At 54.2% G+C, this 131,385-nt stretch overlaps 7 protein-coding genes across 12 annotated transcripts; 5 read left to right on the top strand and 2 right to left on the bottom strand.

Moving 5' to 3' along the window:
• The first annotated feature begins 28,203 nt into the window (after positions 1-28,203).
• On the top strand, positions 28,204-35,700 carry LOC111143837 (homer scaffolding protein 3). 2 transcript variants are annotated; one of them, XM_022497773.1, is made up of 10 exons: positions 28,204-28,315; positions 30,058-30,139; positions 30,220-30,376; positions 30,617-30,748; positions 31,885-31,992; positions 32,809-32,930; positions 33,406-33,562; positions 33,892-33,999; positions 34,095-34,181; positions 35,217-35,700. In XM_022497773.1, the coding sequence occupies exons 2-10, from the start codon at positions 30,126-30,128 to the stop codon at positions 35,406-35,408; spliced, it is 1,077 nt and encodes a 358-aa protein (XP_022353481.1). In that variant the 5' UTR covers positions 28,204-28,315; positions 30,058-30,125; the 3' UTR covers positions 35,409-35,700. The 2 variants fall into 2 exon arrangements, with proteins under 2 accessions (XP_022353481.1, XP_022353482.1); XM_022497774.1 differs by lacking the exon at positions 28,204-28,315 and adding an exon at positions 28,762-28,998.
• A 625-nt stretch (positions 35,701-36,325) lies between these two features.
• LOC111143836 (DEAD-box helicase 49) lies at positions 36,326-43,864 on the bottom strand. The gene is made up of 13 exons (XM_022497771.1): positions 43,703-43,864; positions 42,296-42,419; positions 41,243-41,328; positions 41,033-41,154; positions 40,525-40,712; positions 40,264-40,404; positions 39,265-39,340; positions 38,918-38,994; positions 38,641-38,738; positions 37,885-37,959; positions 37,078-37,166; positions 36,925-36,996; positions 36,326-36,836 (listed from the first exon to the last, which is right to left on the bottom strand). The coding sequence occupies exons 1-13, from the start codon at positions 43,815-43,817 to the stop codon at positions 36,648-36,650; spliced, it is 1,452 nt and encodes a 483-aa protein (XP_022353479.1). The 5' UTR covers positions 43,818-43,864; the 3' UTR covers positions 36,326-36,647.
• Positions 43,865-44,155: 291 nt separating this feature from the next.
• On the top strand, positions 44,156-58,487 carry LOC111144168 (coatomer protein complex subunit epsilon). Of its 3 annotated transcripts, XM_022498342.1 has the most exons (10): positions 44,156-44,314; positions 48,053-48,115; positions 49,340-49,440; positions 52,021-52,173; positions 53,415-53,468; positions 53,931-54,012; positions 54,961-55,116; positions 56,943-57,011; positions 58,078-58,152; positions 58,277-58,487. In XM_022498342.1, the coding sequence occupies exons 1-10, from the start codon at positions 44,189-44,191 to the stop codon at positions 58,322-58,324; spliced, it is 927 nt and encodes a 308-aa protein (XP_022354050.1). In that variant the 5' UTR covers positions 44,156-44,188; the 3' UTR covers positions 58,325-58,487. The 3 variants fall into 3 exon arrangements, with proteins under 3 accessions (XP_022354050.1, XP_022354052.1, XP_022354051.1); XM_022498344.1 differs by lacking the exon at positions 54,961-55,116 and having other exon boundaries at positions 44,166-44,314; XM_022498343.1 differs by lacking the exon at positions 52,021-52,173 and having other exon boundaries at positions 44,171-44,314.
• A 3,201-nt stretch (positions 58,488-61,688) lies between these two features.
• LOC111144244 (ceramide synthase 1) lies at positions 61,689-78,793 on the top strand. The gene is made up of 7 exons (XM_022498463.1): positions 61,689-61,970; positions 64,371-64,530; positions 68,151-68,331; positions 70,400-70,561; positions 70,978-71,125; positions 71,345-71,454; positions 78,582-78,793. The coding sequence occupies exons 1-7, from the start codon at positions 61,722-61,724 to the stop codon at positions 78,622-78,624; spliced, it is 1,053 nt and encodes a 350-aa protein (XP_022354171.1). The 5' UTR covers positions 61,689-61,721; the 3' UTR covers positions 78,625-78,793.
• Positions 78,794-78,978: 185 nt separating this feature from the next.
• LOC111143758 (growth differentiation factor 1) lies at positions 78,979-80,729 on the top strand. Its single transcript, XM_022497598.1, has 2 exons — positions 78,979-79,303; positions 79,945-80,729. The coding sequence occupies exons 1-2, from the start codon at positions 78,979-78,981 to the stop codon at positions 80,727-80,729; spliced, it is 1,110 nt and encodes a 369-aa protein (XP_022353306.1).
• Positions 80,730-81,126: 397 nt separating this feature from the next.
• On the bottom strand, positions 81,127-118,079 carry LOC111143778 (UPF1, RNA helicase and ATPase). Of its 3 annotated transcripts, none has more exons than XM_022497636.1 (24): positions 117,651-118,079; positions 104,086-104,228; positions 102,386-102,475; positions 100,000-100,167; positions 99,498-99,678; positions 97,625-97,786; positions 96,856-96,973; positions 96,606-96,704; positions 96,047-96,155; positions 95,741-95,900; positions 95,503-95,621; positions 94,868-95,032; positions 94,640-94,754; positions 94,018-94,161; positions 93,160-93,373; positions 89,022-89,139; positions 88,465-88,621; positions 87,686-87,828; positions 86,349-86,523; positions 85,832-85,913; positions 84,305-84,466; positions 83,955-84,172; positions 83,556-83,678; positions 81,127-83,000 (listed from the first exon to the last, which is right to left on the bottom strand). In XM_022497636.1, exons 1-23 carry the CDS (start codon positions 117,879-117,881, stop codon positions 83,559-83,561), a joined length of 3,393 nt encoding a protein of 1,130 aa, XP_022353344.1. In that variant the 5' UTR covers positions 117,882-118,079; the 3' UTR covers positions 81,127-83,000; positions 83,556-83,558. The 3 variants fall into 3 exon arrangements, with proteins under 3 accessions (XP_022353344.1, XP_022353346.1, XP_022353347.1); XM_022497638.1 differs by having other exon boundaries at positions 96,889-96,973; positions 117,651-118,078; XM_022497639.1 differs by lacking the exon at positions 100,000-100,167.
• A 2,130-nt stretch (positions 118,080-120,209) lies between these two features.
• Positions 120,210-120,488, top strand: LOC111144254 (putative 60S ribosomal protein L37a). The gene has a single exon (XM_022498476.1). It carries the CDS (start codon positions 120,210-120,212, stop codon positions 120,486-120,488), a length of 279 nt encoding a protein of 92 aa, XP_022354184.1.
• Positions 120,489-131,385: the final 10,897 nt, after the last annotated feature.

Genomic DNA, 131,385 nt, shown 5'->3' with positions numbered 1-131,385 from the left:
TTCCCCGAACTGTACGGTCTTGGTATCTCAATCAAAAATCACTGAGGGGGCGCCTGGGTGGCTCAGTGGGTTAAAGCCTCTGCCTTCTGCTCGGGTCATGATCCCGGGGTCCTGGAATCGAGTCCCACATCGGGCTCTCTGCTCAGCAGGGAGCCCGCTTCCCCACCCCCTCTCTGCCTGCCTCTCTGCCTATTTGTGACCTCTGTCAAATAAATAAATAAAATCTTCTTTAAAAAATCATTTGAGTATATATTTGAGGGTTTATTTCTGGGCTCTCGATTCTATTCTACTGGTATACATATCTGTTCTTATATCAGTACCTTACTGTTTTGATTTTACTAAAGCTTTGTAGTGAGTTTGTTTTTTTTTTTTTAAGATTTTATTTATTTGACAGAGAGAGAGAGAAAGAGCATGAGTAGGGCGGAGGATAGCAGCAGACAGAGGGAGAGGGAGAAGCAGGCTCCCAGTGGAGCAGAGAGCCCAGTGCAGGGACTTAATCCCAGGACCCAGGAATCATGACCCTGAAGGCAGACGTTTAACCCGCTAAGCCATCCAGGCGCCCCTGTAGTAAGTTTTGAAATGGGGAAGTTTGAGTCCTCCAACTTTGTTCTCTTTTTCAGTGTTTTGGTTATGCAAGGCCCCTTGAAATATATTCTATATAAGTTTTAGAATGGGTTTTTCTATTTCTGCAAAAAAAAAAAAAAAGTCACTGTGATTTTGATAGGGGTAGCCTTGAATCTGTAGATCCCTTTGGGTAATATTATCATCTTAATGATATTAAATTTTCTAATGTATGAACTTGGAAGGACTTTCCATCTATTTACGTCTTCTTTCTTTCCGCAACATTTTGTAGTTTCCAGTGTAGTCGTTCCCCTCCATGGTTCATTCCTAAGTATTTGATTCTTTGGAGGCCATTGTAAATAGAGTTAGTTTCTTAATTCCCTTTCTGGATTCTCATTGTTAGTATATAGAAATGCAACTGATGGGGCGCCTGGGTGGCCCAGTGGGTTAAGCCGCTGCCTTCGGCTCAGGTCCTGATCTCAGAGTCCGCATCGGGCTCTCTGCTCAGCAGGGAGCCTGCTTCCTCCTCTCTCTCTCTGCCTGCCTCTCTGCCTGCTTGTGATCTCTCTGTCAAATAAATAAATAAAAATCTTTAAAAAAAAAAAAAAGAAATGCAACTGATTGTTACATGTTGACCTATATCCTTTTATTTTGCTCTGGCAGGTTTTTTTAATGGTGAAATCTTCGGGGGTTTTCTACATGAAGAGCACCTCCTCTGCAGAGATAATTTTACTTCTTTTCCAACTTGGGTGCCTTTTCTCTCTTTTTCTAGCCTAATTGCTCTGGAGAGGACTTCTAGAACTAAGTAAAATAGAATTGTGGAAAGTGGGCAATCTTGTTCTAGATTGAGTATGTACCCCCGAAATTCATATGTTGAAATCCTAACCACCAATGGGATGGTATGAGAAGGTGAAGGCTTCAGGAGGTGATGAGGTCATGAGGAGGGGCCCCAAAGTGGGCTTATAAAAGAGTCCCCAGAGGACTCTCTTGCCCTCTTTCTGCCATATGAGTATATAATGACAGCCCAGAAGAAGGTTGTCCCCAGCACCTAACCGTGCTGGCACCCTGATCTCAGAATTCCAACCTCCAGAACCCAGAGAAATAAATTCCTGGTTTTTATAAGCCGCCTAGTCTCAGCTACTTTGCCACAGCAGCCTGAACAGACTAAGACACTTATCCTGTTCCCGATCTCAGATGACAAGCTTTCTGTGTTTCATCGCTGAGTATGATGTGACCTGTGAGTTTTGCTTTGTAGCGTTACCATACTGAGGAAGTCCCCTTCTCTTACTGGTTGAGCGGATTTTTTTAACCTGAATGGGCGTTGGATTTTGTTGGGCACTTTTTCTGCATCGGTTGGGTTGACCATGCCATGTTTATCTTTCCTTCTGTTCAGGTGCTGTATGACACTGACTTTTGTACGTGGATCTGTTTAGTGAGATTTGGTAGAATCTCACATAAGTGGGAGCAGCTTTGCAGCGTAATGACTGTGAGGTCCTTCCCCGTGACTGTGGGCTGGCTGCCAGCTCTTTTCGTGCTCTATAGGATCTCACAGACGCCTCAAGCGCAGGGTCTCCATCTTCCCATGGAGGGCTATTTTGGGGGGGGGTCTCCATTTGGGGTGACTAGCAGTGGTACTGTGGGGCACACTGGTGTTGCATTTCTGGGGGGCACGTCTCAGCAGTGGGGTTGCCGGTGTGGGCGTGGTCAACTATGCCTGGGACTGTTTTGATTTCCACTCTCTCCTGGCTGCGTCACTGTCATGGGACACACACTTAACCGGGCCCTTTAGGCTGGGGCTGGGGGCTGCTCCCAATTGCCCTCAGTCCTAGAAATTTTCTGAGCTGGGCCACGCTGAGCCTGAGCCCCTCAGCTGCCTCTCACAGAAGGACAGCGTCTGGGGTTTTTTTTTTTTTTTTAAGATTTTTTTTTAATTTATTTATTTGACAGAGAGAGATCACAAGCAGGCAGAGAGGCAGACAGAGAGAGAGGAGGAAGCAGGCTCCCTGCTGAGCAGAGAGCCCGATGCGGGGCTCGATCCCAGGACCCTGAGATCATGACCTGAGCCGAAGGCAGCGGCTTAACCCACTGAGCCACCCAGGCGCCCCGCGTCTGGGGTATTTGATGCCCCCGCCATCTGGCCTTTCCTGGGGACAGTCCCCAACAGCCAGTCCCACGCAGACGGTGTCTGCAGGCGGATTCCCCTTCAAATCTTTCTCCTTGGGCTCCAAAATGAAGAGCCTGGGACAAATGAATGTTCTGAACTTCTCCCGGGGAGGGGGGGGCAAAAAAAAAAAAAAGGTAGTTCTAGGGGGGCCTGGCTGGCTCAGTCTGCTAAGCGTCTGCCTTCAGCCTGGGTCATGGTCTCTGAGTCCTGGGATGGAGCCCTTTGTAGGGCTCCCTGCTGAGCCAGGAATCTGCTTCTCCCTATCCCTCTGCCCCTTCCCTTCTCCCTCCCCTCTACCTCCCTTGCCCCACACTTGTGTATGCACTCTCTCTCTGTCTCTCTCTCTCAAATAAATGAAATCTTTTAAAAATAAAATAGGGGCGCCTGGGTGGCTCAGTGGGTTTAAGCCTCTGCCTTCGACTCGGGTCATGATCTCAGGGTCCTGGGATAGAGTCCCGCTCTCTTCTCAGTGGGGAGCCTGCTCCCGCCCCTCCCCCGACACAACCGCCGCCTGTCTCTGCCTACTTGTGATCTCTGTCTGTCAAATAAATAAATAAAATCTTTTAAAAAAATTAAAATTAAAATTAAAATAAATAAAAATAAAATAAAAGGTAGTTCCAGAAACTGGTGCCACTATGCTCATGTTCACATCATTTGTTTACAGATTTTATGGATGGCTCTGCTCTGTGCAGGGCCCCGGGGCCCAGTGATTCTGGACCCATGAAGTACCTCAGTCCTGACCAGCCCCCCTGCCTGAAGAGCAGAACCAAACCCAGATACTCCCAGGCCCACAGGGTCAGGGCTAGGCTAGAGGGAAGAACTGAGGCTGGGTGACCCCCAGAGTAGGGGGCTGGGCCCTGCCTGGAGGGTTGGACAAGACTTCCTGGGAAAAAGATACTGGGTATTGAGAGATGAATAAGAGTTTGGCAGGTGGCAAGGTAGTGGTGGTGAACCTGACAGAGGAAATCTGCAAGAACATGAGGGCAGGAACATCGAGCAAACATGGGGAACCGTGAACAGGTGCGCACACCAAGGTCAGGGACGCTGCTCAGGGATCCTTGTTTGCAGAGCAACCTCAGGGGGGAAGTGTCTCCTGCAGAAACAGCAGCCATGTCTTCCTCAAGGTCTGCCTCCTCTGCTCTATCCTGAGACCAGCTCCCACTTCAATGTCCTGCAAGAGAGAAACTTGCTCTTACCAGGATCATTATGCTGCCGTGGTAAATGGACATCGTTCTGTGCCTCTTTCTTTTTTTTTTTTAAACAAATGTGATCTTTTTAAAGATTTTTTTAAAAGATTTTATTTATTTATTTGACAGAGATCACAAGTAGGCAGAGAGGCAGGCAGAGAGAGAGGGGGAAGCAGGCTCCCCGCCAAGCAGAGAGCCCAATGTGGGACTCAATCCCAGGACCCCGAGATCATGACCTGAGCCGAAGGCAGAGGCTTAACCCACTGAACCACCCAGACGCCCAGTTCTGTGCCTCTTGAGAGCAATAATATGACACCCACTGCATGCTGGCCTCATGTCAGCTTCTTGTTGTCAGAGGCTAAAACAACCACTCAGGGAGGTTCTTGGCTTTGGATTTGAACCCCAGTCTGCAGGGAGGCGTGACCAGGTGGAGATAGCCCCCTCCTGGATCCTGCATTGCTTCATTCTATCGTCACCCCAACACAGGGAGGGTGTGGAAACAGAGAGAGTCTGAGCCCCTCGTACTGAGCCTCCAAGAGAGCTTTCCTTCTCCAGGATCCACAGTGCAAATTCCAAGGAATTGCAGAGCCTGTGACCCCCGCCTGCTCCCATAAGCTCTTAGAAGCTCAAACTGGGCAAGGGGCCGAGACCCACCCTCAAGACCCGTCCCTGCAAGGGGGTGCACCCAGAGTAACTAACCCACCCCAGTGACCATTTTCCCTTGATTATAAAAAACGTTGGGCAATTTCCTGATGGAGAATCAAAGAAGCAGAAAAGAAAACAAACGAAAAAAGTCACAACCTCTCCCATAATCGCCCAGCATGGAGATAATCTCTGTTGGTATTTTCAGGCACTGCCTTCCAGCATCTAAAAAATGGTCTCATTATTTTGTTGTCGTTGTTATCCGAGTAATGTGACTCTACTGGAGAAAAAGCAACCAACGAGATAAGCAGAAAGAAATAATAAACAGAAGTTACCTTTCATTTCCCAGACAAGAACTGTTAATACTTTAAAGTATTTATTTTTCTTTGTACGCAACCCTTCACGTCTACTGCAAACAATTTGGAAAATGCAGAATAGCAAAAGCAGAGTGGTTGCTTTTTCGTTCCTCCACCCAGAGACATGACTGGTTAAACTCTGTGCTTTTCCACACTACGAATGCTCGTCAGATGACGGATAGCAAGTGGGTATGAGCAAAGGCTCTGGACCTGGACCCAGACAGCTCAGGTTCAGATCCCAGCTTCTCCCACTGGCTGTGTGTCTTTGGACAAGAAGCTTCACCTCTCTGAGCCCCAGTTTCCTTGTCTATACACCGGGAAGGATGATCATCATTCTGACTTCCTCCAAGGGCGCGGTGAAAATGGAGATCATGCAGTTGCTGTACCTAATACATTTTTAAAAGCTTAATTTTTATACTTCTTTCCTCTACTTACAAAAATAAGACATACGTACTTCACCCACAATATCCGATGTAGGAAGGGCAAGGCTGGCAGTCCCCCTCGCTGAGCAGGGAGCCCGATGCAGGACTCGATCCCAGGACCCCAGGATCATGACCTGAGCTGAAGGTAGGTGCTTAACCGACAGATCCACCCAGGCGCCCCTATAGGTAGTTCTTTAAGCGAGACTTCCTTTTGTTATTTTATTTTAAATACAAAAGGCGGGTCAACATGGGTGAAGATAGTCAAAAAGTATAAACTTCCTGAGATTATAAATAAATCCTAGATGGAATGTCCAGAGTGGTGGCTAGGGTTAATAATACCGTATTGTATACTTTAAAGTTGCTGAGAGAGTAGATCTTAAACTTCTCATCACAAGAAAAAATACTTTGTAACTCTGTGTGGTCATGGATGTTAACTGTTAAAGAGTGATCCTTTAGTAATATACACAAATACTAAATCGTGTACATCTGAAACTACTGTAATGTTACATGTCAATTGTATCTCAATAAAAAGGACGCCTGGGTGGTTCAGTCATCAGGGTCTGCTCAGTGGGGAGCCTGCTTCCCCCTCCCCCCTGCCTGCCTCTCTGCCTACTTGTGATCTCTCCCTCTGTCAAATAAATTTTAAAAACTTAAAAAAAAAGAGTCTCATGTTCCACTGACTAAGCCAGCCAGGCACCGCTGCAAATCCCCCCCCGCCACTTCATTAAACTTTTTATTTGGAAATAAATCTAGATTCATGTGCAGTTGTCAAAAGTAAGACAGAGAACTGAAAGCATGTATTCATACAAAGCTTAGAGCCGAATACTCACAGCAGTGTTATTTAGAGTAGTCAAAAGTAGAAACCAGGGGCGCCTGGGTGGCTCAGTGGGTTAAAGCCTTCGGCTTGGGTCATGATCCCAGGGTCCTGGGATCGAGCCCCACATCGGGCTCTCTGCTCAGCGGGGAGCCTGCTTCCTCCTCTCTCTCTGCCTGCTTCTCTGCCTACTTGTGATCTCTGTCTGTCAAATAAATAAATAAAATCTTTAAAAACAAAAACAAAAACATGATGCTGAGTGGAAGGAGCCAGACATAAAAGACCACATATTATATGAGTCTATTTCTATGAAAGGTCCAAAATAAACAAGTCTACAGAGACAAAAGAAAGTAGATTAGTGGCTAGCACGAGGTGGGGGAAGAGGAAAATGAGAAGTGACAGCTAATGGGCATGGAGTTTCTGTGGGTGATGAGAATATTCTGGAATTAGAAAGTGATGATGGTTGTATAACTTCGTGAATATACTAAAAACCACTGAATTGAACCCTTTAAATGAGTGAATTTTATGGTATGTGAGTCATATCTCAATGAAGCTGTTTTTTTGTTTTTTGTTTTTTTTTAAAAAGGAAGAAAGAATACAGAGAGGTCTGGGTTACCTTTCGCATCACTTCCCCTGATGCTGACCTCCTGCGTGATTCATACATTATCACAACCAGGAAGTTGATTTTCAGACAATCAAGAGATCCTATTCAGATTTCTCTAGTTTTACATGCACTCATGGGTGTCTCATAGAATTTAAAATAAAATAAAACAATAATAATAATAACAGCAGTGGTTGTTTCCGTTCCAATCACACAACAGGCCTGCCGGATCCAATAGCACAACAACTCTGCAAGGTGGGGACCATCTCCCAGAGGATACTCAAAATGAGAAAGGGCTTTGCCTAAAGTTGAAATTTTGTATATGGCATGAGGTAAGGATCTGGGTCCGATTTACCCCACATGGATATCTGGTTGCCTCAGAACAATTATTTGAAAAAGCCATCGTGTCTAAGCTTCACACAGGTAACCAGGGAAGGAACAGGGATTCCAAGCCGGATCCATCTGACTCTACGCTCAACTCAGGAACAGTCTGCACGTTCCCTAGGGGCCTGTCCTAACGGCTAGCCAGCTGAGCAAGCTTTGCCCTGTCAGCAAAATGCAATGACTTTCTCCAGCATTGCCAAAAGACGCAGGGTGGGGAGGCACAGGCCAGCTCTAACTCGCTTCCTTCCTGCAGGGACGATGAAACATCTCACGCTGCCTCCTGCCTAGTCTGACCCCACCTTTTTTTATTTTTTCCCTTTTCCTGCCTTCTTTCAAGAGGAAAGGTCCATTCCAGGAGATGCAGCACGTCTTCAGCAAGGGGACATTCAAGATCATGCCCAGCCCAGCACCTCCCTTCGTCCCTTGGGATTTGTGGATGTGAGGCTCCCAGGCCACCCTCAAACCTGCCCAGTGCCCCCCCAAGTCTCCCCAGATCAAGGAGAGTCTTCATCAAACATTCCCTACCCTGGACAACTTCTCAGGATCGCTCCCGGATACCCCCTTGGGCAGGCTGTCTCTCCCCAAGAGACTGCTCCCACTCATCTTTCGTCTGGGGATGATCAGGGAGCCAGGAGATCTGGCGGCCACGGTTGGTGCCTAATTAATGCTGAACTTAGTAATAGTTACACTCTATGATTCCTTCTCCCTACATCAGCCACAGGGGGCTTTTCAGAACTTGAAAAATACACCAAGTTACCCTTTAAAAATGGCCTGTGGCTCCCATCATCCTAGAAGGGAACCTCCCTCCTCCGTGCAGCCCTGCCAGAAGGCCCAGTCCCTGCCCATCTCCCTGGCCTTCTCTCCCTCATTCTCCCCCTTGTTTACCCTGCTCCAGCCTCAGCGCCTTCCTTGATGCTCCTCAAACACACCCAGCTCCTTTCCTCAAATATGCCCAACTCCTTTCCCACCTCAGGACCTTTGCATGTGCTGCACCCTCCAGCTGGGATGCCCTTCCTCCCCCATGTCAAAGTGCCTGACTCTTCCCCTCTTTCAGATCTCAGCTCAAAGGTCACTTCCTCAGAAAAGCCGCCCCCACCATGCTCTCCAGGCCATCTCCCATTTCCTGTTTGGTTCCCTTCTCAGTACATATTGCCATGTGACCTCTCCATGTTTATATATTTGCCTTTTCTGTTTATCATATCCTCCACATCCAGCCCAGAATCTGTGATGTAAAGATGCCTTGATATATATTTGCAGAATGGATAAGAGAACGGTGGGATAGATCCAGTTAAGGGGCTGGAAATGACAAGAACCCCTTTCTGAGGCCCAGCTACAGGGTGGACTGCTTGCACCTTTCCCAATTTGGAGATGGGCACCCCTGGAAGCAGCCAGTAGGGGTGGAGGGTGAGGGTGCAGCCCAGACCTCCCCCTCCCCCCAGCCACTGGACTTAGCCCTGGGGCAAAGCCAGCACTCTGAGCCTGTTTCCTTCTTGGAAAAACAGGCGTAGTAATCATTGTGACCACCACCTCCACCTGGTTTGGGCGGGGGTGGGGTCCAGACACATCATCCTGGGATGGTGGGGGGGGACAGGAGGCCTGGGAGCCACGGCTGGTGCTTAATCAATGCCGAAGGGAGTCATAGTTACGCTCCATGCCTCCTTTTGGGTCTTAATATGGGCAGCTCCTAGTACTTCCCTCTGCCTCTCCTCCCCCTGCCTCTCCTCCTCCGGGGCGGGAATGCTTCATCTCTCTGGATCTCCCTGAACCCCTGGATTTGGAAGAAGATGGGACCTTGGGGCCTTGGGGGTCCCCACCCCCACGTCACCCCAGTGAGGGAACATCTCCAGTATCCTGAGCTTCGTGGCAGCCCAGATGGGGAAACTGAGGCTCAGAGATGCTTCCCTACCTGTCCAGCCCTTCTCAAGCTCTTCCCAGCAATGCCTGTCTGGGCCTCTCCAGTACAGGCCGCGGAGGGGCCTGGGGGGCCGAGGCTCAGGAAGGTTGCTTTGACCACCCAGAGGCACAGAGTAGGGAGGGACAAAGCCAGGGTCCTCCTGATACAAGGGCAACCAGGCTGGCTGTCCATGCTGCAGGATAACAGCAAAAGCAACCAAACACGCCTGCTTCAGAACGCCGATGAGTGCCAGGCATGCGCAGAGCTGGGCTCTAGAAGTGTGAGATGATTCCGAGCACCTCCCATCCGACACCCAGGAAATCCCTCCTTCCCTCCCTGTCTAGTTCCCTCCCTCCCTCCCTCCCTCTTTCCTTTGAGCATCCACCCCAACTCATGGATTTTTAACACTCATGCTTCAACCCCTCGGGTCCTTACTCTAATTCTTGCTTACTCATCCCATAGTTAGCTTGCAGGCGCCTCTCGGTGTTTGCTCCTTTCACAGGACCTCAAGATCTGTAGAAGCTTCCTTGCTTTCTGGTCTCACGATAGACTCCTGGCTCTTCTGGCCTGTCTCCCGCCCAGATAAGGAAACAGTGCTTCCTCCAGGAAGGAGCCCTGGCTTCTTTTGTGGGAAGTGAGACCAGAGGGGTCATGAAGGGGCTCCTAGCTACAGGTTTGGTTACTGTTTCTAGGCCTTTTCAGTGGACTGAGCCAAAGCACGCTTTTTCTTTTTAGAAGATAATACATTCTGTGTTCTGACTGATTTTCCCATTCAGTTATTTAGGATTGCAAAATTTTAACTGTCATGCTTTTATACCGGTCCATCTTTCCTTTAACATTGAAAACCTTGGTTGCTAACATTCACAAAATCACTAATTGACTTTATCAAAAAATATAATAGTTTCAGAATAGCAATACCAATATTATTACTATCACTATGATTGTCAAAAACAGCTTAAGATGTCTTAGTGATTCTGTTTGTCCTTGGGGTAAAGCCCACCAGGGAATGTACTGTGTTCAGATGACTGGGTTTTAAAGTCATCTGAAGTAATTCCTGTCTGTAGCATTAAACCACCAGCTCAAAAACAGTTAGTTTCTTTCGTCTCATTTTGATTTCAGGGTTTTATTTTGTTGGGCTTTTTTTTTTTAGTCTTTCTCTCATATAATTTTTTTCAAAGATTTTATTTATTTGACACAGACACAGAGAGAGGGAATGAGTGCCCGAGCAGGCAGAGGGAGAAGCAGACTCCCCACTGAGCAGGGAGCCCGATGCAAGGCTTGATCCCAGGACCCCGGGATCATGAACCGAACCGAAGGCAAACGTTGAACTGACTAAGCCACCCAGGCACCCTTAATTTTATTTTATAACCATACAAAACATTGACATGATCCCAAAATTGCATTTAGAAAACAAGAAACCAGCTTTTATTTATTTTTCTTTAAGATTTTATTTATTTATTTGACAGAGCTCACAAGTAGGCAGAGAAGCAGGCAGAGTGAGGGGAGGAAGCAGGCTCCCTGCTGAGCAGACAGCTGGATGTGGGGCTCTATCTCAGGACTCTGGGATCATGACCTGAACTGAAGGCAGAGGCTTTAACCCACCGAGCCACCCAGGCACCCTAAGAAACCAGCTTTTAGATGGTCCCTTTCATCCTGTTTCTTAATCTTAAATTTTGAGGATTATTTTTCCGTTTCAAATATAAGCAATATATGATAGCATACTCTGTGTACTTTTCCCTGCTTTGCTCTTTGTACTTTGTAACATACGGAAAGATTACTCTGGTTGCTTCTTATGGTCGTGTGCGCCACTGGGTGGATGTATGGGTCGTTCACCTCCACCATCCCCTCTAGGCTGCTTACAGTCTCTGTTATTATCAAGCAGTTCACTCACATCTCTTTGGGAAAGATCGCTAGAAGTAAAGTGGCTAGTTCAAAGGGTAAATGAATATGTAGATGTAGATTTGTTACATATGTTCTCCTTTCCCCTCTTTCATGCCATTATACTATTTTACATTCCTATGAGCAATGAATACCAGTTTCTCTGCAGCCTCACCAAGGAAGTAGGATCACACTTCTATCTCCATGTATTTTCTTTCCCCAAACAAAATGGAAATTTAATTTCTTTCTTGTAAGAGTTCAGAGGTAGATGGTCCAGGGCAGGCCTGGTGACTCCTCCACAAAGTCCTCTGAGATTCAGGATCCTTCCATCTTGAACTCCATGCCCATTGCCTCTTGGCTCAAAGTGGCTGCTTCAGCTCCAGCCATCATTTGCATCCCAGATAGTAGGAAGGAGGAATGGGATAGAGACGGTCCAAAGAGATGCCCTCCGTGGAATTTTAATTTGTATTTCTCATTAGAACATGTTTTCAAGGCAATCGCATTTATTTACTGTCATTTCTTGCCCCCCCCCCATTTTTGGACATAGGATAGTTGATTTTTTTTTAAGGTTTTATTTATTTATTTGACAGAGAGCACAAGTAGGCAGAGAGAGAGGGAGAGGGAAGCAGGCTCCCTGCTGAGCTGAGAGCCCGATGTGGGACTCAATCCCAGGACCCTGAGATCATGACCTGAGCCGAAGGCAGCAGCTTAACCCACTGAGCCACCCAGGCGCCCCAGGATAGTTGATTTTCTTATTTGTTTTTGGAAACTATATATTAGGTATATTAACTCTTCTCAATATAACTTGCAATATAACTTTTTCCTACTTCATCATCTACCATATTACATTGATAATGATGTGTGGTGACATACAAAACTTTTGTTCTGTTTTACATATTCACAGACTTACAACCTTTCCCTTCTTCTGGGCTCTGAATTACCATTAGGTAAGCTCTCTTCCTTCCCAAACAGTAAAGGAGTGTGCACACATTGTCTTTTAGGGTTTGTAGGTGTCTGTTTACAAATACATCTCTGATCCATTAGGGATTATCCTACTATACCTGGTGAGGTATAGACCCAATTTTATATGTTTTTGTATTACTCTCCAGTTGTCCCAACAACATTTTTCCTCCCATAAATTTGAAACCGAGGGGAGGGAGCTACTTTGGCCAGGTGGCAGCACTTGAGCTGAGTGACCTGAAGGAACAGCCAATCGGGAGGAAGAGCTGAGGGAAGGAGCTGCAGGCAGAGGGATCAGCATGTGCAAAGGTCCTGAGGTGGGAATGTTGTTGCCCTGAGTGAGGACCAAGAGGAATGCTTGTGGCTGGAGTGAGCAAATGAGGGAGAGTGGAGGGAAGAGAAGGTGGAGAGGAGAGCAGTCTGACTTTATTCTGAAGCCTCCGGCGTGCAGAGAAGTTTCCAGCTCTGGTGTACAAAAGGTCCTGTCTGGCTCACGTAAGGCCTGGCCTGCCATTTGTCAGATGTGGAAACAGACACAGGGTGGCCCGGTGGAACCGAGCGCAGACAGGGGGTGAGGATCGCGACTTCATTTCCCTGAAGAGGACCTTAGGCCAGCGGCCTCCTCCCCTCGCCTAGTGCGTGGACCAGATGGACCCGCAGCCTCGTTTACACCCGCTCCCTGGAGTTGCCAGAGGGGACACAGCAATCTCCAAAAACCCTGCTTGCCTCATCTGGCCCACAGTTTCTTCTCAACCCCGTAAACTTTCTCAGCCCCGCCCAGGCCCCGCCCACCAGGTACTACTCCACCTAGTCCGCCCCAAGGGCGTAATCCCGCCCCCAGCCCTGTGGCTCCGCCCACTCTAGTCGAGTAGCCCTGCGCCGCCAGGTGCAACCTTGCCACTCGTCCCCTGGAAATCCAGACTCCAAACTGCACACGGCCTCAGCATAGAGGTGCCGCGTCCGTCCCCACCAGAACCCGTCAGGCGCGTCTGGGTTCAAGTCCACTCCTCGCTGCCCACAGTTGTGCGGCCTCCGGCACCCTGCTGATCTCTGTGCCTCCCCTCCCCTCTATGCAGTGAACACGGGACTAACCTTGCCCCCAATATCTGCCTCTGCGCGTTCTTGCTTGTGACCTCAGGGGTGTCACTTTACCTCTCCGAACCTCAGCTTACCATTCTGTACAATGGGTGTGGGTCGCACTCTCTCTTGAAAACCCTGCCCCTTGTTCCCCAGCCGTGTTCGCTATGGCAAGCACTTAACTGCGTTTTGCCTCAGTTTACTCACATTCAGTGGGGCTGCCGGGGAGGGTGAACTTTGGACCTGCAGGTTGGTCGCTCCGTGTAAAACACGTACTCAATAAATATTTAAGGTTGTTCGCTCAGTTGGTCCAGGAGAGGAGATGCGGAAACAGACTTGGTTGGAGGGGGCTGGCTGAGGGAGAAGCCTGCAGACCAAGTTCCCAGGGCAGCACTGAACCTCAGTTTCTTTATCTGCAAAATGGGCCTGTGAGGTTGTGGTGAGGTCAAAGGGAATTCCCCTGCAGGAGCTTGGTGACAGCACAGAACAGGTGCTTTAGACACAAGGGGTTGCCCTCTGGTCGTGTCAGGAACAGCCATCCCCAGGTGGCCCACCCTTATTCTAGAAATATTTCTCGTCGGCCCCTGCCTCAAGCAGACCTCAGGTGCTCCAAGGGCCTGGAGGCTGGCATGTGCTTTGGCACTTTTAAGGACAAGATTTCTGAGTCTGCCTGGAGTGGGGAGGAGCGGAGAGGGGCAGGCACTGGGCATCTGAGACCAAGGAGGGTCCCTCCCCCGGGGCTCGAGCTGAGTGGGAGGGGAGAGTGTGACTGGCCTGTGGTTCTGTGGGGCCTGTGGCAGAAGGAGGGGCTGAGAAGCCAACTCCAGTACTGAGTCCTGGCCTGGAGTCGGCCTGGGTCTGGTCACGTCTGCCCCTGCAAAGACACCTCACCCCCCAACTCACATTCCAAGCCCCACACAACCTGGGGCTTTGGGAGGAGTTGGGAGGACACAGAGAGTCCAGAGTCAGGCCTGTGTCCACCCCCGGTGCTGCCCCCGCTCCTCCTCCCCCATAGGCCCCAGGGCCTGTGGCCATGGCTGTGGCCATCACAGTCCTTGGGCTCAGTTTCTGCATCTGTGACGTGGGGATGAACATGTGAGCCTGGGAGGTTGAAATGCCCTGGAGATGTGGGCGGGGAAGGGTCTGGCCAGGAGTGTGTGTATATGTGTGTGTGTGTGTGTGTGTGTGTGTGTGTGTGTGTGTTCAGGGACTGGGGAGGGGTCCTCTTTAAAGGGTTGTAGAGAAAACGAGCAAACCTAGAGCATATGACATTCAATTTGGTCACCGTTGCCTTAGTTGGGACCTGCAGAAGCTGACCCCTGGAAGCTGTGGTCCAGGGTGGGGACATAAGATGGGGAGGGAGGGAGCCTTGCAGGTGACACTGGGCAACAGGGGCACAGTCCCACTGAGGACCTGGGGGACGTGGCAGAAGGGTCCCACTCCAGGGATGACTTGGCACTTCTGGCCAGCCCCACAGGTGGGCAAAGTGGGCTGACACCAGAGCAACGGAATTAAGAACCGGGCAGGTCCTAGGGGGACAGAAGAAACAGCTCCAGCTCTCGCTCTTTGCTCCTCATCCCAGTGAATCCTCCCCCGCCCCTCGAGCCTGGCATCAGTGCCCTCTTGAATAGCTAAAGTAACTGAGGCCCAGAGAGGGTGTGCACACACCCAGTCACACAGCCAGGACAGGGCAGACCCAAGATGCCCCCAGGGTCCGTGTGGGACAGGTAAAGCCTGGAGCTCTAGTCCTACCCCCAGACAACGGGTACCTGCCTAAGACCCATGGTGACTGCCGTGATGGTCAGCAGGGAAGAGGCCCCAGGATTCCCAGGCCGTGGTTTTCATGGAGCCGACTTTCCAGAAGGGATGACCACCACCTCCTTGGTCATCAGCCTGACCCATGAAAAGTCTGTCCCCCCATACACCTTATCCCTTCAGCCCCGGAGACATCCTGAGTCTACCTACTTTTACCTGGTGCTGGCCCAGTCTCCTCCCAGAAGCCCTCAGCCCTGCTTCCAACTCTCTCATGCCTCCCTAATTCTGCCAAAGAGGGCTTCTCCAAATCCTTCTATGATCTTCCAGCCTGGTGGGAATAGAACTCAAACTCCCCACCAAGGCCTTGCCCCATCTGGACCCTCCCACTACCTCCACCTGCAAGTGAGCTCAAGCTACTTTCTGTCTCCCTCTGTTCACCCTGTCACGTACATCATTCCCACTGCTGGGCGTTTGCACATGCAATTCTCTCTACAGGAACTCCTTCTCCTGTATCTGCCCCTGTCACTGAGTTCCTCTGTCCCTTAGGTCTAGCTACCCCCCTCCCTGGGGAGCCTTATCCCACTCCCCCAGTCCAGGTCTGGCTCCTTGATATAATCTCTCATTGAACAAATTCTTTTCTTTCCAAATAGCTCTGTTTATACTTAGACATTCATTTTCTTTCTTTTTTTTTTAAAGACTTTATTTATTTATTTGACAGACAGTGATCACAAGTAGGCAGAGGCAGGCAGAGAGAGAGAGGGAAGAACGCTCCCCAATGAGCAGAGAGCCTGACGCAGGGCTTGATCCCAGGTCCCTGAGATCGTGACCTGAGCCGAAGGCAGAGGCTCAACCTACTGAGCCACCCAGGTGCCCCCTAGACATTCATTTCTCTGACTATATCTTCTGCATTGGATCATTGCTCAATGGGGACAGGCCCAGGTCTCTACTTGTTCCCAGAAGCATCCCAGGCTCAGCCCAGGACCTGCACACAGTAGGACTCAATGAGTGCCCAATAAACCTCTTCCATCACCTCATCCTCCCCACCCAGGCTAGGACCTCCCTTTGCCATTCTTTCCTCCAGCAAACAGTTATTGACTGTGTGCCCCCATGTGATCCCTCAGGATTGCAGGTGGGGAAAGGACCCAGCATCTCAGCCCTGAAGTTCCCTCTATGTCCCTCTTTCAGTATCACATGTCCCCAAATTATCCCTGGTCTCCTCCATCCTCCTCACTTACTCCGGGCCCCTGAGCCTAAAACCAGGGGAGCCCCTGATGCCTCTCATGCCCAAACCCACATGCACTAGGGTCCCTGGTCCTCAGCTGTTCGGCTGACCGTTTGCTATCCCCATGGCTCTCAGGTTCCCTCCCAGACCCCACCTGGACTCCTCCCTAGACCCCATGTATGGCTCACCCCAGAGAGTCATGCCTGGCCCACCTCCCTTGTTCATACACCTTCATGGCTCCCCAGCATTCTCAGGTGCTAGAGGGAGGGCCCCGTTGCTGCCCTGGTGGCCTGGAGGCCCTGCCCTTGTGTGCAGGGCCCACTGGAGGCCAGGAAGCCTGGGAGGAAGCCAGAGAAGAGGCTTCAGATCCCGGTACTTAGCCCTTGCCCACTCCATCCAAAGGCTGCTGGGCCATAGGGAGAGCCTGTTTTTGAAAGTCAGAGGCAGCCTGCCACTCACTAGCGCCTCACCCCAGCAGGGCCCACAACACCTCTTACTTGTAGCCTCCCAGAAAAGTGCAGCTTCTGCTAATGGCCTGAGGCCACCACCAGCTCTGCTTTGACCGAATCCCGCCCTACGGTTCCTGAGTCCCACCCCTCACCTGCTGCCTCCCCCAGGCCCAGCCCCCTGGCCTGGCCCCTGGGGGACACACAGCCCCACTGAAGCAGTTGCCAGCCCACAGAGGCCCAGACTGAGGCCATCTCTCACTGCCATTTCGCCGGAGGGAACCACTCTCAGAAACCCACGATGGTAACGATAATTGATGTGTCGAGTAGCCTCAAAGCAGGGAACCTCCTGTCTGTTACAGGAGCAGGTACCGAGTCGCCTCAAAGACTGAGTAGTTTTGGGGCACCTGGGTGGCTCAGTGGGTTAAAGCCTCTGCCTTCGGCTCAGGTCGTAATCCCAGGGTCCTGGGATCAAGCCCTGCATGGGGCTCTCTGCTCCACAGGGAGCCTGCTTCCTCCTCTCTCTCTCTCTCTGGCTGCCTCTCTGCCTGCTTGTGATCTCTATCTGTGAAATAAACAAATAAAATCTTAAAAAAAAAAAAAAAGACTGAGTAGTTTTGCAAAAGGGGAAGGAGAAAGGGCATTCCAAGTGGAGGGCACTGCTTGGACAAAGATGTGGTGGCCGAAGGGGTGGGAGGGGAATTGGAGGTCTGCGCTTGATCTGGTGTCACTGCACTGTGGGGAACAGTGGGAGAGAAGGCTGAGCTGGATCACAGGGGGCTTGGACACCTATAAGAACCATAACCGGTTCCAGCATTTATTGAGCACCTACTGTATGCAAGCTGTCCGGCACTAAGTCCTGTTTATTTACGATAATTCCTCACACTGCTATTGGAAGACCAAGCTCATGAGGGTAGGATGGAGACAGAACTAGGCCCTCAGGGGGTTTCCTCCCTGTTTGGGGGCAATTAATTCAGAGCGTCCAACAGGGAAGCATGTCGACTGTTCCCCAGCTGTTTAGTAGACACAGAACTGGGAGGCCCCTCTGTTACCGCCATACAGGTTCCCCCAGGCGCTTACGTTGGGCTGTTTTTTTTTTTTTTTCAAAGATTTTATTTATTCATTTGACAGAGATCACTAGTAGGCAGAGAGACAGGCAGAGAGAGAGGAGGAAGCAGGCTCCCCGCTGAGCAGAGAGCCCGCTACGGGGCTCCATCCCAGCACCCTGGGATCATGACAGGAGCCGAAGGCAGAGGCTTTAACCCACCGAGCCACCCAGGCGCCCCAGGTTGGGCTGTTTTGTTTTCTTTTTTTTCACTCTGTCCAGAGAGTGCTCATGCTGACCAGGAGCTAGGAACTGCAACCAGTGGGGCCCCAGGGCTCGTGTTTTATGTTTGGAGACAATTATAAGTGTCAGCTCAAGCCGGGAGAGGGCAAACCTTCTCTCCGCCACCCCCCACCCACTAGGTCCAACTCCGCAGCCACTCAAGGCCCGGAGCCTCCTCCCTAGGGCCAGAGCCCCCAGCCTGTCACCTCCTGGGACACCTTCTTACCCTTACCTTGGGGAGTCACTCTTTGGAAAAGTTTCTGTTCACCTCCCACGCTCTGTGTGGTTAAAGGCACACTATTCATTTGCCCTCCGGCTGTTCATAAAACTAGACATCGAGGGAAATGCTCTTAAGCCAAGAGAGGCCAGGAACTGTGTGACCTGCCTCTGCCCCCCACCTCACCTTGCCAGAATGCCTTTTTCCGGGGGGTGGATTTTGCTTTTTCTTGCTGGGCCCTGATCCCACTCTCTGTGGTATATCGTACCCAGCCTTTTTGCGAGACATGACAGCGATCCCTGGATTCTGATGGTTGTTTCAGGAACATTCATGTATTCAACAAATTTTTACTGAGGACCTACTGTGCGCCCGGCAAGGTTAGTGGATGAGTGAACCAATACATGAATGAAACAATGTCAGGGAGAGATGGGAGTTATGAAGACAGTTAGAGGACCCATGGAAAGTGCTAGAAGATGTATGGGGGAGGTGGTTGGGTGTGGCAAGGGGAAGCTTCTGGAAGAGGTGGCATTTGAGCAGAGTTTTCGGGACTTTCTGGAAACCAGAGATGTCAGGTTGGGGGTCTCTGATTTTAATCCACATCACATCTTGCAAATCAACCGTCTCTAATATTTATTTGCAAATGTCAGATGTCCAAGGAAATGGACACACTCAGCCACTGCTGCTGGCAACAAATTGAGACATGGGGTACCAATATGGAAGGCAGGGTGGCCCTAGGTACCCATCAAAAGCCTTGAAAATATAATTCCACTTTAAAAAAATTTTTTAAAAGATTTTATTCATTTATTCAACAGAGAGAGAAATCACAAGTAGGCAGAGAGGCAGGCAGAGAGAAAGGGAGAAGCAGGTTCCCTGCTGAGCAGAGAGCCCGATGCAGGACTTGATCCCAGGACCCTGAGACCATGACCTGAGCTGAATGCAGAGGTTCAACCAACTGAGCCACCCAAGTGCCCCTCCACTTTTTTTTTTTAAGATTTTATTTATTTATTTGACAGAGAGAGATCACAAGTAGGCAGAGAAGCAGGCAGACAGAGGGAGGAAGCAGGCTCCCCACTGAGCAGAGCCCAATGCAGGGCTCGATCCCAGGACCCCAGGACCATGACCGGAGCGGAAGGCAGAGGCTTAATCCACTGAGTCACCCAGGCGCACCCCCCCCCTTTTTTAAAGGATTTTATTTATTTATTTGAGGGGGAGTGTGTGTGTGCACACACCAGTGAGCAGGAAGAGAGGAAGAGGGGGAGGAAGAGGGAGAAATTCCAAAGCAGATGCCCCTCTGAGAGCGGAGCCCTACGCGGGGGCTCAATCTCACGACCCCAAGATCCATCATAACCTGAGCGGAAACCCAGAGTTGGGTGCTTCACCAACGGTGCCACCTAGGTGCCCCTGATTCCACTTTTAAGGCTGTCCTCAAAAGGCATCCCTGCAGGAAATGACCTAGATGCCCAACAATAGGGGATCCATTTAAGAAATCACAAAGAGCCCCAGATGGACTACAGTAAAGTCCGTCAACACAAGAGGGTAGGTGGGTGTCCCTCCATGCAGAACGTGGTCCTCGACTGGTAAATCATGTGTACACGGGACGCCTGGGTGGCTCAGTCCATTAAGCGTCTACCTTAGGCTCAGATCATGATCCCAGGGTTCTGGGATCGAGTCCCGCATGGAGCTGCCTGCTCGATGGGGAGTCTGCTTCTTCCTCCCCCTCCACCCTGCCCTCTGCTTGTGCTCTTTCTCTCTCTCTGACAAATCAATCAAATCTTTAAAAATAAATAAATAAATAAATAAATCATGTATAGCAGGAGACAGTTGTGGCTGGAAAATGTAAAAAAGAAAAAAATCTAGAATGAAATTAGCCATCATGTTCATAACAAGGATTTCTGGGTGTTGATTTTATTGTAAAAATTTCATGTACTCAACGGATATTTTGGGAGCATGTGGTGCATGCCAGCCTGTGCCCAGGGCAGAGACCACATCTGGGTTGAGTTTCTTTTGCCAGTGGTTTGCAAACTTACCAGTGAGCTCCAAGCACGTCATCAAGTGCATAATAAAGATTCATTCAGGAAATTAAATGCTATGACAAGGGAGCTATTTTGATTATTTACATTACATTTGTGTTTTCTGAAGCTGTTTTTACACTGAGTCCATATTACTTTGGCAATCAGAAAAGAAAACATGTAAAGATGCTTCTGTTAGAAGATGTACGTGTGTTAGAAGAGGGACGTGTTAGAAGATGTACGAGTCCCGTGCCCTCCCTGCCCCCGCCCCCACAGCCATCTGCCTTCGCAGCCACCCCTCCTTTCCTCTCGCCTGGCTCCTCCTGGCTTCTCATCAAGAGTGGGGGCCTGGGGCAGGTCTGGGCTCCTGGAACATGGGCAATTAAGATGAGACGGAGAGATTTCCAGATGGAGAAACTGAGGCTCAGAGAGGTAAAGTAAGCTCTCCAATGTCACACAGTGCAGAATTGTCAGGGGAAGCTCTCTCCTCCCAGAGCTCCTTACTGTTCCTTAAATTGGACACAGGTCAGGCCCAGATTCCTTTCTTCCCTGTGGCCTTTTTATTGGGCTTCTATGACAGTGGCTTTATTGCTGAGGGGTGAGATGGCACCCCTGCTCCATGGAGGCCTGGCTGATTCTTCCATGAACTTTGGGCAGAGATCACTGGTCTTCTCCTCAGTACCCACCTCCCACTGGGGTTGTTGGGCCCCGAGGAGCCTCAGCCTCAGGACCTCAAAGAGCCCCCAGTCTGGGGAGGCCAAGTCAGACACATTCATTCTCAGCTCCCTTGGGTCAGGCTTGAGCCAGGTGCTCTATCTGAAGAGCCTGGAGGGCTGCATGGAGGAGGGGACACAGAACTGGGACTTGAAGAAGGAGAGTGTTAGACTGAGAAGAGCTGCACAGATGCACGGATAGGGAATCATGGATGATGCCTGCATCTGTGGGAAGGTGGGCAGATGGGGGGGGTGGCAGGGTGAATGGGTGGGTGGTGAATGGGTGGGTGGGTGGGTGGGCAGGTGGACAAAGAGGTATGGGAGTGGAGAAGAGGCACTTGGCCTTGGGCCTCTACACCCTGTAAGCACCGCCCCCACCCACCTCCCAGCAACCCCAATGTAGAATGTCACAGTGGTGGCGCCCCACAGCGCCGCCTGCCTTGTGGCCCCTTCTCCCACCTGCCCCAACAGGGGGTTCTTGAAGGGCCAGCTCCTTCACTCATCTGACTCCTGAACACCTGACCTTGAACCTGCCTGATGTTGTCCAACACCACGGAGACCCAGGCTGGGCACTATGACTGCCAGCTGGAGGAGAGCGCTGGCTGGTGTGCCCTGCAGGTTCCTTGGCCAGATGCACCCTGTCTTGGACGCAGGCCCCACTATGCAGTTTCTAGCTGGGCTCAGAAGTGCCCCCAGGAGACGGGTCAGCCTGCTGGGGAAATCCCTGGGAGTGGCCATTCTCCCAGGTCTGTAGTGCACGTTTGCCTTCATGTCCCTCACCCTCCTCACCTGGACCCTCATGGCAGTGGTGGTGGTAGTGGTGGGGTGTCATGCGCGCCCAGGCACCCCAGGCCCTTGTGGGAGGGATGCCTGGGAAGGTCCCCGATTGCAGCCTAGATATAGGGTCTCCCCCGTGTATGTAGTTGGTGCCTGGTGTGTGATCTTTTCTCTTCCCCACAGTGGCCTCCCTCCCCCAGCCCAGGGGACAGCAGGCTCCTCTGTGACCTCCTTTGGGGCCGCTCAGGGAAGCAGGTGCTTCCGTCCAGTCGGAGGCCTGGAATCTCCGCGATAAGTCCAGGGCCAAGATCAGGGCTAATGTGTGGGAGAGAAAGGAAGGCTGGACAAGGCAGAAAGAGGGTTGCTGAGATGGACTTCCTCCCTGAGGTCCTGGGAGGGATATAAACTCAGAGCCTGTGGACATCCCCAAAGAAATAATGATAGTGCTCACAACAATGTCATTTGTTTGTCAAGCACAGCCGCAGGATACCTTCTGCATCGTGACAATGGAGGAGGAAAGTATTAAAATCAGCCCATCTGTCAAAAGCCTCCCATGGCTCTCCAGTGCTCAGAGTATAAAGCCCATACTCTTTGCTGAGGGACAATGGGGCCCCTTGTGACCCAACCTATGGGTCTGCCCACCCCTAGTCCTTCCCCACAACTGACCCTGTTCTGGCCACACCCACCTCCTTGATGCTGCTGCTCCAAGGAGCTGAGCACATTCCCACCCCAGGACCTTTGCACATACTGTTCCACTGAATCACAATCTCATCAGAGCAGACTTCACTGACCGCCCATCTTTGCTTATTGCTTTGCCTGGTTTTCTTTCCTTGGTAAATTGCTGTCAGAATCATCCTACCTCGTGGTCCATTTGTCTTGCTCCACCAGGTAGCTGAAGCGCCCTGAGGTCAGAGCCTTCTGCAGTGCTGACACATAGTAGGTGCTCAATAAACATGCATTAATGGATTAACCCCCACCTTACAGAGAAGAAAGCCCCCTGAAAGGCCCCCACTGCATCCATGGAGACAGGCTGTCAGACCCCTGGAAGCTGAGCCTGGATTGTACCTAATCCACCCACGGGAAAGTGAATGCTCCCTTCTCCCTCCTAAATAAGTCTCCAAAAGCTGCAGACAACAGGGTCTGGTCTCTCAGACCTGGGTTTAAGGCCGAGCTTTTCCACTTAGCCAGCTTTTAATTTGGGAAATTGGCTTGAGCCTCCTGAGCCTCAGTTTCCTTTTCTATAAAAATGGAGTTGGGAGTGCCTGGGTGGCTCAGTTGGTTAAGTGTCTGTCTCTTATTTTGGCTCAGGTCGATCTCAGGAGGTCCTAAGATTGAGTCCCGCCTCAGGCGCTGCGCTGGGCGTGGAGCCCTATTAAGATTCTCCCTCTTGCTCGCCCTCTGCCCCTCCCCCATTCTCTCTCTCTCTTAAAAAGAAAGGAATTAAAGATAGGGCCAAGGAGATTCCTCCTCCTCTAGGGTTCCTTTGCTCCTACCCATGCTGGGCAACAATAGGACCCCTGAGCTGGGACTCCAAGGAGCGCCCTCCTACCCCCTTACACCCCATCTGCAGGGGTTGCGGCGGTGGAGGGAGTCTGAGAAGGCTTCCTGGAGGAGACCGGTGGTGTCAGAGCCGGCATTTCAGGCCATTGGTGGGGCTGAGTACAAAGGCTCAGTGGTGGGGCTAAGGGCAAGCATTCAGAGTTGGGCTTCAGCTGCTAGGACAATAGCAACAAGGAGCCAGATTCTCCCTCTGAAGTCTCCAGCAGAGCCATGGAAGCTACCAGAGCAGGAAAGTGAGCAATGCATCCAGTTACGGGGATCCACGGAGCCGGTTTGGGGGCCACGCAGAGGGGCACATGCTGATTCTCGCCTGTGCCTCGGGACCACCGGGATTGGCCTCCCCTGGCAGACCGAGGGAGGAGGCTGCAGCATCTGAGTCACACGGTTCCTGTAAGAACATTCGGCACCCAGCGGCCCCATGTGGGCTGTCACCAAGCGGGAACACGGCCCCCGGAGCCCCTCCGTGTTGCTTTCCCGACGGCTTCCCGCTCTCTGTTCCCACAGCTGTTCCTCAAGGCCACAGAAGGAGAGTAGGAGGAGAGGGCAGGCAGAGAGGAGGCCATGTAGGAATTTGGGAGTGTGGGGGGAAGGGAGCTTCCCTGGCTCAGGGTCCAGTGTGTCCTGGGGCTGCCTGGGCCTCAGGATCTGTCTCAGATGGGAAAATGGAGGCTCGAAGAGAGGGAGGGTCTGCCCAAATTCTGCACATGTACAGATAACCTGATTCTCTCTCAAGAGCTGCCCTGGAACTTGCGATGTAAATCTGATGATGTCCCTCCCTCTCTGTCTCCAAACTCTCCCATGGCTCCCCAGTACCCTTGGGACAAAACTCATACATTACACCACCACTTATCTCACAGAGATCTCACCTGTGACCTTCTTAGCCCTCAGTGATCCCTACTCTCTTCCCATTCACTCCTCTCTGGCTATCCTAGGCCCCCACTATTCCTCCAACACACTCAGTCCATCCCACCTCAGGGCCTTTGCATATGCAGTGCCCTCTGCCCAGAGTACTCTTTGTGAATTGTTATCCCCATCTGATCCCTCAGGAAAGGTGCAAAGAAAGGAGCTCACATGTTCAGTAACATTCATCAAACCGGTGGGAGTCGGGATTTGCACCCAGGCCCATCCAACTAGCCACCCCAGCCTTCTCCCCACAGTGGTGTCACATTTAAAACAGGCCTCCAGAGCCACGCACCTTAGAGCTGGATGATTCTCATTCCCTCCAGATCTTGCAACCTCCAGCTGGGTACCAAAGACCCTGAGGCCTGGAGCCCAAACCACCCCCCCTGCTCAGGGAACTTCTGGGCCAACCTGACCCCTAAATTTCCCACTGTCCCTCCTGATGTGGCTGCAATTATCCCGCCCCACTTTCTGCCCTTCATGCAGAAGGATGGCGGAGCCTTCAAGGACGATACAGCCAAAAATAATCGGGCCCCGACCTACCTCCCAAAAGTGGGGCAGCCCCGCCCAGCCACCTGGCACCGCAGAGGTAATTAGTGCATGTGGCAAATGAGGGTAATTAGGTCTGTGGGAATCAAGCCACAGATCCAGGTTCGGAGTTCGGAGGGGGCTCAAGTGCTACTTACCCCCACCCCTCACCCAACCCTGCTCCTGGGAGCTTAAGTCCATAACCCAGTGTCAGATGTCGTCCCCCACCCCAACCCCTTCATGCCTTCCTGGGGGCTAGTTGTTTAATGAATTAACCTTGGCCTTGTGCAGAAGTTGAGTTGGATTTGAATTTAAGGTGGGGTCTCTTTCTAGTGATGAAGAATCATCAATATCAAGTCATCAAATTCACCTGTGCTAGGACCCCCATTCATCCACTCCATGCTGGGAGATATCAAGCCCAAGAGTGGCCTCAGCTCAGTCTTGAGAGGCCTTCGGGCTCTGGCAGTGACAGCAAGACACAGATGCCCCTAGTACCTAGGATCAGGGTTGGGTTGGAAGGAGGGAGGATGTTGGGGAAGGTCTAGAGGGAGACATAGGAGGGCTTCTCAGAGAAGAGGTCATTGGAGGTGGGGCTTTGAGGGATGAATAGGAGCTTCTCAGGATGCTAAGGTCTGGTGACTGGCCTTATTGCCCATGTTCAGGGGAACGTGGAGAAAGAGGAGGAGTGTGGCTAGAGGAGCACATAAGGGCCCCCTAGCTAAAGATTTAGAGGTTATCATGCCAAGTTGGACCCATTTCTGCCCTTGAAAACTCATGCCTAGTTGGGATCCTTCAACCCGTAAAAGAAAATCTGAAGAATTTGGCTCAGGATCAATACCATATGTCCAGACAGCCAAGAATAAGTGTAATGTTACGACAACCAGCATTTATTAAGCTCTCAGGGTCATGCCCTTTTCACTCAAGGACTTGTTGGATCCTTAAAGGAAACTTCAGAAATGGGCACCATTTTTATGTCCATTTTATAGATGGGGTAACTAAGGCACAAAAAGGGAAAATGACTTCTTTAAGGTCACACTGCTAGTAAGAGGCAGGGCTGGAAGTCAGTCCCTGGGCATGTGATTCTGGAGACCACCAAGGACCAACACCAGGGATTAGAGATCCTCTTCTTCTTGAAGCATTTAAAGAGTTCCTGCTGCGAGTCAGGCTTGTTCTAGGTGCAGACCCATGGAAGAGGTGGACAGTAACCAAATTGTGTCATAAACAGATCTAAGTGGCCACTGTCATCCACACCTGGGCATGTGGCTTTGAGAAGAGGTGACAAACTCCCTTTGATCTGGTGTGATAGGAACCCTCTAGGGAAGAGAGACAATTTAGCTCAGTCCACAGGTGGGTCAGCTTTAACTAGGCGGAGGCCAGAGTCTAACCCACAAGAGCCACTCTGCAAATGCAGCCTCCCTAGAGCCAGATAAACTGTTCAAGTCTCTGCTTGGTCCCTTCTGTGACAGGAAGTTCATTTTCTTATATCTTCTCTCAGGCCCAAAGGAAAGCTATCACTTCTTATCAGCCACCCTGGGGTGGTGGCCTCTGCCCAGTCTGTAAGGACAACCCCAGGCAGAAGAGGGCTCAGGCTGGGGTGGAGGTGGTAGCTTAGGGCAGCCCCCTCCCTACCTGTCTACCCAGAGGAAGATGAGGAGCTGCTTGTGTTACCAGGATTCTCCTGCCTCCTCCCTGTACCCCCAGCCCTGTAAGCATCAGCCCATTCTCCAGGTGAAAAAAGTGAGGTCCACACTGACAAACCACTCCCTCAATTTGTACTTGAGTAACACAACTTCAGGTCAGGGCTGCTCAAGGTGAGCCCCATCCTAACTCTTCCTGGAGGCCACTGAGTGGGGCCCAGGGAAAGATTTCAACTCCCCACTCTCCCTCATGTTGTTGCCTTCTGCCCACACAAGGAGTAAAGTCTGCCTGGGCCCCTCTCTTGGCTGCCCCCACGGAATGGCCACCTGGCCCTGGGTCTGCCGCCGGCCAGCACTCAGCACACCCTGAGTGGCTTCCAGAAGCCTAAGCCCTGTCGGCACCTTTCCCAGTTACTTTTTTTTTTTTAATCATTTTTTTGGTAATAAGGAAAAGTCACTCTTTGCACAGAACAGACGGTATTTTCTTTGTTCCCCACAATGTTCAAAGCGTTTTGTGGCTTCAGGCCTAAAAGCCAAGCCAAAACCTTTCCTTGTGCAGATGCCTGGTGCAGTTGAAAGCAGTTGGGGAAACTGAGCCTGAGCCTCAGTTTCCCTAGCAGGGGTGAGCAGTTCCTCTCATACTGGGTAAGGCTGGGGCTCCAGGATGGGCTAGCCCTCCAAAGAGTGCCCAGACCTGTATGCAACGGAAGTGATCACAGATAATATAGATCAGGGATCCCAGAGAAAGTGATGGGGGCCCAGTGCAAAACACGGCGGGATCCCTTCCAAGTCCCAGAGAGTCAGAAAAGCTTCCAGGAGGAGAGGGGCCAGTGGAGCTGAGCCTGGAAGGACAAGGCAGAATATACACCTGCAGAAAAGGCTTTCCAGGTGGAGGGAAGAGCTTGGGCAAAGGTAACTCCATCTTGGCCCAGGCATAAGTCTCCAGAAACCACGTGACCTAGAATTCACCTAAAGGTATCTTGAAGATAGCTACCAGCCCAGATGTATGATTCTTGTCAGCGGGGGAAGTGGAAAGAAAAGAACAGGGAAAGGAGACAGGACAGAGAAGACGAAAAGCAAAATCTCTGAGATCATCAGAAAGTTCAAACATGAGGTTTGGGGGATCTGTGGGCCTTGGTTCGGGGGAACTGCAGCCCCTCTATCCATGACTCCGATGGCCCTGCATGACTTTGGAAGAGCCCAGAGAAAGGGCAGCTGCAGGATAGACAAGTGGGTCCCACAGGTAGACTCAGGTCTGGGGAAGATGATCCTGGCGGCTCATCTTGAGAAGGACCCCCTCTTGGCAACTGTACAAAAGGCTCCCTCTGATCAGAGATGACAAACCCAGACCTGAGGACCTTCAGGGGATTCACTCATTTGGTGGGAACGGGGTCCCAACATTCCATCTGTCCTAGGTTCTTGGGGCCCTGCAACAGAGCAATGCTGATAATTCCACCATGGTTGGTATCCATTCCTTCCTGTCCTGGGAGACAAGGTGGGCAGAAGCCCCTCCCCAACCGGGGATCAGAGCTAGGTAGAAGTCAGGCAGGAAGGACTCTGATGGGACATCCCTGATCAAGCCTCAGGAAGCGCCTACTGTTTGCCTCTCTCAGCCTCTCTACGTCTCTCCCAGCCTGTCTCTTTCATTTCCTAGTAACACCCACAGAGCACCTACTGTGTGCAGACACCGCCCTCTGTGCTGTAGAGGTGCCCTGTCCCAAATCCCTGTCCGGTGGAGAGGGATTCCCATGAAAAGCAGAAGGTGACGACCTCAGACAGCTAGAGAATGGGCAGCAGTGACCTGGAGGGTCAGGGCCACCCCTGACAGGACGATGAAGTCACGTTCTCCACCCGTCTGTCTCCAGTGTCTCTTTCTGATATCTCTGCTTCTGGGTCTGGGTCTCTGTCCCCATCCTCACCCCCGGTCCCTCTTCCCTGGGACTCCCTCCCAAGGCTGGTCCTATCCCGCCTTCCTCCCGGCTTCCGCCCCTCCCTCTCCCCAACCCCCCACCGCGGAGGGCCGGCAGGGGGCGCTGCGGGGCGGCCTCGGCAGCCCGGGGAGGCGGGGCGGGCGGCGGCCGCGTCGGGACCGGCCGCGATGGGACCGGAGGCGGCGCGGGCGGCGGCGGAGGCGCAGACAAAGGCGCGGGTGGTGCGGCGGGCGGCGCGGAGGGCGCGGGCCCCGGAGCCAGCAAGCGAGCGGGGCGCCCGGCTGCGGGGAGTCGGCGGCGCGGGGCAGCACCCGACTCGCGCCCGGACACTCGCGGGGCGCCGAGCCCGCAGGGTGAGCCCGGCTGTCCGAGCCTGCGCCGGGGACGCGGGGGGCCGGAGGTTCCAGGACCATGGGGAGGGCGCGGCGGGTCCCCGAAGTTCCAGACAGGGAGGCTGGGGGCGGCTCGGGAGCCCCGAAATTCCGGGGCTTGAGAGGGCGCGGGGGCCTCGAAGTTCCGGAGTCGGGGTCGGAGAGGGCACAGGGCGAGGGGTTCCCAAAGTTCCGGACCGGGCGCTGGAAGAGGCTGCGGTGTCCCCGACGTTCCCGGCCTGGGGTAGGGAGGCGGCGCGAGGAGATCCCGAAATTCCGGACCCGGGGTTGGAGAGGTGGCAGGGAGTCCCCGAAATTTAGGAGTCGGAGGTGGCGCGAGGGATCCCCGAAGTTCTGGACCTGGGGTTGGAGGAGGCGGAGAATGTATCCCCGAAGTTCTGGGCCCGGAGTTGGGGGGCGTCGCGCGGATCTCGGAAGTTCCCGGGTCGAGGGTGGCACTTCCCGAAGTCGGGGCGCGTATTGGGCGCCCCGCTTCTGACGCGGATGGGAACTCCTTCCTTACTGAATATCAGGCCCCCCGGACTGGGGCGCATGGGGTGGGGCTTTGCCCCCACACGCAATTGGGGATCCTGGGCACCGGGCGGGGTCGGGGCCTCCTCCGGGAGCCCCGCGGGCCGGCGGCGTCCGAGGCACATGACTAGTTGGTGAGTAACTTTCCCCAAAGCTGCAAGTCGCGGCAGGACCTTCAGGGCCGGAAGGGCCTGTGTTTCTGGGACCCCTGCACCCTGGAACCCTGCTTAGCTCCAGGACCTGCTCCCAACCCAGGCCAGAGCTGCCGCCCCTCCCCCACACAGGGACTCCGGTTTCAGACCCTGTGACCCGGGCAGCCGCTGCCCAGGACAGGGTGGGGGGGCATCCCTCCTCTGACCTGAGGAGGCCGCTCCGCGGGGGGCCTCCCTTCCCCCACTTTGCCACCTCCCTTCCCCAGGTCCCTGCTGGTCCTCTACAGATGCCCCTGGTGCAGGTTTTGGGGGCACAGAGGCGAGGGTCAGGAATTCTCTAGGGCAGCCATTCCTGGTTTCTGTGGGGTTGTGACTAAAGGCACCAAGAGGAGCTGGGGGGCCCCCTCTCCCAATCCTTGATGCCACCCAGCCCAGCCCTATTGGTATTGAGTGGGTATGGGTGACCAGGAACTGGGCATCGAGATTAAACTTGTTTGGCTACATCTTATCTTTTTAACTAGGCTGGGAGCTCCCTGGGGATTTGGACTCTGACTCCAAGGTGTGCTTCTGCCCTAAAGTGGAAGTTGAGGGATCCCCCTGTGGATTCTGGGGGTGGGGGACTAGTCTCCCAGTAGGCGCCTGGTCCTGCCCCACATTTGGATGGAGATCCCGGTTTGGGGAGTGATGAGTGAATGTGGCAGAAAATACCAAGCAGGAGTTCACCTTGGCCTTCTCTACCTACCCCAAGATTGAGGGGGTGTCACTGGGGGTTCGGTAAACAGCATGCTGAGAAGTTTATGCTGGAATATCAAGGGCCACCTGTCTCCTCTCAGAGAGCCATCTCCTGCTCGGCTATGTGGGGGCTTCCTCAATGGAGAGGAATAGGGTCTTTTTGCTCTGAGTGATCTGCTGATGCCCTTACCTTTTTGACTGACGTTCTATGAATGGTGTACCTTGGCAGTGGGTCCTGAGGTTGGACCTGCTTGGTTTCCTTAAGCCTGTCCTGGAGAGACACTCACAAGCCCCCCCCCCCCCCCCCAGAGACTGAGCCCGCTGCTCCTGCCATCCCTCTGGCTGCTTCTTGGAGCCCACCCAGCCCAGCCTGACCAATGTCCACAGCCAGGTGAGCCCCCGCCTCCCCAGCTTGGCCCTGAGTCCCCTGAGTGCTGCCTAGCCCCTCTGAGAATGCTCTCCCCCCTGCAGGGAGCAGCCCATCTTCAGCACACGGGCACACGTGTTCCAGATTGACCCAGCCACCAAGCGGAACTGGATCCCTGCGGGCAAGCACGCACTCACTGTCTCCTACTTCTACGATGCCACCCGCAATGTCTACCGAATCATCAGCATTGGGGGTGCCAAGGTCCTGGCAGGGCCTGGGTGGGGTGGCAGGCTCCTGGAGTCTCAGACACAGGCCTGGGTCTGGTCATTGCCTTGCTGTGTGCCTGGGGGATTGGGGTTGGGAGGAGCCCAGAATCAGTCTCCCTCCTGCAATGGCTCACACCAAGGACCTCCCAGGAGCTAATATAAAATGACACCCGGGAGGTTTCATGTTCATTATTATCAGTCTCATCAACCTTGAATTTTGTGTCCCCCCCCCCAGGCCATCATCAACAGCACTGTCACCCCCAACATGACCTTTACCAAAACCTCCCAGAAGTTCGGGCAGTGGGCAGACAGTCGCGCCAACACTGTTTATGGCCTTGGCTTTGCTTCTGAGCAGCATCTGACCCAGGTGGGCTTGCAGGGTTCCGTGGTGGGAGGGACAGGGCTGGGCCTGGGTCTTCTCCCAGGTACACTGGGGCCCCTGGGCAGGTGTTGCAGGATGGTCCTCCGAGTTAGACAACTCTTCCTGGTTCCCTGGATCATGTCTCAGCTCAGCGGGCCACCTACTCCAATTTTGGACACACCCTGACCTTCTCTGGGTGCCTGGGATGGGCTGGGAGTTCCCTCACACACCCTAGCACTCACTACCTTCATCATCGCCTCCCTCCATCCTCTGCTGTCTCCAGACTTCAATATTGTCTCATCCCATTTTTTCCCCGGATGGATAGTGCTTTCTGATTCCTAATGAAATCGTGAGGATTCTCTTGCTTCTAGAAGCTTTCATTTTCCTTTCAAATTTAGGTCTTGAATTAATTTCTGTGGGTGGTATAAGGCAGGAGTATTTTTTTCCCACTGAGTATTCAGTTGCTGTTGGACTGTTTTTGGAAATGACTTCCCCCCTCCCCCCACCCGCCCCACCAGTGAATGGCAGTGGCCCCTTTGCCCCAGTCAAGTGACTGTTTTTCTTTAAAATTTTCTTTAAAATTTCTTTTACAATTTTTCTTTAAAAAATTATTATTCAATGAAAGAAATTTATTTTAAAATGAAAAACAGCGTATCCTACCCACCCTAATTGGAAAACTGGTAGCGTGGTAAAGGTAATACAGTAGGAGAACAGGGCGATTTACATTCTCCCTGGGCACAGGTGCCCTCTCAGAGGCTCTGAGCCCAAGACTTGCTTTTTCTTTGTTATAAAACGACATATTCACAAGTGTCCCAGGCACTAAAGAGAGCACCCACCTGAGGCTCTCCTTGCTGAAATAAGCCAGACTGAGAGGAAAAGGGGAGCCCTTTCTCAAGGTGGCTCGGTGTAATCCACTTCCGTGAACATCCCACCCACGCCATGATACTCAGTCTGCTCGCTGGGACATTTTCCAAGCCTTCTTCCAGTTCATGAGATGAGAGGATATGCGTGGCTCCTAAAGTCCCTTCCAGAGTGACAGGGCTGGCGCTGGGTGGGGGTGACCAAGTGGGGCCCTGGGAGAGGGGCTGGGTTTTCTTTGATTGTTTGTTCTGCTTCTCCGCCGCACCCCCCCCCCCCCCCAGTTTGCTGAGAAGTTCCAGGAAGTAAAGGAAGCAGCGAGGCTGGCCAGGGAGAAATCTCAGGATGGGGGGGAGCTCACCAGTCCAGCCCTGGGGCTCGCTGCCCACCAGGTCAGTACTCCCTGTCCCATGCCTCCTAGTCACTCAGCTGCTACTGAGTACCTGGGTGCTGTGCAGGTGCCCAAGACCAGTGCTCACAGATCGGATCAAACTAGACCTACAGCAGGAGCCTTGGAGGGAAAGTGTCAGGAGCTCAACCTGGGGGTCTGGCTAGGCTTGGATCCCTGAAGGCCTGGAAACCAGCTTAGATGGCAGAGTAGAAACCTGGAGGTTAAAATAGCTAAGTAGCAGCAAGGTGGCAGAGTGAAAAACTGTCCTGGGAGTCTTCCCCCATTGATTTATTCAGCAGAAGTTACCGACCACCTACTGTGTGCCAGGCCCAGGTCTGGGAAAGAGGGTTACAGAGATGAAAAAGCAGGCTCCTGGTCCAGGCAGTGAATTCAGCGTGGAAGAGAGCTTCCCGTCTGAATCTTAAACTCATGTTGAAATTTGGCCCCAGGGAAGAAGGGTAGTGCCATGAGAGGATAGCACAGAGGTTTCACATCACTCCCCCGACCTTTGCAGATTTTGAATATCTCAGTGGGTTTATTTAGACTAGCCTGCCTCAGATGTGCTCCTGGGGACTTGGTGAGAGCCCAGGCAGGCAAGGTGGGGGTACAGTTCCCGGAGCTCTGGCCCAGGGGTCATGGGGAGCCATAGAGGGTGGATGAGGAGAGGAAGGGCGTGTTCGCATCCTAGCGCTAGAAAGGACCCTGTCTTCCGTCACAACCCCAGTAACATCAGCCCTGATCCCAACCATGACCTAATCAACCTGTCCTTTACCGAAGCCGGACCCCAGTGTGACCTCGCTTCTGCCCATATCCTTAGGTGCCCCCAAGTCCCCTCGTCAGCGCTAACGGCCCAGGCGATGAGAAACTGTTCCGTAGCCAGAGCGCGGACGTCCCCGGCCCCGCGGAGCGCGAGCGGCTCAAGAAGATGCTGTCGGAGGGGTGAGGCGGGTGGAGCGGGCATAGTGCGTGGCGGGACGGAAGGCGCGGAGAGGAGCTTCCTTGAAGCCGGGGGGCGCGACCGGCCGCGGGATCTGACTGTGTATCCAAGGCCCGGGGAGGGGAGGGGGCTGACTCGGGTCCTGTGGCTTCTGGAGCGGACCGCGCCCCTCGAACGCGCTCCTCCTTTGACCACGCCTTTTGGGGGCTAACCCTACCCCTACCTCGTCCGCCCCTGGGGACTAACCCTGCCTCAGCCACACCTCCCCGACCCTTACCCGGTTCTGAGCACGCCCAGATGGACTGACCCCGCCCCCGACTAGACGGCGCTCCCCCGGGATGTCCCCACCTGTGGCCCCGCCCCCAGCGCCGCCCCATCCCTCGCGCCGCCCCGCCCTGTCACCCCCTCCCCCAGCCCGCCCCTTCCCTCTACCTGTGCGGCCTGTCCTCGCCCTCGCCAACCCTCGCGTACCTGCAGCTCGGTGGGCGAGGTGCAGTGGGAGGCCGAGTTCTTCGCGCTGCAGGACAGCAACAACAAGTTGGCGGGCGCCCTGCGAGAAGCCAACGCCGCGGCCGCCCAGTGGAGGCAGCAGCTGGAGGCCCAGCGTGCGGAGGCCGAGAGGCTGCGGCAGCGGGTGAGGGGACCCCTTCGAGAGACTCCAGGTGGCCCAGGCAGCTGGGGAGCCCCTGCCTCCGCATGTCCTATCCGTCCTGGGTTCACTGCCTGGCTGTGTGATCTCTGCAGGTCCTTTCCCTGAGCCTCAGTTTCTTGTTCTGTATTATGGGTCTGAGAGAATGCCAACCTTTGTCAAACCCCATAAAGTCTTCCCTGCTTGGAGGTGGTACCCCCAATCAGAGGGGGCTGAGTGCCTCGTCCGGGGTGTGACTGAGCAAAGGACAGTTTCCCCAGGGGTCAGGAGAATGCAGGCTGGGGTGTCAGGGCCTGACTTTCCTGTCCACACAGGTAGCTGAGCTGGAGGCCCAGGCAGCCGCCGAGCAACCCTCAGCCAGCGAGAAGGAAGGGAGCCAGGCACTGGAGCATCTGGAGGCATTAGTGCAGACAAAGGACCAGGTGAGCACTGAGTGCGTGTCCCTCGGCTTCATCTTCCCTGACCTCCTACAGGGGAGCCAGGACCCCCAGAATAGATCCTGGGAACTCTTCTCTAGGAGATCCAGACGCTGAAGAACCAGACCGGTGGACCACGTGAGGCCGTGGATGCCACCGAGCGGGAGGAGACGCAGCAGAAAGTGCAGGTGTGTGTTGCTTTCACGGGACAGGGTGTTCCAGAATGCCCCCTCTGTGGGACAGATCTGGGGTCTTTCCTTCCTGATGGGTCCTGGGCAGCTGTATGCCTCTCCGAGCCTCAGTTTCTTCACCTGTAAGTGGGGTCAGGAAGAGATTTACCCAAGGTTGTGAAGGATTGGCAGGACCCTGCGTTGGAGCCAGTGTTTTGTGAAAGACGGTTATTAGTACAATGTTTCATTCTTTGACTAGGCAAGAAATTTTTAGAAAGAGTTTATTCATTTTTTTGACATAGAGTATGGCAGTGGGGGGAGGAGGGCAGAGGGGATTGGGAGAAGCATGCTCCCTGCTGAGCAGGGAGCCCAACATGGGGCTTGATCCCAGGACCCTGAAATCATGACCCAAGCTGAAGGCACATGCTTAACCAATTGAGCTACCCAGGCGCCCCTCAACAAGCAATTCTTGAGTCCCTGCTGAATTGCTGTGCTTGACCCCATCAAGCCCTCAGGGTCAGGAGCCTGCATTGGAACCCAGGTCTGACTGGTCTGGCTTTCACTGAAGACTTTTTCTGAGAAATGTTCATGGGGAATGTCCCGAGTCCAGCAGGTGAAGATGTTAAAGGATCTGGGGACCCAGAAGAGAGAAGTTGGGGAAATGTTCCCTCTTGTCTTCTGGGCAGAGTGCTCAGCCTGTGCAAAGGCCCTGAGGTGGGGAGAAACTCAACATGTTCAAGGAACCACAGGGAAGCCAGCAAGTCTGAGCTGGAATGAGCAAGGAGGGAGGGGTGTGGATTTTGTTCCTAGCCTGATGGGTCACAGAAGGGTCTTGAGCAGAAGAGGGATGTGATCAGTTCTATGAGCTTTATATTGGCCAAGGGCTCAGGGAGTGTCTTGGGAGAAGCTGCAGGGAGGGTAAGAGACGGAGGGGGCATGGCATGGTCCAGAGTGGGGTCTGATGGGATGGCACTCAGATGCTGGATGCCCCAAGCAGGGCTGGTGACCCTAGACTTGTTGGGGCCCCAAATCTTGTCTACCCTCTCCCTGCAGGACCTGGAGACCCGCAATGCTGAGCTGGAACACCAGCTGCGGGCAACAGAGCGCAGCCTGGAGGAGGCACGGGCCGAGCGGGAACGAGCACGGGCTGAGGTGGGCCGGGCCGCACAGCTGCTGGACGTCAGGCTGTTTGAGCTGAGCGAGCTGCGAGAGGGCCTTGCCCGCCTGGCTGAGGGCACCCCCTGAGCCTGGCTGCAGGGTCTGCGTGGGAGCCGTGGGAGCCGGGGGCCTGCGGGAGCTGGTTTCAGACGCATGATTCCCGCCTGGAGCACGAGGCAGGCCGCAGGCGGCACAGTGGGCCATTCACCCTGGCAGGGACCGGGGGGCCCAACTCAGCCTGGGGAGGGCCTGGCCACAGTGCCCCAGCTGGCCCTGGCCACTCACAGCTCAGGGGCTGTTTAGGGGGCTTTTCATTGTGTAGAATTTCTAGAATCCCCAGGGCGTGCGCTGGCGCCCAGATTACATTTCTAAGAGCGGCGGTGCGTGTGTGTGTGTGTTGTGTGGACACCCGGGCATCTAACCGCCGTCCCTGCACCCTCTACCTGCTTCCTCTTGGAGGCACCTCAGCTGCTCTGTTGGGCTTAGCAACCCATTTGCCCGCGAGAAGAGTAAGTTTCAGAGTCCGAGGAGCACATCATGCCAGAGCCAGGAGTCCAGCTCTGCCCAGCACAGCTGTCCCCACTCCCTTGGGCTCAAATCCTCTTGTCTGGACCAGTTTGCCTTTAGGTGTCCCCTGGTTAAGTACCCCTCCCTTTATTCTGGCTACAAACCCCAGATTCCGGTGGGCAGGTGGGGAAGCTTCTAGAACGTGGTAGTGTTCACTACACACAGGCATCATGTCACTGAACCTGACAGCCACATTTGGAGAATGGTGTCCTTGCAGTGCCCATTTTCTAGATGAGGAAACTGAGGCCCACAGGGGGCTTCTCAAACCCAAGGTCACCTGGCCAGAATGGCCAGCACTGTAGTTGAAACCTTTGGCTTGGCCTGATGGGAATGGAGGACTGGAGTGGGGTGGGGGGTGACATGATGTTCTGGGGAACTTGGGAAGCACCAGCAGCTGAACCCTCCTCCCCTGCCCCCACTCCCGCAGAATCCGATGGGAAAGTCAAGAGACCTATTTATTAGGTGACTCCTGCAGGCAACACACCTTTGCTCTGGGGCCCTGCAGCATCCACCCCCCAGGGTCACTGTGTGTGGAGCTGGGCCCAACCTTGTAGCCAGTGTTCCTTCCTCATCTGCAGGCAGGGGCTCCGAGAAGGGGCCAGCCAGGGGCTGCAAGGTGGAAAGCTGTGTGGAGCACAACATGGGTGTCCCTGGGTCCCACTGACAGGGACTGAGCAGGTCCGGGGGGGTGGAGGAGCCCTCTGACCATCAGTTCCAGGAAGGAATCCCAGGCGGGGCCGGTGGGGGCCACAGTGGTGCTCAGGACGGGCCCTGGCTGGGTGCCGGGGCCGAGCGCACTCTAGGCGGGGCCCTGGGTGGACGCCCCCTGCGGCCAGCCCCCCTGGCCTTCTGCCGCTGGAGCACCTGCTCCACCTTGTCCTTGAAGTGCCGGTTCTTCTGCTTGATCTTGGCCAGCTCAGCCTTCCGCTTGGCCTCCAGGTCGGGATCCTGGCATGGGAGGACCCGCAGGTGACCGAGCTGCCAGTCTGCCTCCTGTAAGCCCTCCCTGCCATTCACCTGCCAGCTCGGCCCTCACCTTCCCTTCCAGGATCAGCTGCTTCCGCTTATTGATCTCCTTCTTTTCGTCAAAGTTGGCCGCCTCCAGTTTCTGGGGAGGGAAGGAGAGGCCGTCACGGGGGCCCTCATCTCCAAGGGGGCACCCGGGGGCCTCACGGCTTCTAACACTCACAATTTCACACTCCCTCCGCACCACGTTGACCTGCGTGAGGATCTGCAGCACACTAGCCTCCTCCACAGAGAACTCCTCCAGCTTCTTCTCTGCAGGGGCAGGGGTCCCATGGGGTGGGAGAGAGCAGACAAGGGAGAGTTTCTGGCTTGGGAGTGAGCTTCCCATGCAGTGGGGCATGCAAGACTGGTGTCATAGCAGATTAGGGTCAGGTAAGCAAGATCTGGGATCGCAAACCTGAAGATGACAGGCTGTCCTTTATTTGTCGCTGTTAGCAACACTATGAACTTGACGGGAAATATTCTTTTTAAACACTGTCCTTTAGGGGCGCCTGGCTGGCTCCGTCAGAACAGTGTACGACTCTTGATCTTGGGGTCATGAGTTTGAGCCTCACGTTGGGTGTAAGGATTACTCAAACACTGCCCTTTGCAGTCCAGAGGTTTCTGAATTTTAGGGCAGTCTGTGCAGTGATTATAGATTTTCCAGTGCTGGTTGGTCTGGGCTGCACATTAAAACACCCAAGGGGGTTGTTAAACACACCCAGACCCTGGCCCTGGGGGCTCTGACTCATCCACAGGGACCACCGATACATCCCAGGCTGAGAAACTGAAGTCCCTTCCCACCGGATGTGGCTTTTGGCGGCTGAGGGCCACTGTGGGAAGCCGGTTTTGATAACCGGGCTAAAAGCCGTCACTTGGGGTTGCACAGGGCGGGAAGTGCAGTCCAAGCTCTGCTCGGTGAGCAGCCCAGCAGGTGTCTCACCCAGATGCACCCGCCTCCCCCCGGCCCCTCTCCTGTCCCTCCACTCACTGATCTGCTCCTCGATGGCATGGACAAGGTGGATGTCGTACTGCGTCACCAGTGTGATGGCCTGTCCTTGCCGCCCTGTGAGGACATTCCACAGTTACCTGCGATGAGCTGGGGGCCAACAGAGACAGGCTGCGACCACCAGGCAGCTCTCTTGGTGGGAACGGAGTGAAGGCAGGTCCCTCGCAGAGGAGACACAGGGCCCCGGGAGAGGCGGCTCTCCTGCCGGGCCAGCCGTCCACAGGGGCTGGTGACGTGGCTGATTTCCCTCCAGGGCATGGCTGTCGGGGAGTTGTGTCAGCGAGAAGCCTTGACATGCCTCAGTGCAGAGCTGCGCCCACTAGTCTGTCTCCCGTGTCTGTGAGGGTGACGGTGTCTCCCTCAGCACTCACAGCTGGTGAGGCTCACGACCCTTGGAGCAGCACAAACACGCGTCATTCCTGCTACCTGTCCTCTGATGACGAGACGGACCTAGAGAGCTGATGTGCCCTGCCCCAGGGCCACAGGACAGGGGAGAAGCACCAGGTCTCAGCTGGCCATCCCAGAAACCCTGTCTCTGCCCACTCCAGGTGTGAGAATCTCAAACGAAAACATTCCCTGCCTTTGCTTTCGAAAGGATGATTCCAACTTTTGACCCTGCTTCTTGCCTGCGGGCTCCACCCCCACGTCTTCTCCCACCGGCTCCTGACTTGGGCTCCTCGAGGGGTGGGCAGGGCGGAGGGACATGGGTCCGAAGGCCACCCGGCCCTGTCCACTTACCTGCCCGAGCTGTCCGGCCGACTCGGTGTATGTAGATCTTGGGGAGCCCGGGGGTGTTGTGGTTGATGACCACCTGCACTGTGGGAATGTCCAGGCCCCTGGAGGCAGAGGCCAATCAATGCTGCCATCCACATGCAGAAACCAAGGCGGGGACCCACCCCAGGTCACTCAGCCAGAAGTCGGGGCAGCCCCACCCCTCGCCAGGGTGAGCCCTCTGGTCCCTCTGTGCGGGTGCCACTGGCCAGCCCACAGGAGGGAGTACCGTGGGGCTGCTCACCGGGAGGCTACATCTGTGGCAATCAGGATCCTGTAGATGCTGGACTTGAATTTGGCCAGGGCAGCAAAGCGTTCTTTCTGTTGCGAGGTCAGGGAGAGGATTGGGAAGACTGGGGGTCAGGGTTAGCAAACATTTGAGCATTTACCGTGTGAGGCCTGGGAACATGGGAGTCCAGGCTTCCCACCCTCACGGGCGCCCCCATGAGGACAGACCAAGGTTAACGCATGGCAGGAAGTGTTTCAGGCAGAGGGAAGAGGCGTGGGCAAAGGCCCTGAGGCTAGGAGAAGCAGAGAGGCCAAGGCTAGGGGTGGGGAGGGGTGTGTCTCTGGGGCAGCCTGACCCCACACCTGTTTCATCATGGAATGTAGAGCCACAGTGGGGAAGTTGAATTTCCGCAGCATCATGCACAGAATCTGGCAGGTCCTGGGGGGAAGGACACGCTGGCAGCCTCTCCAGAGCCCCGGTCAGGGGAAGGCACTCCCGCCCCGGCACACCCCAAGACGGCAAGTAGGGGGCCCTGCACAGCTGGTGAAGTAGAAGCAGGGGTGCAGGGTATCCTGCCTGGCGACCCTGGCCCAAGCCCATGAGAGTCAGCCCTAAACCCAGACTTTCCTCTTCTGGTAGCTGATAAATTCTTAGGGGGCAGCAGCCACTCAGGAGGTCTCCTCCATGTGACGTAGGCTGCGTTTCCACTCCGGCTCATGCTACAGCTTCCTAAGGACCTCCCCAAGAGCTTCAAGGGATTCTGCAGGCCTCTGGGACTGCAGAGGAGGGCCTGGCTGTTGGAGCCGATGTGCTGGGCCTTAGCGACAGCCCAAGACACAGTAAAGAGCTGCTGCTTCGAGGCCTTCCTGGCTGCAGCAGGGCGTTTCTGGGGGACAGCCAGAGGCCCCTTCTGGTTAAGAGCGGGTCTTGGGGAGCCTGGGTGGTTGAGTCGGTTAAGTGTCTGTCTGCCTTCGGCTCAGGTCATGGTAGCAGGGTCCTGGGATCAAGCCCCACATCAGGCTCCCTGCTCAGTGGGAAGCCTGCTTCTCCCTCTGCCTGCTGCCCCCCCACCCCCGGCTTGTATGCACGCACATGGGCCGCGTGCTCTCTCTGACAAATAAAGAAAAATCTTAAAAAAAAAATAAAATGGCGAGTCTGAGGAACCCCAAGTCCTGGCTCCCTCTTCAGGAGGCGTGGCCTCAGCAAACTGATTGATCTGAGCTTCCCTGAATGAATCCTCTGAAATCTCTGGTCTCAGCAGAGGCCCCAGAGTGCCAACACTGGCCGTGTGCCTCGCACCTCAGGCCTCATAAAGGGCTACGGGAGGGGGTCTGAGGAGAAGAGAGGCAGCTCGTGCTCACTTGCACGTGTTGGTAAAGATGATGATGGACCAGTCCTCGTGCTCGTCCTGAAAGTTCTGAATCAGATGGACCAGATAGGCATCCTTGACCTTCTCAGGCACCAACAGGTAGCGCTGGTCCAGCTGTTCCACTGTATGTACCCTGGGGATGGGGGGTTGGGGGGCGGGGCTCAGTTTCCCCTACTGCTGAAGGGAGCCAATGCCCTGCACCCGACCCCTTGCCTGCCCTGCCCTGCCCCTCGGGACCTGGCTGTGGACTCACGGGGCCTGAGCCTCCCAGAAGAAGGGCTGGTTGGTGGCTAGGCCCTGAAGCTCTCTGAGTGTGTCAGTCAGTGTGGCGCTGAAGAGAAGGGTCTGCCGGCGAGCGGGCACGGCCGCCAGGATGGCCTCCAGGTCCACAGTGAAGTCGGTGCAGCCCTGCTCCAACAGCCGGTCTGCCTCGTCCATTACCTGAGAACCAGTAGCCGGGGGTAGGGGATCTGGAGTGACAGCGCTGTCCAGGGCCCGATCATGTGCCCAGCCTGCTTCCCCCCCATGCCTCCTTCCCAGCCCTGGAGACGGGCCCTGGAGTGTTCTCCCTCTAGGTCTCAGACATCTGCTCCCTCAACCATCTCAGTGCATCAGAGAGGCCCTGCCCCCGACCACCCTGGCTAGTCTGGGCTACCTCATGTTGCTTCTCTGCTGTCTTTGTCACCCCTCCTATGGCTCTACTGGATGGCCTATGGGACACATGTCCCAAATGGATGAATCCGGGCCCTGGGCCGACTCACCAGGAAACGGATCTTCTTTATGCTAAAAGTGTTGGAGCTACGTAGGTGGTCAGCCAGGCGCCCTGGTGTGGCGATGACCACGTGCGGTTTCCGGGAGAGCTCCAGGGCCTGGGCCACCATATCTGCAGGTGGAGTACGAGAGGTGGGTTGGGGTGGGTGGCCTGAGGCCGCGGTGGTTCCCTACCTGGAGCCTCCCCGGGCCCCCTGTACCCATGCCGCCGACAATGATGCAGTCTTTCAGGCCCAGAGGCTTCCCCAGCACCCGGAATTGCTCTGCAATCTGGTAGGCCAGCTCCCTGTGGGTGTGAAGGGGTCAGGCTGGGTTAGATAGGGATTCTATGCCTGCCTCCCGTTCCCATATCCAGCCCTCAGACCTCCTAACTGTCCCTCTCCTGTTTATACACCCATCACAGCTCCCAGTTCCCTCTGGATAAAGGCTCTGATATGGAGCACTGGAGCGCCTCTGACCCAGACATCCCATGGCCCCTCTCCCACCAGTTCCACCCAACCTGGCCTCTCTTCCTTGACAGTGGCCTCGACACCACAGTCACCAAAGCCCGAAACCTAAGCATCAGTCCCCTCTCCCCTGAGGCTGGTCAGTGTCCAAGTCCCTTCTTCCCTACTCCTCAGCCCCAGCTCTGCCCAGGCCTGCCCTTGGCTCATGTGCCCACTTCCTGTCCTCCTGTCTTGCCCTCTCCTGCTCACATGCCCACAGAATTGGTTCTAATTCTCTTCCTAGCATTCTAGGCTTTTCTCAAGTTGGCTCTAACCTGCCCGGCCCCAAGTACCTATTCTGTTCCCTGCATTTCTCCCACCTCTGCTCGAATGCACTAGCAGCTTCCTCTGCCTGGCGTATCCTTCCCCAAACTTGTCCCTTTGAGAGATACTTGTCACCCTTTATGGCATCTGTGGAATGATGTGTTCCTCGACTTCCCCTCCCCAGGCCACACTCTTACAACATACAGTGCCTACCTCTCCTACTGCTGTTAGAGGACTTACCGTGTCAACTGCCATATTTATGCCCAAGAACAAGAAATATGTCTCTGTCTTGGGCTACAAGACAACTGACAGCTTACCATGAGACAAGACCTATGCTCAGCACTTCTCACGCACTATCCCAGTAAATTTATGCCTCCCTTAAGAGGCAGGAATGATTTCCGTCCCCATTTTAAACATAGGGAAAGGGCACTCAGAGAGGTAAAGGTGCTTGCCCAAGAAAACACAGATGGTTAACTCACCCAGAAGGCCTATGGGGGGGCTCACCTGGTGGGTGTCAGGACGAGGCAGAAGATGCCATAGGGATCCTCAGACAGCTTCTGTAAGATGGGCAGGACAAATGCTGCTGTCTTGCCACTGCCTGTCTTGGCACAGCCCAAGCAGTCCCGACCTGGGCAAAGGGCAAAGAGGCATCAACACACACCAGGTGCAGACAAGGTTCTACTGGGCAGTTCACAATAGCTAATGTTTAATGAGCAGTTACCATGTGTCCAATGTGTCCTATGTCATTTGTGTTCTGGGCATATGGACAAATTCTAGGAGAGTGTGACCATTATTATCTCCACTGAACAGAAAGGGAAACAGAGTCTCAGAGATGTGCCCAGAACACACAGCCAGTGAGTAGCAGTCTGGAGTGGAACCCACATCCATCTGACCCAAGATGCCACTGCTATCTTTTTTTTTTTTTCCAAGACTTTATTTATTCATTTGACAGAGAAAGAGAGCGAGTGTGTATGCGAGAGAGCACAAGCAGGTCGAGTGGCAGAGGGAGAGGAGGGAGAAGCAGGCTCCCCGCTGAGCAGGGAGCCAGACACAGGGCTTGATCCCAGGACCCTGGAGTCATGACCTAAGCTGAAGGCAGACGCTTAACCAACTGAGCTACCCAGGTGCCCCGCTACTACTCACTATCTCATTTGACTCCCTCACAGAGCATCCCAGCTTGGGGAAACCTGAAAACCTTCCCCCAATCTTATATCCTAGGCTGCCTATCAATTTCTCCATCTTTGTCTATTTAATACCTCAACTCTCAGCTTATTATATCCTAGGCTAGCTTTCTTTCTCTCTTTCTACAGAGAAGAGAGAGAGAAAGCGCGGGGAAGGGAGAGAAGCGCGGGAGAGAGGGGAAGAGAGAGAATCCCAAGCACACTCTACGTCCAGCATGGAGTCCAACGCCAGCCTTGATCTCCACCCTGAAATCATGACCTGAGTGGAAATCAAGAGTGGGACGCTCAATCAACTAAGCCACCCAGGTGCCCCTAACAGCATCTCTTTAACGGCAAACGGGGTTGGACTACCAGAGTGGGGAGTGGGGAGTATTCACGGGACCAGAGTCCTGCATTTACTAGTAATCTCGACAACCTCAGTTTCCGTTTGTAAAATTAAGATGGTAGTGCAAACAACCAAAGTTTCTCAGTAGTGGCCATTAGTCATTCATCCCTGTGCTCTGAGGTCACAAGTTTCTGGGATTAAGTCACTTGTGTGCGGACACACAGGAAATCAACTGTGCGTTACAAACGCCAACACCGCCCAGTCTACCTCTGGGACCCAGGCTCGCCAATAACGCCCAAGCATATTCCCTCGCCTCGCAGAAGTGGCGTGGGCAAAGGCTGCGGAAGGAAAGGGAGCCGATAAGACGGGGTAGGCTTCCTGGGGAAGAGGCCGAGACACACTTACCCTCTAGGATGGCGGGGATGCAGCCGAGCTGTACAGGCGTAGGCTGTTTCAAACCCAGCTGCCGACATTGTTCCACAAGCCACGATGACAGTCCGAGCTCCGCGAAACCGGCCATCCCCCTCGCCAGCTTTGTGTGAGCACCCGTGTGAGCCGTGCTTTCCGGCGCGTACCGATGACGTCACGAACCGCTCCCGTTTACTGGATCGCTAGCTGCGTGGTCCCACCCACCTCTAGCTCACTCGACCATTCCCAGCCTCGACCACATGCTTACCATGTTTTCCCTATTTCCATTGGCTCGCGCGATAAAATCAAACTACAATTCCCGAATGCCCTGCGAGTCGTCCTTGCGACTCCCGTCCTTTAACTCCCTTCGGTTCATCGTCAGGTAGAAACGAGTAAACTACAATTCCCAGCGCGCCTTGCGGTGACTCTCTGCTTCCGGTCGACGTGTCCCTCCGGAAGAGGAGCGACTGGGACCTAAGCGGTATGGCGCCTCCGGCTCCCGGCCCGGCCGCCGGCGGCTCTGGAGAAGTGGACGAGCTGTTCGACGTGAAGAATGCGTTCTACATTGGCAGCTACCAGCAGTGCATTAACGAGGCGCAGCGGGTGAAGGTGCGGCCATTCGGGGGCGAGGGGATGGTGGTGGCGAAAGACGCTTCCAGGTGGTCACTGGTCGCTCTCTTATTTTTATAAAATCTTCCTTCTTCTCGCGGCGTCTGCCCACCAGTGTATCTCTTCAGAGCACTGTGAGGAGTTAGTTACCCTGACCTTTGACAAAACTCAAAGCTGTGACAGATTTTGATACTTCTCACTCAGAGCTCGTTCTGCGCCGTGGAAGGTATTTGAGTAAGGAAGGTGTTTATGCCTCTGTAGTAATAATAGTAGTATTTGTCACTTGGGGAGAGTCCGCTTATGCCACCATACCCTCAATCCCCGTGAAGTAGGAACTGTTGTTTGTTCTCATTTTACGATGCTGACACTGCTGTTCGGGAGAGAAATGGCTTCCTGGACATTACCCTGCTCCACGAGCTGGGTTGTTTCTCCTCAAATTTGCCCATTCGTTTCTTTCTTTCTTTCTTTCCTTCCTTCATTCATTGAGCTCCTCTGTGGACCAGGCAGTGTATTCGTGCTGGGTCAAAGCAGTGATAAAATAGATAATACTCCAAGGTCTCTTGGAAACCTTAAGCTCCTCAGGGAGACAGTAAACAAGTACATAAACAAGCAGTCAGGGGGGTGGTGTGATGGACAGTGATGGGAATGAGGTTGGTCATTTGAGAGCTAGAAAATAGCCCTGCTAGGCAGGGCCCAGCTAGTGGATGACAAAAGGGGGCAGCAGGTCCTTCTGCAGGAACTTTTAGGGAGGGACATAGACGTTACTGACACTTTGAGAGTGAACTACTGGCGGTTCTTTAGGAGCCGTGAAATTGACAGGGTCTTGCTCCCCTCCTTGTTAACCTTAAAAAGAAAAGTCAGTTATTTTATTAGGAAAATGGGTTCATTGGGGATTAACGGATAATTGCATCTTGGGATGTGTAACCTATGGCCAAACCATGGGCAAGTCCAGAGAACAGAGAGGACTCCTCTTTCACAGGGGAAAGGGAATCGAGAGGGGTTGTTATAGACAAAAACCCATTGGAGTAAACTGGGAGCTCAGAGTCCAGTGGCTTCTCATTGCCTGAGTTGTGACAGTCTCCTTGGCTAGCCAGTTGCCAGGCAAGGAGATCTTTCATCCTCCTGTGGGAATTCATGGTACCTCTCTTCTGTTGGGGTCTGTCACAGACCTGGAGTGTCCTGGCTTGAGAGCTCCCCCTTCTGGCTGCCTGATTCTATTTTCAATGAGTTTTGTTTTTATTAATTTTCACATAGCCTTGTGTCCTGGGGATATCAAATGAGTAAAGAATGGAGTGAATGTGTAATAGCTTGAGTGCTTAAGGGGGCAAGTCTTCTCCTGTCGTATTGTTCAGACTTTCCGTCACTGCTGAAAGGGAGAACCAGCGTGCCCCGCTATACTCAGGGACTGGAAGCAGTCACAGAAACCAGATTGGCAGTTCCCACGGGTGGAGGCACACTGCAGCCCAGCCTCTGAGCTGGGGAACTGCTCCCTCTTTGGTGACGTGGGAAACATGCACTGGCGCAAAACCATGTCATTGACCCTGATGCATCCAGAATGAGCATACTGTCCCCACTGAGCCATTCAGTGCGATTTAATTTTGGTCCACGGGCTACCTGAACCCTCTTGGGCAGCCTGTACTGGGTTTAACGGTGTCCCCTGAAAGATATGTTCACCCGGAACCTGGGAACATGACTTATTTGGCAAGAGGATCATTGCAGATAGAATTCAGTAAAGGCTATCTGGATGCGGTCGGCCAGGATTTCAGATAGGCCCTAAATCCAATGAGAAATGCCTTCTAAGAGGGGCGCCTGGCTGGCTCAATGGGTTAAACCTCAGGTCATGATCTCAGGGTCCTGGGATTGAGCCCTGCATCACGCTCTCTGCTCAGCGGGGAGTCTGCTTCCCCCTCTCTCTCTGCCTGCTGCTCTGCCTACTTGTGATTTCTCACTCTCTCTGTCAAATAAATAAATAAAATCTTAAAAAAAATGCCTTCTAAGAGAAAGGCAAAGAGAGGTTTGAGGCAGACAGAGAAGATGGAGGTAGAGATCGGGGGGAGGGGACTACAACCCAATGAATACTTGGAGCCCCCAGAAGCTGGAAGAGCCCAGGAAGGATCCTCCCATGGAGCCTTTGGTGGGAGTGTGGTCCTGCTGACACCTTGATTCGAGCTGCTAGCTTCCGGGACAGTGAGAGGATAATTTTCTGTTTTTTCCCACCACCCAGTTTATGGTAGTTGATTACGGTGGCCCCAGCAATCTCTGACAGACCTGAGCTGAGGTGACCCCACGTGGGACACCTGGGGAGTCATTGCCCTTGATCGGATGTAGTGCTGTGTCACCATTGTGACAATATCCTCATTTGTCAGACATTTCTTAAGTGCCCACAAGATGGTAGGTGCTGCCTGGCCTTGGGGACGAAGCAGTGCAGGAAGCCTCAAGGAGCTGCAGGTCTCGTGGGGCCATCCTGACGGCGGCCCTCATCCCATCACTACCCAACCCCGCTATGGTACTTACTGTCCTCAGGACTGGCTGCACCTTGGAGCTGTCTGAGGTCAGTCGGGGGCCACTCAGGGGTCTGCCAGCGTTGGTGGCTGTGGACCTCCTGGCTTTGTTCTCAGGTAATTCTGCTGAGCTTTCCCCAAGCCACAAATGGCAGGGAAGTATTTGCTCAGAAAGATGCCATCCCTGTTTTCTCGGGTCTGGAGATCCTCGGCCCAGCACTCACCACGCAGCTTCTGCCCGAGTCCTTACGAGACTTCCCCTTTTCCTGGCTCTGGTCTGTGTCCCCCATAGCCTCATGGCCTGGCCAGGGCTCAGAGGGCTTCCCACAGGCCCCGAGTGAGCAGTGTGAAATCCCCTCTGCAGGGCTCCCTGGCTCCAAGGCACCGGGGCCGAGCAGCGTGGCCCAGGCTGGATGCAGATGTCACTGTTCCCTGGGCAGCCCCACTGAGCTGTCCTCTGAGTGAGGCAGACCTTTGTCTCTTCTGTTTTCCATGATTAAAACGTGTTTTGGAACAAAAACAGAACAATAACAGGTTGCATGGAAGTATTTGTTACCACAAGTAAAGTCCCTTTTGCACGTCTCCTGGGTCCCATCGGTTCTTCAGAATCAACCATTGGCCTCTGGATGGGAATCCTCCCAGGCCTCTTTTTTCTACCTTTTTTTTTTTTTTTTTTTTTTTTAAGATTTTATTCATTTCGGTTGGGGGGAGCATGAGCCAGGGGAGGGGCAGAGGGAGACGCGGGCTCCCACTGAGCAGGGACTGCCGATGCAGGGCTCAATCCCAGGACCCTGGGATCACAACCTGAGCTGAAGGCAGACGCTTAACCAACTGAGCTGCCCAGGCGCCCCTGTTTTCTCTACTTTTACAAACCCAGGCGCTGGGGCATTTCCCCACCGACATCCTGGACCACCCCCATCATTAAGCAGCTTGTTTTGACCCATCGCACTCTGGGGGCACCTGTCAGTACTAGTGGCCGCATGTCCGGTGGTTAAAGGCATGGGCTCCAGCCTGGCCCCTTGCCACGCAGCGGGAGTGGGTGCCCCACTTTCTTCACTTGGGTGGATGCGGGTAAGGATCGAACCCCCTTCCTGGGGTGGTGATGGTCTGGGACAGGATCAGGGCTGGGATGTTGGCCCTGCAGCCACTGGGGAAGCTACCTGCTCCTGGCCTCCCCTGAGGACAGATCTGACACCCAGCTCTAGGCATCCTGACCGGTCTCCCTATCTCTCTGCAGCCCTCCAGCCCGGAGAGAGATGTAGAAAGGGACGTCTTCCTCTACAGAGCATACCTTGCACAGGTGAGTGTGGGCCTGTGACCTCCAAGGCCCCAGGGACAGAAGAGTAAAGGAACAGAGTGCTGGGCGGCGACTGGGGTGGGGACGACAGACAAAGGAGGGCAGAGTCCAGGACCTTGAGCAGCGAGTGTGGCCTCCACAAGTAGGTGGCTGTGTTCCCGAGGTTGTGGACTCACCAGGCCCAATGACCATTATAGGGATTTCTCCCCCTTTTTTTCTTTATTTATGTAATCAATAGGTTCTGTTTGCTTAGTACAGCTTTAGGTTTTTGGAATAAGCAAGTAATAGTAAAGAGAATCCTGTGTAACCCCCTGCAGGCCACAGGCAGCTTTTCTTCTTGCACTGGCCATGCAGGCAGTCCAGATGGTGTAGACAGACCGAGCTGTGCCCTGCCCTGGCCTCCCCCGCCAAGGCGCACTGGCAGCTGGCCTCCCACCTGCCTCTCCTCCCCAGCTTCAGCCTTGGGCTGTGATCTGTCCTGGGCACATGGCTCCACGGCTGCCTACACCTCATGTCAGGCCCTGGGTGGCTTCCTAGTTTCTGTTCACATCTTTCCCTCTGTGGAGTGTTCTGGAGCCTGATGGGACCCCAGCCGTCCCATTGACCAACCCTCCCCACCCCGCCCCCGTGCCCTGCCCTTACCGTGAACAGTATATATGGCCCCCAGCAGAGGGGCTGCTCTGGTGTATCTCGGGATCTCCTTGCGATATATGCGTGTGAATGTATACATACAAAAGGACACCTGTAGGTGGCAGCAAAAACATCAAAATCACCTGGGAAGGAATGTGGTGAAAATGGGCCCCTGACTCCAGTTCGCCTCCTAGCAGTGAGCACCACCACTGGTTCTGAGCATCAGCAGGGAGGGGGTGTGTGTCCTGATGCCTAGACCCCCTGCCCCTGGGCGATGCCTTCCACCCAGAGCTGGCAGGGTCCCCGCCCTTCACTTCATTCTTGGGGTCTCCAGCTAGAGTGGTGGGCATTGTGGCCTGACAGGTGGCACGTGACGCCGTGCTGGCTCGCAGCAGGTCCTGTGGCAGGGCTGGCCCTGGCAGGCTGAGGGGCCCCTGCGGGCAGTGGGTTCTGGGGGAAGCCACTGGTTCCAAGCGTCAGGGCTCTGCCAGAGTGCTCCTAGAGCCCTAAAAAGCTCTCGTGTGTTCCTGGGGGCTGAGGTCTGAGCCCCACAGGGGAGAGCAGGCCAAGCTGACAGCATGCTTATCTTGACTGCAGAGGAAGTATGGTGTGGTCCTGGATGAGATCAAGCCCTCCTCCGCCCCTGAGCTCCAGGCGGTGCGAATGTTTGCTGAGTACCTGGCCAACGACAGCCAGAGGTGAGGATGGGAGGGCTGGGTGGGCATCTCTCCCCACCTTCTCAGCCCCTGAGTCTCAGGGCATTCCTACCCTGCTGGGGCATTTGTGTGAGCCATTCATTGTGTGGCTGGCTGGGATACTTGCCCTGGTGCTTATGGGCTCTGCCTCTGCCTAGGCCTGGAGCACCAGCATGACCCAGCAGGCTCCATGGTCCTCTGTGCTGTCTCCCCAGCCCAGGAATGGCTGGTCCTGAGGCCCCCTGGGGTTAGGAAGTTTTACATTCAAATATCGTCCCCACAGGGTGCCTGGGGTAGGGCAACAGCCTAGCCCATGACAGGGAAACGCTCCACTCTGTGGGTCTTCCCCTGCCCACCTGCCCTCCCCCACCCGCCCCCCTGCCCACCTCCCCACCTGCCCAGCCCTGAGACACCACCACCACCCTGGAGCATCCCTCTTAGTAGCAGGGAGCCTCACAGAAAGGCCTAGTGGAACTTCTTAGATACCAGGACTCAATCATGACCTTGTTGATACTATGCTACTTTCATGGGCCACCGAGGCTGTCTTTGGGTCCCAGGTGTGGGTGAGACCGCCTGCTGTGACCCCCGGCTGCTGCCCTGACGAAGGGCAGCCTTCTGTGCCCTCTCTCCTGATTGGGGTCCTTGGCCTTTGAAGCTTGAGGCTGGGGGAAATTTACTTGTCAACAGTGACAGCTGAATGGGGGCCCCCAGGTTCTGATCCCCAGAACCCATAAATGCAGCATCATTGGAGATGAGGTCTTTGCGAATGTAATTAGGTAAGGATCTTGAGATCATCTTGGTTGTAGGGTGGACCCTGAATCCAGGACTGGTGTCCTCATTAGAGACAGATGAGAAGACAGAGAAGGTACAGAGGGGAGGCATGCGTGAAGATGGAGGCAGAATAGGGATGACACAGAAGCCAATGCGTTCCAAGGATTGTGGGCAGCTAGTTGAAGCCAGGAGAGAGGCTTGGGATGGATTCATCTTCGGGGGCCTCAGAAGGAACCTTGCCCACACTTGGATATTGGACTTCTGCCTTCTAGAATTCTCTGTGAGAGAGTCTGTTCCCGTTGTTTGCATCTTCCGGGTCTGCGGGGCTTTGTGACAGCAGCCCCAGGACGCCAAGGCAGGCAGGCTCCTGAGGCTGTCCTTTCTCCCTCCCCACACTTCATGAGCCAAGGTGACAAGCCCTGTTCTCCTTTTGGAAGAGGAGGGGACCCAGGGACCTTGTAGGAGCAGGGGCTGCTGTGGGGCAGGAGCTCAGGAAGGCGGAGGGCTTCAGGGTGTGTTCGTCCTGGCATCCCCATAGCCAGCATGGCAAGCTGGCTGTGGAGAAAGTCCCAGACCCTGCAGGTGACCCGTGTCGTGTTAAAGTAACACCGTGTGATGCTCCCATCACATCAACAACAGCAGGCGGCGTGTCTAGTCCTGGTGCCACAAACCAGGCAGGGAACGTCATGGGGTGGCCGCGAGGGCTCCTGTGCCAACCCTGTGTCACGCCCTGCACACACTCGGGGTGTGCGGAGTGGGAGATAGTCTCGGGTTTGAAGTCATTTGTCTTTCAGGCACCTTGGTGGTCACAAGGACAGTGACAGGCGTGTCTCCATCCTCCAGGGCCTTAGATGCAGATTCTGGCCAGTGGCCCCTGAGCAGCCCAAGTGACATGCACATATTTCTGGGGATCCTGTGGACCCTGAACAGCAGTTTTGGTCCGGCGGCGACTCGGGGCCCGGCTCTTCTTCGCTTCTGTCAACTGCTCAGCAGCGTTTTGAAACAAGGGGTTTGGGCTCTGTTTTCTGGTTAAGCAGATCACGGTTCGGGTGTCCTGTGGTCTGTGGAGGACCTGGCTGATTGTTGGCGGAGCCCCAGCTCCAGCCCGGCCACCAGCCCACACGCGGTCCGCCTGCCCGGAGCAGCTGCCCATTGCAGCAGAAGGCGGCGATGTCACCAGAATAAGAGTTATCTGTGTGGCTTCCTGTCCCCAGAGAGGCGACCCTGGCAAGTCAGTCTGTCCCTCCACATCTAGGGTGGTATGGACACTACAGCCCCCTGTCTCTGAGGGCCAGGAGGTCTGTAGGCCTAGCAGTCGTCTGTGCTGCTCTGTGGACATGGCCCCTCCTGCCCCCCACCTCCTCATGGGAGCCTGAAAGCTCTGGGCCTGAAAGCACCCAGCCTCAGTCTCTCTGTGTAAGGGCAAGAAGTACCATGTGGAAAGGCAGTGAAGCTGGTGCCCAGTGGAGCTCGATGGCAACAGCTGGGCCTGTTTTTTGTTTTGTTTTGTTTTGTTTTTTAAGATTTTATTTATTTATTTGAGAGAGAGAACACAAGCAGGGGGAGAAGCAGACTCCTGCTGAGCTGGGAGCCCAACACGGGGCTCAATCCCAGGACCTGGAGATCATGACCTGAGCCGAAGGCATATACTTAACCAACTGAGCCGCCCAGGCATCCCACGAGGGGCCCGTTCTGCCTGCAGCTGCTGTGTTCCCCTGGGGGCCTGAACTCCCCCCCCGACCTCTCTGCTTCCACAGGGGCGAGGCTGCTGCCCACCCCTGGCTGCAGGCCTTCAGCAGCCATGTCTCGCAGGGACTCTGTTGTGGCCGAGCTGGACCGAGAGATGAGTCGGAGTGTGGACGTGACCAACACCACCTTCCTGCTGATGGCTGCCTCCATCTACTTCCACGACCAGAACCCAGATGCAGCCCTGCGTGCCCTGCACCAGGGGGACAGCCTGGAGTGGTGAGTGTCCTCCCTGTTCCAGCGGGAAGGCCTGGAGGCCTGAGCGGCCCCTCTGGTCTCCAGGCTGCTCAAGGCCTCATTGGCCGTTGTCATGGGAACAGTGGGGGGCTGTTGGGAGAGACCGGTGGGGCCCAGGCTTCCCATTCAGGCTGCAGCTCCCGTTCTTGGTCCAGGAGACACTCCTTTCTGCACGGCTGGGCTGCTGTTCCCAAGGACACGGCTCCCAGGGCTAGAAACCCTCTGTTCCCGATGGCAGAGGAGAAAGCACCTTTGTTCTGCCCATGGTTTCTGTACCCCCACCCCCACCACGGAGCCTTGTGTTCCTGGGCCCTAGCCTTTCTGTGTCCTCCCCGAGTCCCCCCAGGCCCTCCCCTGATGCTGGCCCCCATTCAGGGCACTCCAGAGCTGGCAGTGTGCCACGGGTGCCACCCCCCGCCCTAGGAGGTGACTCTGGGCCAGTGCTTCATCTAGGGCGCCGTGTCCAGGCTCCGGCCTGGAGGGTGCGACTGCCCTCCCCTGAGAACTCTCTGAGTGCTTGTTGTCCCTTCGTTGGTTGGTCCCCACAGGTTCATTTTTTATCTGTTTCTGGTCCCCCCTCTATCCAGGAAGGGATTTATGGCGGCTTAGAAATAGGTCTAGCGCACAGCTTACAAAGCAGCAGACTCTGTAACTGTTTCTCAGACTCCTACACCGTTGCTCTGGGCGGGGAGACGAGGGAGCGAGTGACTCATACATCAGCAGTGGGCACAGCTCTCAGGCAGAGAGGGAAGCCATAGGTGTGGGCCCCGGAGGGCGTGAGCACCTGCCCCTCGCAGCCCCGCTGTGACTGGACCCACAGCATTCCCTGGGGGCTGACCTTGGGTCTGGCTGCTCAGCTCGCTTCCTGGGCTCCTGCCACTAGGTGGTGGCCAGTGTCCCCCTCGCACCAGGATTGGGGCACAGATATGGTGCCCAGTCTCAGGGTAGTCAGAGTGGGACGACTTGGGACTTGATGAAAACTCCAACCCCACATGTGCTCAGTGGTGAAATGGGGAAGCCAGGGCCCCGGGAAACTGTGGGAGGCTTGGCCCAGCGCGTAGAGCCTGGGTCAGTCCAGTGTGGCTCAGCATCGCCCCCGGCCAGGCAGGGCTGGTGGCCGAGGGACTCCTAGGAATGTTCCCGGAGGTGGCGCCCACACAGAGTGAGCCCCAATGAGCAGCACAGTGGTGAGGGTGCCGGCTGACTCCCTGTCTGTCCCACAGCATGGCCATGACCGTGCAGATCCTGCTGAAGTTGGACCGCCTGGACCTCGCCCGGTACGTCTCTCCCACGAGTCCCCAGCTGTGGCTCCCAGGCTGTGGCCACAGCGTCAAGACTGTCAAAGCAGCGGCTGTCAGAGCAGCAGGACGCCATGCTCCTTAGACGCCAGGCCTCTTCCCGCTAGGGGGCACTCAGCTTGGGGACCCTCCCTGGACCCTTTCTGAAGGCCCAGAGCATCAGGAGTATAATTGCTTCTCCACTCACTTCATTCTAGCCCATGGGGGTGACACACTGTTGGTTTGCCTGCCCCTCCCTGCAGGGTGTTGCCTGGGATGAGGGATGGTGCTGTCCTTGTCTCAGTTTCCTTCTGTGACGTGAAGGGTGGGGCCTGCAGAGTTGGGGTGGGCTTCCCAAGTGTGCAGTGGGGGCAGCTGGGTCAGGGCCGTGAGCCGGCACCAGTATGTGTCCCATGAGCAGAATGCGGGGGGCTCCCTCCTACCCTTCTCCTCTGTCTCCAGGAAGGAGCTTAAGAAAATGCAGGACCAGGACGAGGACGCTACCCTCACCCAGCTGGCCACCGCATGGGTCAATCTGGCTGTGGTGAGCCCCTGGGCCTTGCTGGGGAAATGAGGGAACATCAAAGACCCGGGAGGTGGGAGGCGCGCCCTGGATCCAGTGCTGGCGGCTCCCTGGGGGAGAGTGCTGATACAGGCTTCTGTGGACGCACTGGACCTGCTCCTTCGTTTGGGTCCAGGGCCCGTCCCCTAGGGGAACCCCCAGCGCAGTGCGCCCTGGCACATTTCGCACCTTGCTCAGCTGCAGCCCCATTCCCGGCTCCTCACAGCCCAGCATGTTGGCCAGAGCCAGAGCAAATGAGCTGGGGGCTCTGGGACCAGACTGGATGGACCGAGTGGGCCTGCCTGGCGGTGCAGCCTCCCAGGGCTGACCCTGGGCTTGGCTCCCACTCAGCTTGCTGCCTGGGCTCCTGGCACTGGGTAGTGGCCAGTGTCTCCCGTGCACCTTCCCTTGCGCCCAGCCCCTATCTCCCCCATGCCTCGCCCCTCCTGTGCGCCGACAGTGGCCCCTTTTCTGGCTTCTGGCACTGGGTTTCCTCTGAGCTTTTCTTTTTCTTGTCTTTTTTTTTTTTTTTTTTTTTGTATGGCTGCTTAAAATGTGTTCCCCATCCGCATGTGCCTGTACTGGCCTTGGGGGCTGAGGCCTCACCTTAACTGTTTTCCAGTCCCTGCAGCTTAGCGGGGGGAGCCCTGCCCACTGTTCACCCGCTCTGCATGTTTTCACAAGCCCATCTTGGTCTCAGGCTCCCCTGTAAGTGATGCCGCATCTCTAGCACGCAGACAGAACCTTTCATTCTGAACCCAGACTGTCGGTGACAGAGAGGGGTCCAGGGACGGCCTGCCGCACGCTGGCCATGCCAGCATCACTTTCTCGAAGTGCCAGCTGGCGTCACCCTGCTGTGTGCGGGAGCAGGCGGTGGCAGGGCTGAGGAGCAAGGGTGACAAACCGGTGATGTTGAAACTGTCCCCACAGGGCGGCGAGAAGCTGCAGGACGCCTACTACATCTTTCAGGAGATGGCTGACAAGTGCTCGTCCACCCTGCTGCTGCTCAACGGGCAGGCGGCCTGCCACATGGCCCAGGGCCGATGGGAGGCTGCTGAAGGCGTGCTCCAGGAGGCTCTGGACAAGGTACGGCAGGCGCAGCCCCCACGGCGGCTCCCGGTGGGGGTGGCAGGGGACGCAGGGCTCGCCGCAGAGGCATACCGGGCAGAGGGAGACCGCACGGGTCTGGCACGTGATGTGGGAATTTATTTTAATAGCACATCAGCTAAGATTCAGATTGTAAATAGAAATGTTGATTGTGGCCTTTCTCGGAAATGGGAGGCTCCCGTCGGCTTGGACTTCATCAGGGCTGAGCTGAGCAGAAAGGTCTTGGCTGCCCGGTCTAGGGGCCTCTTGATGTGACTTCTCCCCTGAGCCGGTACTTGGAAGAGATGCCCGCCGTTCATTACCGAGGGGAGAGTGGGCTGCCGATGGGAGGCGTTGCCTGGGCCTTCCGGGTCTAGGAGAGGGACCGCTAGTGAGACCCTGGCAGGGCAGCCCCTGTTGCCTTCTCCCAACTGACGCATGAGGTCTTGTGTGTTATTTTTATAATCAGAGGAAATGTCAAAGTTTTTTCCGTTTTTGAAAACGTTTTTTGATGTAATGAGAAAAGGACACCAGTAGGAAGCTTTCTCCCCCATACCTGTGCAAGGGCTTGAGTTACCATCGGGAGGTTGTTTGCGGATCACGAACAGGCCAGGGGCCATCGGTCGGGTGCTCCTTGGGCTGCCCGCGTGGAGCTGCCTTGGCCTGCCAGGCCGCTGTGCCTCCCTGACGGGCTTGGACCTTAGCCGGACTACGGGTGCAGTCAGAATGTCCGGCCTGGCGGGAGGTTTCTGCCCCGGAAGGAGAAGGCAGCAGGGTCCCCAGTCAAATGACACCCATCTGTCCTCATTCTCTGAAATCCCGCCTGGGTCAGGTTGCTACCTGCGGCCCTGACCCCCTCCTCTTCCTGCCGTGCCACGGCCTCCCTTGTCCCGGTGCCTTGGGCCACCCCATGCTTTCCACTGTCCTTCCCATTCCTCTGGTGTTCCCCTCGTTTTGCTTCCATGGGCACGTGCCATTGTCCCTTTTGACAACCTCTGCGAGAAGACTAAGGTTGGGGGGGAGTTGAGTCGCCCTGGAGAGGGGCAGCAGTGGAGCAGAGCCGGGTCTATGCAGGAGGCTGGGGTCTATGCAGTCCCTCGAACCTACGACACCTCACGTCCAGGTTGCTGTGTCTCTGTTCCGAGTGCGCGGTCAGGGCTCCCTGCAGCGGTCTTGCCTTCCTGCCCCAGGGGGTCTGGGGCCAGTTCCCTGCATTCCCCGTGCCTCAACGCCCCATGTGAGTGGGCGGGGCAAAGTCACCCGCTTGGATGTTCTGGTAGTTTCCCGGCAGCTTCTTGCCAAGGTCCCTAGAGAGCCAGAGGGGCGGGTGGGGTCTGCTGCCCTGTGGTCTCAGATCTCATTTTTGCAGTGAGAGGGACAGCTTGCCTGTGATGGTGTTTGGGCCACCTGGGGCTGGTCTCTGTTCCTTTGCCATCAGTGTGATAAGTTACTCCTCAAAGACACCCACCAGCAAGGGGGCTTGGTCTCATCCTGGCCCACAGATGAGACATCGGGCTGAGGGGAAGCTGCTGCTACGGGGAGGCGGGAAGACGGGTGAGGGCCGGGGCTCCCCCCCCTTGCCACCACGCTGCCTCCCAGGCAGAAAGGGGGCCCTGAGGTCATGACCTTGCGGAGTGGCCAGTGGGCATGCTTTGGGTCCCCCGGCCCTGCCCCCTGCCCCAGCTCTGAGGGTGTGACCTTGCATGGGTCCTGTCTTTACCCTGGGTCAACGGGAGCCGGTTTCCCACCAGAGATGGGGGTGGACAGGCCGAGTTGGGGGCCTGGGGGAGCTGACCCTGCTCGCCTGGCGTCTCCTGTGTTTCCAGGACAGTGGCCACCCAGAGACACTGATCAACCTCGTCGTCCTGTCGCAGCACCTGGGCAAGCCCCCCGAGGTAGGGCCCCCTGGCTCAGGGTGGTTTTCTGGCCTCCACGGCAGCAGCTTGTGGTGGGCAGGTCTCTGCGGTGTGGCCCCAGCCCTGGACGAAGCTCAGGGTCTCCGGCAGAAAGCCACTTCTTTGGCGGGGCTGGGGGGGGCAGGTGCGGTTGCCATCAGCACGAGGGTCGCTATGAAGTTGGTGTTGCGGGTGCTGAGGCTGTAGGTCGGCTGCTCCCATGGGCTGTGTGAACTAGTGGGCCGTGTCTCAGAGCGTGCCCAAGCCAGGGCCAGCTGAGCCGGGCCCCCCACCTGTGCCACCTCTGGGAGGTCGCTGGGCAAAAGAACAGAGAAGAGGGGCCCAGGGGAGCCATCCCTGTGAGCCCATGTTGTCTGAGGGCGGGAGGGAGGGAGAACTCTGGGGCCCGGCTGTTTAGGTGGCTGACTGGCCCACTTGGCCAGGGACCCACCCCAGGGCTTCCTGGCTGTCTGGCACCCATCCCCGTAGCAGGGCCACCAGGTGGCCTCGGGGCTAGCGTAATATAGCAGATAGAGCAACTCTCCCACTCACTCCGGAGATGGCACTGGACCCTTAGGCTTGGGGAGACAGCTGCCCCTGCCCCATATAGTCAGTGTGGGCCTGAGGAGGAGGGGCGAGGCTGGCAGCAAGGGCTCTGTCTGGGGTCCAGGTTCCAGCACCAAGATCTCTGGGGATTCTCTGCACAGTGTGCCCTGAATAAACCCACCTCCCCTCCCAGCCCTGTTCCCCCTGACCTGCCGTCCGCCCCCTCCTTGGGCCTGGGTCCCTCCCAACCCACTCACTGAGCCCCGCGGCACATCCTTCCACTGTGTGCTGAGCAGAGGCTCTGTGCCACCTGTCTCTTCTTTCTGCCCCAACCCTGAGGGTCCCATCATCAGCCAGATTTCCGGGTGGAGTGATGGAGGTGATGGGAGATGGAAGCTCTTGCTTGGGGTCAGCTGGGAAGCTCCCCCACCCTCCCACCCCTCCCCTTGCCCTGTATGTGAGCAGCACCTGGCTCCCCCCCCGCCCCCGTTCAGCTCACCTGGCCTCCTGTCCCCTGTAGGTGACAAACCGCTACCTGTCCCAGCTGAAGGACGCACACCGGTCCCACCCTTTCATCAAGGAGTACCAGGCCAAGGTGAGCCTAGGCAGACTGTCTGTCCCAGGTCCCCAGACACCCCAGGCAGGGCCAGGGAAGGCAGGTGACTGGGTTCCTGACTCTTGTTCTCTCCGTTTCTCCCCCTTCCCCCACCATGTTGAAGGAGAACGACTTTGACCGGCTGGTGCTACAGTACGCTCCCAGTGCATGAGACCGGTTCCCGAGGCAGGGGACAGCAGCGTGTGCCGCCCTCCCTGCTGGGCGCCCCTCCTCAAGCTCTCACCTGTTCTGGCCAGAAGCAGAGGCTGGAAGCCCAGCCCAGCCCCGCTCTTGTCAATAAATGTATCCACCATGGGAGCCCCCCCCACCCCCGATCTGTGTCTGCTGTGGCCACTTTGGGAGGGACATGTGGGAACCAAGGCTCAGAAGGGAGGGTTCTGGGCACTGTCCTCCCAGGGCTTTTGCTGGGAGGGGTTCCCCTGGAGACCAGGGCCTGTGAGCAGCAGATGTGCAGACTCCCACCCCTCAGACAACCACTGTATGGTGGTCTGGGTGGCACAGCCGTGTCTCCCAAGCCCCCATGGCGCCCAGGAAAACTGAGGTGACAACCATCACCAGGGGCATCAGAGCTCAAAGGCAGTATCCCAGGGAGGCCTGTAGGTGGCCAGGGAGGTAGGAAGCACTCAGGCCTCAGTTCAGTCACATGCGCAGTGTATGTGCGCTGGGTGCAAATGCTCTCCATCCCCCTGCCCCTCCAGATTGTCCCCTGCTCCTCGCTGCTGCCCTGTGGGCGGTCCTTGGCCCAGATGGAGACCTGCTGCTGTCGGGCTGTGGGCGCAGGAGGGCCAGAGTGCTGCGCTGTCTACCTGGAGGGAGAAACCCATGGCGAGCACCCTTCCATAAGAGAAAGCCAGGGTTGGGGCGCCTGGGTGGCTCAGTGGGTTAAGCCTCTGCCTTCAGCTCGGGTCATGATCTCAGGGTCCCGGGATCGAGCCCCCTATTGGGCTTTCTGCTCAGCAGGGAGTCTGCTTCCCCCTCTCTCTCTGCCTGATTCTCTGCCTACTTGTGGTATCTCTCTCTGTCAAATAAATAAATAAAATCTTAAAAGAGAGAGAAAGAGAAAGCCAGGGCACCAGCTGGCGTCTCTTGTCAAGAGACGGTGGTAGGCGAGCAAGGGAGAGCTGTTGGCTGGGCCTCTTAGATGAGGTCACCATCCAAACAACTAGAAGGATCTGCAAGGCCAGGTTCGAGGGATGGGCGTGACAAGCATTCATTCAAGGCAGCATGAACAGCCCGTGCAAAGCCCCTGCGGCTGTGCTGGGTTCGGTGAGCTGGATAGGGCTTTGTGCCCTTTGTCCTTAGGTCAGTGTTTGGGCCTCTCCCAGGAAGGAGGGAAGACCTGTGTTGCAGGAGTCTGGCCTCATCCACCTCAGAGGTGGCTGCCTGAGACCTGGTGCTTGGTGGCCAGGACAGGATGCAGAGCTCAGGATTCCCAGGGGCAGGACCCACCCCATCCCCTCCCTGCCTGTTGAGGAGCTCAGCGGAGAGAGGTGACAGAGGCATCCGGCAGGGGTGGGGATGGGGGGCCTGGAGATGAGCTCTCCGGAGAGAGGAGGCCTGCCCTCAGGTGGAACAGGGAAGGGGCGCCAGCCTTGGGACCTTAGCAGCCCCTTGTCAGGTCCCAGCTGCCAGCACGGGGAGCCACATTCCATTTCTGCTCTGCACCCACGGGCTGGTGGCCTCCCAGCTGGCCGCCCCAAGATGAAACTCAAGGCGCTGGGGCTGGGCTGGTGGGCGGGGGCTCCTCTCGCATTACTGATGGCTACCATGGTGACTAGATAGGGACAGATAGTGCTGGGTGGGAGGGTGGAGGAGGTGGGGGAGCTGGAAGGCCCAGGTCTGCACCACAGGCCCAGTCAGACCTCTGGGGGTGCAGGCAGTTAGCTAGTTGAGGATCCCCGAGGCCCCTTCTGCCTGCTGGGAAAGCTGCAGCTTTAGTGAGGTCTCTGGCCTGTGGCTGAGCCTTAATGCTTGACCAGGTCAGGCGGGCCTCATACCCCAATATGCTGGGCTTCTCACTTCCTGGTCTGATGGGCCAGATGGACCCCAGCCCACACAGAGTGCATGTTCAAGAGTGAGGGGGAGGTACCATGTGCAGATGGTGACAACAGCCAAGAAGATTGATGGGAAGGTCAGGGGTGCACTGAGCAGCTGACATTTGTAGGTAAAGTGTGAAGCAAGTGAGGGAGGGTCCCTGCTCGTATCTGGGGGAACTGCATTCCAGGCAGAGGGAACAGCCAGTGCAAAGGCCCTGAGGCAGGACTGTGCCAGAGGAACAGTGAGGTGGCCAGTGTGGCATATGGGGAGAAGGTGGAGAGAAAAGCATCACAGTAGGTTATGAGTTAGTGAGGAGTTGGCCTTTTACTCTGTACAATGGGAGCCGTGGGTGCTGTGAGCAGCGGAAGGGTCGCAGTCTCCCTCCAGCCTCTGTCCAGGCTGAGGAGGAAACCAGGATACCAGGCAAGAGGCACTGGGGGACCCAGAGCCACAGGAGGCTGTGCAAGTGCAGAGAAGTGGAGGAATAAGTGAACATTCGAAGTAGGACCAACACTGTATTGCCAGACTGGATGAAGGTTGAGGGGAAGGAGGAGAGATGTTGCCTCCTCGGTCCTCCTGCCTGTTTCCCCCCATGCACCTGAAGGTTAGGTCAGGACTCCTGCGGGGCCCACACTGATTTTTACTCTGCATCTTAAAGGCTTTGGGATGAGGACCTTGTTGGGAGGGGAGGAGGAACACAGGAATGTGGGAGTCCTGGGGGGGGCTGTCTGTGAGGGAAGGTGATATTCCCAACCTTGGTTATGGCCGTCGAGGGCTTCAGGCACAGGGCCTGGTGGCTGGATAGTAGAGTATCACCAGGGGTGGTCCCAATGGAGCCAGGGGTCTTGATCCAGCCTCTGAGTCCCAGCGGGTGGGTGTCCACTCCCTCTGCCTCTCCCGCAGGCCTGTGTTAACCTGCTGCCGGGGAGGGAGGCCTCCCAGGTCCTCAGGGTCACGGAGAACAGCAGGTGGCCCTGAGGGCAGGGAAGGTTGGAGGGCCAGAGACGGGAGTTACCGCTGGAGGGCACTGCCTGTTGGTGCTCACCGTGTCCCAGAGTGGTGGCGTGGGGGAGCCCCGGGTGGGCAAGGGAGCTACGGAGCGGGAACGGGGGCTGTGGACACGGTGTCCAGGCCAGGCGGGCACCTGGCAGACCCCCTCCCCCGCTGCTCCGCGCCTTGGTTTTCTCCTGGAAAATGGGCAGGAGCGCGGGCCCGTCTCCAGGACACGTCGCGACAGCGCCGGGTCTTAATCGCCCGTGCTAGCCGCCGCTGCCTCCAGGAGACCGAGCGCCCGCGCGCCCTCAGGGTCTCGGACGTCGCGCCCAGGCCCCAAGTCCCCGCCGCCCGCGCCCCCACAGGGGCGGAGCTTGTGCCGGCCCCGCCCCTCCCCGTCCCCAGCTCAGGCCGGCGCGCCCCCGGCCCAGCCGCGGCGCGTGACGCGGGGCGCGCGGCTCCAGCGGCCACCGAAGGCGGGCGCAAGCGGCGGCGGCGGCGGCCAGCGAGCGGGAGGCATGGCGGCGGCGGGAACAGCGGCGGGGCCGGCGGGGCCCGAGCCCATGCCGAGCTACGCGCAGCTGGTGCAGCGCAGCTGGGGCAGCGCGCTGGCGGCGGCGCGGGGCTGCGCGGACTGCGGCTGGGGGCTGGCGCGCCGCGGCCTGGCCGAGCACGCGCACCTGGCGCCGCCCGAGCTGCTGCTGCTGGCGCTCGGCGCGCTCGGCTGGACGGCGCTGCGCTCCGCGGCCACCGCGCGCCTCTTTCGGGTCAGTGCCGCCGGGGTCCGGGCCGCGGGGCCGCGGGCTGGGGAGCCGGGCTGTTATGGGGGGCGTGGGACGCGGACCCGGGGCCCTCGCGGACCCCTTTCTGCCTCTCCAGGCGGGGTCACTGGAACGCTGGGAGCCTCGGGCTGGAGCTTTCGGGTTGAGGGCGGTGGGGGTGGGGTGGATGCGGGGGTGTGGCCGAGCTGGAGGAAGGCCGGAACATGGGGACCCCTGCACGGATGGGGCGTTCGAGATGTGGGGGAATCGGGGCCGACTTACGCCGGGCGGTGCGGGACAAGGGGGCCCCGGCCGGTGGGAGGGCCCGGGCCGCCGCGCGCCCTTTCGGGCAGGGCCGAACCGAGGGCGGAGGAGCGGAGGACGCGGGGCGGGGTGGTCTCGGGGCACAGAAGCCGCCGGCGCTTTGCGCCTTGGGGCCATGCGGGGCGCTCCCGTAACCGGAGCGGGGCCCGAGGTCCACGCGGCCGCAAAGCGGACTTGTCCGCTGCTCCCGGGAAGAGGCAGGAGCTACCCGGTTGCTGTCTCGCGCATGTCTGGAGTCAGCGCCACCCTCCGACCTGGGGAGGCCAAGGCCTGGACTCCCGGGCGGCGCCGGTGGTCGCAATCTTAGGAGGTGGTGCGGCCCGGGCCTTCAGAGCTGGACCGAGCTGCCTTTAAGGGGCTGCGTCCTAATTGCCCAGTTTCTAGCAAGTCTGGGGAGGCTACGGCCCCAACTGGAGAGTGACCCTGTGGATGACATTGGCGCCTGGCCTCCCTCCCATCCTTAGGGAGGGGTCGCTGCTATGGGAGCTGGTGGGAAGGCGTTTGGGCCCCTAGCTTGGCTGCGACTCCCTCCTGGACTGACTGGGGTCACCCCGCCCCAATCTGGCTGGAGGTGGCAGGGGCTGCGGGGACAGAGAGCCCGGCGCCAACAAAGGGGCCTTTCTCTGCTGGCTGGGAAGAGGCTAGCCCTTGTTAAGTCAAGGATAGGGTGTTGTCCGGCCGCCACTGTCCCCACCATCATCCCCTATCACCCGCATGGGGAAGGGACCCCAGCCACCACCCTTCTTCAGGGAGGAGGAGGCAGGTACGAGGGCCCCTGCACAGGTCAGCCTTCGTTCCCACCTGACGTTGTTGGTCCCCTTGCTTTCCCAGTTTCCAGCTGGTAAGTGGGAGGTCCAGGAGGTTGAGGGTCAGGACCTCAAGGAGGGGATGTGGTCGCTCTGGGAGAACCAAAGTGGAGTGGGTTCTTTCCCTGAGGAGGAGGCTTCACAATGAGGGAGCCTGGTGGAGGGTGTGGGGGACAGCAAGAGCGTGTGCACCCTCCCTTTTGGAATCCCCACAGCTGTGGCCAGTCCCGCCAGTCCGGGTGGGGCAGAGCAGTTCCAGGCTTGCCCTTCCCAAGAAAGGGGTGGAGGGGCTGCCCTTTCCTCCAAAGCTCATCTTCTTGGCAGCCGCCTGGTTGCCAGGGGTGACTGAAACTGGCTCTGCCTGTCTCCATGGCAACTGTTGGTGCTCCGGCCCCCTCGAGCCTCTCCTCCAGGGAAGGGGGCGGGGAAAGGGGCGGGCTTGACCCAGCAGCTCTGGAGCCCCGCCCCCCGGGGGGGGGGGCTCCTGGACTCGGTGGAGGGGGGGAGTTGCGCCCCTCAGACTCCTCCATACCTCACTGCTGCATGACCTTTCTTCCTTCCAGGCTTCCCTGGTTGTCCTTAGGTGGCTCAGTTCATGTCCCCGTCTCATTGTACATCCTTTCCCTGCCCTGCGCTCTCTCTGCCCCATTCTCTCCTCCTTTGTCCCCCCACATTCTCATGCTCTCCCCCAACTACCCACCCCATCTTCCCCAACTTCTTTTTTTCTCTAGCCTACCCCCAGATTCTCCCTCTGAGGTACCCCTTCCCTCAGGTTTCTCTCCCATGGGAATCCCTTGGGGTTCCATCCTCCCCACTTTCTCTCAGATGCCCCCATACTCACCTCCATGCTCTCTTCACAGCTTCACCCCTACAGGCCCCTCCATATCTTCTCTTTAATCTCCCTTCCTCCCTGGCGTAGCTCCAGCTCCCTCTGGGAACCCCAGGTCCCCCAACTCCCCTGGGCTGGCCCCATTGGTCTTCCTTGCACCATACTCACATGTTCCCCTTCTCCCTGCCACAGCCTTCCCTTACATTTCCTCAGGTCTCCCCCCACTCCCCTCCCCACACTGCTTCGGACAGCTGGGCACTAAGTTTAGCCTTTGGCTGGCACACGTGGGCTCTGGTTACGCTCCAGGCGGCAGTGGGTACTGGGGCCTGGCCCTCCCCAACACCACCCAGCCTGGAGAGCCCCTGAGCCTGGCTTTCTCCGCCCTGGAGGAGTGGTCCCTGGCCCTTGGCCCCCAGCACTGACGGCCACCCACCTTCTCACCCATAGCCCCTGGCCAAGCGGTGTCGCCTCCAGCCTAGAGATGCCGCCAAGATGCCTGAGAGCGCCTGGAAGTTTCTCTTCTATCTGGGCGCCTGGAGCTACAGTGCCTACCTGCTCTTCGGCACCGACTACCCCTTCTTTCACGACCCACCCTCTGTCTTCTACGGTAGGGGCCCTGCCGGACAGAGCAGGGTGGGGGAAGGTTCTCTACATGGGGGAGCTGGACACTCATCACACGTCTCATGCTGGATGTCTGCCTCAAGACAGCCCCCCCACTCCCGCCGCAAGGTAGCTCCAAGACAAGGGTGCCTGAAAGGTTCTGGGGACAGGAAAGGGTCCTATTTAGGACCTGGTACTGTTAGGGCTCAGGGAGGTGTCCTGAATGAGGTAACCCCTTGTATGGACCCAGGTAGGCATTCCAGGTGTCTGGAACCATGTGTGCAAAGGCCCTGGGGCCAGCACGAGCTTGGTGTGTGAGGAGGATAGGAGGAGTTTGAGTTTCATTCTAAATGGGATGGGTTTGTGGCTCATAAAAAGCTTCCTCTGGCTGCCATGTGGAGGCAGGAGAGTCTTGGATAAGGAAGAAAGTGGCCCAGTGGGGAGGTGAGGGACTAATGTGGCTTGGACCAGCTTGGTGAAGAGATAAAGATGATGAGGGATGGCTGCATCCATCGATTGGATTAGATGTGGGGGTGGTCAAGGCCTGAGCTTGGTGGGATAGGCAGGAAGGTGACTGCAGTGTCCTTTATCACCGGCAGGCAGGCTGTTCTAGAAAACCCGATCTGTGATGGGGGCATCCAGATTTCTCTATTCCTATGCTGACCACGTGGATGTGTTTCCTGCCATGGGACGTAAACAGTTTCTGAAGCCGCCTGGTGGCACCAAGCCCCACGCCCCCATCTGAGGGCTTGGCACACAACTTTGGTGTTTCAGTATCCCAGTGATGAGCACCGCATTTGCTGGGCACCTGTCTGTCTCCGTGGGACTGCATTTCCCACATGGCCACTCTCCCACGTGTATTGCCCTTGTTATAAATCCCTGGAGGCAGGTTTTAGCTGTCATTCGATTTCCCTTTGTGTGAATGAACCATCGTGGGTCCTTGTCAGTTTCAGGCATGGTGTTGCCTCTCGCTTTTTCTTTTAAATTATGCTGTGATAACATGCTTGCAGGTGAGCTGCTGCTTTGCATGTGCACTTACTGGGCACCGACTGTGTACCAGGCACTATGCAGACACAGCTTTGAGTGCTCCAGAGAAAGCCCTCCACCTTGATGGCTTGTGGTGACAGTGAAGTACGAAATCTGTTAACAGCTGATGAGAAAATTCCAGGCAAGGCCCGGGAATATTCTAGAGATGGGGATGGCCCCACCAAAAGTGACCTTTCCATGGGGGATCTGGGGGGGCCTGAAGCAGAGAGGAAATGCAAAGGCCACTGTGGGACAGACCCACTCCTGGCAGATGCTCAGAGGCAGAGAGCAGCCCCCCAGGACGGGGTGTCTCCCGGAGGACTGTGAGGAGGGGGGTAGATACTGACAGGCCCAGTTGAATAGGACGCTGAGGGCACAAGGGGGCTCTGCCCAGGACGGGGCCCAGAATGAGAGAGAAGTGGTTGGTTTGAGAAATGTTTTGAAGGTTTTGAAGGCAAGCTGGGGTTCCGTGGCCCACGAGTGCAGGGAGGTGCAGACAGAGTCTAGATGGGGGATCCCATGGGGGCCGCACTCTCCCTACCCCGCCCCACATCCGGGGCTCGAGGCTGGAAGGGGGCGCTCGCCCAGTGGTAAAAGTCTTGCCACTGCGATGGGTGGAAAATTCGGTGTCCTGTTTCCACAGCAGGCTGGCTCTGGATGCTGAGGTGCCTCTGTGTCCCTTCCTTCTCGAGGGGGACAGAAGTGCACGGCAGGTGTGTGTGTAGGAGCCTCCACCGGCCGCGGCCAGTCCCGCAGAGCTCAGAGGGAGGGTCCTCCCGGAAGTGTGCATTTTGTTGTCAAACTTGGAGGAGCCCCTGGACCTGATAAAGTGGTGGGAGGAGAGCTAATCCATTGGTCGGGCGGCGGGGGGAGGGGAGTTGCATTTTTTTAAATTAGGTGAAATATACATGCCATAAAGTCAACCATAATTTGCCAGTCGTCAGTACTGCCTGCTTGTCTGAGGTCCCTGCAGTAGCCAGATGCGTGGATCTGGGAGACGGGTCCGGGGAGGGCCCGGGTAGCCGGTGTTTCATGGGCGCAGAGGTTCGAGTGTGCACCTCGAGGAGTGTTCTGGAGATCGCCGTGCCATGGGGCAAGCACAGTGGTGCCGCCAGACGTAAACATGGCTGGGGGTCAGCGTATCATAGTTTTTAAATATTCGCCATGTTCAAGTGGATGGTTCAGGGGCACGTAGCCCATTCCCCGTGTTGTGCCTCCCTCCTCCCAGAAGGAGACCCTGTCTCCCTCCCCCTGGCCACCACGGATCTGCTTTCTGTCTCTGGATTTGCCAGTTCTGGACATTTCCTAGACATGGGATCAGGCAGCATGTGACCTTTTGTGTCTGGCTTCTCTCACTCGGCATCTGGTTTTTGAGGCTCATAGTGGGAGTCAGTGACTCGCCACTTTGCACGGCCGGGCAGCCTTCCGTTTTGTGGGGGCCCGCGTTCTGCTCACCCACTCACGCATTGGCGGGTGCTTGGGTTGCTGCCACCGTTTGGTGGCGGCCAGCAGTGCTGGTGTGCACGTGTGTGTGCAAGGAGCCCTGGCTTCAGCTCCCTCGGGTACCTCGCTAAGAGTGGACTTGCCAGAGCTTGGGGCTCGTGTGTTCATGGCGGCCATGGGGAGGGTGGACGGTCGGAGACAGGCTCTGGAAGGCTGGCAGGGCAGGGGGAGCTGGGGCCGAGCTGAGCAGGAGACAGTGGTGTCGGGAACAGGGGCAGGGTGGCGAGGGCAGGGAAGCAAGCAGAGGCCTGGACCCACACGGGGTCAAGGCATGAGGTCAAGGCACAGACGAAGAACTGTTGCTCAGGTGAGGCACTGGTGGGCAGGGGGCGTGGTTTAGGGGATGGCCAGCCTCCAGGGGGCTCCGGGTCTCTGAGGCTGGAGGCTCCCTGAGGCTGGAGGCGGGAGGCCCCAGAGGGAGCCCAGGGTGGCCGTTTTTGGGGAGTGGCCAGAGAAGTCTGGGTCAGTATAGCCAGAGCCCTCTTGGTAATGGTCCTGAGACAGGAAATGGGGAGAGCTGGAAGTCAGGGTCACCAGAAGGGGGTGAAGCCTGAGTAGGTGGGCACAGGTGCCAGGAGAAGCCAGGGGCAGGAGCGACGGCGGGGGCGGGGGGGCAGCCACACACCACGAGGTGGGCCAGCCCATCCCGAACGGCACTGGCCGGGGTAACCAACCCAGAGTTGGAAATCCTGCAAAGGACAGATTTCAGGGGTAGGAGCACCTTTTCCTATAAATCTAGAACCGTTCCCCCCAAAAGAACACCCATTTGTAAAAAAATCATGGGTAGAGGGGCGCCTGGGTGGCTCAGTGGGTTAAAGCCTCTGCCTTCAGCTCAGGTCATGATCCCAGGGTCCTGGGATCAAGGCCCGCATCGGGCTCTCTGCTCAGTGGGGAGCCTGCTCTCTCCTCTCTCTCTGCCTGCCTCTCTGCCTCCTTGTGATCTCTGTCAAATAAATAAAATCTTTAAAAAAAAAAAAAAATCATGGGTAGAGACTGGGAGCAGAAAAGCAGTAGCCAGGGCGCCTGCGGAAGGGGGTGGCACACCCCAGCTGGAGGGGGTCCTGGAGGCCCCTAACCACACGCGCCTGCTCTCCCCAGACTGGACGCCAGGCATGGTGGTGCCCCGGGACATCGCAGCCGCCTACCTGCTGCAAGGAAGCTTTTACGGCCACTCCATCTATGCCACACTGTACATGGATGCCTGGCGCAAGGACTCGGTGGTCATGCTTATCCACCATGTGGTCACCCTGGTCCTCATCGTCTCCTCCTATGCCTTCCGGTGAGTCCAGCAGCGGGCAGGAGGGCAAAGGGCCCAGCATGAGCAGAGAGGGGAGGCTGGTGGGGGCCACAGCGGGTATCCACGGGGCTGGGTTCTGGAAAGAGACTGCTAGAGGGACGGTGCCGGGGGGTGGGGTATCAGGTGCAGAGAAACCCCCAGCCCGTTCGTACACTGCCCATCTCCCTCCGGCCCCTCCAACCTGTGGCAGCCTCGGGCAGGACACTTAGAAGTGTTTCCTGGGGGGCGCCTGGGTGGCTCAGTGGGTTAAAGCCTCTGCTTTTGGCTCAGGTCATGATCCCAGGGTCCTGGGATCGAGCCCGAATCAGGCTCTCTGCTCTGCAGGGAGCCTGCTTCCTCTTCTCTCTCTACCTGCCTCTCTGCCTACTTGTGATTTCTGTCAAATGAATAAATAAAATCTTAAAAAAAAAAAAAAAAACCAAAAATGAAGTGTTTCCTGGGCCACCCGCTGTGCCTGGCTGCCGCGGGGGGTGTGGCTAGGAGTGCAGCAGACCCACCTTGGCGTTCTGGAGCCCACTGCAGCCACCACACGTGGCCCCTGAGGGCCTCCGGCGCAGCCCATCAGCACCTCAACCTGTCCTACATGTAAGATCTCCCCTTTGTTTCAAAGGCAGTGGAGAGTGAATCTCTCTTGCCAATCCTTTTGTTGTATCAGTTGCGCGTGAAGATGACAATGTTTCAGACTTACTGAGTTAGTTAGAATGTAGCGTTAGAATTAATTGTACCTCTTCTTTACCTCTTGTTTTAAATGTGGCTAATAGGGGCGCCTGGGTGGCTCAGTGGGTTAAAGCCTCTGCTTTCGGCTTGGGTAGTCATCTCAGGGTCCTGGAATCGAGCCCCACATCAGGCTCTCCACTCAGCAGGGAGCCTGCTTCCCCCTCTCTCTCTGCCTGCCTCTCTGTCTACTTGTGATCTCTGTCAGATAAATAAAATCTTTAAAAAAAAAAAAAAACCAACAGACAAATGTGGCTGATAGGGAATCTGAAATAACATTCACGGCTCATGTGCTGTCCCTCTTGGACGGGCTGCCCCATGAGTCTAGTGCGGCAGCTGCTGGCCACCCATGCCCACGTCAGCTGGAATTAAACTGAAATAAAGTTGCATATTCCATTCTGTAGCCACACTAGCCACATGGCAGCTGCTCAGTGGACCCATGTGGCTGCTGGCTCTCATACAGGATAATGCAGGTTTAGAACATTTCTATCGTTCTAGAAAGTTCTATGAGATAGAACTCTATTGCTCTAGAGTAGAATCAGGTGATAAAACCCAAACAAACAGACAAGAAAAGAACTAACAGTTTGTTTGAAGGTGGTAACTATGGAGAAAAGTCGGAAAATAAGGACCTGGGGGTGGTGAGGTGTGGGTGGTTGGGTGACAGGTGAGCAAAGTCTGAAAGGTGAAGAAAGACTGCATGAACACTGGGAGGTGCGTGTTAGGTGTTGGGATCAGCATGTGCAAAGGGTCTGTGGCACATGAACTGTCAGAAGGGTGGAGTGAGATAGACGCCCAGCCATCAGGCTGAATTCAGGTCCAGTGGCCCAAGCAGCTGTCAGGTGGGATGCTGAGGTGGGACAGGGGGACAGCCTTCAGGCTTCTTTAGAGCCTGTTGGGGACTCGGTCTTCCCTAGACAGGTCTGCAGATTGCAGCAATGTTCAGGTTAAATGAACAGACCTAGGAGGGTCAGTGTGGCAATAATGTTGGAGGTGAGGGACAAACTTGCGGAGGATCTGGATGCAAAATGGCCCTGGCCACCAAGGGTCAGGGGTCACAGAGGCGAGATGGGGCAGACAAGGAGCCTCCAGGGAGGCTCCTGGGTCACCTGGGGACAGTGAGGCAGCGAGGGTAAGGGTGCGGGTGGGGCCACCAAGGGGCAGGCACAGCTTGGGTGCTGCCCCTGATCTGGCCCTGTGGGGAAATGGGCAGGTCACGTGGGCAAGGAACCACAGCTTTGAAGGGCCCTGCAGGAGGCTTGGGGTGCAGACTTGGTGCAGGGTAACGGTCCCCAGTGTGACCTACCCTCTCTCCTCTCCTATCCCACCTCCTCCCCAGGTATCACAACGTGGGCATCCTCGTGCTCTTCCTGCATGACATTAGTGACGTGCAGCTGGAATTCACCAAGCTCAATGTCTACTTCAAGTCCCGCGGAGGCTCCCACCACCGGCTCCACGCCCTGGCGGCTGATCTGGGCTGCCTCAGCTTCAGCCTCAGCTGGTGAGTGGGCTGGTGAGAAGGGGTGGGACCAAGCAGGAAGTGGGTGGGGCCTGGTGAAGTGGGCAGGGTAGGAGGTGGGGCTGGTGAGAAGGGGTGGAGCTTTCAGGGAGGGAGGGAGGGCTTGAGGGAATGGGTGGGGCCAGGCAGGAAGGGGGTGGGGCCTGGTGAAGTGGGCAGGGCCTGGCAGACAGGCTAGCCAGAGGTGGGGCAGAAGCCAGGCAGAAGCAGGGTTGGGCAGGAAAGGACAGAGCTGGGATGGAGACAGATGGGCAGGGGTGGGCAAGGAGGGGACAGAGGGACCGGGATGGGTGGGGCTATGCAGGGACAGATGGATGAGTCAAGATGGAATAGCATAGGGCCTGGGTGGGGCAAGCCACCCCCCCAACAGCTTCCCCAAGCCCCCCTCCCCACTGCAGGTTCTGGTTCCGCCTCTACTGGTTCCCGCTCAAGGTTCTGTACGCCACGTGCCACAGCAGCCTGCGCTCGGTGCCTGACATCCCCTTCTACTTCTTCTTCAACGCACTCCTTCTGTTGCTCACTCTCATGAACCTCTACTGGTTCCTGGTGAGTCGGCAGCCCACAGCTCCTTGCCCACCCAGCAGGCAGTCCCCAGGCAGTGGTCTAGGCGCAGGCCCTTCTCAGGCACGCCCAGGGAGGGGCATATTCAGCCCCCAGGACAACACGTGCAAAGGGCCGGTGGCAGAAGCACAAGGCCGGCCATTGGGAGGGTAGCAGAGGGAGGGAAGTGCCTTTTTCTCACCCGTGCTCCCTCCCCCCACCCAGTACATCGTGGCCTTTGCTGCCAAGGTGCTGACGGGCCAGGTACGTGAACTGAAGGACGTGCGGGAATACGACGCGGCAGAGGCCCAGAGCCCCAAGCCCAGCAAAGCTGAGTGAGTGTGGAGGGGCTGCCGCCCCAGTTCATTCCTTTAGCCACGTCTGTCCGGCCGCGTGCGCTCTGGGGGCCTGCCCTGGAGACGAGGCAGTGAATGATGCCACCGTGGACTCTGCCCCTGGAGCCTACATCCCACAGAGACTGCAATAAAGGCACGGAAGCTTAGCGACAGAGTTAGATGCCGTCAGGCCAGACAGGAAGTGGGTAGAGCAGCCTGGGGCTGGGGCAGGTTGACAGGAGCAGAGAATTGGGTGTTGGTGGTAGGAGCATGAGGGCCAGACTGGGTCACTGGCCCAGTGGGTGAGCAGCCGTGATCCAGGCCACAGGGGAGCCTCTAAGCAGGTGGCAGTGGAGGTGGGGAGGAAGGGGGGCTATGGTGGCCCGGAGACCCCATGCTCGGTCCATGCTGACACTCCCTGGCCTTGAGGTCCAGCAGGGCAGCCTGCTGGTCAGTCAGGCAGGAGAGGGGGCTTGGGGCTCAGACCCGGTCCGGCCCAGGCGGGAGTCCTAGGGAAGGAGGGGAAACAGTCCTCATCGAGCATCACAGAGGTAGGACCCCCAGGACTCGCCGGCCCCAGGGTGAAAGCCAGATAGTGTCCAATGCTCTCAGCCTAGAGGGGGCCCCAGGAGTGAATGGAGGCAGGTTTGGGTGACCAGCAGGGTCTAGGGAGTATGACACTCCAGAGGGAACATGGGGAGCAAGCCGCAGCAAGGTGGGGGGCTGCTTACTGCTCGCAAGGTACTGAGTCAGTCAACCCTGTGATTTGACTTCTGGGGGTGCTCATCAGTGACCAGCTGGGAGAGGGGATTTCAGGGAAGCAGGTGGGTCAGAATGGGCCATGAGGAGGACGAGAGAAGCAGAGATCTTAAAAATCTTATTGGGATACATAAGAAGGGGAAGAGAGAACTGGGGGTTCCAGAGTGGAGAGCTCTGTGGCCAATTCACATATATGAAAGCACTTTGCACCCCCAAGCATGGCCCTACAGGTGGGGGGTGCTAAGGCCAAGAAGCCAGCGCCCAAGCCAGAGAGGGACCAGACAGGTGAGCAGGGATGACGGACATGAGAGGGTTGGGCAGCAGGTGAGGTCTCCCCAGGGGGCTGATGCGCAGGGCCCTGTCAGCCCAGGTGACTGATCACCACGAGGCCATCTCTGTCATCAGGGCATTAGGGCACAGGGGCCGTAGCCAGGACGAGTGTGGTCAGATCCCAACTCTGCTGTAGAACCCACCAGACTTGTTTCAGGTGAAAGAGAAATAAAAGAAACGAGGATAATCCACGACTTCGTGCTCGAGCTGCCATTTCCCGAGATGGAAGTTGGGGCTGAGCTGGGGTAGGGCTGTGTGCACAGGGCTGAGAGGGGGGAAGGGGGAGGGCTGTGTGCACCTGCCGGGAGTGGGGAGGGGCCATCAGGCATCTAGTCTGGGGGCTGTTCAATCATCCGATGTCCAGTGAGCGTGAGTTGAGAATTCCATGAAGACATTGGTGAGGTGTCACCAAGGGGTCTGACCAGCCCTCAGAGGTTTCCAGAAAGAGCAACGGCTAAAGCAGTGGGTGGGAGAAGGGTGCACCTGCTTGTCCCAAACTGAACACTGGAAAGATGTCTCTGTTGGAGACCCGTGAACTCCGGGTGGAGATGTCCAGACCAACCAGTCCCGCCGGGTGTGGCTCCCTAATCTCTCTGCCCTGAGAAGGCCCGTCCAGAATGTGGGGTGGGGGCTGGGGTGGGGGGACTGGCACCTGGCCAGCATGTCCAGTAGAGTGACAGCGTGAACTCCGCCCAGAAAGGACAGGGCAGACCAAGGAATGCACTGCCGTGGTCCCCCCAACCCCGGCGGTCACCTGCAGAACTCCGTTCCCTGAGGCTGGCCAGGGTTCGCACAGTCAGGTGTAACGCGGGATAAGAAGCAAGGAGAGTGTGGAGCGTGCTGCCAGAGTGGTCAGGACCGCCCCCCAGACCCTCAGGTCATGGAAAGCAAGGCCGCTGAGGCACTGTCCCCAATCAGAGGAGACGAGGACACTGTGACTAAATGCGGCATGGGCTGGCGGGCCAAAACAAAAGGACGTCCGCAGAAAAACTCGTGAAATCAAATAAGGTCTACGTTTCGTTCGTAGCTGGCCTCGGTGTCCTAGTTGTGACAGATACACAGTGGAGGTGTGAGACGGTGACATTCAGGGAAACTGGGCGAGGGCTATGCCATGGCTACGCGGCCTGCCTCCACAACATCTCTGCCCACTGACGATTACCCTAGAATAAAAGTTTTATTAAACAAACAAACAAACAAAAGCACGAAAGACCGTCGGAGATGACATCAGATGTCATAGCGCGTTGCTGGTTCTGTCCTAACAAAGTACCAGGAGTTGGAGGGGGTCTTAGAACACCAGAAAAGTGTCTCTCACAGTCGCGGAGGCCAGAAGTCTAACATTGTCAGCGGGGCCGGGCGCGCTCCGACATCTCCCGCAGAGAGCACGTCCTCGTCTCTTCCAGCGCCCAGGGGCCCCACGTGTCCCTTAGCTTCTGGCCGTGACGCTCCAGTGCCCATTCTCTGTCTTCACATGACCTTCTCTCAGAGCTCTTCTCTCTTACAAGGACTCTTGTCTTCTGATTTAGGGCCCGCCCTAAGTCCAGTCTGATCCCAGCCCCCATTCCTACACTTAATCACATCTGCGGAGAGCCTTTTTCCTCATCAAGTCACCTGCCCAGGTTCCGGAGATGAGGATGTGGATAGACCATTTTGGGGACCGCCCTTCAACCCACTGCGGATGTTAAGGCTCAGACACTTATATGCCGCTAGAGAGAGAATCAGGAAGTGGAAAGCTGCAAAGTGACCCAGATTGCAGTGGCTGTAGTGGAAGCGATGATGGCTGGAATTGTTGAGAATAACCTGGCCTCACTGAGTTCTGATAGGAAGCAGAGACAACACAAGAAGATGCAGTGCTGAGAATTTTCCAACGTAAAAGATGTAAATCAGAAAGAGGATGAATAAAAAGGCATCTGTGCCCCAAACATGTCGCAGCGAGAAACGCAAAACAGCCACAGGAAAGGGGCTATGTAACAATGACACAGCAGCGAGGGACGCTGGACAAGTGTGGAGGGAACTATCCTGTCCGATGCCAAAAAGAAGGAACCAGCAACTGGGAATTTCATACACAATTTTGAAAACATTTACCTGAGGGCTCCTGGCTGTCTCTGTCAGTGGAGCACAGGCCTCTCGAGCTTGGGGTCCTATGTTCGAGCCCCACGTTGGGTGTAGAGTTTACTTAAAAAAAACAAAATCTTTAAAAATAAACAAACAAAAACAATGAAGAGACAGGACACCCACAGGAACAAAAACTAGGAAAGTTTACCGCCCGGAGATCTCATTGGGTATGTTTCAGAACACAGGAAAGCTATCCCAAGAGGGAGACCACCAGGAGAAATGACACATGTCTGGGTAAAAAAACTTTAAATGCCTGATTGGAGCTTTTAAAAAATGAGAACTGAAGTAGTAAATGCTGAAATGGGATTGGGGCCTTTGCCCTTTGCAAGAGGGCGGGGATTACCTTTAGGCTATATTAAGGACTTCCGGGAATGTTAGTAGGGTGTAGAGAGGAACCCAGGACAGGCACCCCCCCCAAAAAAAAAATAAATGCAGAAAGTGAAGGTTAGTAAACGTAGGATAAGGAATGCAAAACAAAGAGGATAGACTCTCGAATATTACACATCCAAACAAGGAGACATGGAATAATCGTGACAGTTACAAGATTGCTTTTTTTTTTTTTTAAAGATTTTATTTATTCACTTGACAGAGATCACAAGTAGGCAGAGAGGCAGGCAGAGAGAGGGGAGGAAGCAGGCTCCCGGCTGAGCAGAGAGCCCAATGTGGGGCTCGATCCCAGGACCCTGAAATCATGACCTGAGCCGAAGGCAGAGGCTTAACCCACTGAGCCACCCAGGCGCCCGAAATTGGGTTATTTATTTTGTTTTAAAGAAATTATTTATTTATTTATTTATTTAGAGAGCATGCAAGGGGGAGGGGCAGAGGGAGAGAAACTCATGTAGACTCCCTGCTGTGGACTGCTCCCCCCCCACACACACACGGGGCTTGATCCCACAACCCTGAGATCATGACCTGAGCCAAAACCAAGAGTCAGATGCTCAACCCACTGAGCCACCAGGCACCCCACGAGATTTTTATTTTTTTAATTCACCTCTCCACTGGTTAAAAGACTTCCAAGTCCAGGGTACGTGAACATTGCAAATAAAAGGACAGGACAAGAAATTCAGATGCAATCCTTGATCTGGAACATTCCACGGGATACAGTCCTAAATCTCCATGTGACAGGACCACGGGAGGTAGTCCTCGCTCGTCATCGAGCAGCTCAAAAGCAGGGCGAACAGACGTTCCTTTCAAGCGCAGGCTGTCTCAGACTTGACCACACCCAGCCACAGGGGACATCTCCCGGACCTAGAACCAGGATCCTGCAGGCTGCGTAGACAAAAATTCAACAAGGTTTGAGAACAGTAAGGAGATGACAACGGAGAGTGCAGTGGAGTAACTCAGGACCTGGCCAGTGAGTAGCACCGCCCCCTTCCTCAGGGCACCCGGCTCCATTCATTCCAGCTGCTTCTCTCTTCTCACTCCGTCTGCCTCCCAGAGCCCCTGCTCCTCTGGCCGACCACCCTCAGGGACCATCAACCCCCCCCCCCCCCCCGCCCCCCCCATCAGCCCCGTGGAGGGGCTTCTGTGCCCAGCTCCTGACCCAGGTACTGACCCAGCTCCTGGGTCTGAAGTCTGCACTGTTGCCTCAGGGGCTGCTGGTCTCCGCAGCCACCCGGCTCTGCCTGCCACCTGCCCCGAGGCCTCCACCACTTCCCCGTGGCCTCCCCCTCCTGCAGCCCCTTCATTTAATTCACCTGACTTCCAGGGTGCTCCTCTATGCGCCATTCTCTATCTCCTGGTCTGCTTGACATTCCCAGCATCTGTGGAACTATCCAGAATCAGCACCCCCCTTCCCTCCCCAAACCACCCGTCCGGAACACTGGCCCATCTCAGTGGAGGGAAATCATGCCAAACCCTGGGGACTCCCCTCACTCCCTGTCCTCCTTAGTTCTGAGGAAATAGCCAGAGTCCTCCCAAGATGCTGCCTGCCTTCATCTCCGTCTGGTCTCCGCCCTTGTTCTGATTCTCTTTCCCCCACAATGGTGCGATGAAACCGAAAAGCGCAAATCTGACGTCATAGAGAAGCCACACACACCCCCACTCCCCGCCAAATGCTAACACGAACACTGGTTTTGAGCAGGGAGGGGTGCTTGGAAGCTTGTACAGGAAAATAAACCAGCATCATCGAGAAAGTTCTGATAAAACGTCACATGGTGTGGTGCGGATCCTTGAATGTATTAAACCTACTATGAAAGTATAGGAACGAAAACAGTGCGGAACAGAGCTGAGTCCATGAATAGAAATAGGCTCCAGTCCTAAATATCACTGGGAGGGAAGAGCCGTCAGAATAACCATCTGGAGAAAAGCGCAGACTCGTGTATCTCAAATCAGCCTGAGGCAGGAGCAGAAGCTGCAAAATGAAACCAGAGCTGAAAAGGGAGATTGTGGCATCTAGCCATGGAGCTAGGAGACGAGCCCCCACCTCTGCTCCGTCTGGAGAACCAGCAAGCAGAAACAACAAAGGACAGACCTGAGCGCTTATCTCTAGGGGCTTATCTCTAACCTCACAGATCAGCAGCAAGAGAAAGGGCAGCAAGGCCCTGGGAAAGTGGGCAGAGGATGGGACGCGTGCTCCCAGGAAGGGACACCCAGTGGCTCCAGACCAAGGGAAGAATGAATTAAAGTGACTGAGGTCATCTAGGTTCCTATACGGAATGGCCTCTGAGTTAGAGTGCTCCTCAAGACGAGGGGATGCAGGGGACGGTAACAACCCGGTGTGTTAGGATCGGTGTGAGATACCAGCGAGATGTGTGTGAAATGCTACCCAGAGCCAGGAAACCCAGGTTGATTTCCAGGAGCGGTCCAGGCAAACTGTGAGTTCTCTGTGCTTTCTGATGTCTAGATCATTAGAATATAGTACCAGCTCAAAAAACTTAATACATGTGTACGTCGTAAACCGGGACCGTAGAACCCACTTCTGCAAAGACACAGACCAATGTGCAAAGGCATGAGGGGCTCCCCGAAGTGGGAACAGCAGTAGCCAGTGCCATGACCAGTAAGCGACAGCAAGGTACTGCAAAGGCACCAAGGAGCAGGGGCGGAAACCCTCGTTGAATCTGGTAAGGTGGTCCTGGGCAGACCCCGAGTCGGAACCCAGACCTGCCACTAATTCAGGTAGGGAAAATGGATTCGATGGAGAACAGTGGTGCGCACAGCAGCAATCTCAGTGTCGACTTTTTGGAACATCGGGGTGCAGAAGACTTTTTTTTTTTTTTTTTTTTAAGATTTTATTTGAGAGGGAGCGGGGAGGGCGAAGCAGACTCCCTGCTGAGCAGGGAGCCCGCCGTGGGGCTAGATTCCAGGACCCTCAGATCATGACCTGCGCGGAAGGCAGACGCTTAACCCACTGGGCTACCCAGGCACCCCCAGAAGACATCTTTATAGTTTGAAATATGCAAGCCATATGTGATTTAGAAATTAGGGGCCTTTCTCTGGTGGACACCATATTGATTGAGTTTTAAAACGCTGCATAACCTGTTTTCAGAACGTGGAAGGAAAGTAGGGGCTGTGGCAGATGTAGACAGAGACCAGTGGATGGAGAATCATAGGGGCTGTGAAGACTTTCTTTTGTCCTACTCTGGGTGGAGTGTCAGGGAGCTCTGGCCAATTTTGCCCACTCTCTGGAAGGGGAGGAGTATAAAGTGTAGGGTTTATCCAGACCCAAGTGGTGGGGTTAAATTGGGGCAAAAGCCGTCCAGCGGTCGTGGGTAGCTCAGGAGGGAGGAGAGAGGAGGCTTTAATTGGGAGGATCTGGGACGCCCTGGCCACTAGGCGGAAGGGGCCATGTGGGCAGGGAGGAGGGACCCCGGTGGGCTGCAGCCTGGCCGGAAGAAGGGATGTGGAGGGCGATGCTGGCGAGACAGGGCAGTGTGCGGGGGCATGGGGTCCCGGGGCTAACCTGGGCCCGGTTCTGGCCCCCGCAGGAAGCCGCTGAGGAACGGCCTGGTGAAAGACAAGCGCTTCTGAATTCCTTGATCACCGTCCCTCCCCTTAGGACCCAGCCCCGCCCGACCACGCTCCACAGGGACCGACCACGCCCCTCCCCGGGACTCTGGCTCGGTCCAGCTCCGCCCCACCTGGGCCCTGGCCACTCCCGGTCACCTCCTTCTGGACCCCTGCCCCGCACCCCCCAAGACCCCGCCCCCGGGGTCTACCCCCGTCCGGCTTCAGGACCGCGGCCACTTCCCTCGGGACCCTGACCCCGCCCAGTCCCAGACCTCCGTCCGGGCCCCTCCGGGGATCTCCGCCCCGCCCCCAGTCTGCAAGTCGAGGGTGCCCGGCGGCTCCTGAGCACTCGTCCGGCTGCCGCCAGCGAGGAAAATGTCACCGCCGCGCTACCGTCCTGGCCGCCGCGTCCTTTTACTCCTCCTGACCGTGCTGCTGCCCTCACTGCCCCCAACCCGCGCCCCAGCGCCCCCGGGCCCCGCCGCCGCCCTGCTCCAGGCTCTCGGGCTGCCCGACGTGCATCGGGGCGCCCCCACGCCTCGGTCCGTACCCCCCGTCATGTGGCGCCTCTTCCGCCACCGGGACCCCCAGGAGGCCAGGGTGGGCCCGCGGCGGATGCCCCAGGAGACCACCCTGAGACCGTGCCACGTGGAGGAGCTGGGGGTCGCCGGAAACATCGTGCGCCACATCCCGGACCGCGGTGAGTAGGGCCCGTGCTGGGGGGCGTGTGCCGGGGAGGCTGAGACCCCGCTGTGCGCCCCGCCACGAGCCTCCAGCGCCGCGTGGGGGAAGCCAGAGCACCTCCGAATGTTCGCACCCGCCCCGTCCAGCCCATGAGAAACCTGGACCCGCCCGCACTCCATGGCCTCTTCCCCGTGGGCATCTGCGGGGACCGGTTGGAATGGTCCCAAGGCCAGGCTCCCTTGCACTGGGCAAGGCTCCTAGCTTGCAGCTGAGGCCCTGCCCCCACTCGCCCCTCCCCCCCCCCCCCCCCCCCCGCTGTTTCACACCATTTGATGCCTTTCCTGCAGATACCACCTCTCCAGCATCGTTTCCCCAGGGGCCCCAGGCATCCGTTCATCTCTCGCCCTGCCTGGGTCCCGCGGGCAGGCCGCCCTGCACCCGGGCCGGGCCTCCTCTTACTTGCAATTGATGCCCTGCCCCCCACTCCCCGCCCCCGCCTCCCGCGCGCCACTTCACACCGTTTCACGCCTTCTAACAGTTGGCGCCCCCAGCCCCGGGGACTCACCTTTCCCGGTCCGCAGCAGAAACCCCCTCGCGGGCAGGCCAGGCAGGGCGCGGGGGCGCAGCGCGAGCCCAGCCCTCTCCCTGCCTCCCCAGGTGCTCCCACTCGGCTCCCGGAGCCCGCCTGGGCCGCGGGGCAGTGCCCTGAGTGGACCGTCGTCTTCGATCTGTCCGCCGTGGAACCTGCAGAGCGCCCGAGCCGAGCCCGCCTGGAGTTGCGCTTTGCGGCGGTTGAGGCGCCGGCCGGCTGGGAGCTGAGCATAAGGCAGGCGGCCGAAGGCCAGGGCGCGGGCGCCGGGCCGGTGCTGCTCCGTCAGGCGGTGCACACCCTGGGAACGCCGGTGCGCGCCGAGCTGCTGGGCGCCGCCTGGTCCCGCAACACGTCGGCGCCGCGCAGCGTTCGCCTGGCAGTGGCGCTGCGTCCCCGGGCCCCCGCCGCCTGCGCGCACCTGGCCGAGGCCTCGCTGCTGCTGGTGACCCTCGACCCGCGCCTGTGCCACCCACTGGCCCGGCCGCGGCGCGAAGCTGAGCCCGCAGTGAGCGGCAGCCCCGGGGGCGCATGTCGCACGAGGCGGCTCTACGTGAGCTTCCGCGAGGTGGGCTGGCACCGCTGGGTCATTGCGCCGCGCGGCTTCCTGGCCAACTACTGCCAGGGCCAGTGCGCACTGCCCGCCACGCTGTCGGGCCCCGGCGGGTCGCCCCCGCTCAACCACGCCGTGCTGCGCGCACTCATGCACGCGGCTGCCCCCGGCGCCGGCGGCCTGCCCTGCTGCGTGCCTGCGCGCCTGTCGCCCATCTCCGTGCTCTTCTTCGACAACAGCGACAACGTGGTACTGCGGCACTACGAGGACATGGTGGTGGACGAGTGTGGCTGCCGCTGACGGAGCCAGAGGGGGTCCCAAACAATAAATACTGCGTGGTCCGCTCCCCGTCTGATCTGGTTACGTGGGGGTGGGAGAGGAAGCAGCCACCTCCACCAATCACCCATCGCCAGGGTGGTGGGACAGTGACCCACAGTGACCCCACCTGCCCAGCTCTGCCAGGGCTGGGGTCCCAAATCCCCATCCCCAGGTAGCCCATCAACTAACCCGCCCAAGAGCCCACGTGCTGCCAGTTGTAGGGGCCAAGGTCACCCCCGCCCAACGGCCCTGCTGCACAGATCTGGTCATTCTCAGCTTTGCCGTCCAGGTGACCCCAAGGCTCCCAACCAGTCAGGTCCCCAGGCCAAGTGCTCTGCTATCTCCCTGCAGTTCATCTGCCCCGGTGTGAACACAAAAGCTGTTTATTAAGATTTTATTGGTGACAATAGAGCTTAAAACAAATTGACCAGAAATCAAAAGTTACATTGCCTTGGTACAGATGCTCCTCAGTCTGGAAAACTGAACTGCTGCTATGAAGGTGGAGAACAAAGCAAACAGCACAAAGCGGAGGCAAAGCATGCCAAGGACAGAACAGGGCAGGTGGGCGGGCACAGGTGTCACCCACGGGGTGTGTCGCACAAGGGGTCATAGCGGAAACCTATCCAAACTCTATGCCTCTATGTGGCCTATCAAAAGAAGGGGGAAACCGAAAGCCCTACAGCAATGGTAATAAATAAGAGGCCTTGCCAGAAGGAAGGTGGCCTGTGTGTCCCCGTCTCCCAAGTACAAGCTGGAATCTGGAGGCTTCGATAAGGGCCAGTGTCAGCCTCACAGGGATGGGGAAGCTGGAAGGGGGGGGGGGGGCGGTGTAGAGTCACCAGGGCCTAGGTAGGCAGGGGATGGTCCCCAAAGAGGTGGTTGTCAGGGAGACTACTATCCCACCATGGGGTGCAAGGAGCTGGGGGTGGCTCTCCCAGCAACAGCAGCTCCTTGAGGCCCGGCCCAGACCCCACAGAGCCCCCTACCAGCTGAGGTGACAACCTGCTCCAAGCCCCTTCGGCATAGAACCAACTTTTTTCTGAAACTTACTCCTTTTCCAAAAAAAAGCAGAAATCACCCCACCCCATCACAGCTGTACCCACAGGTAGAAGGTCTCCCAACTTGGAGGGTGGGGTAGAGAACAAGGTAGGTGGGGCGCTCGGCGTGTCCGACCAGCCACAGGGACTGTGGGTGCCTCCCGGGGGACGGGTCCTCTTGGCTGCTGTCTTCCACCAAATCCTCAGGAAGGACCCCCGGGGAAGAAGCCACTGGTCAGGGAACGGCCACCTCCCCACCCTCTGGCCTCCTGGCCAGTCCTGCCCAAGGCCCGGCCCAGGGTGGGTGGGGCACGAGTCCGCGGCGCGTGGGAAGCACGTTGCTTCTCAGAGTCCAGCGGAGACCGGGGCTGCCTGGCCCGGGACGAGACTGCTCTCTCACTGCCCTGACGTGCAGGGAGAAGCCGCTGGAAGCTAAATTTGAAAACAAAAATTCTCCTCACGATCCCGTCACAGGTGTTGATCCTAATCTTGAGATGTGTTGCCTTGTTTAAACTTCGTTTCTGGAAGCTTCTCGCATCTCCCAGGTCCACCACTAAGATTTGAGAGACAAACTCAGGAAAGTATATTTTTCAGTACTCCTTTGAAAGAATCTTTAAAAAACAAACAGAAAAACCCAAAACACCGTGTTTTCTTTAAATGAAACCCTCTTAGAACACAGGCAGCGTGACCAGGGCAGTTTCAGAGCTGGCGGGGACAGAACCCACACCTCCGCGGGGATCTCCCGGCACGGCCGCCCCGGCAAGGAGCCTGCTCGGCACAGAAATGCGAAGTTTTTCCTGCTAAAACGTAGTCCCCTTTCAATAAAAGAGAAACAGAAAGAAAAGAACAGAGGAAAGGGCTACTCTGAGATGAGGGTCTTCCTCCCTCCGCCCTGGTCGCAGACCCAGGTGTGGACGCGGCGAGCGCTGGGCCTCCTTGGCGAGCGGGGCTGGCAGGGCTCGCTGGCGGGCGGTCCTCCGCGGCCGCCTGCCTCCCGTTCTCCCTTCTCCTTCTCCTCGCCGCCGCGGGCCAGCAGTGGGCGCTCGCTCTGTCTCGGGCTCCTCTCTCCCTCGGGTGCTCCTCTCCCTCTCCTGTTGCTCACAGTGGTGCTTCAGTTTTAGCAGTGGAAAACAGGTATCCATTTATTTTTATTTTTTATTACCCAGAATAAGATGCTGATGGACTAAGCCACATAGCTTAGCTCTTCCGCTGCCACCTGCAGGGAGGGAGGAGGGCAAGGGGCCATCAGAGCAGCTCAGGGTGGGGGGGTCCCCGCAGGTGCAGGGCTCCTCCCCCCACTCCACTGTGTGCCTGTGAAACGGGACCTCAGAGGCTGGCCGGACGCCCAGACTAGTGACTCCCCACCCAAAGAGAAGGAAGCCAACCACCCCACTCACCCGGCACACACACGGGTAGAGGACCCGGGCCCGCGTTTACCCAGCTCTGGTCACACCACATTCAGGGTAACCCTATGTCAGGGTCTTAATGGCACCCTGAAGCCCCTTGTGCAGAGGTGCCCCATGTGGCTGTGGCCAGGAATCCCACATCCACCCCTTCCTCACGGAGTTCCAGGACTCAGGAAAGGACCACCATGCAGGGAGCTGGGATGAAGCCCCTATTCCCTGGCCACTACAAGCAGATGCACAGGCGGCCAAAATGACCCGCACAGGACAAGCTGGCCTCCTGGGGACCTGAGACCCCTACCACACGTTTCCCTGATTTCCCATCATGTCCAGATCCCGATAAAGACCTCCTACAGGGGTCAGCTTGCCTTCTAGTACTGGGACAGCCCTGTCACTCCGCCGTGCTGGTATGCCCGCTCCCCTTGGTACGTGGAGTCTTGCGACAGTGCCACATCAATCTGTGACTTAAACTCATCGCCAAGGTAACTGTCCTGCAAAACAAAATTGGGGAGATAAGCATCCTCTTGGAGGATGTGCTGACATCCTTCCAGCCTCAAGAACCTGCCCCAGAGAGGGATCTGAAAACCCGGTTCTGAAATCTAAGTGGCAGGAGACCCATATGGGTTACCTCACCATCCGACACAGGTCACCCAGCTCCGCTAAGACCCTGCCGTCCCCCTGCCGAGGGCGGCCAGACAGAGCGGTGCTCAGGTCTGCAGGGGTGAATGTGTGGGCTCAGTCTCAGCAGCCCTGCCCTCCCGGCTCACCTGGGACAGCTCGGGCTGGGAGAGGCCGGGCTGGCTCATCTGGGAGGGCTGGCTCATGGAGATGTAGCCCTGGGTCAGGGCGCCCTGGGAGAACGGCTGTGACGCCACGTCTTGGCTGGCCTGGCTATTGGGAAGATTCGTCTGGCTGGGTCCAGGGAGCCCAAAGCGGTTCTTCTGGCGCCCCCCACGACCAGTCTTGCCTTTTGGGGTACCCCGGCCTGAAAGACAGCAGTCCAAGTTCCTTGAAGGAGATCTGCACCCAACCGAAAAGCCCAGCTGCCCGAAGCCCAGACGTGAAAAAGTTCTGGCGCCAGCATGCTTTTCGCGCCGAGCAGCCAGCCGGTGCTCACCTGCCGCCGGCCCGTTTGCTTGTCCGAAGTACCCTGGCGGTGGCATGGGGGGCATGACCAGATTGAAGGGGATGGGAATGTTCATGGCGGCCACGTGGCTGGGGCCCGCGCTGATCATGCCAATCTGGTCGTGGGTCTGGAAGTACATGTTTGAGGGCCGGCCTGCAAGACACAAGGTGGACGGCAGGTGTCAGATCCCACCGCGCCCACACCTGGGCCACGAATGAATGCTGAGGAGCTGGAATGTCACTCTCATCCTGCCGCTGCTGTCAGAGGGTTTCTCGGTGCAGCCTGACAGCAAAGCCACTGCAGTGATACAGAATCTCACGACTCGACCCCCACTCTGGACAGCCTCCCTGGGGTGGCTCCCGGGAACAAGACTTTTCTCCCAGGGGACTGGAGAATCCCTGGCCTGTAAGCATCCAAAAGACTGAAGCTGTGACGCATTTCCAACTGAAAAACAAAAAAAAGTTCTTTCAAGGGAAATTTTACGCTCACATTACCTGCACCCCCCCAATAACCACCAAAAGCAAGAAAACACCTAAGTGGACAGACCAGTGGATCCCACTGAAAATGCAGGCCCCCAGGCACCCCCGGGCTAGGCATATCCCAATCTGCACAGAGCTGCCCGAGGACTAGGTAGTTAAAGGGAGCCAAGGCAGGACAGCATAGCCTTCTGGTCCACCCTCCGGGGCCGAGAGCCTTAGCTGGGCCCACAGGGAGCTCAGGGATGAAAGACGGGCCCAGCGTTCCCTACGCAGCAACTTACTGGATGTGGCAACATCCATCACTTGAGCCCAGCAACCAGAATACAAGGGAAGCAGGGAAAGGGGGCTCGCCTACTTCATAAGTGAGAGGAACTGCTGGGCTGCACCTGGCCCCAGGATGGCCACTGAGCCCACAGGACGACAAAGCTCAGAGTAAAATGCAGGCTTGTGGCACCAAGCACCCAGGTGAGCGAGTCACCCTCTGTAGAGGCTGCTGCAAGGAAGGGTCCCAGGAGACAGGGACCTGGGGGATGAATGGGAACCATCTAGACACTGGCTCAGGCAAGAGGAGGTGCTGCACACAGCAGGGGTAAGGCCCCAGGACAGAGACCCCATACAGAAGAGCAAGCGGAAACGGGAAGGCCAATGAAACGGGAACCGAGTCTGTGGACAGCCTGGAGAGCTACAGGGGTGCCCCCTAACTGAGTGGGTGAACCAAGTGTAGGGTGGGTAAGAAGCACTGCGCCCTGGGGCCCGGGAGCACAGACAGAACTACAGCATTTGCTTACAAACCTCCACAAGCAAAGTTCTGATGTTTAAGAAACAAAAACAAAGAACAAAAAACCACAACGTATGTAGACACTGACAAAGACCAAGTCTTTGATTTTAGACAAGAAAAGGTGAGAAGGAGCTCCATCAGGCAGGTTTCTGTGGACTGAGGCTTGGGAGGTCACCCCAGGAGTAACAGGGCCAAAAGCTGCAGGCGTGGGAACAATCAACATCCACAGGGCTGGTGTGCTCCCCCGGAGAGCAGACTCACCCTGGCTGCTGCGATCGTAGACTGATCCGGGGATGATGGCCTCCCGAGCATCATACATGGCTGTTGTCATGAAGCGGGCTCCCTGCAAGGGTTCAGACAGGTGAGGAATTTACCACCTTGACACAAGAACTCTCTCAAGCTCTGGGGGCCAGGCCACGCCAAGGCTGAGCCCCAGGCCAACCCCAGGCTTGCTGACTGCTGGGCTTTGGGCCTCGCCCACCCCTCCTCCACTGGCCTAGCCTTTGACGCTGAATGGATCTGTCTTTGGGCTTCACCTCAAACAGCACCAGCTTCTAGGTCCCCCAGAGCACCCTGGGTTCACAGGGTTTCCCACTGCCCGGTCCACCTCCTAGCTGCCACCCAGGACTTTACATCCCAAAAGGCCAAGTTGGAAAGCTTAGGAGACACGGGACGGGGTAGATCCGTGACAACAGGCCACATGGACACGTGTGACTGCCCTCAGCTCACACTTGCAGGGAACAGAAGCCCGGCTGGGCCCCCGCCCACGGCCACTCACCGGGTTGATAGTGTTGACAAGCTTCCTGGGCTTGCTGAACTGCATGAGGCTCTCGCGCAGGTTATTCAGCGGCCCCTCCACCAGCACCTTCTGCTCCTTGTAGTAGTTCAGCAGGTGGTTCCAGAGTGGCTGCTTGGACAGGGCCTTCGGGTTGCCCACGATAATGACCCCATACCTACAAGGCGTGGCCACAAAAACAAGGTGTTTGAGGCTCTGCATGGTACGCAGAACACCACGTAACACAGTGAAGCAAGAAAGAACAAAAACTCAAAATCCATTCCCAAGGTCACAGGATGCGCTCCTGGCGCCCCATCTGCCTCCCTGCCCGGGCGCCTGGCCTGCCTCCGACAGCGCCATGAGCGCTGGGCACAGACAAGCACACTGCTGTCACAGTGACCTGGTGCTGGAGCCCACCAGGCAAGCTGTCCCCAGCGCACCGGCGTTATCTGCAGACAACTTCGGAGGCGCCCAGACATCAAAACCCCTCCGTGAGCAGAGGAGCTCAGACAAGCCTCCTTGTTTGCAGCCACGGGTCGGCCTCTTGGGAAGTCAGCCGCAGCCCCCAGCAGGCTCCATGGCCTCGGGAAGCCTGACAGGCCAGGGCACAGACCTCAGTGACCAAGCCAGGGACTGGCTTCTCTGGTGGACGCTCACCCCACCCAGCTGTTTCAGGACCCCCATACCCCAGTGCTGGCCACCAAACAAGACAGCAGCCTAGAAGGGGGAGGCGGTGACAAATAACCACCATGTGCCCTGACGGGAAAAGGAACCAATGGGAGAATCGAGCCTGACTTCTGGCCGGTGTGGGGGTAGCTGTGGTCTGGTTTTACTCAAATGAAACGAAGAGCCACCTTATTCTCTCTAGGTCCCCTCTGCTATCATATCATCATCATTTCAAAAAATACTACATTCTAGGGCTAAAAACATAGGCAAGACCAAAAGATAAGACTTGGGGATTAACTGTCTTCACAGAGATACAAACTGCACTAGTGCGTTTTGAGCTTAGGTCAAAAGAGCCTAGATGACCCTGCCCACAAAACTGAGGCCACACAAGCCCACCAGGACAGGAAACAAAGGCATCTCGTCGGGACGCCTTCTCCCTAAACTACTGCTTGGGAGCACTCTGACTTCTGGCGCTGGTGAAGCCCAGTCTCACCCGCGTGGGGCCCAAAGTTCAGCTGTGGTGGGAGGAGAACTGGAGGAGACAGCGAACCAGGCCGGGAGCAGCCCTTGGGCAGACCTTCCTGGCTTCAGGGAAAAGTCAATCCGAAGAACTCCCGTGGCAGGAGGGAGGCACCTGCCACCAGCAAGGCCCAAAGGGACGTAGTCCTCCATACCTTGCTCTAGTCAGGGCCACATTAAGCCGCCTGGGGTCATTTAAAAACCCGATGCCTTGGTGCTCGTTGGCTCGCACACAGGAAAGGATGATGAAGTCCTTCTCTCGCCCCTGGAATGCGTCCACACTGGCGATCTCCACCTCCTACAAGGGACCCATGGTCGCAGTCAGCCAGCTGGCTGCCTTCAAGGACCCTCAGACTGTGGGAACGTTGTTGGGATGAACTGTCCAGTCCCACCAAGGAGCCTGGGACCTGAAGCCTGCAGAGAAACCAACGCCAGCCTCCGGCAGCCAGGAGAGAGCCCCTCTGGCTGGACCTACTCCCCCCGGGTTTTCCCGGTCCCCAGCCCCTCTCTCCTGGCCTTCCTGTGCTCTGGTTGTTTTTTTCACCGTGGCAATTTGTTTCCCAATAATAAAAGCATACATCCTTGCCGCAAAAGCCCTTAGACGGCACCCAGGTTAACAAAACAGACCACCTGACATGGTCACTTGGGCGCTACTTCGTGTTTCGGTTAGTCTCTGCAGAGGAAGAGAATCCTGCGGCCCCGTGCCCTTCCGGCACACACCCTGGATGCTTCACCCGGACAATGGTGCAAGAGGGAATGGCATTTTCATGACCACATAACATCCACCATAAGGCCAGCAGGTAATCATACCATACAGTTCAACTTGGAAGTATTTTCAATTTTGCTCTGAAAACCATCCCGAGAAAAATCCGAAGGGAACACATGCCCTCCCAGGACGGCGGCACCAGCCGCAGGCCCAGCTGGGCGCGCGCACCTGATAGAGCTTGGTGTGCAGGGAGCCGCTGAACTGCATGTACTGCACCAGGTAGGAGCGCTGGCCCTCGTACGGGGTGATGATGCCGATCTGGTCGGGCTTGGCCCCTGCCTTCAGCAGCTTCGTGGTGATCTTCTCCACGTTGGCAGCTTCCGTCCTAGGAAAACCCGCCTTTCAGTTCCTCGGCTGCCCCCGCGGGACTGGAGACCGAGGCTGGAAGCCATGGGAGGTATGGGGCAGTTCCACATCCAGGGCAGCCCTGAGAAGGCTTTGCCCGCTGCGCCCAGAGCCGGGCTCCCCACCATTTACCAAGGGAGTCAAAGGGGACAGGGGAGGCTCTCACGTGGGCTTAGCAGTATCTGCTCAATAGAAGGACACACATTGAAGATGCAAAGTGGAAACAGCTGCTGGTTTAAGTGTCTACACACAGCGGGGACAAGGAGGGCTAGGAGAAGCTTCAGAACCACGGCAGAAAACGAACGCATGCGCGGCAGCTAGCGGCTACTCGCCAAGCTGCCCATGAAGCCAGCAGACACCGAGGGCAAGTCTCCGCTTACCTGTTCAGGTAGGAGGTGCCTGAGCTGGCAATCTCCTCTTGGCCCTGGGTCACGTAGAAGAACATTGGCTTATCAGGCTGGGGCCACTGGAAGTCAAACCCCTTCTTTACTCGGTCAGCTATCACCAGGGAGGGAAAAGAGGCAACACTTCCCATTAGAGAAGAAAGCCACCGCCCATCCTGACACATACAAAGGGAACAGTGCAGAAACCCATGCTACAGCAGTCAGCAGCAGGCTTCAGGCAAGAGACCCCGGTCAGTGGGGCCCTGAGGCGGCCACCCAAGCGGGTCCAACCGCCCCGAAACATCCTGGAGGGAGTGAAGCTGTGCACACCAACAGCCAGCTGTCCGCTGCACAGAGCCGGCTCACTCACTGAACGTTACCTCCCCGGCTGGTGCGTTCTGTGGCCTGTTTAAGAAATCTCCGCCTACCCCAGGGTCACAAATACATTGTTTTCTTCTAGAAGCTTTACTGCGGTGCCTTAAAGGACCCATAAATCCCTCCAACTGGCTTTTGTGGATGACACTGCTGAGTCAATCTCTTCCTGTCACAGACCAAAGTCTTCGAACAGGTGGGTCTGCCCCTGGAGTCTACCTTGGGCACTGTGCCCACACTACCCGAGCAACGGCAGCTCTGTAGTAACTCGGGACATCTGGCTGTGTAAGCCACCACCTCCACGGAGCTCTTCACGTGCCCTCTGGCTGTTCTGGGCCCTGTGCATTTCCTTATAATTTCAAAAATTAGCTCATCCATTCACTTGCCCCACTGACCTCTTTGGGAATTTTGGAGCTGTATCTAATCTATACAACAGCATGAGAAAAATGGCATTTTTGCATCAAAACAGCCTAACACCAATGATCCACTTTATGTCAAGCTGAAAAAGAGTCCACGTCCATCTCTATCCTTCTAGTGAGGGCAGTAGCCAACCAGCTAGCTCAGTGGCACATTAGCCAGGGGATGCTGGAGAATGTTTGACCACTGGGGGTGGGGGGGGCAGGGCTGGTCTATTACAGCCTCCAATTTCTGTAGTGCAAATGCTCCCACCACAGCTGATGTCAGGCTACCCCAAGAAGGGGTCTGGGTGGGTGCCAGCACTGCCTTGGACAGGGGCCACCTTGGACCTCAAGGGTGCTTCTGGGAAATAGGCTGTATTCTGGGTTCAGATTCTAGTTATACAGGTGTGTTCACTTAGAGAAGACTCACTAAGCTGAACACTTAGGACTTGGGCACTTCTTTACACTTTAATGAAGAATTTAAAAACGTGTACTCAGGGTGCCTAGGTGGCACAGTCAATTAAGCGTCCAACTCCTGGTGTCCGCTCAGGTTATGATCTCAGGGTCGTGAGATCAAGCCCCGCGTTGGGCTCTGAGCTCAGCATGGGATCTGCTTCAGATTCTCTCTCCCTCTCCCTGTCCCTCCTGCTCATGCTCAGTCACTCTAAAATAAAAAAATCTTGTTATTGTTTATTTTTTTAATTTCTTTTCATTTTTTTTTTAAATTTTATTTATTTATTTGACAGAAAAATAGCACAAGTAAGCAGAGCGGCAGGCAGAGGGAGAAAGAAGTAGGCTCTCTGCTGAGCAGGGAGCCTGATGCGGGACTCGATCCCAGGACCCTGGAATCATGACCTGAACCGAAGGCAGCAGCTTAACCAACTGAGCTACCCAGGTGCCCCTGTTATTGTTTTTTAAAGATTTTATTTATGTATTTGGCAAAAAGAGAGCAAGAGAGGGAACACAAGAAGGGGAAGCAGGAGAGGGAAAGCAGGCTTCCCGCCAAGGAGCTTGATCCCAGGACCTTGGGATCATGATGTGAGCTAAGGAAGATGCTTAACAACTGAGCCATTCAGGTACTCCTGAAATAAATAAATCTTAAAAAAAATAAATATATACATGTATGTACTTAGCAGGTGCTGACCATGTGCTGGGCACAGAGGACACCACAGGGAGAAGTCACCACCACCCCTGCTCCCTGCCCCCCAGATCTGCCACCATGGAGGCAGGCAGAGCAGGGCCAGCAAGGGTTAGAATCAGTGCTGAGCGTGGCTTTCCCAACTTGTGTCAAATTGCAAACAAGTTCCTTGTAGCCTGGCCTTTCCTAGCGCCACCACCCAATGGACCAGCAATGCTGTAAAGCATCATGGTGACGGGAACACTCATAGTGCCATCAGCTCCCAGGACCGCATGGCACCATGGCTGGACAGCTTGGCCAGGCGCACACACTCAGCCTCCATCTATCTCCTAGATGGTAGGCCGGACAAGGCCAACATGGCAGGCTGCTGGCATTAACCAGACATTAAGAACGCCAGTCTTGGGGAAGCTGGGTGGCTCGGTAGGTTAAAACCTCTGCCTTTGGCTCAGGTCATGATCCCAGGGCCCTGGAATCGAGACCTACATCGGGCTCTCTGCTCGGTGGAGAGCCTGCTTCCTCCTCTACCTCTCTGCCTGCCTCTCTGCCTACTTGTGATCTCTGTCAAATAAATAAATAAATAAATAAATAATCTTTTTTTAAAAATGAAGGAAAAAAGCAAGCCAGTCTCAGGGGGCGCCTGGGTGGCTCAGTTAAACATCTGCCTCCGATTCACGACCCTGTCACGATCCCAGGGTCCTGCAATCAACCCCCCGCATCAGGCTCCCTGCTCGGCAGTGGATCCCTCCCTGCTCCCACTCCTCCTGCTTCTATTCCCTCTCTCTGTCAAATAAATAAAAATCTTTAAAAAAAAAAAAAAAAAAAAAGGAATGCCAGTCTCAGGACCCCTTATACGACCTAAAAAGTTGAGGAATCCAAGCAGCTACCATTTCCATAGTTTACATCTAGTGACATTTACTACATTTTAAACCCAGAAACATAAAATACTTATGAATTCCTTTAAAAATAAACATATCAGCGAAAATTTTTAATGAAAAGTAGTATTTCCCACTAAAATATACATCTCGAGTTTCTACGACTCAGCTGTGGCTGACTGCTTCTGTGCTCAGTCTCCCATCAGCCCTCGCAGGACAATCGGACCTCACAGATGGACAGAACTGGAAAAGGGAAGAATGTTTTATAACTTTCCCCACAACCATGGGATTCTGCCTGACTCCACACCAAAGCTGCATAGGAGGTCACCCTGCAGGTTGGTGATGATGGCTTTTCTCCTCTGCCTGCCCTTGGGATGGCCTCTGACTTTGTAACATCCTTGTGGGCCATCAGAATGGGACGTACTTGTTCACCAAGTCAGAGCTCCCAAAGACTCACACACTTCACAGACACTTGTCACTACCACAGATCTCATCAGAAAAGCCACTCGACATTGGAGAGACTCGGTCGGCCCAGATCAGGGACATGAGTTTTCCAAAATTCTGCTTTTCATTTTGAGTCCTCAGGTTTTATCACTGGAGATAAATATTGTCAATTGTTTTCCTTGAAGCCACAGGCTGACTCACTTTGATCGTTTCTGGGAAAGAACCTGCTGAACACCCCAGTCTGAATGACCGACCATACTGTGTCCCTGAGTCCTTTTACAAACACCTACCATACCTGCCAAGGGTCTTAGAAGAGCTCCCGACCTCGACACGCACAGGGTCATATGGACGCACACAAAGTGAGTATGCGTCACTGAGGCATTCAGGGTCTTGCCTGCTGCGAGCACGTGGCGGGGGCGACACACGGCAGTCTGGCAGCACTGTCCCACTCATGCCAAGGCACCAGCCAGCAGCCCTCCAGGGTCGCCTCTGCACCCTCAGCACGAGCGTCCTCATGGCAAAAGGGCACACGATGCCTCAGTATTATCACGAGGGTAGTTCTGACCTCCGTCCTGTGAAGCCCCAGGGCTCGGGTTTCGAGAACAACGGGGTTAAGGAGTGGGAGGAACAGTCAGTTCTGCCACCTCCCGTTCTGTCCGCTGTCTGATAAGCCCCCGGTCCGAATTCTCAGGTAGTGACTCTGCATTTTACCAGGTCAAGCTCCCCCTTGGCCACATGCCAAGGATGTCCCACACTCCAGGGTGGACACGCCATCCCGCAGACCACTGTACCTCTCTGAGGTGCCCCTTACACACGAGTGATCACCACATAAGGCCACTTAGGCAGTGACAACAGGTGTCATCTCGCCAGGCTGAGTTCCCTCCAGCCCCCCACTGCGGGCTGAGCACTACCTGCAGTGACGCCGTTCTGGAGGGAGCCCTCGTAGAAGATGTTGGAAGGGAAGGCGCTGAGCGCGGGGTGCATCCGGTACTGGACCTGCAGGCGGATGGGGCGGATGCCCAGCACCACCAGGCGCTCGAAGAGCGACTGAGACAGTCCCGCCTTGGCCGCTTTCTTGCACATCACCACAGGGCCCAGCTGGCAGTGGTCGCCCACGAGGATGAGCTGTGGCGAGAGGCCCACACAGGTGAGGAGCTCAAGTATGAAACAGGAGACGTCCGTGTAGGGGGGCACGAAAGGGCCCTGGTGCTCTACGACCACCCAGTCACGTGGGACTCAAGCAGTAAGAGCCAACCAGCATGGGAAACCACCCCCACATCCAGGTATCCAGCTTTCCCAAACAAGCTTGGTCACATCACTTCTCTTTTACGAAAGACCTCCGTTAGCATGGCAACAGCGTCTGTCGTAAAAGCAAAAATCTTATGATTTCTTTTGGTTGTCAGAAACAGATACTACCAGAGGTCTTCTGTAAAAGCAAAGCCGTGTAATACGAATTTTCAGAGAGCAGGGATCTTCTTCGCTTTATCCCATTCTAGCTTGTGAGAGGTTTCAAGGCAGTGCTTTACTGCTGGATAGCAGGGGAAACCGAAACATGGAACAGACTTGCACTCAGGACCCACAAGAGATGGGGGAACCCATCCTTCCAAGAACCCCTCAGTAAGCCTGCTGGGCACCCCTCTGCTCTGCCAAGACATCACACAGCACTACAGAGCATTACCAAAAACAAACCCCCAGCGCTGAGAATGACACAGAACTGGAAAGAGAGAACACACACTGGTTTTCAAACAGGACGACAGGGAATGGCCCACCTGCTTGGCGCCAAGGACCACAGGGACCATGCACTCTGGTTCAGTGGCCTGGGTGCTCTCGTCAATTAAAATGGAGCGGAACTGCATCTTGGCGAGCCTCGGGTCCCCTGCACCCACACACGTGCAGCAGATGACATCTGCGTTCTGAAGACGAGAGCAGGCAAAACATCAGGGAACCTGCATGGTAAATGCTACCAGGTCCCCAAGGGCAGGTGGGACAGGGCACTGCTTTGCGCCCTCCCTGACACCTACGGAAACAGGCCGCTGTCCCACCTGGACAATATCTACATCCAGGCTGTAGTGGCACTACCTTCTGAGACCCTAACTGATCTAGCTTCATCACGAAAACCTCTCAACACAGATGTAGTTCTGTGCCTCAAGACAGCCTCCGAGAGGCAGTGCTGAGCCGGGGAAACCTTTCTTGGTTTGTTATAAAAGAGCAGAGAGTGTTCCAGACCCACCTACAGGCCAAGATGTGAAACCACTGAGAAGGCAAACGTGGGAGGTATCAACGTTTTCTCAAAAGCAAAATAAACTGCCGTAAAGGCGCCATGGTCTGCCCGGCACACTGAAACAGGTCCCACAGCCAAACAGAACCGAGGCCCAGTGGTTAAGAGCTCACCATGAGCAGCTCCCTCTCGGCGGTGCGCTTCAGGGCCCGGTACCGCTTCTCGTCAGCAGAAGACAGCTCCCCCGTCTCGTCCTTCAGCTGCTGCAGCTTCTGCAGCTCCGGCATGCTGGAAGCACCGTGACACGTCAGCAGGCAGGGGAGCCAGGTGTCGCCAGGGACCACGCCAGGGACCGCGCCCAGGACACGTGCCACGCTTGAGGCAGGCTACCCCACACCCACCTATCCATGTTCCTGATCTGGTTGTGCAGGGCCAGGAAGGACACTGGGGAGTCAATGGCCTCACGGCTCTTGGCGCAAAGCCGCACGACCTTCAGCCCAGTCTGGTGGATCTTCTCAGTCAGCTGGTCCACAGCTATGTTACTTGGAGCACAGACGAGCACGGGCCTTCAACACAAGGTGAACAAATGTCTCAGAGCTCAGCCAGAGGAAATTCAGGAAATGCTAACTGCTAAGACTGTTTTTCTGACTCCCAGACAGTGGAGTCCCCCAACTCGTGACCTAAGACTAAAGCCAGGAGTGAACAAAGCTGAAGAAGCAAAAAATCTAACCGGTCTGGAGCTTCCAGCTCCCACCTGGTTGACATTCTCATGTGCAGCTACGCTACTAACGGAATCCTGCATCCCTACCCCCGCCGGCACCATAAAGACTCTCGAAGCTCCGTGATACGTACAGGCCCAACACCTGCTGTCCCACCATGGCCCTTAATGGAGCAGCAGGCTTGCTTGGGAAGAGCAACTACAGAGGCCAGATCTCATACAAATAACGTAAAACCCAGCGTGCCAGGTAACAGGGGCCCCCAGATGTCCTGGCAGACAGGTCTCTCTCTTCCCACCTTGGGCTACCCCGAGTCCTACCCATTGCCCTGCCGAGCGAGGTGGTAGACGATGGTGGCAGAGGTCACTGTCTTCCCTGTGCCTGGTGGTCCCTGGATCAAACTCAGCGGTCTCTGCAGCACAGTCTTGACAGCATAAACCTTCAGATAACAGGCAGTCGTGAGGTGGCAGCCGGACCCGGGGAGTGGTGGGAACGCCCGCCCCAGCAGGCCCTGCCGGCTGGGCCCGTACTGCGCCGCGCCCCGGGGCAGGTGGGCACCTGGGAGTGGTTGAGGTCGGGGAGCCCCTGTGCCGTGAAGCGCTTGGGCAGCTGGCACTTGATGATCACGTCCTCCACCTCATGCCCGAGCAGCTTATGGTAGATGTAGCCCGAGACAGACGTCTCATCCACGGCAAACGTTTTCAATGCACTCTGCATCCTGGAAGGAGAACTCGAGGTCGGGGATGCGCACAACACAGTCCTCGCAGACAAGGACGATCACTCAGACGCTGGAGGCAGAAGCCACGCCCTGGGCCAGGCATGGAAGCAGAGCCAGCAGAGCCTGCAGGGCCAAGGCACACGTACCTATCGAATGAGGTGGACTTCCACACAAAATCCACCTGGAAGTTATGCGTCACCTCCACAGGCGCACCCACACTGCTCCGAAGCTCAATGGCTATCTCATCGCCATAATCTGTGCCACTGAGTTAAGTTTCGTCGTTGTCAAAAGCTGGGTTTACCTTTCTGAGGAGCCTTCACTGGGTTACCGGGGAGAAAGAGCCTCCTCTGTGCCAAACATTAGCAGACACAGCCCGCCCGGCCCACCCTCACCAGCAGACGCCACAGTGGGGTCCAGGCCCCCCCACCGCCAGCTCCGCGCCCTCCCTGTGAGCACCAGGGCAGTGCCCAGCATGAAGCAGCTGCATCCCAGCCAGGGTTCCAACTGAGCCTCCAGAGCCTTGGGGCGCAGAGCTGGACACATCCCCACAGCACATCTGAAGCAAGGACTCAGTGGCAAACACCAGTCAGAGGGGCCCCCCCCAGAGCCAAGGCCGCCTACGATGCCCTTTCCTCCACCTACGGCGACCCCCATGCAGGCCACCTGTGCTCAGGACAAGCTCACCCATCTGTACGCAAAGGATACTATCAGGGACCTTGATGACGTGGCCGATCCCTTTCCACAGGGGTGCCAGATCCCCTTTGTACCTCAGGCATATCTCATCCCCCTGCATGAGCCGCATGTCTTACAGAGAAAACACAGCAAGAAAGTTAGCGTTTTCAACACGTGCCGAGGCTGCCACCATAAAGAGTTCAAATTAAGGGACACTTTACAAGGGAGAAACTAGGAATTTTATGCTACTTATGGTCACAAATATTTTAAAACTTAAAATCACCTCTTAACCAAATTATGACTAAATCCTCATTACCAGAGTCAGTCTTGGGCAAAGTGAAGTAGGCGATTCTCTTCTTGTTAAGGCCCAGGTCCCACCTGACCGTGATGTTATCTTGAGTCTGAGCACATGAAAAATAAGAGCCCTGTTAGCCTGAGACACAGACACGGGCCTGGACTCCTCGTGTCTGGGTTTCCACAGCTGCGCGCCCTGCGGCGCCCTCACGAACCACGATGTCAGGGTGCTGCGTGCAGCAGCCAACCGCCTGCAACACCAGCGAGGGCGCGTCCGGGACAGAAGCCATGAGGACCCCCAGAACCCGCTCCAGACGACCAGGAGACCCCCACACGACGGCTGCTCTTGGAGGCGGCTTCTCTGTGAACTGCAGAGGGAGAAGAAGCCGGCGGCCGATCCTCGGAGCTCCCGCTTCCTACACGTGCTCTTCATGAGACCGGTGCCAGGAGTGCCCTCGGCATGCCACGGGCTCCTCGGCCCGGGCTCTTGCAGCCGTGGGCAAAGGCCGCAACCCTGACTGTGAGGGATTTTGGCTGGATTTTAAATCAGAAAACACTCAGGCCGGTGTTTAGCTCCGAGCAACTAGGCATCAGCCCAAGGGTCGCTCCCTCGCCTGCCCTCAATCCACTGTCCGTCTCCGGGCACTGCGCCTCGGCCCACGTCAGCATCCGCCGTTTGCAGAGGAAACCGCCCTCCCCAGACCTTAGGAGAGATGCTGTGTTAAATGACCGAAACCCTCCTGCACACACCACATCACCTGGGACTCTTTCAGTTTCTTATCGTAGTCGGCCTCCAACTTGACCAGAGGCCCGAATATGTTCTGGTACTGGTAGGCATCCTCATACCGCAGGAGCACGTGCTGCGGCTCCTCGTCCACACCTGGCTTCTCCAGGTCCTCCAAGGTGGCAGAAGGATTTTCCTAGAAGACAAGCATGGCGCCTGTTCTTCCCCATTTTTGCCTATATATGAAAGGAACTACAGGCAGGCTCACTAGTCCCTAGAAGAGCAAGGCCTATCCGTCACCTGTCTGAACAAGCTCATGGCGGCATTGTACAGAGGGCACCATTGTCCGTGGCATCCACCCCATGAGAAGAGTCCTCATATGGGGAAGTGTACGGGGCACAGGGACACAGACACTGGCCTGGGTCTCTGCACACCCTTCAGTCGTTGCCATTGCCGTTAACCCTCCCCCTGCCCAGGGCTACACCAGTAGGGTAAATATTGGTGATGTGACCCCAGGGACACAGCCTGACACGCCTAGACCATCAAATGGCTACGTTCCCCAACAAACGCCTAGCCCCTGAACCAGGAGAGAGAATACCACTTTTGGGCTGCCGGAAGACCACTAGTTCTCTAACTGTGTAAACAAAAGGGGAGGCCCTTCTTCTTCCCCCAGCCCTTCAGTTTCCTCCTGACCCTGTGCTGCACCAATAGGGGTGACACACACTCTTCTCTGGCAGGGACAGAACAGTATCTGGGCTGTGTAGCTATAAACAGGAAAAGTCAAAGAGTTCTGGGGAGCCTGGGTGGCTCAGTCGGTTAAGCGTCTGCCTTCGACTCAGGTCATGATTCTGGGGTCTTGGGATCGAGTCCCACATGAGGCTCGCCGCTTAGTGGGGAGTCTACTTCTCCCTCTTCCCCTCCCCTCTGCTTGTGATCTCTCTAATAAATAAAATCTTAAAAAAAAAAAAAGGGAGCGCCTGGGTGGCTCAGTGGTTAAAAAAGCCTCTGTCTTCAGCCTGAGTCGTGATCTTGGGGTCCTGGGATTGAGCTCAGAGTCAGGCTCTCTGCTCAGCAGGGAGCCTGCTTCCCGCCCCCACCGCCTGCCACTTTGCCTACTTGTGATCTCTGTCAAATAAATAAATAAAATCTTTAAAAAAAAAAAAAAAAAAAAAAGTTCTGGTCATCCAAAAATCGAAGCAGAAAGGTACCTTGCTAGAGACACTTGAGAAATATTCTGACTTGCACTTGAAGTGAAAATAAATTCACATTTAAGATTTTGGATTATGGGGCGCCTGGGTGGCTCAGTGGGTTAAGATTTTGGATTATACAGGCAATTAAAATTTATAGCCCAATTACTAAAACTTTATCATAAAAGCTGAACAGTCAACCAGAGAAGGGCTTCCCTAGAGACCTGGGTCTGTCGGGCAGGGCAGACACCCCACCACCCAACCAGGAAGTCCCTCCCCTCTGCTCATCCAGCCGTTGTGGGCCCTGCCTCTCTGACCTTTGTGACCTGGACCCCTTTTCCCCCGAACATTCACCCCTGGTCCGGGGTCACCCTGGCTCAGAAGACACGTTACAGGCCCAACAAGGTCTCCCAGCACCCTCACAGTCCTGTCTCCCCAGGCCCGGCTCCCCCTGACATGTGCACCCACAGCCGCCCAGGGCCAGTTCTGCTCTCCCTCTTCCTCTGCAATAAGAGAAAAAATTCCAACAACCAGAGTCACCCTTTCCCAGAGGCCCAGCAGAAGGTGCCTGTGGGATTCCACCAAAGGGCCATTCCAGGTAGAGACTGTAGTCTCTCCCTCAAGTTGCTTCCGGAATCTCCTGTTCCAGAAACACTCCCAGCAGCTCTCCCTGGACAAGAACCACGCTGGGGCGGTTTTGCGTTCTCAGCAGGCCCTCACCTTCCAGAGCTCTTCCAGCTTGTTGATCTGCTGGGCGGTGATCTGCCGGGCCCGCAGCTGTTCCTGCTCAGAAGGGATCTTGACCAGCCAAGAGAGGAAGCAGCGGTCCTGGATCAGGGGCTGCCACTGGGAGCTGTCCCAGTTGATGTCCTTGAGGCTGCTCTGACTGGCGCAGGGCTGCCTACAGAAACACCGAGGGCAGGAAGAGCCCAGGTGAGGATGACCTCCACCCACAAAGCTTACCTTTCATCCCAAAGTGACGTTCCCTACAACTTACTATGTGATCGTATTACCTTAAATTGTTAGTAATACATTGCCTCTCTCCATGCACTTGAGCTCTGAACTCTCAAAACTCTTAACACTGTTGTTACAGAATTCTTTTTATGATTTAACCAGAACACACCCCAGAAGAGTTACTCAGCATTCCCAGTTCTCTAACTAGCCCCAGCCCCCAAATATCCTCACACCTCTCCGCCCACTGGGGCTGAGCGCCCCCCATCACCTGCACAGCAGCACCACTACTGAGTCGGCCTTGGCAGGGATGAAGCCGAGGAGGAAGACATTGCGGCAGCCGCAGTTGTAACACTCCAGAACTGTCTCCCCCAGGGGCCCATCCTTGTGCAGAGTCACCTCTTTGCATTTTGCCCTCACAAGGTGATTTACAATGTGGCTGAAACCAGGAAATGATAAATAGTTAACACCCAAAGTTTGGCTTTTCACCACTTCCAATTTTCGAGCCCCCCGTTAAAAGTTCCGGTACCGTTCACAGTCCATTAGCAGGGGCGGTCACACCTCATCCATCTGGCGTCCCAGGGGACCAGCCCGCCCCTGAACTGGCTCCCCACTGAGCGCAAAAATCAATCCGACTTGAACAGCCTTTAAGGAAAACTTTCCTAACGTGTTTCACATAGTTCCTGCTCTTTTTTTTTAGTTCCTGCTTTCTGAAATCCTCTGTACAGGGCCTGAATGAACCTATGGCTGGGGCCAAGGCTGCTGTCCCAGAGAGGCAAGAGGCCTGCCCCTTCCACGGCTCCTCTCGGCCTGCTGAGGCTTCTCGGTGGCTGCTGCTTTCCATCGCTTCTCCGGGTCCCTGTGCCTGCTTCCAGGAGCAACAGCCCCTCCTAACTTGCTGCAGGCCAGGAAACTTGATAACCAAACATACTAGAAACCTGAGGGCAGTAAAAAATATAGAGCAGCGGGGCTCAGGGCTACTCTCAGGAAGCACAGGGCCGCTCTGAACCGTCTGAAACCACGCTGTCCCAGCTCCTTCCTTGCTGCCGCGTGGCCAGGATTCTGCTGTTCCTCCCATTTCCGGGACACAGCTCACCGACACCCAGGGCTTGTGAACTCCACCTAAGACAAGCCGGCCTCGCCTGGGGTCCACGCGCGGTACATGGCTCTGCCTTAGTCTCTCCCACCTACCTACAGCCTTGCTGCGGGTCTGTCAGATGCCGCCTGGCCGCACCTCGGGGAAACCCCTGCTGTTGCAAGCTTCGGCTCAGGCTCCACATTCTAACCCTCTCTGGCCTGTTCTAGCCCAGGAAGCCAGTCAGATTATCTAACCAGCTGTCACCACTCTCTGTACCCACAGAGCACCCACTCCTCCTAAGCTGTCACAACTGGGCATTTTACCAGACTGACTTCCTCCTGTCTTTTCTACACCCACCTCACCCCATTATATTGGAAGCTCCCTGAAGGCAAGTGGCTGCCCCATCATTTCTACCATATGGCCTCATGCAAACACTCAGTGCTGGCTGATGGAGTCTGTTTTCTCTTAGAGGCCTTTCACTAACTTCCCTGATCTTGGCTCTGCTGACCGCAAGATGGGGTTGCCAGCTAAGAAGTTTTATTTAATTACTTTTCCTGAAGGAGAGAAACTAATGCAACCATAGTAATGATGAAATTACCCAGAACATTCTGAAAATGGGACATGAATCTGGTCACCCTGAAGATGCTTTTTCTTTCAAATCTTTAGAATTAAACACCAGCCCATTTTGCCTCACCCAGAATCCCACAGTTTGCATCGCTAACTCTAAGACAACTCGAGATCTGACCACTGTGTCCTCAGGCAGCACAAGATGGTGAGCCCTGGCATGCAGCTGTGGAAGACACAGCAAGGGTGGGGGCTCTGTGCAAATAAACCTGCCTATGGGCTTTTGTCACTGTATGTCTCCAAAACACGAACCCCAGAAGATGCTGTTTTCTTGCTAGTGGCCTGGAGCCCTACAAGACTCTTCTCTGCTTCTCTGTGACAGTAGTGTGAGCTGTCACACAGCACGGCAGCTCTGGAGGAGCCACCAGGACTGGATTCTGTGCTGGAATCCAAGCACCAGCACAAAACTGGTCTCACCCCAAACACAAAACACAAAACAAGAGACCCAGTCACAGCTGCTGCTGATCAACAGCAGGAAGGGAAGCCCAGAGACTATAGTCAAGTGAACTTAATTTAATCCGATGATTCAGGATCTGGCCCGTATTAGCCTCAGGACTGCTCCGATGAGCTAAGGCCAGAGGGAGGCTTCTCAGGAAGCGGCTCCCATGGATGCCCATTACTGTCCTGGGAACATCCTCCCCAGGCACCCAGTAATGAAGATGAATGGGTGTGCCAGGAGCTCATCTTGCAGAAAAATATAAATAAAAACTGGGAATGAGAATTAAGCCAACCCTACTTGCATAATAAAAGAACCACAGAGAATAAATCAAGGGTAAATACATTAAGGCATTCACACACCACCATCTGTTTCAAGTTAAACCAGTCACAGCGGAGGGAAAAAACCAGGTTTGTTAGCGTGATTTTATATTGTGCTTTTGCTTCAACATTTCCATAATTTACACACAAATCTGAGCACAGCACTGATTAAAGACACATGCGGGGTCTGATTATCTACCTGCCAGAAGTATTTCCACGCCCGTTACAGAACCACTTCTTGCTGGTGTTACAGTAAACCACGCAAGCAGGATCGTGTATTCCGCAGTAACTAAAAAGTCAAAACATCAACAGTTAAAGCTGGAAGGTCTCTCTCTGGTTTTAATTTGGCAGGATGTAAAATTCTTTCCTCTTACAACATTTTTAAATTTTTCATTAAACACATACTCAAACCCAACGATCCCACTAGCAAAATCCAATCAGTTAACTGCAGAGGCGTCCTGATCTTGCAAATGCAGGGAAGGGGTACAGGGTGCTGTGGGGCTTCCCGAGAGAGAGGCCCTAGGAAACAGCAAAGCCTCTGCCAGGTGGGGGATGAGAGCTGTAGAAGGTGCCAGGGGAACCCAACAGCAGAGGTCTGACGCCCCGAAGCAACCCCTAGCTACCCCACCTTGGACTTAAGTTTCAGGAGCCCTGACTTAGAAGCAGGGAAATCAGCATCCCTGGCTCTGGGCACACAGAGTTAAGCCCGGACCACACTGCATTCACAAGACGCTCCACTTCCCGGCAGAGGGCGCCATGCTCCTGGGAACACTCCGCTCAGACCCAGCAGCAGAGGGTCACCGGGTGCAGGTTGCAGCCTGAGCTCAAGCTTGCAAGGAGCACCTCGTGAGAGCCCCCAGCCTCATTCTTCTGAAAACCAACAAACACATCAAAAACAAAAACCGGCTCACCACAGAATTCTATATGTGTATGAAGCCAAGCCTCAGTCTCAAACTAGAATGTGCTCCAGCCAAGAACCTTCCCTCCAACCCCCCACACCATGGGGACAGCTGGGTGGGTAAGGGCATATGCAAACTTTAAGCACCTGCAGCTTTACCAGAACCACTTCACCGGCAAATGTGTAGATAACAGGAACACGAGAACATCATTAACACATACGAGAAAACATTTGTAAACAAGTAAGAAAAGAGCCAAAATAAAGTTAAAAACAAAAACCCAAAATAAAGTTTAAAAAAAAAATGTCTCCCGACAAAGCAGGGGATGGAGCAGCACTCTGTCCTGTGGTGGGTGCAACCTTCCGAGGAGCAGCGGCCTGGGAGGTTGGCAAGACAGTGACATGGCTCAGGCCCAGAGAGGCCCTGACTGGCCAAGTGCCCTGAACAAGATCAATTCCTCTCTTTTGGTTTCAATTTCCTTGTGTATGTGTAACAAAAAACTAAACAAAGTCTCATCTTATGGGTCCAAATACAAGGGATAGGTCCTGCTCTAGGTGAGAATTCCAAATTTGGTCAACAAGCAGTTCTAGCCACTGGCTATTTAATACCAACTTTTTGGGAATTTTGAACTCATCAGAGAGGCAGATATTTTAAAGTATCCTACAATCACCTATTTGTAAAAGAAATCTTAGCTGCTGTTTTTACTCTCTAAACCCAAGTCCTCACCAAATGTAAGTTCATTTCGAATGAGTGAGTGGGACAGGTACTGGGACCCACCAGGACCTGACAGAAGGCCTCTGGGTGAATCGGGTATCAGAGAGGGCTGATCCCACCCTCCCGCCCAGTAACAAGGACTATGTATACACTGGCCTGAAGAACCTTCTTATTTTGGACTAACAAATGTCACAATCCATCATCTTACATGGGCTTCCAAAGCCGGCAAACCCACTCAGAATGCAAGAGCTCTGGGACGTGAGTCCGTGCCTCCGCCATCGGCACTTACCTGCAGGCATGTACAGGGAGATCCTTAGTGTAATAGGTATCCTCCTCATCTTCTTCGAAGTTCAACTCAGCCAACAACTGGCTGGTCTTGGCCACGCTGTCATCCACGGCCCCATTCTGCAGAATGCCCTCTGGTCCACCGACCTACAGCAGAACAGCAGCATCACCATGCAAGGCTGCAGCTCTCCATCCCTTAGACCAGGCCCACAGCTTCCCCCCCGCCCCGGAATGAGCAGCCATGACGACCTTCCCATGAAGCGCTGGCCCGCTCTCCACCTTGAGAGAGTTCAGCTTCTTCTGAATGAACTTTTCACACTCTCCCACCTCCCTATTAAACCCACCTGGCCAAAAACAGGGTGCTGGTGGCCTAGGTCATCCACCCTGCCTCCTGCATATCCAGGTCCAACCCCACCTGGTCACAGAGCCATGACCAAACCAGGATGCTGAAGATGATGCTTTGTTCCCATGACAGGGGGCCGCAAGGAGCAAGATGACTTTACACAAAGCAGTTGCAATCCCCTCTGGGGACAGCTGCACAAGGTCAGGCCACAAGGCCTGGAATCCCACCAGAGTGAAGGTTCCCACCAAAGCCTAAGCCAGAAGAAAAGGCTGTGTCCACTGAAAATGTGAGAGAGCAGTTCACCCGTTAGTCAACACACTTCCTCCGCTGCCAGCTTCCCTTTCCAGAGAGCAGACCGTCTTCATTATGAATTAGAAGTTCAATGTTTAGGATTACCCTCTGAACTCAGGCTATATCCTTACTACGCATATTACCTTTTATATGTTACAATAGCAAAAACGTACGAACAGGCAACTTTAACAAGCAGCCATGAATTTCACAGGCACTTCTGCTGAGCTCACATGTCCATTCAGAGGCACACAGACTCAGTTCGCAGTAACAGGCATTCCTAAAGCCATCTCGAGGAACCCTGGGTGGCAGTCAACAGTCCTTGTTATCTCCCCCCTCCTGTGGGGATGACACATCTCCCACATGAGGCTGGGTCAGGCAGCAAGGGCATGGAGTGGTGACAAGGACAGGGAGGAATGACAGGAGCCCCAGGGCAGGCGCCAGGTTTCTCTGAACTGTGGGAGAGGATCAGACACCAGCCCCCCTCCCTCCAAGAGCCCCTGCCACCTTGAGCCATGCCGTGTGGGCAGCTCAGGACAGTGCAGCTCCGTCCAGCAGTGCCCACAGGGCCTTTCCCTCTCCACTGCTCCAGTCAAGTCACCTCTAAGATTCTAAAGACAGCAGTTCGGGGACACCTAAGGGGCTCAGTCAGTTGAGCCTTGGATTCTTGGTTTTAGCTCAGGTCATGATCTCAAGGTCATGGGATCAAGCCTGTGCTTCTGGGCTGCATGCTGCTGAGTCTTCTTGGGATTCCTTCCCTCTTCCTCTCCCTCCCCCTTTGCCCCCTGCCACTCACACACTTGCACTCTAATAAATAAGAAAATAAAATCTTAAAAAAAAAAAAATAAATAAAGACAGCAGTTCATTTGGGGATGGAGAGGGGGCAGGTGGGAATGGAGGGGGTGTTGCCCCCTAGGGGGCATTCTGGAAATTGCAGTGGTGAATTTGGGTTAAGTAGGGGGTCAACATCTTTGTCTATTATGGTCTCCGCCCAGACCAGAACCCCATTTCACAGCTTCTACCACTACTTTAACATGCTTTTTTCATGTAGGCAACAACTAGGTTAAATGGAAGAAAACTACACTTTGTTTGAAAAAAAGAAAAAAAAAGAAAAAGAAAAATCAAAATCAACTTTTGAATTTTAATGCAAAGATGGTGCTGTAACATAATTACAAGCACTTCTTTGGGAATCCCTGATCTCTTTTTAAAACTGTGTGCAAACCACTGTAACCACTTTTTTTTTTTAAAGATTTTATTTATTTATTTCTCAGAGTGAGCACAGGCAGAGTGGCAGGCAGAGGCAGAGGGAGAAGCAGGCTCTCCGCTGAGCAAGGAACCTGATGCAGGACTCGATCCCAGGATGCTGGGATCATGACCTGAGCCGAAGGCAGCCGCTTAACCAACTGAGCCACCCAGGAGTCCCAACTATAACCACTTTTAAGTGCACAGCTCAGTGGCATTAAGTACATTCATATTATTCTGCAACCATCATCACCATCCATCTCCAGCACTTTTCCATCTGCCCAATTTTCATCTGTTCCCATTAAACACCAGCTCCTCATTCCCCTCCCCTAGCCCCCGGAGCCCACCATTCTAACTTCTGTCTCTGTGAATCTGAATACCCTAGAGACACCATATAAATGTCTCATAGTTTGTCTTTTGTGACTGGCTTGTTTCAAATAGCACAATGTCCTCAACACTCATCCATGTTTTATGTAGCAGGTGTCAGAATTTCCTTTTTTAAGGCTGGGGCACCTGGGTGGCTCTGTCAGTTAAGCATCTGACTCTTGATTTCAGCTCAGGTCATGATCTTAGGGGTGTGAGATCAAGCCCCATGTCAGGCTCCGAGCTGGGTGTGCAGCCTGCTTGAGATTCTCTCTCTCTCTCTCCCTTTTCATCTTCTCCCCCCACTGCTGTACATATGTGCTCTCTCTCTCAAAAAAAAAAATAAAATAAATAAAATAATTTTTTTTCCCTTTTTAAGGCTGAGTAACATTTCACTGAATAGACACATATTTTGTTTATCCATTTATTCTTCAGTGGGCTCTTGGGTTTCTTCCACCTTTTGGCTGCTCTGAACATGGTATACAAAGACCAAGTCCCCACTTTCAATTCTTTTGGGGATATGCCCAGAAGTGGGCTTGCCACATCTTATGGTAATTCTCTGTGTAACTTTTTAAAAGAAACTGCCATAGTATTTTCCACAGAAGCTACATTATTCTCCATTCCCACCCACGGTGCACAAGGATTACAACTTCTCCACAGCCTCTTCATACCCATTATCATTTTTGTTTGTTCTTAAATAGCCATCCTAATGAATGCGAGGTGATGTCTCTTAGAGGTTTTGATGTGCATTTCTCTGATAGCGAATGAAACCGAGCATGTCTTCATCTGTTTGTTGGCCACTTGTGTATCTTCTTTGGAAAAATGAAGTCCTTTGCCCATTTTAAATCGACTTTGATTTTTTGAGTTGTGCTCTGAAATTCTGATAGTTGGCTATCACTTCAAAAAGACACCTCTCTGTTTCACAACACTTCTCCTGACACATGCAGTGGCAACGCTAGTGTGAGGCCACCCGCAGGGGCCACTCCTGGTGTGACTGGGCCCAGGCACACTCACTGGTTGGTTTTCCGAAACTCTGTAGCCCAGTTATGGCACCTGGATTTCACCTTAACGGCAGTGAAGGAAGTACACATATCACAATACAGAAGGCAGCAATTAGAAACGACATTTGTGACCCCTTAAACCCAATAAACTGGTTTATCAAGTATTTGAGGTAACAGAGTTTTTAAGAATATTATGAAACTTGAACTTCTTTTTACTTGATCTGAAACTATTCTTTCCATAGCTCTGGTAACCTGAGCTTGGATAAATGGGTATTGACACCTTCTATGACTTAACTTTGATCAGCTTTCACCTTTCCAAAGAGAAATATGCTACTTTTCCAATCTAATCTCAGCAGAAAAACTCCGTAAAACCTAGGATCAACAGAGGGCTAAGGTAGTCCAGTAAGGAATCAGCAGGCGGGACACCCCTCTCAAGCTCAAATGGTACTTACATTTTTAAATGGTTGGATTAAATAACTAATAATATCCTCAATTTTGCCTCTTGTCCCACAAAGTCTAGAATATTTACTATTTAGTCCTTTAAGAAAATGCTTACAGATTCCTTGTCTAAAACAACTCATAAAATTTTTTACCAGGCTGCGTAAGCTTTTACATATAAATAAATGCCCTTGGTGATATCTGAATATTTACTTCCCTGAAATAACAGAATTAGTACCTAGAGTAATATAGAAAAGTGCATACCACCCAGGTGCCTCTTTCAATCCACTCCTGCCCCATTTGGGCCTCAGATCCCACAGTTCACCTCCCCTCCTCAGGGGGAGGCTTGAACCAGCAGAGGACACATCCTGACCAGCCACGTGGGGAGGCTCCCTGAACCACACCACACCCCTTCCGATTAATAAGGGGCAGGAAATTTAGGTCTGCTCTCAGAACTCTTGGGAGACAACATGATACAGATATAAGGTCAGGCAGACTTTCCATACCTCTCTAAAGCTGGGGAGGCTGGAGAGAAGAGTCCAGATTTCCCAAGACCCAGCAGCCCTCTAGCCTCCTGGTTGGGAAATGTGTGCATGCGCCCCCCCCCCACACCCACTTCCAGCTCCCACTCAGCCCCACTCCTCCCCAGCTATGATCGGGCCACAATACAAACTGACTTCTACAGCTGGCTTGTTAGTTTTGCCCTCTACTCTCTGGAAAGTTTTAAGATAAACATTAACTTCAAAAATACATTTGACCTTAGAAACTGTAATTATTATTAGTTAAAGCACTAGAGTGTGCCCAGCACAGAGAAGGTCCACAACCCATGCCAGGTGACATGATGGGAGGACAGAAGGGACCTTGTCCTCTGAGGTTATCAACCTTGCACTTCCAGCCAGGAGCCCAGAGCCTGCTAGACTGAGGGACAGGACCATCCCCATCCCACCAAATGCAAAGCCTACCTCCAGGCACCACATCACTGGGAAAACGATTCCCTCTTCACCTCTGCTCTGAATACTATTTGAAGTAAACCTATGAGCTGCTGAGCTGATCAAGGCCTGCAGAGAGTCTCTGCCAGGAACCGTTTCATACAACTGACTACAGAACTCAGACTGTGTACAGCAGAGTAACAGGAAGAGAGGTCACATCAGACCCACAGAGGAAAAGCATGTAAATTCAAAAATTACTCCTAAATGTGCTGCTAAGAACTTTTAGGCTACAGATTTTTACGCCAAAAGTACTGTACCACTCAGAAAGAAATGGATCTTTCACAGTCCCTCAGTCCAAGTCTGCCAGTGCCACAGGGTCTTTGCACTCACTGTCCCTTGGCTTCTGCACAGCTGGCTCTTGGTTCTTTGGATCTCAGTGCACAGGGCTTCTCCTAGGGAGGCCTCCCTTGACCCATCTGTGGGGCCCCATAGCAAGGGTCCCTGCTATCACCCCAGCACCTAGAAAGGAGCCCACACCCCAGGAGGCCCTCATAGTGTAGGCTGTATCTTCACATCCAAAAGCCTAAAGGCTGGAATATAAAATAATTCATCAAGTATTCTTTTATCCCAAGGTTTAAATAAAGAGTGGGAAATCACCTTTCTCTCAGTGTGGCCCAAGGCAGGGGGGCAGTGGCAGAACCCCTGAGCCTCACCTCAGGAAAAGGCTAACAGAAGTTTTGGCCTCCCCCTAGCTTCGGAAAAAGTTTCAAAACTACAGAGAATGAACACCTCACACACCTATCACCTGGATCCACCAGTCACTCGCATTTTGCCATACTTGCTTTGAACACACACGTTTACCTTCCCAATCCATTTCAGAGTCACAGGCCCCAAGACAAGCACTTTCTCCACACAATCACAAGCCTCCCACTCAGGAATAATACTGATAAAACCGACAGAATACTGCTATCTAGTAAGCATAGTCACAATTCCCCAATGTCCACAAATCCTAATGTCTTTTATAGTTTTTTACATTCAAGACGTGTTGATGTCTCTTTAGCCTTCAATTCATTAGTTTTAACCACATGTAATGGCTGAGAGTTAACCATTTCTGACCCACAAAGATGATGTCACATGGTCCCACTTGAGAGAGTGGTCCCCAGGTTCTGGATGAAATCTGGATGAAAAGGATCTTCAGGGACACCTGGGTGGCTCAGTCAGTTAAGCATTTGCCTTCGGCTCAAGTCATTGCCCAGCATGGGGGCGGGGGGGGGGGTCCCCTGCTCAGCGGGGAGCCTGTTTCTCTCTCTCTCTCTCCCTTTGCCACTCCCGGTGCTTGTGCTCAGTCACTGACAAATAAATAAAATCTTAAGAAAGAAAGAAGGAAGGAAAGAAACAAAGAGGAAAGGAAAGGAAAGGGAAAAGGATCTTCACTGGCCTCTCCCTTTATAGTGGACCCTTTCTCTGGTCAGCATGCTGAGTTCAGCCCTATAGCTTATTTCAATGCTCCAAGTATCCTTGACATGTCCGAAGTATCCCCAGCTCATCCTGGGCTGCCCCTGCCTGCCCAGACCTGGGGATCACCACTCTCAAAGGAACCCACTCCACACCTGCAGGGAGCAGCCAGAGTGTGATGGGGGCTCAGTCCAAAAGCCAGGATACTTCACAGGACAATGACCCAGACTGAACCCCACCTCAGGGGTGTTAAAGGAAGAGGAAGGGGCTGCCCTGGAGAGCGAGACCAGGAGACAAGACAATCACATTAATACTGGACCTCACAAAGAACCAGACCAAGCCAAGCCATTTTCTGATTAGTGAGAATCTGACTGTGGAGATAGGGAAACCCCATGTATTAGATGATCCCAGAAAAACTACTGTCGTGCTGTTCCTCTGACAACAGCAGTGCTGTGAGAGAAAGATGCTTTTTTTTAATTTTTAAGATTTTATTTATTTATTTAACATAGACACAGCGAGAGAGGGAACACACGCAGGGGGAGTGGGAGAGGGAGAAGCAGGCTCCCTGCTGAGTAGAGAGCCCAACAGGGTGCTCAATCCCAGGACCCTGGGATCATGACCTGAGCTGAAGGCAGACACTTAACCGACTGAACCACACAGGTGCCCTGAAAGATGCCTTTCGTTTCTAGAATTGCATGCTAAATACGAGAGGTCACAATGACTGGGTATCACTAACTCCTATGGCTCAACCTCAGAAGGAAGGGTGAAATGACGAGATGGATTTGCTTTAGAAGAGAAATGGGGAGAGGAAAATCTTCACAACCGCTGAACTGAGGAAATGGGTATCAGGGTTTGTTTTACTTATAGAGAATTCATAATCAACATTTTTACACAATACAGCTGGACAAGGTGGCCTCCTGGAATCCAGGTTAACTCCGTGGAGCCACACACTCAAAAAGAGTAATGGAAAACAAGCACAGCTCTGACCAAACACCTTCCAGTCTAGGATACGGAAAGCCACCTCCCCAGATTCACGGTCATCCCGGCAGCTGAGCTCTGCGAAGAACTAAGCAGAGGGGAAGGTGCCGTCCTCAGTTGTGACAAAGGGCTGCCCACAGAGCTCAACAAGCCTCCTATGTCTAGAAGCCATCCTGGCAACAGTCTGCAGGGATCGTAGAAGCCTGGCTTGGCTTGGTAGTCCAGCTCACAAGCTGCTACCAGACCAACACATATGAATGGCACAATGACCCTTTCCCAGCCATGGGGTCCCAGGACTTAGGACCCCAGTATTTATCAGAGGTAGCAGGGTTCTGTTCTCAACAAAAGCTCCTCTGGCAAGAAGAGTTCAAAGCCCCCCCCCCACCAAGACGGGGACCCTGAGACCTGGAAAGGAACACCAAAGACTCAGCCAGACTCGCTGCCCTTCTGCACCTTCTAGGACACATTCTGTTCTGGGTCCCATTGAGCAGAGCTAGGTGTCATGACCCGTCTCTGTAGTCAGGACTACCGCGCACCACCGAAAGACCACCCTGCCACGGTGACCACCCCAACTGCCCCCCCAGCTGAGAGCCACAGCCCAGAATCTGCCCCCTCCAGCCTCTGTGTGTGCTGCCCTGGTGGGGCCTCTTGCCCCTCCTCTCAGGGCAGTGCCTCCAAAGGCTCCGCTAACCAGAAGCACCACCCCACACCTCCCATCAGAGGAGAGCCCTGCCTCACCCTTGGGGGATCCTGGGCCCTGATGAAAACCACACACAGGAACTCATGTCTGCTCTAGCCATAATTCCTTCTGAGGACTCAGGGCCAACAGGGTATCCAGTATAGCGAACCCGTCCCAGGAGGAGTGGCCACTCTGGCCACCTGGTACAGTGGTAGCTCATGCACACACACTAGCACACATGGGCAAACATCTGAGCACCAAGCCACTCAGCCTGCGCTCCCCTCTGACCTCACCCACACTCTGCTGGGTCTACCCACCATCTAAAGGCCCTTTCTCCAAGGGAAGTGAGGTCCCAGCACTTCCACAGCTCCATGAGGCCCCAGGATTCAGCCCAAGCATCTTGGCATGGCATCCGTGCCTGTGTCTGCACCCACTCTCCCTCTACATCAAGCCAAGTGTAGGGCCCCATGCTCACCCCTCTGCCTAGGAGGCATGCCTTCCTGAACAACTCAAGGACCACTACTTATAAAGGCTTTCCCTGTGCAGTGCAAACCACTCCCTTTTCTGGGTCCTCATGATCCCGAAGGTCAACTGCAGTCTGGCCAGCACCTGTCATCTCTAACCAAACAGCTACAGATGGCAAAGGATTCACTTTGACCTCCAGCCCTCACAGAGCTCAGCAAGGCAAGGAGGTAAGAACTGCTGAGAGTGGCAAGAGCCAAGGACCATGCCAAAGAGGCTGGCCTGACAGCTTGTACAGTGGAGACAAGAGTAAACATAAACGGGTATATGAGGGCACCTAGGCTCACCCTAAAAGCAGTGTGGCCAGGCTCAAGTGGAGGGCCCAGCACACAGGGCGGTGAATCTCCCCAACATGTGGCTGGGAATGGCTGAGCACAGGATCACTCCATTTCCCTACATTAGAGCCACTGAGGACACATTACAAAGATTAACAGGAGCAAAAATGAAGGAGAAGGAAAGAAAAAGAGAAGTGAAGAAGAATCAAAGACAATGAACAACTGTGGAATGATCAAACTCCCCAAATTTACTAGGAAACACTGAGTTGCACACATACAAACAAGAGACTCTACAGTATGTGATCATGCCTCAATAAAGCTATTAGAAAGATGTCTCCTTGTTGTTGTCGTTGTTGTTGCTGTGGGAGCCAGAAAGAGAACTTTTTCGGTTAATATTGATATTGTAGGGATGCCTAGGTGGCTCAGTGGGTTAAGCCTCTGCCTTCAATTCATGTCATAATCCCAGGGTCCAGGGACTGAGTCCCATATCAGGCTCTCTGCTCAGCAGGGAGTCTGCTTCCCACCCCTCCACACACCTACTTGTGATCTCTCTGTCATAAACAAATAAAATCTTTAAAAAATATATTGATATTGTACTAGTGTTAATTTTGCCTTCCATCATACTGAATCTGGGTTAAGAAATTGGGGTAAATAAAGTAAGAAGTCATTTCGCTTATGTGACTGACACATAAGCCCTTCCTCTCCCCTAATCGCCCATAGAGTTCTAACCATCTGGAAACAAACCCAAGAAATCCAATAAGGGGAAAGTGCCGGATGTACACTTGCCAGAGCTCCTGCAAGGTTATCAGCCTTTTATCTCCAATTTTCTCAAGGTGTGCTTATATCACAGCTGAACTGAGAGTTCGCGAAACCAGATGGAAAAAGTCACTCAAATTTTTAACTCACCACTTTCAGGAACCCCTGGACTGTATCAAACTCATTCCTCCTCTTCATAAGCTACATGCCAGTAAGCAGAAGATGATCTGTTTATCTAGCCGGTCATGAATATGTTAGCACGGTACCTTCCACGATGAATTCTGAAGGCAGTCACAACTATGGTTCTGAAGACCAAGTAGCAACTCTTTAGCCAAGTATCTCACTGCTTAAATAGGAAAAAGAAGCTCAGTGTATGTACTCAAGACTACAACCAATAGGGACTGGCTCAGTTCGTAGAGCAATGCTTCACCGCAGGGTCATGAGTTCAAGCCCCAAGCTGGGCACGGAGCCTACTTAGAGAAGACTACAAACGATGAGGAGCCTCTGCTGATCTGTTTACCTGCGGATGGCCGCTGGGGCTGTTTCCCATCCGGGCTCTCACGAACCAAGCAGCTATAAAGGCTCAGAGCAGCCCCATGTGTGGACAACTGCCTTAGCTTCTCTGCTGGACCAGAGGTGGGTGTGAACCATTCTACCAGCAAGGTATGAAAGTTCCAAGTGGTTTTCCATCCAGCCTTTTAAAAAATTTGAGCCACTCTTAAGAGTGGGCAGTGGTATCTCCGGGTGGTCTTCAAGTTTCACTGGGGTCTAAGTGACATACAATAAACAGTGCAGGTTTAAAGTGTACATTTTATAAACTGACATACATCAATGTATGTAAACAGCCACAATCAAGATAATGAATACATCTACCACCAAGTCCCCTTATGCCCTTTGTCATCCCTTCCTCCTTTTTTTTTCCTTCCTCCCCCAACCACTGATCTGCTTTCTATTACTACCAGTTAGCTAGCACTTTCTAGAGCTTTTTATGAACAGAATCACAGAGTATACACTTTTTTGGTCACAGTACTTTTACTCTGTGTAATTATTCTGAGGTGCAGCCACATCACTGTGTGTATCAATAGTTTGTTCGTTCTTTCTTTTTCTTTCTCTCTTTTAAAGTCAAGTAGTGTTCCCAACTCAGATTTTTACTGTAATTCCCATATTTGAAAAAAACATGACAATAGCGACCATCAAAAGGAAATATGACAACTAGACACGGCAGAAGGTTTGTAACACCAGCTATTATGCAAAGCACTTCTGAAATTACCTTTCCTGCCCTTTGAGGGGTAGGGAAATGGCCCAGGAAAGACTTAGATAAGCAAAAGAAAATGGTCCCTTGTATCTTAAGACACTTGACAGAATTATGTCAGCACTTTTCATCCCAGCAACTCAAGGGCTTTGAGAAATACCAGTTTTATTTCCTAAACAAGAATACAAATGTTCTCTGAAACAAATAATACATTATATGTTAATAAAAAAAAAAAAGAAAACAAGTGTTATTTGAATGGACTCAGAGCTCAGCAGGAGTCACCCCTGCCTGCCATTCTCCTACTCTGGCAGGGACACACATTCCGCCTCTAAACAAACTTTCAGGTAAAACCAACTAAGCAAAACTGGTATCAAATGTGGCTGCACGTTGGGAAACAGTCTGGCAGCTGCTGGAAGGGTCGCGCACAGAGGTACCACACAACCCAGCAAACTCACCTACCGCCGCACAGAAACTTGCACACGAATGTCCACAGCAGCATTACCTATAACAACTAAAGGCAGAAACAACCCAAACGGTTACCATCAGGTAAGCGGATATACAGAATGTGGTCTGTCTGTACTATGAAATATTATTCAGTCCCAGCAAGAAATGGGAGTAGATTCGTGTTACACCATGGATGAACCTTGAAACATGTTCAGTGAAAGAAGCCAGACACAGAAGACCACACATCATCATTTATATCAAATGTCCACAGTAGGTAAACCCGAGACATTAAGATTAGTGCTTGCCTTGCGTTGGAGAAGGCAGGATGAACAGGCTAAGAGGTGTGGGTTTCCTTTCAGGGTGATGAAAATGTCAAAAATTGATTATGGAGATGGCTGCACACCTGCGAATGTATTAAAAGGTACTGAACTGTACTCTCTAAATGGGCAAACCCTACAGTCTATGAATGCTATCTCAAGAAAGCTGTGAAACCAAAGTGGCTGCACAGCATTTGATAAGTCACAGCCACTCACCCAGTAAGATAAAATCAAAAGGCATTCAGAATGGGTTTTTTTTAGTCTTTCTGAAAGCCCCATCATACCATTAGCTACACAGCCAACTCCTGAGGACAAATAAGGAAAATCCCAGATGTTGTAGGCAGCCAATGCCACCAACTGGCACAGGAGATAATCAACTTTTTTCCATTTTCCAATTCTATTCAGACTTTTCTGTCCCCAAATTCAGGGCCTTCTCTTGCGATACAAAGGTAATTACTCCCATTTCCCAAACACAAAAGGTAGGCTACAGGTGAGTGGGTCATCAGAGTTAACTAAAGGCAAGGAAGGATAAACCCTTTTGATGTCATGAGAACTCAAGTGAGCTCAACTCAACATGTACTTACAGTGGAGAGTTTTAAGGGTCTTATTTTATACAGCTCAGTCAGTGTCCAGGTGCAGAAAAACAGATCATTTCAACTTAAAGGACACACCCTGCAATTAACTGCCCACAGAATGCAAGGAACAAAACTTGAAGTCAGAGCTGTTGTATTACATTAGTTACAGTTTAAAAAGAATTTCCAATAGAACAATTACCTTTCCCATTCCCGAGCTGCCATGAATCATGGCACACTGCTCAACTGAGAGCTCTTTCTCCTCAGCCTTCTAGACAAGTTATAGACAGTGCTATCTGGTCCACCTAAACATGAGTCCAGATTTCATGTATGTTTAAAAACAACAAAAATGAAACTCCTATACCCCCTTTTCACAGCTGTGGAAACAAGAGAGGTCTACAGAGTATGAAACTACAGGTGTTGTTATGAGCCTCCAACAGCTCATTGATTTCTCCAGGCAAACTCTCCCGACTCTACCTTCCTCCACCATATGTAAACCAAACTGAAAAAACATACATACTTGCACACCTGTCTCCCTGATGCTCCGCCCATCAGGCATCTATTTTTAAGGAAACTGGGGTTAGAATGAGTCAAATGTTTTCTGCTTCCATTAGGGGCTAAAAGAAAATCCAAGTGGGTGGTCTACCCACGGGAGTGACTCAGTCAACTAGAATGCAAGCCCTCCCAGAGTCTGAGCTCACTGAGGCTGAGATGGGGTGGCTCCCCTAGCCCTGACAGTGGGTCCTCATGCCAAAGGACTCCTGTGACAATGGATCCCAGCCCAAGACCCCAGCCAGTTCCCTCTGCCTCTTCAGGGCAGGGACCTAGGTTCAAGAAGGCTGAGTGTGATACTTTCCATAACACAAACCCAAACTTAAAATACTTAAGTAGCTTTCCCTAAACATTCACATCACTGAAAACAAACTGTCCCACGTGGCAGTACCATTTATGTAAAACCCACTATCTCTGCCCCACTGGAGGAAAAAACTCAAGCCTAACTTTTCCAAGGCAGGGCTGTGGAGTTACATAACAGGTCGGTTTCAGCAACAGGCAATGCAAGGGGGAAAAACAAAACGCAACCCGTCTCTCGAATAATCTCAATAGTTACCGCGTATGAGCTTCTCCACTGGAGAAAAAAATTCCGTTTCTGCTCTGGGAGCTTCGACCCTCCCCTCTCCAGCGTCCCCGAGCCCGGGTAAATTTGAACCCGTAGCTCAGCGGGCATGATTAGGGGGGTGGAGGAACCACAGGTGGGGGGTGGGGCAGGGAGGACGAATCCGCCACAAGGGGAACGGGGCAGATCACCACCCCGGGAGCCGGCTTGAGCAGGGCACGGACCCAGCAGGAGGGAAACCCGGAGACAGATCACCCCCGACCTGGCCAGGGACAGACCGAGGGCAGGTCACCTCGGACACGCCCGGAAGGGACTTCGGGCCGGTGACCTAAGACGCGGCCTGAGATGTCTTGAGCAAATCACCCGGACCGAACCTGAGCCGGACTCTAAACAGATCTACCTGGGCCCAGCTGAAGACCGAGAACCTAGGCAGGTTACTCCGGACCCGGCCGGAATGGGGGGACCCGGGGAAGGTCAGCCCGGGCCTGAGTGGTAAACCAGGGACAGGTTACTCCGGACCCGGCCAGAGTGCGGGACCCGGAGAAAGTTCCCAGGCGCCGAGGCCCGGCCCCGGCTTCCGGCGCCGCCATGTGCAGCTCACCTGCGCGTCCAGCTGTCCGGCCGCAGCTCCCGCGCCCGCGCCTACCGGGCCGCCCGCGCCACCTCCTCCGGGGCCGCCGGGGCCACCCGGGGGCGTCTGCGTCTGGCTGGGGAGAGTGAAGTCGGTGAACTCGAACTCCGAGCCCTGTGTGTCGGCGCCGAGCAGCTCGGCTTCCTCGGTGTCCAGGAAGGTGAGCGTCTGAGAACTGGGCCCGTACGCCTCCACGCTCATGGTGCCGCCGAGTAGGGCCCTCAGACCGGCTCCCCGCCGCACTCGAGCCCGCCGCCGCGCTGAGGCCTAGGCCGCAGGCTTCGGGCCGCCGCCGCCGCCGCCGCGCCCACGCTCCTAAACCGGACTGAAACGCCTGCCGCGGCGCGAGCCGGGACAAGAGCCACGCGTGCCGAGCCGCCGCTGCCGCCGAGCCCCTCACAGCCGCTTCTCCCCTCGGAGCCGCCCGCCGCTCGCAGCCCCCGGCAGGAACCGCCGCCGCCGCCGCCGTCGTGCGCGTGCGCGAGCCCGACGCCGGCGCAGGTGCGCGTGCGCGAGCCCGACGCCGGCGCAGGCGCGCGCGCTCCTCGCGGACGACTCCAACCGCGCCCGGACGCCCGCAGCGGAGCAGGCCGGCGGAACACTTAGTACGCACGCGCGGGGGGCGGGGCTTTTAACCGCCGTCTCGCCGGCGGCACGAGGACGTGGTCCCGCCCCAACCCCTGCTCAGTGGCGCTCGGCGGCGTGGCTGCGGTGGTTGCTTCCGTAGGGGCGGCGACTGTGCCTCGGGTTAATTGAGCACTATCTGGTTGATTGACAAAGGTGGTGTCGGAACACCCAGTTGAGGAGGCTTGGCAGGGACGATGTACCTCCATCTCTGAGAGAAGCTCCCTGCCTCAATTTCCCCATCTGTAAAATGGGGTTGCCTGGCACAGAACCAGTGCTCAGTATTTATTGCTTGAATAAAAGGAATGGGGATAGTCCTTAGTACGGAGCCTGGCTCAGGGTAATGGTGATTGCTGCTGCTTCCGACGATAATCATAATAATGTTAACTATTAATATAATAATTATATTAGCTATAATAACATGACATATTGTAATAATTATAACTACATAACTTTTAATCTTACTATTCAGAGGCAGTATATAACAAAGTGATTGGGAGCACTTGTGCAGTGAAATTCAGACCTGGACACCTGCCAGCTGTGTGACTTTGTACAAGTGACTTGACCTCTCTGGGCCTAGAATTTCCTTTAAGGAAATACTGTCCATTAAGATGGGATGAAGGGGGCACTTGGGTGGCTCAGTCGGTTAGGCGTATGACTTCCGCCCCAGGTCCTGATCCCTGAGTCCTGGGATCCAGCCCAGCCTCCGGCTCTCTGTTCAGTGGGGAGTCTGCTTCCCCCTCTCCATCTGCCATTCCCTGCTCCTGGTGCTCTTTCCAACTCTCTCGCTCTCTCAAATGGGTAAAATCTTAAAAAAAAAAAAAAAAAAAGATGGGATGAAGAGGGGCACCTGACTGGCTCAGTGAGTGTAGCTTGTCACTCCATCTCCTGACTGTGAGTCCGAGCCCCATGTTGGGTGTAGAGATTGCTTAAAAATAGAATCTTAAAAAAATAATATTTTAAAAAATGGGATGAAGAATACATGAACTTATTCACTACCTTAAGTATTTATAAAGGAAAATTCCACATGGACAGAGGTTGGCTTTGTTCACATCACACAGTCTTCCCCAAGGGGAGAATAATGCCATCACACAGTAAGTGTTCAGTAAAAGTTTGTCCCAAGTTCAGCTACTGATTTATGAACTTAACTTGAGGACTCAACTTCCTTTTTTTTATATAGCGACTCAGAGAACCTCCCCACCTCCGCTTCCCTTTTTGTAGCAAGATTCTGGGGCCCTCTAAATGCTTGAAGTCAGTTCACAGGGCTCCTGGGTTTGCACAGCTACACTAAAATTTCCTGATCCTATTTGGTTCCTCATTTTCCAATATTCCTGTCACTACATGATAAGAGGTTCCTTTTTCTTTCTTTACATCTTTTTCTGGCCTCTTACCATGCATTAAAATGTGGGAATATAGTAATTGAAGAATTAGGTCCCCAGGAAGTCACAGTTTAAGAAGAAATTCCAACAAACCAATGGATGGTTTCAATAAAACACAAAGCCCTCTTTGGAAAATATTCAATTAGATTGATAGAAGCATTTAAAACCCACCTACTAACACCTATCAGAGTTTTAAATGCCTCCTCCTCCCATCCTTTGACCTAGCAATTCCACTTCTAGGGATTTCCTCCTTAATTTCTACATACAGTCACATTTGCAAAATGACATTTTGGATAATACACTGAAACATTATCTATTTAACATTTAAAAAGTTGATAATGGAGAAATTGTTGGCGGGGAAGACATAGATATATAAAAAATAGCAACAGGACAGCAATAAGCCCTTATCAGTAATTACTTAAATGTAAATGGATTAAACTCTTCACATCAAAGGCAGTGATTGTCAGATGGCTTTTAAAAAAAAATGATCCAGTCCTCTCGGGGCTCAGACCTAGTTTGAGGCGACATGGCTAAATGCACCAAGAAGGTCAGAATCGTGAGCAAATACAGGACCCGTTATGGTGCCTCCCTCTGGAAGATGGTGAAGAAGATTGAGATAAGCCAGCACGCCAAGTACACTTGCTCCTTCTGTGGCAAAACCAAGATGAAAAGACGAGCTGTGGGGATCTGGCATTGTGGCTCCTGCATGAAAACCGTCTCTGGTGGCGCTTGGACCTACAACACCACTTCTTCTGTCACAGTAAAGTCTGCCATCAGAAGACTGAAGGAGTTGAAAGCCCAGTAGAAGCGCCGCTGTTTGAAACATTGCTAGCCTATAATAAATGGGTTAATTTATGTAACAAAAAAAAAAAATGATTCAGGGGTGCCTGGGTGGCTCAGTGGGTTTAGCCTCTGCCTTCGGCTCAGGTCATGGCCTCAGGGTCCTGGGATCCAGCCCCGGATCGAGCCCCATGTCGGGCTTTCTGCTCTGCAGGGAGCCTGCTTCCCCTTCTCTCTCTGCCTACTTCTGATCTCTCTCTCTCTATCTCAAATAAATAAATAAAATCTTTAAAAAAAAATGATCCAACTAGGGGTGCCTAGGTAGTTCAGTCAGTTAAGTGTTTGCCTTTGGCTCAGGTCATGATCTCAGGGTCCCTGCTTCTCCCTCTCCCTTTGCCCCTCCCCCTGCTCATGCTCTCTCTCTCTCTCTCTCTCTCTCTGTCAAATAAATAAAGTCTTTTTAAAAAATGGTCCAACTAGATGCTGTCTACAAGAGAGTCACTTTAGACTCAAAAACACAAATAGCTTGGGGCACCTGGGTGGCTCAGTGGGTTAAAGCCTCTGCCTTCAGTTCAGGTCATGATCCCGGGGTCCTGGGATCGAGCCCTGCATCGGGCTCTCTGCTCAGCAGGGAGCCTGCTTCCCCCTCTCTCTCTGCCTGTCTCTCCACCTACTTGTGATCTCTGTCTGTCAAATAAATAAATAAAATCTTAATATAAAAAAAAAACAACACAAATAGCTTGGAAGTAGAGGGATAGAAAGAGATAGTCCATGAAAACAAAAACTAAAATGAGCTGAATTGGCTATACTAATATCAGATAAAATAAATGTAAGACGAAAATTGTTAAGACAAAGAACATTATATAACTATAAATGTTTCAATGTATTAGGAAGATATAACCATTATAAACATATATGCACCTAACAACAAAGTCCCAAAATACATGAGGCGAAATGGGATAAAATTGAAAGGAGAAATAAACAATTTAACGTTAACTATGGTTTACAATAGAGAAAAGAAGTAAAAAACTTACCGGAGATTGGAATGTTAGAGTGGATTGCTGTTTAAGACCACCTTCAGAGGTTCCAGAGGACACACTTTTCTCTATGACTGTGAGAGGAGGAATTTGTGAGGGCAGGGCTTGGGGAGAGCCCCAGCATCCTTGAGATGAGCTCTCTGATCACTCATCTCTGTAGGCCAGAACTTAGAGTGGCAACTGTGGCCCCTGACTTGGGGAACCTAAATGTAATGAGAGTAATTGGACTTTGGGGTGGTAGGGGCCTGGTGGTGGCCCTCAATCACCAAAGACAAGGTAGGTGTGGTTACCATAATGGATAGCAGAGTCAAAGGAGCAATCAGAAAAGTCTGACCCACAGAATAGTGTGTGGTTTGGGCTAGTTGATCATGGTATTCCCACAGGTGAAATAGATGGGAAACTTACTAAATTCTTATTTGTTCTGTATAAGCAGAGGAGCTCTAGATCCAGTGAACAAAAGTCTAACTTGAATCATAAAAACAGAGAGTCATAGCCCCTCAATCAACTTCTAGACAGACTTGAGTCAGTTCACAAACCTAAGTCCCTTGAATAAAAGGGAGGCAGGGTCACCTTGAGGAAAGACCCCAGTATACTACTGAAAATTTATACTATCAATCTTTCTCTCAGCCTCCCCCGTGGGACCTCTGGCCGGTCCTTTACCAGGGCGACTGTGCACTGGGGAAAAGGGATTAATCAGACTTCTCAGGGATTACTGGATGCTGGCTCTATTTATTTATTTATTTATTTACTTACTTACTTATTTTAAGATTTTATTTATTTGTCAGAGAGGGAGAGCACAAGCAGGGGGAGTGGCAGGCAGAGCAGGCAGAGGAGGAAGCAGCTCCCCGCTGAGCAAGGAGTTCCATATGGGACTCGATCCCAGGACTCTGGGATCATGACCTGAGCTGAAGGAAGATGCTTAACCGACTCAGCCACCCAGGGATCCCTGGACACTGGTTCTAAACTGACACTAATTCCAGGAGACCCAAAATATCACTGTTGTCTGCCAATCAGAGTAGGGCCTTCTGGAGGTGGGTCCAGGGGTCCCCAAACCCATCCTGTGGTTGTTTCCCCAGTTCTGGAATGCACAGTTGGAATAAGTACACTTAGCAGAATCTATTGGTTCCCCGACCTGTGGAGTAAGGGTTATTATGGGGGGAGGGGGTATAGCAAAGGGAAAGCCACTAGAAATTCTTCCACCTAAGAAAATGGTAAACCAAAGCGACACTCTTGGGATTCCAGAGATCAGGGCTACAACCAAAGACTTAAAAGATACAGGGGTGGGGATTCTCACTCCATTCCCATTCAACACTTCTATGAGGCTTGTGCAGAGGACGGATGGAGCTGGGAGCATGCTGATGGATTACTACAAGCTCAACCAGGTGGTAACGCTAATTGCAGCCGCTCTACCGATGTGGTTTCACTGCTGAAGCAAATGAACACACCCCTTGGTACCTGGTGGGCAGCTCTTGGGCGGGCAAATGTCTTTTTCTCCTATCCTATCCCTAAGGCCCACCAGAAGGAGTTTGCTTCCAGCTGGCAAAGCCAGCAGTAAACCTTCCTGGTCCTATCTCAGGGCTGTACCCACTCTCCAGCCTTATGTCACAATTTAGGTATCAGGCATCCCTTCCACGAGATACCACTCAGGGCCATGACATCAGTAGCCTTATGTTGATTGAGCCTAGCAAGGAAGGAGAAAATCCTCTAGGCTTATTGGCAAGACATTCACATACAGGAAAATGGGAAGTCAATCTGACAAAATTTTAGGGACCCTCTATCTCAGTGGAATTTCTTTTTTTTTTTTTTAAGATTTTATTTATTCATCTGACAGAGATCACAAGTAGGCAGAGAGGCAGGCAGAGAGAGGGGTGGGGAAGCAGGCTCCCTGCGGAGCAGAGATCCCGATGCAGGGCTCAATCCCAGGACCCTGGGATCATGACCTGAGCCGAAGGCAGAGGCTTCAACCCACTGAGCCACCAAGGCGCCCCTCTCAGTGGAATTTCTAGAGACCCGGCAGTGTGGGGAAATGCCGAGATACCCCTTCTAAGGGGAAGGTTAAGTTGTTGCATCTGTTCCCTACCACAATCGAAAAGGAAGCACAACGCCTAACGAGCCCTTTGATTTTGGAGACAACGGATCCCTCATTGGGGTGTGCTCCTCTGGCTTGCTCGCTGGGTGACTATAAAAACCTAGTTCAAGTTTTGCCACTTGAGCCACGAGACCGAGCAGTTACAATGGCGCTCAAAGTGGCCGTGGCTGGATGGGGGGCTGTAAGAGAATCACAGCGCAGGCCCTTAGGATTTCAGTGCAAAGCCTGGCCCTCCTCTGTAGATAAGTATCCTCCTTTCATGAAACAGCTCTAGGCCTGCTACTGGGACTTAGTGATGACTGAATACTTCACCACGAGCCACGAAGTTTCCACGTGACCCGAGCTACCCACCATGAAGACGATATCATCTGACACAGCAGCCCAGAAAGGTGGATAGGCACAGCAGCCCTTTACCATCAAAGGGATGTGGTGTGTATACAAGATCTGGCCCAAGCAGATCCCAGAGGCTCAGGTAAGCCACATGAAGAAGTAAGCCACATGGGGAACCCCATGGTCCCCACGTGTCCTCTGCTGCCTTCTCTCTTCTGTATCTGTATCTGTGGCCTCCTGTGAAGGTCATTATGACGGGCTCACAGAGGAAGCCATCTGAGGCCGGGATTCTATAATAGGCAGTCACCCTCGGAAGGGGACAACTGCAACACTACCATCCCTCTGGGGACATCCCAGAAGGGCAAGGGTGAAGGGAAGTCCTCCCAGCCAGCGGCGTTTCAAGCAATGCACTTAGTTGTTCATTTTGCTTGGAAGGAGAAATGGCCAAACAGGGAACTTTATACTGATTTATGGGCTGTTGCGGATGGTTTGTTTGGACAGTCAGAGAATTGGAAGGAAGGCGATTGGAAAATTCATGACAAAGAAATCTGGGAAAGCGGTATGTGCATGTACCTCCCGGAATGGGGGTGTGTGTGTGAAGATATTTATGTCCTGAGTGAATGCTTACCAAAGAGTGACCTCAGCAGAAGAGGGTTTTCAGTCAAGCGGATAGGATAACAGGTTCCATGGATTCCAGGCAGCCCCTCTCCCCAGCCACCCCTGCTATTGCCCAGTGGGTTCGTGAACCACGTGGCCATGCGGCAGGAATGGAGGTTACGCATGTGCTCAGCAGTATGGACTTCCGCTCACCAAGGCTAGTCTGGCTGCAGCCATGGCTGACTGCCCTGTAGCCGAGACCCACATTGAGCCCCCAGTATGGCCCCATTCCCTGACATCATCAGCCAGCCACCTAGTGGTAGGTTGATTACGGTGGTTCCATTATGGGAAGGATCCACCATCACAGTGCTCCCCACAGCGTATCTTGCGGCCAAGGAACTCGCTTCCCTGCAAAGAAAGTGCAGCAAGGGACCCATGCATATGGAATTCTCTGGTTTTCCCATGTTCCCCACCACCCTGAAGCAGCTGGTTCAGTAGAGCAGTAGAAGAGCCATAGGAAGACTCAGGTACGAGTGGCACTACACCGTGGGACTGGGGCATGATTCTCTGGGAGGCTGCCTGTGCTCGGAATCAGCGTCCAGTATCTGGGGCTGATTTTTCCCCAACCAGGTTCAAGGATCCAGGAATCAAGGATCTAGGAACTATCACCCCTAGTGACCCACTGGCGAAGTTTCTGCTTCCTGTCCCTGTGACTTCATGCTCTCCCAGCCTAGAGGTCTTCATTCCAAAGGGAGGAATGTGTAGACCAGGAGAAACAATGATCCCATTGAACTGGAAGTTAAGAGGGTCTCCTGGCCACCCCGGATTCCTCATGCCTTGAAATTAACAGGCAAAGAAGGGAGTTATTGTGCCTGGAAGGGATGACTGATCCTGACCACCAAGGGGAAATGGCCAGCAACTAGCAATGCAGGTAAGAAGGAGCACGTCTGCTCTGGAATATGGGAGGTCCCTGAAGTTATCTCTTCGAATTACCATGCCCTTAGAATGACCATTAAGGTCAACAGAAAATTGCAGTGCAATTCAGACAGGATCGCTCACGGCCCAGACGCTTCAGAAATCAAGATTTGGCTCACGCCATGAAGTGAGAAACTATGACCACTCAGATGCTTGCTGAGGGCAAAGGGAATATGGAATGGGTGGTGGGAGAAGATAGTTAATACAGCTATGCCCATGAGACCGGTCGCAGAGAGGAGGACAAGAATTGGCATGAGTATTTCTTCCTTCTTTCGTTACGAATGTGTGTGTATAATGTAGATAGCAAATAGCTTTGTTTCCTTCCTTCTTTGCTCCTCTTCTCATGTGAGGTGATGTATTGACTTTATATCATAGCATTTAAGTATTGTCAATTTCACATCATAGTATTTAACCTACAGGATATCAAGGTCAAGAATAAACATCACCCAAGGTCCCTTGCCTTCTTTCTGGAGAAAGGATTAGTGCATTTCTGGTTGTACTCAGAAGATTTGTATCATGTTAGGTGAAATTATGACCTTGTTAGTGTCTTTATTTGAAGATTAAATATGATTTAAGGACATGTATATGATTGCCCAGCTGAGAATAGGTGGACTTATGATGGTTAATTTTCTGTGTCAACTTCATTAGGCCACAGTACCCATGTGTTTGCTCAAACATTGTTTTAGATGTCTCCATGAAGGTATTTTTTAAATGAGATGAACCTTAAATCAGCAGACTTTGTGAAAAGCAGATTCATCTCCATAGTATGGGTGGGCCTTATCCAAACAGTTGAAGGAGTTAATAGAAAAAGATTGACCTCAAGAAAAAAGGAATTTTGCCAGGAAACTGCCTTTGGACTCAAAGTGCAACCTTCCCTGAGTCTCTAAGCTGGTGGTCTACCCAGAAGATGTTGAATTGGCCAAGTTTCTATAATCATATGAGCCAGCTGTCTGAAATAAATTCTCAATCTCCCTCCCTTCTCCCTCGTTCCTTCTCCCTCTCCTGCTTTCCCTCTCTCTCACTTTCTGTTCTGTTGGTTCTATTTTCCTGGAGAATCTTGACTTCTGTACCATGATATGGGGGAAAACATTCTTTTCAATAAATGATGCTGGGACGACTGGATATCCACAGGTAAAAGAGAGAGAGAGAAGGAGAGAGAGAGAGAGAGAGAATTCAGAGCACTACCTCACATCATATACAAAAATTCACTCAGAATAGATCCAAGATCGAAATGGAAGAGCTAAAACCGTTTAACTCTTATAAGAAAACACAGGGGCTAATCTGTGTGATCTTGAAATAGACAAAGTTTTCTTAGACATTGACAGTAAAAGCATCAGCAGCCAAAGGAAAACTAGACCACTGGACTTGATGAAAAGTGCCAACTTTTCTGTATCAAAGGACATCATGAAGAAAGGGGAAAGATCATGGACAGGATGGGTTGAACCCCGAAACTCCAATACAATGGTATTGGAGGTGGGGCCTTTGGGAGGTAGTGAGGGATAGATAAGGTCATGAGGGTGGGGCCCTTATGACAGGATTCGTGCCCTTATAAGAAGAGACACCAGAGCGTGTCGTCCCCTCTCCTGCCAGGCAAGGGCACAGCAAGAAGGTGGCCATCTATAAGCCACAAAGAGCTCTCACCAGGAACTGCATTGTCTGGCACCTTGGACTTGGACATCCAGCCTCCAAAACAGAGAAATGGATGTCTGGTGTTTAATCCCACCCCCTCAAAGTCTACAGGATTATAGCAGCTCAAGCAGACTAAAATAGGGCCCTTCTGGAAAATCAATGGATTGCGAATGTCAGGCTTGACTTTTCGATTCCCAATTCCATTTGTCTATGCTCATGCTAGTACCACTCCATCTTAATTACTGTGGTTGGGAGTGATTTCCAAAATCAGGAAGTATGAGTCCTCTGATTTTGTCCCCCCCCCTTTTTTTTAAGGTTGTTTTCTGGAGGAAAACTGCCTGTTTGAGTCCTTTGTCCCTTTTAAATTATTTGTATTTTTATTATTGCCCGGTAGGAGTTCTTTCTATCTTCTGGATACAAGTCCCTATCGGATGTATGATTCGCGAATGTTTTCTCCCAATCCGTGGGTTGTCTTTTTCAATTTCTGGATGGTGTTATTTGCAGGATCAAAGTTTTAAATTGTGATCAAGTCCACCTTATCTGTTTTTCCTGTTATCACCTGGTGCTTTCAGGGTCATTTCTAAGCAAATGTTGCCTAATCCAAGGTCGCAGAGATTTGTTCCTGTGTATGGTGGGGGTCCAACGTCATTCTTTTGCATGAGGACGTCCAGATGCCCAGGACCATTTGTCAAAAAAATTGTTCTTCTCCATTGAATTGCATTGGCACCCTTGTCAGTGTTTTTGCCACACAATATTTGGAATATACTCAGGCTAAGAAATTACTCTGTCTATCTGAAATTCAAAGTTACCCCAGGCACCCTGGGTTTGTATGTGCTGAATCTGGCAACTCTATATGGACATCCAGTGGGTAGAGACCATGGATGCTGCTAGAAGTCCTACAACACACAGGGCAGTCTCCTCCCTTCTCCCACCCCAGGGAAATCTGGCCCCAAATGTCGAAAGCACTGAGGTTGAGAGACCCCTCCCATGAAACAAACACGGGGATAGCATCACCTGACAACTGTCGCCATGGGAAGTCTGAGAGTAGGTGGCATTGGCCCATTTTCCAAGAGTGGAGACTGAGGCTCAGAGCAGTGAAACACACTACATTGAATCCAACACTGGGGGAGAGGAGGGTGGGATTCACCTGGATACTCTTTTTTTTTTTTTAAGATTTTTATTCATTTATTTGACAGAGGGAGAGAGAGCGTGCGCACAAGCAAGGGGAGAGGCAGGCAGAGGGAGAGGGAGAAGCAGGCTCCCTGCTGAGCACAGAATCCAATTCAGGGCTCAATCCCAGGACCCTGGGATCATGACTTGAGCCAAAGGCAGACGCTTAATGGACTGATCCACCCAGGCACCCCCACAAGAGCTTTTTTAGGATATCACATGGAAAGGATGAGAAAGAAAATAATGCTAGGTCTGGCCAAATTGTCATCACTAGAGGTTCTATGACCACTTTTGTTTAGTTGGTTACTAGTCATTTTTTAAACACCTAACAAGTCGTAATTAACATTTGCCTCCTATACTAGGTCGATTGGTGGTCCTCCAAAAGATACGACCAAGTCCTGACCCCTAGAACCTCCGGATGTGTCCTCATTTGGGAAAAGGGTCCTTGCAGATGTACTTAAGTGAAGGACCTCAAGAGGAGATCATCCTGGTGGGCCCTGAACCCCACACCAGGTGTCCATGTAAGAGACAGAAGAGGAGACACACACACAGGGAGAAGGCCATGTGGACACAGGCAGAGTTTGGAGTGATGCGGCCGTAAGTCAGAGAATGCCTGGAGCACCCCCAGGCTGAAAGAGGCCAGTAAGCACCAGGCAGAGCCTTTGCTGGGAACATGGTCCCTCTGATGCCTTATTCCATATATCCAGCCTCCAGAACTGTGAGAGAATAAATTCCTGGTGTGAAAGCCACCCAGTCTGTGGTGATGTGTTTCAGCAGCCCCAGCGAACTAAGACCCCTACCAAGTAGTGCTCACCTCGAACCCCCTGTTCAGCCCTTGTGCTCTAATTTTTTTGTACCCCTATTTGATACTAAGGAGGCAAATAGAGGCACCTGAGTGGCTCAACCGGTTAAGCTTCTGACTTTTTTTTTTTTTTTTAAGATTTTATGTATTTATTCGTCAGAGAGAGAGAGAGAGAGAGCACAAGCAGGGGAGTGGCAGACAGAGGGAGAAGCAGGCTCCCCGCTGAGCAGGAAGCCCGATGGGAGGCTTGATTCCAGGACCCCGGGATCATGACCTGAGCTGAAGGCAGACGCTTAGCTGACTGAGCCACTGAGGCGTCCCAAGTGTCTGACTCTTGATCTTAGCTCAGGTCTTGATCTGAGTCGTGAGTTCAAGCCCCATATTGGGCTCCATACTGGGCACGAAGGCTGCTTAGAAAAAGAAATGCGTATACATTTTTAGTTGGATTGTGTTTCACTTTATAAAGGTGCTCATGCTAGCTTGATCTTAGGGAGCTTTACTCCTTTTCACGTGGTGGTTCTATGTCTGAGCCATGGCTGCTTTGGTGCCTGGCCCTCGGGGCGCACTTCCGGATGGCTTTCTTTCTTTCTTTTTTTTTTTTTAAAGATTTTATTTACTTATTTGACAGAGAGAGATCACAAGTAGGCAGAGAGGCAGGCAGAGAGAGAGGAAGGGAAGCAGGCTCCCTGCTGAGCAGAGAGCCCGATGCGGGGCTCGATCCCAGGACCCTGAGATCATGACCTGAGCCGAAGGCAGCGGCTTAACCCACTGAGCCACCCAGGTGCCCCCCGGATGGCTTTCTGACCTCCTTGCGGCTAGAGGTGGATTTCAGGTTTGCCCGGCTGCGGACAACTCCACACACAGCCAGCAACTCCTCTTGGGCAAATTGCAGGGCGTGTGAATATTCCACTCCAGGGGGAAGAACCAGCTGGCTTCCACACGGCCACCGCCGTAACCCACCAGCAACGCATCCCCGACCGTCTGTGAGACTCTCCCTGGGGAACCCCATTCCCACCACTCTGGGTGTTGTCTCCCTTTGGTCATTTTTCCCAAACAACTGGAGGCAAAGTGGTATCTCATCTCATGGAGGTACTCAGGTTATTCTGATGCACCTTTCTAGAAAAATTGAATTTATTTATTTTTCAAAAAAATTTTTTTAAGATTTTATTTTATTTTATTTGACACAGAGAGGGAGAGATCACAAGCAGGCAGAGAGGCAGGCAGAGAAAGAGGGGGAAGCAGGCTCCCTGCTGAGCAGAGAGCCCAATGCAGGACTCGATCCCAGGACCCTGAGATCATGACCTGAGCCGAAGGCAGAGGCTTAACCCACTGAGCCCCGAAAAATTGAATTAAAAAAATTGAATTAAAAAAAATTCACATAACATAAAAAGTAAGACATTGGCTAAAGTTGGGCAATTCAGCGGTATTTAGTACATTCACAGTGTTGTGCAACCATCAGCTCTCTCTAGTTCCAGAACATTTTCATCACCTTAAAAGGAAACCTTGTACCTTTAATGCGATTTCCAAGCAAAACTAAGCCGCTGTCTTATCAGCATTTAATGTTTGTGTGTTTCTCCTATTTGGGAAACACCCAGAAGGTTTGTGTGCAGGAGACGGAGTTGTCCCCAACTGTAAAAGTAACATATTCTTGACGTTGGGAAAGAAAAAAAAATCGGACAAAACAGAAAAGTAGAATACAAAACTTCACACCCCAGAACACCGTGTCAACCGTGAACTCCTACCTCCAGGCTAACAGGAAAAAGCTGACATGAGCAAGTGCTGGCGAGGACGGGGAGGGACCCGGACGGTCGTCCAGGCTGCTGGAAATGCAGAAGGGCCCAGCCTCTTGGAAGGGCATCTTGGCAGTTTCTGCCCAGGCTCATGGGGTACCTACCGTGGAGCCAGGCTTTCCTCACCTTGGTGTTTCCTCGAGAGAAATGAAAGCGGGTGCCCGTTGAGGGCCGGGTACGGGACTGCTCACCGCAGCTGTGTCTGTAATCGTTCCCTGCTGGAACAACCTGACTGTCTATCATCAGGATGATGGATGAAGCCATGGATAAAATACTTCTCAACATTGAAAAGGCGGAAGCTGGCAACTCCCTCAGGGACGTACCTCCAGGGCATTATGCCAAGTATGAGAAGCCAGACCATTGCTCAAGATTCCATTCATCTGCGGTGGTAGAAAGTGTATTATAAGGCAGAGTATTGCAAATGGACAGAAAACAGATCTTAGGTTGTCCCTAGGGGAGGTAAGAGGGAGGGATGAGAAAGGGCAGGAGGGAACATTCTGGAG

This window comes from Enhydra lutris, unplaced genomic scaffold (genome assembly GCF_002288905.1).
Source record: "Enhydra lutris kenyoni isolate GAN:26980312 unplaced genomic scaffold, ASM228890v2 scaffoldscaffold10, whole genome shotgun sequence".
Lineage (NCBI taxonomy): Eukaryota > Metazoa > Chordata > Mammalia > Carnivora > Mustelidae > Enhydra > Enhydra lutris.
Note: the sequence above shows the minus strand (reverse complement) of the source record. Positions and strands in the feature narration are given on the sequence as shown.

Coding starts and splice junctions, on each gene's coding strand:
- LOC111143778 (XM_022497636.1), bottom strand. CDS start 117,881: ATGAGCGTGGAGGCGTACGGGCCCAGTTCTCAGACGCTCACCTTCCTG. Junction 88,622..89,021: donor GGCACCTCCTACCTGAACAG/GTAAGCGGAGAC, acceptor GGGTTTTCCTAG/GACGGAAGCTGCCAACGTGG. Junction 84,173..84,304: donor AGCAAACGGGCCGGCGGCAG/GTGAGCACCGGC, acceptor GCTGTCTTTCAG/GCCGGGGTACCCCAAAAGGC.
- LOC111143758 (XM_022497598.1), top strand. CDS start 78,979: ATGTCACCGCCGCGCTACCGTCCTGGCCGCCGCGTCCTTTTACTCCTC. Junction 79,304..79,944: donor GCGCCACATCCCGGACCGCG/GTGAGTAGGGCC, acceptor CTGCCTCCCCAG/GTGCTCCCACTCGGCTCCCG.
- LOC111144254 (XM_022498476.1), top strand. CDS start 120,210: ATGGCTAAATGCACCAAGAAGGTCAGAATCGTGAGCAAATACAGGACC.
- LOC111144168 (XM_022498342.1), top strand. CDS start 44,189: ATGGCGCCTCCGGCTCCCGGCCCGGCCGCCGGCGGCTCTGGAGAAGTG. Junction 52,174..53,414: donor CAGGGGGACAGCCTGGAGTG/GTGAGTGTCCTC, acceptor TCTGTCCCACAG/CATGGCCATGACCGTGCAGA. Junction 55,117..56,942: donor TCCAGGAGGCTCTGGACAAG/GTACGGCAGGCG, acceptor CTGTGTTTCCAG/GACAGTGGCCACCCAGAGAC.
- LOC111143836 (XM_022497771.1), bottom strand. CDS start 43,817: ATGGCCGGTTTCGCGGAGCTCGGACTGTCATCGTGGCTTGTGGAACAA. Junction 38,739..38,917: donor GCCACAGATGTAGCCTCCCG/GTGAGCAGCCCC, acceptor CTCTGCCTCCAG/GGGCCTGGACATTCCCACAG. Junction 37,960..38,640: donor CGGCCGGACAGCTCGGGCAG/GTAAGTGGACAG, acceptor ATGTCCTCACAG/GGCGGCAAGGACAGGCCATC.
- LOC111144244 (XM_022498463.1), top strand. CDS start 61,722: ATGGCGGCGGCGGGAACAGCGGCGGGGCCGGCGGGGCCCGAGCCCATG. Junction 64,531..68,150: donor CCCACCCTCTGTCTTCTACG/GTAGGGGCCCTG, acceptor TGCTCTCCCCAG/ACTGGACGCCAGGCATGGTG. Junction 71,126..71,344: donor TGAACCTCTACTGGTTCCTG/GTGAGTCGGCAG, acceptor CCCCCCACCCAG/TACATCGTGGCCTTTGCTGC.
- LOC111143837 (XM_022497773.1), top strand. Junction 31,993..32,808: donor TGGGGCTCGCTGCCCACCAG/GTCAGTACTCCC, acceptor CCATATCCTTAG/GTGCCCCCAAGTCCCCTCGT. Junction 34,000..34,094: donor TAGTGCAGACAAAGGACCAG/GTGAGCACTGAG, acceptor ACTCTTCTCTAG/GAGATCCAGACGCTGAAGAA.